We start from the raw sequence: 144,179 nt of genomic DNA, 5'->3' as shown, positions 1-144,179 counted from the left end.
TGCTCTTCAAAGCCAAGCAGACTTCTTTGAATACCGCATCTCTCTCATATCGTACACCCTGCACAGCCAGAACCGATTGGAATGTTTCCACTAAAACAACACCTAGGGGTGCTGTGCCAGCCTTAATGGTGGGGAGGTGGGGGGAGAGCATGCAATAGACAGCACATGAAGAAGGTGGCATATTAAAAATAAATCTGCTTTTGTAAGACAAAACAAAACTCTTACGGGGGTGTAAGCAAAATGTGGACACACGCAAACACACACACAACAACAGGGCTCTCACCCACTGACTTATCTTGAAACCAAGACGACATTCCCAAGAAAATAAATGTTGAAAAGGCAGCCTCTTACTCTTTATAACATTAAGGGAAGAAGTCCCTCCAAGAAACGAACACTTGGTCATGTAGAGCAGTTCACATTGTTGCCCATCCTGCACAGGAAGTAACTGCCTATAGCCCTCGAGAGGATGCCGATATATAAAGAGACCACAGCCTTGTCTTTCCTCTAAGTCCAGAGCTTACCGCTCCAGGGCACCTGTAGTTAAGGCAAGCCCCAAACACAGCAACCTGGATCGGAGGCCAAGTCCCTTAACTTTCCCTTGTGGGCGGCAGGGAGTTCACGCAGTCCCAGCGCACCCACATCTGTTCCTGCAGCCCACACCCATCTCTCCCTAAGGCTCCTCTGCACCTCTGCAAGGTGAACTGATGGTTAACAGTGACTTTAAAATAAGGTGTGAGTCTGTGTAGGAGTGAGAGTGTCTGTGAAATGGAGGAGGATTGTTATTATTATTATTCATCTTGTTCAGCTTCTTTCAGAGTTGTAAAACAAGCTGTCTCTCAAATAGGACGCATTGCTAACTCCGGCTCTTGTGTTACCACTATTCTCTTTCGTGACTGGAAACAGGTGTGCTGTAGCTTTCAAATTTACAGGGTGGGGAAAAAGCACTGTATGAAAAAACACTGAGATACAGAAACAAGCTGGCTGTTAATCGTAATCCCAATAGAGGTGGATGTTATCTGCTAACAGGCCGAATAATTGTGGTCTTAAAAATTGAACCTTGTTTACTGTTTTACTGCGTTTGTGCGGACCCCATAGATTTTTTTTTTTTGAGAGAGAGACATTTTTAATGCTGTTTATGTGAAATCATGGGGGTATGTGAAGTATAAAGTATAGCATTGATAGGAAACTTATCCTGGTACAATTATACACACAGTAACCAAAGGAGATAAATATATACACACATGCACACTTATATGGACACCCCTAACCAAGCAGGGGCGCTAAGCTACATTTGTCACCTTGCCTGTCATCCTGCATGCTGTGTCTCACTACAGATTGCCTTTGACAGCAGAGCCTGAAGCCCTTGCTGTGTGAGGGCAACCCCATCCTGCAGTGACAGAAAGAAAACAGGGTCACAGAAGACATGTCTAGCATAAACGCACTCACGCTTTTTACAAAGAATCCCTGGCCCAATGCAGAGCTGAGGAAGGGAAAGGGATTCTTTTGACCCACACTGCACATTTGATGGGATTCGTCTATAACACCACACAGCTTGTCATTAAAGCAGGAGATGTTCACAGGACCTACAGAAAGTGGTTTTCATGGCGAGTTCTTTATATGAAGCCAATTAGATAGATGGACTTCAGAGTGCCAAGCAATCACTGCTTCGGTTTCAGTCTTACCTGTTTGGTGATAGCTCTATCAGCACAGAGGCCAAATAGGTACCCTGCTGTTGTGTTCATGCAGAAGACAGCGTGGTCTTGTGCTGAGTGCACAGGTCAGAGAGATGAGAGATTGGGGGCTCCAGTCCCTGCTGAGCCACTTAAAAACAGTTTCCACCGCTGTTCCAAAGACTTCCTCCCTCTGCAAACAGGCTTGTTCAGGTCTCAGTGTTGAGAGGACAGTTTGAGTGAATGTGCAGGGCTCAAAACAGGAAGGGACCTCAAAGGGAAGCCTGTATTTTTTTTCATGGATTTCAAGATTTTTATGAAATGTCCCCATTGCCGTGTAAAATGTATAGTAAGCTACAGAAAATGATAAATGTTGAATGTGACAATGCAATATTTTTTTCTGCTCAAATGAATTTTATGTTTAATCATGAAATACTTGTTTTTAGACCGTGAAACGCCGTTAACCATAAAAAAATAGAGCCGTAGTCACAGGTGCTGAGGGTCTTAAACTCCTGACCCATCAGTGTCATGCACAATCTTTGTGTTTCTAATTAGTTACAGGTATGTTTCTTACTGCTGGTGGAAACAATTGCTGTTCATTATGGGCTCACCAGCACCACAGTCAACAGGAACGCATTGGAAGAGCATAAAAACAATGGGCAGTGAAAACACAGCTGTACTCTTTGCACCCAGCCTCAGAATGTCCCCACAGTTGGGTTTTGTCTTTGCACAGGGCACTAGTCTTCATCTGTGAACCAGCCAGACAACTTTGCAGCTTTTCCAAAGCCTGGTAAGAAAGAAGTCATTCAGACCTTATCCAAAACACACACACATACATGCATACTGTATTAATTCATAAGAAAAACTTGAAGTATGCTAAATAAATATGCAGCTCCAAAGATCATGAGAATCATTGTAAGGTTACACTAAAATAGTGTAACATTACCCTGAGCAGTACGACTGAGATATCTTTTAAGGTGTTTTTATTTTCCTTTTGATTCCAATGGGATTCTTACTCCAAAGGGAAGTTGTATCTGTATTTTCAGTTCGACTCTACTGTTGTAGAATCAGTGAGCTCCCTTTTAGGGGCACCTATTCTGTGCCAGCTCTGTGTTTTAAAAACTGAAATCAACTTATAAATCATGTGTAAAGGAAAGCTAAGGGGAAGATGCATGGCCATTTCCTCTGGGGGACGGCGCCGCAGTGTACAAAGGTACAATTGAAAGTGCAGCATTGAGAAGTAATTGTTTGACCCCCTTGGCTTTGGCCAGCTGAGTCTCAAACTCCTCTTTTTTTTATTTCTTCTCCTGCAGATGTTGGCTCGACTTTGCTGTTTGTCATTTCAGCACAAAGAGCGCTCTGTTAATCAGCGAACGTTCGCAGCGGTCTGGCACTGGCTTGGACACAGGCCAGCTTAATCCTTCCCAGACAGGGGGTTGAGGTGGGCGCTGCACTGAAGTGTGCAGGCACTGGGAGCTGCTGGTACAAGCTAGAGCTGCTGCACTCGGAAACAGCCTGGAAATATAAGGAGATAACACAAGAAGCATCAAAATAGTAGTCGTCTTCTCTTAGCCCCCTTGCTTAATTTTTGCTCTCTTATTTGCTTAAACCCTTCATGTGGCTGTCTGCATCATACTGGAGGCTTGCTGGTCCAGGGGTTAAAGAAAGGGGCTTGTTACCAGGAGGTTCCCAGCTCAGCCACTGACACACTGTGTGTGACCCTGAGCAAGTCACTTAACCTCCTCGTGCTCCGTCCTTCGGATGAGACGTAAAACAAACAAGGTCCTGTTGGAAGTAACTGCAGCAGCACTTGCAATGCATAGTTCACCCCCTAGTCTCTGTAAGTCACTTTGGATAAAAGCATCTGCCAAATGGCAAATTCATTGTTATTATTAATAATAATCATCATCATCATCATCATCATCATCATCATCATCATCATCCATATCCTCACACCACCAGAGATGTAGTCCTAAATCTGAAGGTACTGGGACTCCACTAAAACAAGAATTATTATACCAATTCACATTTAATTTGTATACTGAGCATCGAGTAACACATATAAAAGGTCATTAATTTATCTAATTTCTACAAAGTGTCTTTCTCCGTCTTGTAAGAATGCTTTACGGTACAAACCCGGTATTCACAGCCATGATTAAAATAGTGCAAAAGTAATTTGAAAGAATGAGCCAATGAACCATTTAACCTCACCTGAGTTCCAAACTAAAAGAGAGGAATCAGCTTCTATTGCGTTCAATGGCCACCTACCACCAAAACAAGGAAAAACACACAAACAAATAAATGAATCTTGCGACTCAAACGAAACTGAATACCACCAGTGAGATTCTTAAAGGAAAAAAATCACATATAATTCAATCAAACTGATTTGTTTTTATTTTTTTTTTAATTCATAACAGGAGTTGTATTCTTTCTTTATTTTCTTATCTGATTTTTGCATTTTTTTGTTCAGAAAAACCTGCCAGATGACATACATTATATAATATGTTTAATAATAAGGATAAACCCTCAGGCATTAATTAGCTTTGGCTCTGGCAACATAACTTGTGAATCATTGGCTAAGCAAACTGTTATTTTAGTAGTTGCTATGGGTTGCAGCTGGTTTATATATACTTTTAAAAGTTTAAATTACCATGAGGTCTTTTTTTCTTCAGTGTTTCCTAAAGAAGACTGTTTTAGACATTTTCTCCATTATTTCAAGTCAATAAAAACTTTTTTTTTTTTTTTAAATTGTCTTATTAAATTATGTAGCATTTATGATTTTGTTAGTTCAGTGACTGACGTTCATAACTGTGTTTTAATTTAATATTTATATTTTGAAAAGCCACCTTCTTAAATCTGTATGCATGCATGTCTAGTAAGATTTTCGTCATTAGCGAAAAATGAAAAAGCCAAGATGAACTGTGCATTCAAATACGTGACCTCACGAACCGTCAGCCTTTTGAAAAATTTTAGAAAATGAAAGGAGTCATTCAACACTAAATCTAAGATCCACACTGTATAGGTTGTTTTTATTAATTTGATAGAAAAATAACCAGTGGAAACCTGAAGTAGGCTTAAGAAAATAGGCAGTTCTAAAGATCATGAGAAATAATATAGTGTTCCACTAAAAAGAAATATATAATATTAACCTAAATATTATGGCTGAAATCAGCTCTTCTTTATGGTGTTATTGTTTGCCTTCCATTCCAATGGGATTATTTCTTCAAAGAGAAGTCAAATGAGCACTTTGTGGATGGGAGTCAGTGCCCATATTCAACAGTAGCTCTGTTTTATACCCTGAATTCAAGTTCAGTCTGGAAACTCATGCAATAGATTATTTATTAAAGCTTAGAACAGGCAACACTGCTACATTATACATATTTTTACACTACATTCTTAGGCCTTTAGCCTCCCCTTTCGTGGTACCCCTGCCCGTACATTAGACTTTTTACCGCTGCACAACACACGAAAAACCCCCAAAACCCATCACTGAAATAAGACCCTCCAAATCTAGAACTGCCATTGTCACATGCCGCTTTGGAATTCCCATAATCAGTACAGTCCTTCTCTCATACTGATCTCCTCAGCCAATCAGATTTCAAGTACAGCGGTCATTGTCCCATTGGTGGACGAGAGGAGAGCTAGAATCTGTAAACCTCCAGTCACGGCAGCTTAGTTTAAAGCATCCTAATGTGATTTAAACATGTCTGTTCATACAGTACTGGCAATAATACCCTCTGAGGCAAGCCCTTCTGTGTCTGCCTGTATTACTGTTAGCCTTTGCTGGAGGTGGGACCTGATTGATCTTGCACTACCTTCAGTAAGGAGCGTCCTTGCAAGGCTGCTTGTGATAACAAGGCAGCTGTTCTGTAGCTTTTAGCACCATTAAATCCTATTATAATGATCCCCGTTTTAACACTGTAACTCAAATAATACTGACTCGCCTTGCAACAGAAGTGCTATATATAATAAGAGATTAGTAAAAAAAAAGAAAAAGGCCCCTTTCCCCCATTGCTCTGTTAAATTGAAAGTAACTGTCAGTGAAAAACAGCAGCTTGATATTACTGTTCTCCTTCTTTAGAGCTTTGTAGTCAGGTGGCATAGTTCAGAGGTCAGGCTATGTGTGCTGTGATAATGAGAAGGCAAGCACAATTGGAATGGCATTGTGGGAGAGATATAACGTTACCGTATTATAAAGAGGGAATGCGGTACCCAGTACAGTTCAGAAAGTGTTACAGTGTTATTACTGACAAGCTGAGTTAAAAAAAAAAAAACATTAAACATTCATCTGTCACGGCAGGCTGATGATAAAAACAAAACTGTTTTTAAATGCCAAATGCTGTCTTCTACTGAAGTTTCTATAGCAACCGACAAAATATCACTATGCAATTATTAATGAATAATAATAATAATAATAACAATAATAATAATACACATTTTCCATTTATGTGCCTTACACAGTGGAACAATTATCCCTGTAACAGTCTTATTAAAAAGTTAGAGCGACTATAAGATGTTTGCATTCCTATATTTGTGGGGACTTCTCATTGACTCTCACTATATTTTTATTTACTATTTCTAACTCCAGTCAGACAAAACTCCACACAGGGTGAAAGTCGACAACATACTAAATACTTTGGCACTTTTTTTTTTTTTTTTGAAGGCATACGATCTTTGCGGGGACATTCTCTCAAATTTTGTCCGCACACTGATAGTAATACCTGCCCACACACACACCATTTCTTAAATTAGTAAACTGTCGTTTAATTTTCACATATTCTTCAACACTGTTTTTAGGTGAGGGGCTGGCAGTGGTTCATTTTTGTAAGGCAGTACACTTACCCGCTTTGTGAGGCTCCTGCGAAGCTCAGTCTTTCACAAGAGAAAACAGCGTTCCCTAATGTGGCAGCACCTACCTCTACCTCATAGCAATTACTGGTTTTTAGCAGTGGTTTAATTGCAGGCAGGTCGTGCTCAATCTTGTCAAGGCAACGCAATGGTTTTCTGCTCATACCTCCAAGATTTCCGTTAGGCTTTCGGGCTTTAGGGAAATCTCAAACAAAACCAGCATTGTCCAGGTGCTCATGAGAAAAGCTTGAATCCTATGAAGTATGTTTTGTGTGTGTTTTTACTTATATCCCAACCAGATGAGCACGAGTGCAGACAGACAGGAAAGTAAAGCAGGCTAGTGAATTGAATCGGCTGACATTGTCCTTTTTAATTGAAGTTGGAACTGTACAGTTGAAGTTGGGAGCTACAAGTTTCTTGATTTTTAAAAATTCTTTCTACAGCATTAATACTGTCCTCTTTCGTACAACTGTGCACCACCTTGAACCAAACAACTGAGATGCCAATGAAAAATTGAAAATCTCTTAGGGGAAGGCAACTATATGAAGGTTAAATTAAAAACAGCAAATTACAACAATGCCTGTCTTATCAAACGATGCTTCGAGGAAGAAACTTTGCAGCTGTCAGTATAATACACTGAAACTATGTAAAAAAAAATATATAATAATAATTAAGAATGCTTACGAAAGTTACTGCAATCAATCAAAGTCTATGTCGTTTGTCAATATGTCAAAAACTAGGCAAGTGAATTAATCATTAGAACAATTCCAGGTGCTAATCGCCAGAAAATGTCTAATAGCAACGCCTTCTTTTAGCTTTAATCCAAAAAAGAATTGACTCAATAAAAATCACACTACGAATCAGCAACCCAAAGGCACAGTAACAGACCATGAGGTTACACAGTAATTGCAGTGTGATTACAAAAGACGTTAGCAGATGAAAATGTTCATGTTGATGTTAGACTATGCAACCATCTGTGTAATGACTCGAATATTACATGTAATTAGGAGGCTTATAAAGTATTACCAGGTTCAGCTTTAATAATTATAAATAAGTGTGTGTGAAGACACAGATGATGTCTTACATAGTTACACTTTAATCATGTTCACTTATTATAATGCTACCACCAAACTGGTTGGCAATAATAAGGTTCTGTTATTTAATCTGTGCATCTGTAATGAAGAATGCATGTGCAATAACGTAAACCCTCTAGAGTTTGAGCACATACGTCTAATCTGTGCAAACACCAGGTGGAGTTTCCAAAGTCTGCTGTAGCCAGAAACAGTTTGCAGGTTCGCCATGGAAACGGTAGATGTGCTAATATCAAAAACACGCAGAGCTGAATTATTAGGCTCTAACTTCATGCATGTGAGGTTTGGCTTGGACGGCACAGAGCATTCTTGAAGCTTCTCTATTAACACACACACACACACACACACACACACGCATTCTTGAGTAATACATTTCTCAGTTTCAGATGTTCTTTTTTGTTTGTTTCTGTGCACGAAATAGCTTTTTGTTTTGCTTCCAATTATTATTATGTTATTTTTTTTTGTTTGTTTATTTAAAAGTAAGGCTACATTAAAGTGAAATTCAATTTTTAGATCCCTGTACATCTAATTGACTTTGCTCAATAGCGCCTACATCTGGGAATTTGCAGTATGGCTACTGAATGCACCACGTGTATTTTCTATTGGCCCGTTGTTGATGGCTGAAGTGTTGTAATGTAATGCTGGCATCAGCACACAAGACAGCGGCGATGCTGGCTCCAGGGATCAACCAAAATCAACTCCCTAGCGCCTCAGCATGGCAACCGTCTGGAATGGGCTGAGTGAGACACCTTGCAGGGGTCGTCAGATGAGCACTCGCTACAAACTAGCCGAGTGTCCGAATGACATACTAGCCCTTCCCAACGATTCAAACCCACTCGGCATTCAGTTAGTGAAGCCTGTCAATGGACTCACTGACCCATCGCTTGCTTATTTAATCCTAAACACTTCTGACTGCCTCCTAACATGCACCCAACTAAAGAATGAGACACTGAACTCTTAAGTACTGCCCCTTTGAACTGTGAATGGCTTTGATTGATCTGGCCCCTCTTGAGAGATAAGTATACAAAACTGAAAGATCAATAAGGAAATCAATGGTCGTTAGTCTTTGCCCTGCACTCTGCAACTTATGCATTACTTTGTTTCAGCTCAGCTTACACTTTGTTAAAAGTTAGCGGTATATTTTCTCTGTGAAACAGAAGTATGTTCACTATGCTTCATATTTTAACCCCATATTTTATGAGGACCCAGATTGTGTTAATGTCATTTTTATTTAGGTAGTTACCGCACAGTATTTAGGTCCTGCTGACACTGACATTATAAAATGAATGTTAAAAGCAAAACATATCTATCAGTCACGGTTTATCACCCTTCCAACCACAAGCGCAGGTTCTTGTTCTCAAACAATGTCGGGCTGACCTGACCGAGATGAGTTCAGATGCAGGTGTTTGTTTGTTAAAGAGGGCAGCACAGCCGAGTGCTTTCACTTCTTCCTGGGTAAATGGTATACTTGTAGCCCCCCTCGGTTTAGAGAAGGCTTTCTTTTGTTTGTTGCCAAGTTTAGTTTTCCCCCCGAAAGAACGCTAAATAACACACCCTTTTAGAAATGTAGCGTGGTTTACCACAGTCAAAGCAATAGGCATGGCCAGGCATGGGCGTGTAAGGTAAATCACAAACAAGTAAAAAAAAAAATAACATGTTCAGTCAGGATAAGCCTGCAAAATTACAAAAACATGCTTTTGTTCTATTTTTTTCTGCACTAGATTACTTAATTACTTGAAGCCTTAACTGTGTGCAAAAGGGAAAGTTTTCTTACCCTTGTTCAAGGTGAAATGAGGTTTCTTTCAGACAAATATCTTCTCTATTTTATGCTCTATATATCTGCTCTATCTATGCTCTATCTTCTCTATTCTGTGATCTATATATCTTCTCTATTCTGTGATCTTCCTCAGCTGCCATACACTGAAACCAGGCCAGTTTCTCCCTCCAAACGAAAGAAAAAAAAAAAATTACATTTTACATGACGTAGCTGACATTTCTACAGTCATATTTAACATTCACACATGATTATGTGTTACATCAAGCAAAAAGTGCACTGATTAATCAGTTTCAGCTGAGCATGGATACTGGGCCTCATTCCAGAACCATCCCACAGCCAGGGCTGTCTCTAGCCTGGGTTAAGACTGAATTGGCCCAATTTTCAGGTGCAATTTTGATATCCGGGCCTGAACCATACCAATCCGTTTGTTAATTAATTACTTCTTAGACAACTCAGTCATCCATAATACTGTCCAACAAATGGAGGCAGTGCCCAGTGGAAAGGGGGTTGTCTGGAGCTCAGTTTTGGCTGTATCAGCTAGCAGTTTGGTGGATGGAAGCCAGGAGATGACAGCATGGCCTGGCCACTTTATTAGAAACTGTTTAGCAATGCATTTCTATATCATACAAAAAGGCCTATGGCATATACTTGGGTACACACTGTTCTGCAGCTACTCCTTGGGTTTTATGTATAAACCCTTGTCTCTGAGTATAACGGCCCTCACAACTGATGACTGAAAATGCAAGGCTTGGGGGCTTAGTTGTGACTGTAACCTTGATCATATTAAAGCCCTTTAATTGGATTTTGAATGGAGTTTTTGCTTTCACTATTATTTGCACTATTATACGGCAGACACTGTTTCATGTGAAGAAGCTGGCAGTAAATGCTTCTGCTTCAGTAGTGTAATGGCTGCATGAGCTGTCGGTTCCTTTCAAAGAAGACAGAGTTGCTTGCAGCATAAAGTAAAGTAAACTGAAGTTCCCTGCCTAATGTCTGTCTGTGACCTTCAAACTGGAATGCAGCTCAAGGTGTGTGATAAACCTCTGTCCCAGAAAGGCAAATTGATTGCATTAGAAGACGCTGCCATTCCTGGTATAATTTTTTATTTTTTTAAAGCTGGGAGAGGAATTCTGAACTTGATCCAATAACATTACAATACAGTACGCACATAAATCTCCCTTGCAGTGAAATTATTCCTGCCTGTTCCAGCACAGACCATTGTTTTATATACACCTCCCTCTGCAGCTGTTAAACCAACAGCAGCTTGCTTTAACCCATTCACTGCTTAAACTGGGCTGCACAATCAGAGGAACCACACACCCTTGCTACTTTGTTGTTGTTGGTTTTTTTAAAATAGATATAATTGCAGAGATTCATGCCTTGTGGTGAATCATCTTTGCACACCAGCGCTGGGAAGCTTCCCAGTTACTTTATAGCAATTTGATCTGGAATCCATGTACCATTCGTAACACCATCATAAAGACAGCACAGCACTGCATAACCACTGAAGTGCATAATCCTTCACAATTGGTAGCCATCGTCGCTTTTACTCTTCTTCTTGAGATCTCTTAAGTAATATACTTCTCCGCAGACTTGTAGTAACAAATGTTATGACTGACAACATTGCATGAATATTTGTGTTATGTGAGTCTTCAATGTGATTATGAAGGATCATGCTGTAATAACGAGTTATGGATGCTCGTGTCCAAATCAAATAAAGTTTTTTTTATTGAGTTTTTTTCTGTACGTGAAAACGCACTATTTCCCCCATGCTGGAGTAATCATATTTGTCTAAAGCAATGAAGTTTACTTTTGCCATGAGGTGTTGGTCTCCTAAACAGATGAATGTAGCTCATAAAAAGCATGCTCTCCTCTGTCATTCTGTAGAAGCCACTAAAACATTTCCACATTCACATGCAACACTTTGTTTATTCTGAGCGACAGCTTTCTGGGAGGTTTGGGTCCTCTACAGATATGATGTAAACTGCTTCAAATTGACTAAATTGGAGGCTCCTCATCTGTTGCTGTCTGGAGAAAGAAAGAAAAAAACAGCTCTTCATGTTTCAGAGACTTAACATGCCTAGCGTTCAGCCCACAGCGTGCCTATGGCACATTAAACATTCCATTAAAATGAATGTTTATACCTCATCCACCACTGTGAGAATCAATACAACACAAGGTAAAGGCTTCGAGGGCTTGGCATGAGTAGCTTTGCAGACAGGTAGAGCATAAATCTGCTTTCCAGCCAAATACAAATTGCACATAATTATCATCCACCCTGTTACTTTAAAGGAGAAGGCGCAGCAGCTCCCCAGCTCCTGTTTCTAGTTGTGTTTTTTGGAAAGCCTTCCCCTGTCATTATTGTTAAATGATCATTTACAGAAAAGTCTTGCTGGAGGATGGAGGGCACACCCAAAGCAATGTGGAAACCTTTTTCCGACCGCCGTAAAAATAAATAAAATTAAACTTAATGAGAGTTGGGAGCATCTCCGAACCTAACAGCCAATTCTTATTTTATTTTGTTCATTAGTGCACACTTGTTTTCTCTCCCATTGTACCCAAACTCTTTCTCTGTCTAGTTTTGCCAGCCCACTAAATGCATGCGCGCGCACACACACACACACAGACACACACACAGTTTGTTTTTTTGTGCAAAAGAAAAATACTGCCGCCCACACACACATCTTTCCTTTTATATATATATATTTCTGATTCGGTTTATGCTTACATGTTAAATGATTAATCTGATACATATTTATATTGGTTCTTTTTGTGACTCCAGCATAGATCACAATGCCCAGATGTATATCTCTGCATTTCAAAAACAGTGCATTAAAGTCTCCATGCTTCCTTATACCTTTCATGCTTCAACACTTTTTCTAAATGTATACTTTCCAAATTGATTTCCAGCAACTCACTATTCCATTGTTGAAACATCACCTTGTAACAAAATCTGTGCGTTATTTATATTTATTTATATAAGTCTTTGTGCATTTTTCTATCAAGGAAGCAAGACAAGCCCCTCACTCCTACATATACAGTAAAGCATCCCCATAGCGTATATACCTGATTTGCGGGCCTATACATGAACTGCATTGTACGCCCACACAAACGGCTGTATAGCCAGTGCTGCTTTCACAGTCGAGGTGTATTTCCGCTACAGTTTATTAATGCAATTGGGAACTTCTTGGAAAGGCCTTGCTCCGAACATATCAATTTGAGAAGCAGCGCAGATCCGCTGTATGTCATAAACTGACCTTGGCTTGCTTGCTTGTGCTGGAAGACACAGAGACCCCAAACTTTCAAGTGTGATAAGCAGAGAAGTGACAGACCCACTGGCCTGCGTTACTTTTGGTCTGACTCTAATTGTAAAGTCCTGCCAAGTAAATCCCAAATTCAGTTAAATGTGTCATTTTCCTCGCTGAAGTTTTGGAATATTATTCTTAGCCAACATGAGCCTGGATTCTCAAAGCTTTTTACTCCAAATTGTCAATAGCAATTTATTTCTCTTTTTAAGAAATCACACCCAATAAAGTTACCAAACCAGAAATAAACAACCCAGACATTTAATTCAGGGTATTATTTCTTATTGATTTAGATCTAGAAAATTAAAAAAAAAAAGATATGATGTTTAAAAGGAGGTGTAACTGCAGTTTACAAAAATGTTTACAAGCGAGCGCCTTAACCACAATGCAAAAGAGCCAGGCTTGTCTGTATTCGTGGTTTTAGAGCTTTTAGCCTCATCTCACCTACAGGACAGGATCCTTAAAGGCAGTGTATCACACAACACTGCCCATTACATATGCAAATATAGCCCATGGTGTTTTGTCATTATTGTTTCACAGAAACAAAATAATACTTTTTTTCCAACCAAAACATTATCAACAGTGTTTGCTTTAAATAGTATAGAACTTAACGCTACAAATTTCCCCTGAAAACTTCCAATGACCTTTTTATAGATAATTTTGGTAAAAGTCAGTAGCCAATCTAGTAAAATATAAAAAAAATAAACTTGTCTCATAAAAGATCATTGTAATTACCAGCTGTCTTATCCTTGAGGAATTTGATTGCAAACTAGGTCCACGGTACACTTTGAGATGTTTTTGATGTGCAATATCCCGTTCTGTTTCAAACATGCTTCAGTGCATTGCGTGTTGCAGTTTAAAAGTTCAACGCACTTAAGTAACAAGTCACAATCTGCAGGTTCTGTAATCTTCAGTGTTATGAGCAGAAGAGAATTACTCGGAATAGTACAGTAATTTGCTGCTGAAATGAAGACAATTAAGTTATCTTTAAGGACCAACCAGCCCACACAATGACCTCTGATAAACAGAACACGTGCTTGCAGCACAGACAATATAACACTTCATATAGCATAATAGATTACTTGGAGATTATAAGATGGTACAAGATGAAGGGTCTCTTTCTTGTTTATTAACCAAAGCTGTGTGTGTGTATATATATATATATATATATATATATATATATATATATATATATATATATATATATATATATATATATATTCCAAGTGTCCACCAGGTGGCGTAGGTGTATATACAAATGCTTATTGCTGGGTGTAAACATGAATGGAGGTGGCTCAAGTGGTTAGAATGTTTTAAAATCTTCAGAGACACAGGAAAAAGGAGATGGTACTTGTCATGATCTGTATTAGCAATGAACTGTCAAGATATTACAAACCACCCCCTTATCAAACTGAATATCTCAAGGAGCAGCCCATCCCGGAACATCATGTACAGTAGCATCTTCATAGAGTCATCCTGTGTGAATAATGTTTTAATGACTCAAACCACCTTTTACACTGCAGGCATCAATGATATCCATCAGATGTTCTCCTTGTTATACTTTATATTATGATCACTGACTAGGAGCTCCAGATGCGATTCCCTGCTGAACGTAGCAAGTGCAAACTTACGCTGAGCGTCAGCCCAGCTGTTTGTCACACACTTGCTGCTAATTTACCAATTTGAGCTTTCCAGAAGGTAGAAACACTGTGTTTGTTTGTTTGTTTTCACAGTTCCAAACATGCCAACAGGATAGTGGAAGTCCCTTTTAAAGATTTTGTTTTAAAAAGCACCTTGCAACAAACCAAATTTTACATTTAGCAAGACCGTTGCACATTTTAACCCCTGATGAGAAAGCGACTTCATTTTGGAGCTCTGGTTTAAGTTACCTGAGCTTTGTATCGAGATAAACCATTGTAAGGAAGGGAGGTGCACGACAGGTAAGATTATTAGTCAGCTAAATTTCAAATTTCAAATGCATTTATTTAACCAGGCTAGAACCCTTGATGTATACATCTAATGTTAGGACCATGTGAAAAGATCCACGCCTTAATGAGCAGCCTCTTGCAATGTTGGCAGATTATTTGACATGAAGAGTTTGACAGAGTTATATTCAAAGGGCACTAATTATAGCCTCAAGGAAAAAGGGCTGCTTTGTGCCAAACTCCCAGCATTGGCTTAAGCCCAGCCCTGGGGGGGGGGGAGGGTCCAGAGTTTCCTGCCTGGAAGGTTAGGCTTCTTCACCACCCCCTCCTCCTGGCTCGCTCTCAGCATCGCATTGCTCACATCTGGATCTGACAATCAACATAGAAGGGAAGGGGAGGGGGGCTGATGGAAGAACACAAAAAGGTCACCAGTGCTGTGAAGCCCTTCCAGGCTGCTGACACCACCCCCCACCCCGCCACCCCTATCGACGCTCCAAGGACCGCAATGGAATCTTGAGTCAAGACAGGCGCATGTCTGGTTTATCCGTTAGGTTCAGGGGATCTGACATGTGTGCCAGTTCAAGGTTTCAGTTGCGCAGATGTTCGTGACGGGATAGCAGAGGGCGCCGGCACTCAAGGTCATTCAGATTCAATTGGATGGGAAGCGTCTCCTCCTTTTGACATCTCTGACCTACTATTGATTTCCTGGGGTAAAATCAGTGAAGAGGTAAGCCTGTTGTGACAGATACTCCAAATGTGTCTCTGAGCCTTCTGGGCAAACAGTTTTATACAGTATGTGTCACAACAATATACTCTGAAGGTACAGCATGTTTCCAGCAGCCACGCCCCTAAAAAGAAATCAACTAGATCAATTTACAGCTTTATTATATGTACCTTAAGAAATAATACAGTGTTCTATAGTAGTTGCCAAAACACTACAATTTAGTATTCCACATTGTAAGCTATAATTGCAGTTACCCCTGTACATAACTGTATAAACAGTGTATTGTGTACTGTAAGCATAACTGTTGTACATCTGTATAGTTTAAAGTTCTGTACAGTAACTACGTTACACTGTTCATATAATATACTGAAAAAATATGCGGTTTACATCTGTGCAACATGTATGAACACACAATTAAAACCTTAGGACTGTCTGTAGTTGCAGTATCACACACACACGCACGCACACACAGTCTAAGTTTAGGTCTTTCAGTTTTCCACATTCAGATTCTCAGGGCCATGTAAACACACAGCCTTGGTGATGCACAGTGAGTTGGACGCTCTCCTTGTGAAGCAGTAGCTTGTCACTGGGCAGAGGAGATATACAAGCTGAACTTCTTCCCGTGTGAACCGTCAGTCCGAGCTCCAATGAATTTGAACCCAGAGGGCTGGTGCTTTGAGACAGTATGCTAATCCACTACACAGCCCAGTCCGTCCGTCCCCCCCCCACCCCCCCACCCCCGTAATTGCTTTTTTTTCTTTTTTTTCATTCTCACACTGTGAGAAGTTTGACAATGTACATAAACGAAATTCCAGAATAACAGCGGGATATGGAAAAAACACATGTGGAAGCTGTTTATGGGCTCTCGCGAGGGGGTGAGGCTCTGCAGTATTTATGGCTTTTCTACAGAACAGGAGAGGCTTATTATGAATGTGCAATGGACAGGTAGCTGTATTTTGTCCCAGCGCAGGCGGAGACGATGCTGTACAAAAGCCAGCTTGATCCGCTCCTTGTATTGGGTTGCATGTGAATTAAGGCTCACTTGATCTTTCGCTCTGCTCGGTTTCCGCTGAGCAAAGACGCCGCTTAATGAAGCTGACCCCGGCTGGCATTAAATTCACTGGCGTCGACCCCAGCGCTTTTTTTTTTGACAGGGTTACCTGTAGAGCAGAAGAGAGGCACAGTCGAACAGACAGGGAAATGCATTAGGAACCCATTTCAGCTTTATTCTGCTTCCTCTCCACTGTGCAGAACAGATGATTCAAATCAGTCACCCTAATCCCCCTTCAGTATTACAACAAAACCACGTCCCTCCAGAACATTCCCTTTACATCATGAGGTCAAGGAACCATGCCCGTATATACCCTATTGTAAAGTAGAGAAAGGAATGCAAAAACCTAAACATTAGGCTTTTCACAAATTAATGAGCTCCTCTCTGCAAATTCAAAAAACTCAATTCAAGAAGATTACAATCCAAGTCAACGACAGGCCATTTTGAAAAGAGATATCACTCAATAGAAGAACTTTTTTAGTCGAAGATAAAAAGTATGCATGTATTTCTGTTTGCTTTAGTGCATTTAGTTTATGTTTACAGCATGTTACCCTAATACTATTTTGATCAAATAAATCCTAAAACTATACTGGCCAGGTGCACTCTATTAAGTTTGTTAATGGTAACAATAGTTATTGCAGTTAAAGCATTCTCAGAATGTGTTGTTGCTGCTACTAACTTTCATGCACCTATTAAATAGCTTTATAGCACAGTCTTAAAATGTTACCATTAAATCTAAACCAGCTTTTTTATCAGCACCAGCAGACCTGTTTGCTGGTATTTTAGTAAGTAAGGTTTGTATACCTCTCTAGAAATGACCAGTGGGGGGGGGAGGGGGGGGGGGGGATGAGATCCAGATGTTCTGTAGCAATCAAATGGCAGTGAATATAGATTTTAAAATGTGATTGTTAACATATGGAAATGTATATGTAACAGTAACCCCCACTCGGACCACTTACATGACATCAACACATTTTTCAAACAGACCCCGTAGGCCACGTTTCTATTACAATACCTGTCATAATAAAGCATTAACAGCTCTCAAATCAGGCCCAGATATCTGGCGATGTGGTAACAATCACGTTTCCCTTCTTGGCATTCCATGCATACTTTAGAAGATGTTTTGAAAGGGGGGTATCTAGTAACTGCCGCAAGGATGGCTGAAGATTAAGTTTCAGTTGTTATAATAACTGACTCGAGATCGCTAAAGCCCCCCCATCCATCCATCCATCCATATCTAAAACTGACTGCAAAGAAGAAGAGAAATGTATCTACAACCGCTCTGCAACGTGAGCAAGTTACTTTCAATTTTTTTGATACAGTTGCCAGCCATACCCATATGTAACACAGACTAGATCGACCAACTGCTGATCAAGTTTGAAGACATGCTGGGTGCCAGTGTTACATATCTCTATGGCTTGCAACAAGGACAGAGCAGCAGGTCACAGAACCATAACACAGACTACAGATTTAAATCTGAGTTCAGTAATTGCAATTAGAAACACTAGGAATGCTAAAAGGGAATGGGGTTGAAAGCAGTGTGGAGTAGTGGTTAGGGCTCTGGACTCTTGACCAGAGGGTCGTGGGTTCAATCCCTGGTTGGGGACACTGCTGCTGTACCCTTGAGCAAGGTACTTTACCTAGATTGCTCCAGTAAAAACCCAACTGTATAAATGGGTAATTGTATGTAAAAATAATGTGATATCTGTATAATGTGAAATAATGTATAATGTGATATCTTGTAACAATTGTAAGTCGCCCTGGATAAGGGCGTCTGCTAAGAAATAAATAATAATAATAATAAAAACGGGATTTGAAACTCCAGTACTTACTCGTTGCACAGAGTGTTGTGTTATATGCCTTAATAGGTAGCGTTTTGAGGGAGATACAATTGATACATGATACACAACTAAGATTCAATTACAGAGACAGAAAGCTCTAGAAAATGAAAAGAAGGAATTATCTTATTTCAGAAACACAAAAGTCCTGCAGAATTGCACAAAAGACGGACATTGCAATTAAATAAACATGAAATAAGCACTGGTTATTTTACATGCACTTAACTGACATACAGCACCATCATTAACTATAGTATATTATACTTTAGTGCAGCAACATACTGTACGTAATTCAAATAGAGTGCTAGCCATGTATATACATATCATTTTATTGTATTAAAAATAGTGAATACCATTTAACTGCACAACTAGTGCCTCTTACTATAATTGTTTTATTGTCTTTTAAAAAGTGATTGCTTTATTTCAGCTGTAATGATAAAGACTGGGCACAACCTGGGCATAGTAATAGATAGATCCGTTTATCCCAAGTTCATACACTGGACACCTTACCCGCTTGGTTCACTGCAGCCCCAACCTGTTGTCTGAACAGTTTAAAATGGATGCTTCAGAGTGTAATAAGGGAATTAATTCCAGGTCCTAGCCAAGCAGTAAATTCAACGGGGGGTACTTTCTGTAAGCTTGCTGAATTCGGTACAGGACGATGCCTGCCAAAAATATGGTTCGAATCTAGAATCTGTTAATATGGGATATAATATTTTGTTGTTTTGCGAAATCAACGTTTTATTCATAAACCCAATGGGTTTACAAAACCAGGCAAGCACCTAAGCCAAACCTCAGCAGCCATTCTCTTTTACAGCTTATTGTGTAATGTTTGTAAATGGAAAGAAACACACACACACACACATGCAAAGAATACAAGAAGCAGAATTTAAAAATAACTAAAATGCAGTACTCTGTTTTTCAAATAGAACTCAAGCAAAAAGTTTGAAATCCATTTTCTTGCATGTGGAAAATCAATAATAAAATAACACCAAAAAGTATGTGGCCGTCATACAAACACAAAACTAAAATGGCACATATGTGGTTGTGTACTGTACTTCCAATGTAATTACTGTGTAACCACATGTGCAACTACAGTGTAACTGCAGTGTAATTACAGACCATGTAACACAGAATCCACACTAAAGGGCTGGTGGAATAGATGCAATAGTTTTAGCCTCAACAAAGTTTAAACACAATACATAATATTTATTTTCTGTAACGGTCAAATTATTAGATTTTCTGAGAAAACTGTGCATGCCTTCTGCTATGCAATTGAATGTTTTTTTTTTGTTCTGAAGGCATTATTCACCAGGCAGAAATTGAAAACATATTGATAGAATTCCTACCGCGTGAGCCAGCACTGTTCAAAACAGAATCCCTCCCACTCTCACCTTTCCTCATCTGGAACCTGTTAAAATTCCCAACTTCCTACAGGGAAGAAGGCATATAAAAACCAGCATACCTATTAAACATGTATAAAAGATGAAGTTTCCTGTTTCTGGGTCCCTGCTCTCTTCCCCTCTACCCAGAGTTATTTATTAATGACCTGTTTTTTGTAGGATAAAAAAAAGAACAAATAATAATACCTGACCAACGACGTATGGTTTGCGAAGAGAGTTAAAACTTCCGCTACCTCAAAAGCACTACATACTTTCTTAAAACGCCATAAATGACACCCTTTCTTACCTTCAGTTAGATCAATGTGAATTAGAACTGCTTAATTTTCAGCTACAGCGTGTAGTTTTATTACTGTGGTGAGCTAGGGATCAAATTATGGATCAATACGACTTCAAACAGTAAGGTCAAGCAAGTCCCTACCCTCAGGTTGTGTATGTGCCTCTGTATCATATGTTGGATGCATGCATGAATGTACATGTGCTCATATCTAGATTTTGGCATGGTATTTGCATGAACAGGGGGCCAACGTCCCTGCAGAGTTAACACTAGTGCCAGTCACACACAACGGGGGAGCAATGGATAACCATCTGTCTATGTCGACTACCTACGCACTGGGAAATTGCCGTAGAAGCTTTTAAGAGCTTGATATTGCTGAAAGAATGTTCTTGCATTCTGTGCCTCGTCCTAATGAATCCATAGATCCGAAAGGATGATTGTGGAATAAATCCAGGGGATCGGGAATGGGATGACTATTTTTGAAATTGATTGTATTTTTTTTTCTCCTTGAAATGAGATATCCGTTGTTTTCAACACCATTGATTTTCACTCCCAGTCGCTCGTAAGTCTCAACCATGTTCTGTTCAAATAAGCACTGTCTTCTTTAATGAGGGCAAACCAAACCGTATTAATGACAGTATGGCAATAATGGATCAGGAGGTTGCATGCATTTCATTTATTTTCCCCACCCTTCATTTTCGTACAGCATTCGTAGTGATTGAAGGTTCTGAGATATCAGATATATGAAATAAAGTCAGCCAGTTGGGTCCAGCAAATGAAAATGGCATCTAGCAAAGCAACAAAAAAAAAGAAAGTGTTCGCTTAACAGTGACTGGAGTAAAACAATATATTCATTTATTCTGCGCAGTAGAGTTAGTGAAAATCACACATTCTGCTCTTCGTGCGGCTGACAAATCTGCTGATCACTAACTTCTACAAAAGTAAGAACATCCCATTATTTTTACTATAATTATTTTTTTTCATGATGGTCAGGTGGTGTTTAATTGGGGGGGGTGGGGGGTAAGTCTATCACTTATATGACAATGAGTGTTTGGGTGTATGTGAGTTTCCCAATCAGACCTTTGTTTTGAGACAAGAGAGACAAACACCTCTTACATAGAGTTCTTTGATATCTGCACTAGTTCATTACAAACAATAACACATGCTGCTGAAGGCAATGTATTGATGTCATATTCCTAGAAGCTGCCTAGGGCTGGTCAGACAGACCTTGCCTTTCAAAATAGGTGGCGCCACTAACAACTTCTCCAAAACCATGCAAAACAATGATACATTATTCAACGGGTTTGGCATTCGGAGGAATCTACATATCATGCTACTTTTGTAATGAACAAAAAATCGAATCTGTAAGAAACGGTATACTCATAATGTCACACATCTTTGCGACTTCATAAAGGATGAGCCCCCCCAATATAGCCACTATACAGATAATATTCTTAGCAAGTATCTTGTGAATCCTGATTAACTTTAGTAAAAGGAGACTGGAATTGTATTGGGGAGAAAGTGGAATGCTGGAGATGCTGACAACCCACAGAACATAACACATGGTCCCCATTGCGGAGCTCAAACCCCTGACCCTGGAATTAATTCAGTTCCAATGATCAGCAGCTGTGGAAGCTGGCAGCGTTCGGGCCCGTTGTTGATCTTGTGCTTCTCATTGTTTCTCAAAGCCTCCCCGTGCACAGCCTCCAGTCTCAAGAGTATCCACGCAGCCAGGAGGCTAACACTACTGTACAAATGAAGGTCTCGGGCTCTGCCTGGAAACACAGCTCCAGAATCAAGCTCTCCGAATGATCCATATCCTAACAACCTCCCCTGCACAGAGCTCTTCAATCCAAGGAGTCTCAAAATACACTTGCAGGAAAGCGAGCTGATAGAATGCATATTCTCTGCCACCTCAATGACTGTGTTAAAAAGATCAAATGAATTATATGAAAAACACAGAGGGATAAATGGCAAACTGCAGTGGTTGCACAGTGTGGCACCAAACAATAGCTGGGATTTTTTTTTAAATAATTTTATTTGTAATTGTCTGTATCCTTGTCTGTACAGTAAGTGCTCTTTCAACCACGCAATCTGATATCCTCAGAGATTTCTTTTAAGAGCCGTAAAAGCAAGTCACACACTGTAGTAACAAAGTTGTGCAAATGCTTTTGCAAAACAAGGTTTGATCTTTTTTTGCAGGGAAACATTTGATGAAATTTACTATGGGGTTTTTGAACCCCACACTAACAGTATGTTTAGGCATGGATCCTTAAATTAAAGCCAGACCCTAGATGCTATTATCAGTGGTATTTTCAGACACACAGTAAATTGGATCCAAAGACATTATTAGGTGCGTAGAGCAAAAGGAATGATTGTTCACTCATTGTTGCACATTTATCTTTTGCTCTCATTCACTCCTTCTACCCCCACCAATACCCCACCCCAGGGCTCAAACGGGAAGCTCATAGTAAATACAAATGTGCATTAACTGAACATGGTGTAAATTATACAAATATGAAATGTTCTGTCCTATATTAAGCTATACCACGCAAAGTAATTTTTTCTTCCATTACCGGTACGCAAAGGGGTTAATCCCATCAGTGGAGTATTCCCAACAGGAAGGTTTTGCTGCGGCTCCTCTCCAAACAGATGTTCGATTGTTTCAAGGCTGCGGTTAAATTGTTGGATGGCGTTCCAGCACTCAGGGGAGGGGGTGGGATTAAAAACTCCCAAGTCCGCAGCTGCAGCACGAGAAAGAAGAAGAAGAAAAAAAGAAAAAAAAAACTGTGTTTTTTTTTTTTTTTTGTAACAAAAAAGGCGTGTTCCAAAAAAAAAAAAATGTCCAGAGGGGGAACGAGGAGGACAGGAAAATTCATCCCGTTTCTGCATAAATAGCTCTTTGAAGTCGTACAAAAAAAAAAATTAAGCTGTGCATATGAAAGGAGCTTTCTGTCAGACTTCTTTGGGGGTTTAAGTTAAAATATGCTCACCTCTTGAGGCAAAGCTAAACAGCAGGACTTTACCTTTTTTTTTTTTTTTTTGCACATTTTTTTAATCCTTTCCTCTTCTTTTATTAACCTTTAGTATAATATAATGTACATTCACCCTACAGTGATAGCAGTGTGCGGTATATGTAATTGATAAAAGAACGTAATCTAAGCAAACATTAGAAATTAAATTAATCACATTCCGTCCAGATCTCATCACATGAACAGTAAATAAAGCCCAGAGCAGTTAGTTAGTTATTTGCCCTTAAAACAGATGCAAGCAACATTTTTACAGAACTACAACCAAGTAATCAAGGACAACACAGTACATAACCAGAAAATAACTGCTGATTGATTTAAGCTAGTGACTGATATGGGGAAGGCAACGGCTGCAGAGGAAAAGGGGAGAATCAATATTCAGTAATAGTGCAAACACTGACAGTGAATGCTGGTAGCAGCGACCACAACGGTTTGCAGAGGCATATCAAGAAAACAAGCCCAGAATAAGTACCCATAGATCAAGGATCTGCTGGTTGCAAGCATACAATCCCTTTCTTTATTTCTAGAAAGTACAGTGTATCTCTAAGATCTGCTTACTTGAGATGCCACCCCTCTCTGTCTGCAAAACTGGGATTGCGGCATAGCCTCTATTCCAGGTGGTTTGTAACACCTGGGCCCGTATGTGGAGCTTTCCCGGGAGGCTCCACAGAGGCCCTGGCTGTTTCACATCCAGGCGGATTAGAGAGAACAGGTCTTCTTCATAGCTCAGGGTGAGCAGCACTGCAGGTTTTAGAAGGCCAGAGACTAGGGGGTAGAGTGAGGTCTGGAGGGGCTAGAGATTGAGAGATTTCCCAGTACCCCGTCATAATGTTGTTTATTGTGGTCTATTGAGAATCCACAAGAATCCATCCATTTTTGTGCAGATCCTCTGCAGCTGTCATCTTCCACTATCACTCAGCAGTGGCCTCTGGCCTGGAAAACAATCAGCCATTGACTTCTAAGTGGTAAGAGTAAGCAGCTTCAAATATTTTTTTAAATGTACTTCACTTGTGATGTTTGCAATCATTCTAAGTGGTTTGGGTTATGTTTCTTCCAGTCATCCAGTCATTTTCCTCAAAATCTGCCTTTACCGGACTTCCTGCTTATCAGGGATTGAACAGCCCTCCTCGTTTCAGTAAAATCATGTGACACCGTGCTCTCTCAACTCCACCCTCCAATTCCAATTCTATCTGTATAAAAGTAGGTGGGGCTGTCACTGTCGAAAGGCCACATGTGATTTGAATGGAATGATCAAAGCTGTTAAGTCCTGGCACTTAGTATTCTCCAGGCAAGCTGAAAGGATGCTCAAAGCCAGGTATAGGCGGATTTAGAGAAATAGTCTAATAACTCCATTTTGGGACATCAGAATAGTTAAGCACCCACTATGATGCTACTTCAAAATTCAGACACATCTTTGCTTCTCCCCAAATCAGAGTATGACAACTAACTAACAGCTAAGCGTTGTTGGGCTTTACTACCGGAAAGTAGATAACATGTCACTGCATGTGGGTCAGCTCACTTAACTCGTTTGGCTCTACAGGTCACTCAAATCAATTTTAATACCACGGCAGGTCTCTCTTTCCCATTTCCTTAGCCACTGTATGAGCAGCACATAAAACACAACTGAGCATTTCTCCGAGAACAAGCTCCTAGTTAGATGGTCCATAAAAATTAAAGACAGCCACAGAGGAATGCCAATAGAGCAAGACTGCTTGGGGGGGAAACGCTTTCCATAGCTGCATTGAGATACGATGATATGCAGCCTCTTCAGTTGGCTCATTGCTTATGCAGACTCTTCTCAGCTTACTAAGTAGGAGGTTTATTATTTAAAGAATGAATAGCTTCTTGAAAATCTATAGGCCAAGCAGCATGTATGATCCCACCAGTCTTATTGATTTCATAGGTAGACTCTAAACCTTAGAGGTTTTCTGTGCTCAGAGATTGGAATCAGATTATTTTTAAATTAATTAATTCATTATTAAGATAAGATATTCATTCAAAATCCCCAATAAAATCCCTGGAGTGCAGCTCAGTCCCAGCTACCAATCCATTGCTCTGCAAACAGCTTAAACACACTATAGGGTCTGTTGAGAGTCTACAGTAATTGTGTGGACTGTTTTTTTAATTCTCTTGAACGTCTCCCCATGTATAGTTGTTGCTTCTTGTTGATGATGAAAGAAAGAAAGAAAGAAAGAAAGAAAGAAAGAAAGAAAGAAAGAAAGAAAGAAAGAAAAGAATTGTCCTGAAAGCTGCTGTGATTTCCCTCAGGGCATGGATTTTCTCTTCTCTCTGGTTATGAAGTGGCCTTCCCGTTGCTCTGAATGTGAACAGCACAGACACCAAAGCCACTTCAGCGTGGGGATTAGCTTCATTCAGCTACACAATGCAAACATCACACCTGGGCCTGTTGAGTAAACAGCTCAGTATTGTCCTGCTTTTCAAATAAAAGGGCTGGACTTTTTGTTTTTCTTTTGTGAGCATCTGACTGTATTTATTTGCCTAATCCAGATAGGACAGCCATTTTGAGGAAAGTACATGTGCTGACATAATAATAGATTATCTCTGATTTATATTCTTTTTGTTCCACTACAGCTTATTCTCCACCCCTTATCCCCCAAACATGTCTACGATGTTGCCTGTCCAGAACCAAGGAACAGAAATATCATCAATCTGCCAGTTCTCCACAACTTCAAGAGTTTCAATCAGAATTCTAAATTAGAGCTTCTTTGATCTGCAAATTCTCTGGCATCAAGTTTTGTGCAAATAAAAAAAGGCACTGGTTATGCGTTAGTTGCACTGGATTTAGATTGTGCATTATCTGTAGCTGATGGTGGTGGCACACTGAAGGAATTGAAAACATGATGAGTTAAAAAATATATCATGCAATGCAAAAGCATTGTGGTATAGCTGTAAAGCAATAAAGTCTTCCAACTCTTACAACCATAGTTGCGTGGGGGGATTAAAACTGTTAAAACATCTCCAGCAATGATCTTAATTCTAAACCTGTACTGTAGAACAACCCATAAGCCCCTCTGCTTTCCAGTACCCTTCGTATCTTTTGCAAGCTGTATTTCAGTCCACTGCGAAGCTAGCCAAGCAAACTGCCTTGCACAAAAAAGTGTGCTTCAGAAAAAAAAAAAACCCAAGCCAAACATCGAGCAAGCTGAAACAATACAAGGAATCTAGATAATTAACCACACAGGCCTGATTCAACCTCAGGGCCGACCGCTTCCTAGACCCAGAGGCCTGGGTTCAGCCCACAGCCTGATTGAGTGGGCTGAAAGGCCTCCTTTTTCCCAAATAGCTCAAAGTTTTTAATGTGGATAATCGCTGTGTTTATCAGCCAGTGCAGGAGATACTGTGCTGCTTGGAATGAGTAAGCGTTTGGTGTTGGTCTAGCGGGTATCCTATGAGCTGTGCTAGCGCACGCACGAATCATCTATTATATTGTACCAGATCTGCATCATCGTGTAGTCATTTAACACCTGCAGTTTCATAGTCCCATCACTCCACTCCACTGTCTGCCTCCTCATCTGTTCCAAGGAGTTACTACAGACACCTCTGTCCTCATAGACTGAAATCATACAAACTGCAGGGGAAAAGGATGGGAGCAAGCAAGCTGCAAGCAATGTGCTAAGGGTGTATTCACATTACTAGGAACCCTTCCTAATAAAGCATCCACACCTAAAATTCAAGAGGCCCCTTTAAATAATCTGAAGAAAATATCACCTTGTGAACGCAGTGGTTTGTAGAGATTGTGGTCTTGATGCAAGCAGAAAGAAAGAAAATACGGAGTCCATTTTCTCTGCTTAGCAACCAACTCACTGCGTGACCCTGACTACCACACAGAAGGCCAATTTAAACGTTTGTTTTTTTCAGCTTTTTTTTTTTCTTTCCCAATCACTTCCACACGCAATCATACACCAGTAAAAAAAAAAAAAAAAAAAGTTTTGAATCGTGGCCAACAGGTGATGCCAGTATTTAAACAGGTGCTACTTAAGCCTTTGTGCTGTCTGGCTGCCCACAGCGATTATTTCTGAATCACCGTCTGCATCTCACACATCCTGGATGTGTCTTTTAAGTAAGACAATGGAAACTGCCATTTAATAAACTGTCTGCAGCATATTGCTCAGGACTGAGTCACCCAATGAAAGACACATTAATACAGTACATAAACTACATGTGCAGAAACCACAAATCACAGTACCAGAAAACTAGCCCAGCTAGTGCAGTGAAAAGGGCTTTGCACGCATAGGACACTGATTGCCTTAACTTCTGGGGCCTGGTCAGAGGAAGGCAACAGAGCAGTATTTATTGAAACCATTGGTACGAATACTTGACCTATACTTTTTTAAAACCAGGAACAACATGTTTCTGAAAGGCTAGGAGTTATAATATATTGAAAGAAGTGCCTCAAATATTGCTCACGAGTAAATTCAGTTTTATGCCACTTGAGTCGCCCTGATATACTGTAAGTATTTTTGCACTGATGGGTTTGACTGAGTGCTGCTTTTCACAGTCTGGGTGCATGTGTTGCTTAGAACATCAAAGGAACAGCAGAACAATCTGCTTAAAATGTGGCTCTCTTCTGTTCAAAAGCTTTTGCTTGGATTCCTTTTACAGTATAAAGGCCACTGTGTTTGCAGAAATTGCACATTCAAAATACACCTGCTTCGAGCTACAGTGGTACAATGCATTTAAAAGGTCTAAAGGTGCAATGTAATTGGAAATGTTAATGCATTCCATTTCCACAATTCTACAACCCACAAAGCCTGTCATACTCCATAAACTGTCATTAAATTGTGAGTGCTCTATTTTGTCCGTGAAGGAAAAAAAACTGAAATATAATCAGACTTTATAATCATTAATTTAAGTATAGTGCTGGGGGAATAGTAATGTATATTAACACTGGAGTATGATGTAATACTGAATAGTAAAATAAATCACCACCGGTAACACGGTTTCAGAGATCTGTTTATTCAAATGATCAATTGTGATCAGCAATCTGTGTTTTATTGTTTGGACAGCTCGCACCGGTAAGGAATGGAAATTCCCACAAGTTTAGTGGATACAGGAATTTACTTGCTAGCCTTTTTAAATAAAAAAAGAATCAGAAATGAAACTGCGAGACTTGATCTGTTAGGTACAGTACGTGGGTGGGTGGGTGGGGGTGTGCTCAATCATCAACCGGACCCAGGGGTTAATATATTCTCTGAAGAACCTTGGAAGTTGTATTCCAGCATCTCCAAGCTGCTTTAGCGTTGCTATAGAAACTCTTGTTTGTGGTTGAGGGGGAAGGGTTCAGCTTTCAAAAAAAAAAAAAACTAGTTCAGCCGTCTATACCTTGAAAGGAGACTTTATAATTATTATTTATTTTATTTATTTTACACTGATGCCAGAATAGGTTAGGGAAGTCATACCAGAGCAGAATGTTTCTGGGCTGAATTGAGGCTCTTCAACCTGTTTAAACCAGAATGACATTTTAAATCCAAACATTTTTTAGCACACTAAGCAAGCTCTATAACTGCACAGGCCTGTATTACGGTTCACTTGCAAGCCGAAACAAAAATAGATAGGCGGACTTGGAGAACAGTAACACGGGCCCACGGAGTTTAATCATTTGGGAATCCAATGCGAAAACACATTCACATTATTTGGTGTTTGAACTTCAACTGACACAAATTATGTGTGCCAGAAGCTTACTGGTCCTTGCTGTTTTATACACAGTGGCTATTCCTTTTAGAACATCCCTTGGCAGCTGTACATGTTGTATGTAGCTGTGACAGGCGGCTGAGAGGTGACGTCCCCAGACCAGGAAGTTGACAGTACTGCGGATTGATGTGCTGTTGCGTGTATTTATTCAATACAAAAATAAACAAACAGGATATACCAAAACACTGCTCACAGAGCAAAATAGAAGTATATCCAAAACAAATTACGATCACAAAACAAAATACCTCCACCCAAAACAAGTACCATGCTGGTCCTTCCATCATGCGTAGAAATTGTTATTTTCTCCTTCACTCTCTCACACATCTTCTCTCTATACACCCACCCCCACCAGCAAACGCTGCCAAATTTTATACACGTGGCCATCTCCAGATTACCAATAAATGAATCAATCTGGAGATGCCACATTATGCACGAGAGTTTTAGATCTGCGTGGTCGACAGCCAATCTGTTCATTCATTCGCTGCCGACCCCGCATTCTCACGAGGTGTCTGGCAGAGACGAGCCGTTAACATCACCCCTGCCAGACCGCATTTAACTAAAACAATAATACCACCGTTCTGAAATAATAAACACCAAACAATACATTGAAATCATACAAAGCATTTCTTTTTAAATATATATTTCTCAGCAGGCTTTGCCCTGTCCCATTGATTACACGCAGGGCTCTTCTGCACTGCCACAGTAGCACACACTCACTGGGCAAAATGTCTAATCTCTGACGTTTATGTTTTACAAAACGTTTCAGCGGCTGTCTGTGAACGAAAACAATCTGCCTGTGTTCGGTTAGGTTTTTGCCCAAACATGATTTACTTTTGCACGTCAATACAAAAAGAAAATGCCTATAGGAAACTGTTAAAGTCACCAGCTAACAGCCTTGGTGTATGTGTGGAACCTTAACCGTTTCTATGCTCTGTATTGTCATTAGGATTGAATTATTTACACTGTGGAACTGGGTTATTACCAAGGTCTCATCTTCAGTGAAGTCAGGCAGGCAGCAAACAACTCAAACACAATAAATACATCAATTCTATTTTACTTTTTTTTTCCTTAATACAAAAGACTAGCACTGCTGCATGAGTCAAACATGATGAGGAGATTACAAAGCAATACAGCCAGGCTGCATCATTGCTATAAAATAAATAACCATGCTTTTAGTAATGCAACCATACTTCCTGGCCAAGGCACTTGATGTCAAAGTGCAGAATTACTCCAAATTGATTTTTGTTTAAATCTCTTTGAAAGCCTAACTAATTGAATAAAGCACACGCTAAACTGGAGATCTGCTAGAGCAATTCGATTGCAGAAACACATTTTGCACTTGTGAGGATCATATCCATGAAGAATCAGCACACAGGTGAATTCATAATAATAAGCGTATCATTGCACCACTGCAGTATTTAATGGACTAATTAATATCCCGTTTAGCATAATACTTAATGTGTAAATATTTTTGCACGACATATGTAAGTACATAATTGTATCAGAAAAGGGTTACAGGTTAGGTTTATACATGTACTTAATTACACACTAAGTACATTGTAACTATGCATAATAACATTGTAATTATGTGTAAGTACACATGTATTCACTAAGTAACTACTATGTAAATACACAGTAAAGAGAGACACTTCATTTAAAGTGTTACTGGAAATTCTCAGAAATTGAATGTTCATTATCAAATCAAGGAGCACGTTTTTTTTTCTAGTTCTTTAACACAAACCGTCCAGCAAACTCAAGTCTCCTTCTCATACTGAAAAAAAGGACACTTGAAAGGGCTTGCAAGTGAATGAATTCCTGAGTGTTCAACATGGTATCAGACTGATTGCTTCAGGCTTAATCTGATAAACTCCATGCCAGATTGGTGGGAGTAGTATCATGTTGTAAAGTCCTGCGGTTCATTTATTGTGAGATTCCTCTGCAAGAACCTGCTGCTGCTGACTGGCTCAAAGAACCCCAAACAAGTGAGGGTTTAAGATGCCAATCATCAACTCAATCAGATCTGAGATGAAAAGATTCACATACTGATTTCTTTTGTCGCTGTGTGAATCCTGTTCTAAATTAAACAGGACCTTTTTTTTATTATTTTTCCAGATTCATGGAATGTTATAAATATTCAGTGGGCACTGTAGTTCAAACCATTTTGAAATAAAGACATCCCCTCATTGGGAATGTGTTATGCAAGTGAGCAGATCCGAGTGTTGCGTAACATGATCACCTGTGCTGTGTAAAGCACACACCTAGAACTGGAAGCGGTTGATTGGTTGTAAAACGGGTGGAAGCCACTCACCTTTAAGCAATGGCAAGCATCCCAGAAGACAACTACTTACTAATCTTCATGCAGGCGTTTTGTGACTGGTAGGATAAGCAGCTGCAGGGGACGGCGTCATGTCAAAGGACTCAGTTTTATGTGCAAAAACCCAAACTCTAAATACAGAAAGTGAGAAAGATCTGAAAAAAATCAGTAACAAATTTTTTTTAAAAAAAGTAAAGAAGAGAGGACGTCTGGGATTGTGTGATCTGGAATGTCCTGAATGTCCTGGGGGGGTCTTTTTTAACTGTTGATCAGCTGAAGCAGGAACTGTATGAGGGTCTATGGCTTGATTAATAAATGACCACTACAGCAATAAAGGCAAACGAGCCACGTCTTGGTATACAGGAGAGACAGGGCCTTCACCACTGAAAGGGTTAGGAGGTAGGGCCGTGTTTCCAAGAGCAATTCTGTCACTTTGGCAATAGTTTTGTTTATGAAATCAGACTATGCTGCGTAGCCATAATATAGACATTGCAAAGTGCTGTGTTTACGTTCCTCTGGTGCAGGATGCATGTACAGTATGTGTCTGAAACCTTATATCTCCACCATCTATTCTGGGGAACAGCCACAACCATGTTAAACTAACTTTGATGGCTGTGCACAATTGTACAGCATGCAGCACCTTTGACCTGCTTCAATACATAGGACAGGTCCTACTACAGTATCTAGAGCTGTGGCAAACTTATATGGGTAAACTCCTTGGGTGTCAAACTCAATGTTACCAAGGGCCATGCTGTTCCCCTGCTGTATGTTATACAGTATTTAGTAAGGGTCTGGTTACTGTAAATAGAGGGAAAGAGGCTGAGATACAAAAAAGGGCTGAAGTGTAGAAATGTCAAGGTCATATTAAGAAACTCTTATCCTGCACAATCAATCAAATTTTGCACCCCCGCTTATAAAAAAAAAAAATCTACATCCAGGCGATGCCAGTGGACCATAGAAAACTTGAATGAGAAGCATTTCCAGACATGTTGAGAAATACAACTGAAACTGAAATTTGAATCCATTACACCGCTCCCTTCACGACTCGCCATATATCATTTCCAAACCGGGATTTCTTGCTGTAAAAATTAAACATGTTGACAGTATGTTGGAAACCAACCAAATAAAGCCTGAGGACTTGTAAGAGCTAATATATGAGAATGAGAAGAGAGAAATTAAATACATAATATAACAAATTTCCATTTTAAATGAGTCCTAATTATCTCAATCCATCTGCAAAAACATTTCACGCCTTACACCGTGGTGACACGAGCATTCTGTATAGCAACTGCATGCAAGCTTCAGCGAAGATCATTGCATTCTAACACTCTCCATTCCGAAGAACACAAAAAAAGTGCATATCTTGGGTTATGTATCATAGTTTATGCAAACACATTTGGGTGTCTTAAGGAACTGGAATCTTTCAGTGAAAACCCTTCCAATAACATAAAACAGTCATGCAGCACACTTTCAACTTGCCCTGGTAGTGGATTATGTTGATACATCATGACATCCCCAATCAGCAGGGCCCCAGATGCCTTCAAAGAACTGAATCCGATTCAGCCCTAGTCCCTACTGATCCTCCCACACAAATTGTTTCCCTGTGTGCGCATGTATCCGGCCACAGGACACAAATAACCAGATACAGCTCTGGAGCTCACTGTAATGACATACAGTGGACACCAAGCTAGAATTAGAGGAAGAAAAAAAAGAGTCACTGCTTTCATCATCCCTGCTGCTGCTGCTGCTTTTTGTACAGCCTTAGTGCAGAGCAGCCAGCATTACAGTATGGAAGTTGCAACACAAAATACCCACAAGCAATGTTTGCAGGACTGCAGGGGTCTTCACCACCTGCCCCTTATCAAAATAATATTTCTTTAAGAAAAAAATATATATATAATTTCAGATTTTTTCCACCTTTGATGACTAGTCCCAGAAGAAGCAGTCAATCTGTATTGGATAACACTTCACATTAAGTGTCTCTAATTACTGTGTATTGACATAGTAGTTACTAAGTGTACTTACACAGAATTTCAATGATGCATAGTTACAATGTACTTAATGGGTAAATCTTTTTGCATGCTATCTGTAAGTACACAGTTGTATCAGAAAAGGGTTAGGGTTCTAGTGGGTTATCAAAGATTTCTTTATTCTAAATATGCCATTGCAGTGGAACATCTTTTTTCCAGCATATTCATTTTATTATAAGAAGTATCAAATCTATACAATATAAGTATAATACTGTGTGTGCATATCTCACGCAATTCCTATGCATTACCAATAAAGTGAAGATCAGTAGATAAAAGAAGAATGGGAATCTTCTGTTCTTATCGGAATAATCCAAAAAAATATCTAGTAGCAAATTAGCTTGATGAGTAAGATTCCCATGCATCATTTAAATCGGTAGTAATTAAGTCAAATGAAAATCAAAGCACTTTAAAAAGGTTTTGAAATTGATTTTAAATGTGCCTATTGTAATCCCATATACCTGTATATACAAGTATATAGAGAGAGTACTGAATGATCAGTCGTGGTACACAGTTTTTATTCTCTGCAGGAGGACGTCCCAGTAAATCCCGAGCCCCGATCGGGCGAGTGGTTTATGTAAGGACATCCTGCCTTTTTGTCTCAAATAATACAAAATAATACAAATGATCATGTGTGCATGTTAAAACAGGCACTAGCGAAAGTTGATCAGTGGTTAAAGAAAAGGGCTTGTTACCAGGAGGTTCCCGGTTCAATCCCAGCCACTGACTCACTGTGTGTGACCCTGAGCAAGTCACTTAACCTCCTTGTGCTCCGTCCTTCGGATGAGATGTAAAACTGAGGTCCTATTGTAAGTGACTCTGCAGCAGCAGTTGTTGATGCATTGTTCACCCCCTAGTCTCTGTAAATCACTTTGGATTAAAGCATCTTCTAAATGACCAATCAATAATAATAATAATAATAATAATAATAATAATAATAATAATAATAATAATAATAATAATAATAACCACTGCCTGTCTCTCATCTTCCGTCCTTGCCTGGCAGCGAGCCTGCTTAGGGTAAAGTGCTTGATTCAGATGTGTGGTTTGTTCAGTTTCAGATGTAAGAAGAAAACAGAGAACTCCAGATTTCAACAGGTGGCTGAAAGCTGGTGCTGTGCTGCACAGCTCTGGATAAAATCAAATCAAGCAAAACCTGATTGGGGAATGTTTCAAGCGGTGTGATCAGCAGTTTTGCGTTTCGCGACTGTAGGTAAAGCAAAGTTCAACTGAAAAAATTCTGGCTGCACCATACTGTGTCTGACAAAATGATTATACAGAGCAACAGGGACTGCCTTAGCGATTTCAAGTGCTGGAAAGAAAAAAAGAAGCTACATAACCCTGCAAAGTTAAAACTTGTGGATATTTTAACTTGGCTGGACGCATAATGGCCCCCAGATCGTTAGAAGTGAAAGGCACTGGATTTGCAACAGGTCTAAATCTTATGAAGCGTCAGGCAGTACAGACAGCCACACACACACACACACACACACGTACCCACACGCGAACATGTGCTTCCAGGCTGTCCTTTTAAGGACTCTGTGCCTCTGTATTGTGAGTAAATAAACAGCGGAGCCTTGGGGATACATTAGGAGAACAGCTAACTCTGCACAGAAGAGTGTTCTCCAGGGCTTGTCTGGTTGCCATGATGAACTCAGCCCATAATAATCTCTTGTTCCTGACAGTAAGGTTCCCTGGAGCTCTTGAAACACCTCACTCTTGCACCTGGCTGCCTAGAGAGTCACTTGCATGCTCCCCACTGCAGATGCACAGCACCTGTGGTGGCCTAATACACATGCCACTGCTTGGAGCCAAATGGGGAAAATCACACACACACACACACACACACACACACACACACACACACACAATAGTATACTGTGTTCCTGCCCAAATCCTACAGAGGGAAAGTGTTATGGTCGTAATGTATTTTTTTTTTTTTTTATTTAACTCTCTCTACAATGTTACTGTTATTAGGAATTTAAATACATTGGTGTTACCCGGTAGAAATTGAAGCAGGACTTTTAGCAGACCACTTTAGCAGTCACCAAAGGATTTTGAATAAATATGGTATAGTGGTCCTAATACAGTAGCACACCAGTATACATAGGCTACTGCAATGTGGTACCAGTGTGTATTGGTTTATTCCATTCTCATATGTTTTTAAAAGCAGAAACAAAACCATAACAATGTTATGGACAAACCCACTGTCTTCACTCGAAGAAATGTTAAACTAGGAAAAACCATGTGGGACACAACATGATGTTGTCCAGTGTCAGCTTAATACAATAAAAAAAAGTGCAGGCTCTGTTTAACCCATTAAGTACCAAATTAAAATGTATTTGAAAAAAATCAGAACACAAGCTGTAATTATGTAATTTGATACATTATAAATCAATATTTCTTCACAGTTCATTTTAATTAAATACTAGGTTTGGGCTGTAAACTGCCACATCCTGTTTTGAGGACAGTCAAATCAAGTCAAGTGTGCCTGTAATCATAAATTTCATGCCGATTTCATGAAGCTCAACACATGAAAATGGAGCTTTATCATGAGGGTAGGAAAACACCAAGAAGTGTATCATTTTTAAGCTTCAGTTTCTTACTCTAAAGGGTTAGATTTAGACTTACCTTTTACCATAACATTATAGTTAAAGAGATATTTTAAATTATGCTGTTTAAAAATGCTCCGAAAATTACAAAGTAGCTTGTCTCAAATATGAACAATGACACTTAATGGGTTACTCACTTTCCAAGATTCTGCAAAACAGGATCAATTCTTCTCCAAGTTGAAACAAAAGAGAGAGAGAGAGAGAGAGAGAGAGAGAGAGAGAGAGAGAGAGAGAGAGAGAGAGAGAGAGAGAGAAGGATTTAATTTAACACGTAAAACCGCAACATCGCAAGTGCTTCGTTAGGGACCTGGGGCTAAAAAGTGTCGCCTATTTTTGAAATCGGTTTTTGGCACTCGTACACAGCGAGCGTGTGGAAAACATTTGGAACGTGGACACGCACACGGCTGCCACGCTGGCATCATACCAGTTTGAGCCACGAGCATGCAACCGGCACATGCAGAGCTACAGTGAACAGACAGCCTCTTGATTAAAATGTGGGATCCAGCAAAATCAAGACATCTGGCTGAATGAACCGTGCAAATGGAAGCCTCCTCCTAATTTGAAGCACTTGACAACCGAGCCATTACAGATTAGGATGTGGCTGCATTGTTGTTCCAATCTGGCCCTGTATTTGCAGTTTCAATCTGCTGTGCATGCCAGCGCAGATACCACAGTCCTTAAGGACACCTAAGTCATGTTATACTGTACGCTACAAACCGACTGGTTCATCTGTGAGAGACGCTTCTTGTTCTGCATACAGTAGTATTACGTTTGTCCTATTTCACAAGCGATTCGGGAATCACTCAGCAAAGGCTTCTATTACTTCCCTTTCATTTGTGTCTCAGCTTTTTTTTATCAGTTCCCCAGGTGCTTTCTTTTTAATTCAGTCAACCTACAAAAGTCTAGGTTATACAGTCATGCAGGACCGGGCACCATGGGAGTTGTAGTCCTCTTTCCCCTTGACGCTCAATTCAAAACTACAAGGCCAGAGACTGCTCACTTGAGCCTTAACTTTTGGAGAGCAGAACTCCCTTACCCCGCCACCCCTTACCAATTAAAACAAACTGTGTCTGCTCCCCAAACAGTTGTCTACAGCACAGTGGTTGGCTGGCTGGCAGTTTGGAATAATTCAATCCTATTTTTAATCAGCATTATGTATTCCATGTTGGTTTTGAGGAACTATGAGGAATTGCAAATCAGCGCACAGGCAAATAGATTTGTCATTCAGAAATGAGGGCTGCTGCTGTGTGGACAGTCTGACTGGGAGTTAAAAGGAAAGCAGGGTCCCCCTGGGGCTTATTATCCGAGTCCCGATTCGGGGGGACAGGGGAAGGGAGGGGGGGGGGGGAGAGAAGGGAACAGCAGGCTAATTAATTACACATTGGCTACTGGGAATTTTCTATCTAAATGCCATTCAGGTCCCCATGAGGCGACACACTTAACAGCTTGCGTGCAATGCACACAACAACAGGGTGGGGGTGGGGGGGGGAGTGTTAATAGGAAGGAGTTTTCAATGGCAATGTGCTTGTGAGTTTGTGTCACCCCAACTCCTAATGCCCTGGTTTCTTTTGCATGAAGTTCTGTTATGCATCAATCAAAGTGCATGTTTAGTAGAATTTGGGATGGGCAGAAATGTATACCTGTGTACTTACACATAATTATTATTCATAGTTACAAAGTACTAAATATGTCAATCTTTTCCCACGCTATAACCCTAACCATGTTCTAATAGAATTGTGTACTTGTTTATATCATGCAAAAAAGATTTACACATTAAGTACCTTGTGACTATACATAATAACATTGTAATTATGTGTAAGTACACATGTATTTACTAAGTAATTACTATGTTAGTACACAGTAATTAGGGACACAATGGAAAGTGTTACCTACAGCAGCATGCATAGCTTCTGCAGCTCCTTGTAAAAGAAAGTGAGTGTGTGTGTTTTTTCTCTGTCTATTTTTTGTCCTATAGTAATGGCACAATTTCCTGTTTGGAAACTGGCAGGTCATTTTTTGAAGCCAGCCACATGTTGAACTGACTTTAAGTAAAACACTGTCTTGGTTCTTTCCAATACATGTAGTTTGTACTATCTTCCTGACATTTAGTATACATATATAAAAAATGTTTTTTTTATTTATTTTTTATTTGTAAAGTCAATGACGGCCTTTGATATACACAAAATAATATATCATGTGTTAAAAGACAAATATTATTATTTAAGTTTGAAACTTACCAGTTCCCAGATGCTGCTTAATATGTATTGACGTTGTTTTTCCCATCAGAGTGGCCAACTGGAATATTTCCCTGAGTTTTGGCCTTCCCTTTTTCAACTTCGCATGGAGAACAATGGAAACGTTTACGCCTGCTTTAACTTTAAAAAGGAAACTGAAATATAAAACAATACTTTTGTTTTGGAAAAGTAATTTGCAATGTTTTAGATAAAAGAGACATTTTATGTCGATGGCTGATGTGTTCTGTTACTTCAGCCTTAGTGCTCACCTTTGAAAGAATTTGTATCTTATCTGGTATGCAAAGTTTTTATATTTTTACAGCGTTAGCCTTTTTCCACTGCCTGATGCTAAAGCCTTCAGCTACCAATGGCTACCCACCGAATCAAGTATGAGATACAAAGCCTGACGAGATAGCCGCACTCAGACAGACAATGGAAATGGGTATGCTGAGGAAGGCTGCCTGGCTGTCTATTATTATTCTCTGTTCTCTATTCTCTCTAGTATTCCACTAGTTTGTTATATAACTTATAACTAGCATCCATAAATGTTGATAGGATATCAATTGAAACAAGCTGCTGTGGCTGGCATTAATTGCATCTGACCAATAGCATTTTTCATTATTTATTTTTTTTAAATCATGTTGCTGCTAGTATTTCCTGTATTCTTAACCTAACACGGCTGCTGTTTTTATGAACTGAGCATTGGAAAATGAGATTGTGAATCACACCGAACCCCCAAGGCCCTCTTAAAAACAAGATGTTACATCTCAAAGATTCATAAATAAAATGAACCAAAGTTTAGTTTTTTTTATTATCATTGGATCCCAAACCCGAGCGTTGTCTTGGAAACTTGCTTCCTATTACCAACCAAGTAACATTTTCCATTGCATCTTTTCTAAAAAAAAAAAAAAAGTAGTTTTTGATTGTAATATTAAGAAAAACGACTTGTATCTGATATTGTTTCATCTGTGGTTTTTTCCAGTCCAACCCTTCAATTCTCCTCCTGTATCCATGAAGAAAACACAAACCTGTCCGGACAGCGAGTCGCTAACGCGTTCAGTGATTTTATTTATTGGGGCTGCGAGGGTTGTTGCCCAGTCCCTTCTGTTTGATGCTCGTTGTGTTGTTATCCTGATTTAGAGTAGTTTAATGTGAGCCAGTCAGAGCTGCTGCTACCAAATTACTGCAGTTTTGGGGGTTTATTTGGAAATGTGTTAAAGGAACCTTTGACAAGTGTGAGATCAGAAAGATTTGCAGTCACTTTGATCTGAGGTGGGTTCAAACACAGTTCCCATATGTGAGAAGACAGTGTGGTGAAGCAACGAATTAATGCACAGCTTCAACCCGCCCCCCCAGACTAACTAATCCGTTTTAAGATGCTGGTCGATCCCCCTCCCCTCTTATTAATAGACAAGGCTATGAACTTATACCTGATGAGCACATACAATTGGGCCCTGTTACTTTATCAGTTATAGATTTTTTTGGTATTTATTTATTCTGTTGGTAAGAAGCATGGAATAGAATCATGGCATTTTTTTGCAGCAGCAGCATTAAAAGAAAGCAATATTCTCTTTGAAGAACAGGGGCTCGCTCTCTCTTCTTTCGCTCTCACTGCTGCGGGGGGGTGGGGTTGTTCGCTCCGTTAGACAGCTTGTAAATATTTTACTAATGAGCAGATCTTCCCCCCTGAAGCTACCTAATGTCCAGCTTGTTTAAAACAGGGTACTGGAGTACAGTAGCTTTGATTTTATTTGAGGAGGAACATTGTGAGAAAGGAGCTGGGTTTGCATGAAAGGGTGCTGTATGATTATGTTTTCATGCTGCTTTTTCCTCCCCTGTATTTGTCGTGACACTAAACCCAGCGAAAACACCATGAAAATGATTCTAGCCTGGAGGCAAATGGACTGCAAGTCTGATACAGGCAGCATATCCCAAGGACATGGACTTGACTGAAGTTGCACCACCATATGCTGAGTTGATAAACACAAATGCCATTATCCAGTCTATGAAACACAAACATAAAGCTAAACATTTCTGTATGTAAAATTCAAACTGTCTTGCCTGTATGCGGTATCTGTAATCACTGAGCCTCTAGAAATGTAGCTATCTGAACTATAGCTACTGCACATTTAAAGTCTGGAGAAGTCCAGTTTGAAGTTTTTAAATACCAAAGAAGCCACTTCAACATCACTGACTGAGATACAGTGTAAATAAAAGTGTATCTTTTTTGCACGCTTTAACCCTAACCCTAACCCTTTTCTGATACAATTGTGTACTCACATATATCGTGCAAAAAAGATGTACACATTGAGTACATTGTAACTATGCATAATAGCACTGGAATTATGTGTAAGCACATCTGTATTTACTAAGTAACTACTATGTAAATGCACAGTAATTAGAGACACTTAATATAAAGCGTCTCTAATTGACTAGAGAGGTCAAACAGCAACTGGGAGATTACACAAAAATGGAAATACATGAAAACTGCTTAAAATTGAGGACGCATGCACAGGCCACCTGTTTAATTTATTTGAACAAAACTGCTAGTCTTAATTCCTGGCGCCAGAGATGTTACAGTATGGTTTGCTGTTCACTGCGGCTTCATCACAAACCCATCGAAAAGAGATGGCAATCACAATGGGGTTTACCTGTATAAACACCTTACAGTTATTTGTAGATCCCTGATCCCTTATGCATGTGGTTGATAATGCTTTTCAAATGTACGGCACAGGCAGTAGCAGCAGCAGCTCTGGAAATGGCTTGAAGGAGAGCCATCGACATCGCCACCAGTGCAGCCTCTCCTCTGGAGGAGTGCCTAGGGGGAGGGGCTTTGCTGTTCTGTTAGAGGGAGAATGAACTTCTCTCCCTGGGGCCTCGGAGCCCTGTGAAGTTCCTCTCATTAGAGACAGGCACAGATGCTCGGCAGTTTAAAGAGAGTCAAGCACCAGGATGCAGGCCCCTGGCGAATCCAAATGCCACAGGAGGGACCCAGGCCTCCCAGGGCCCTCCATATGGCTTTGGGATGTGAATTCTCTTTGCTGTAGACTGAGAAGGTGGTTATTTTGTGTGACTATGCTGTAACTGCAGTGTGTTTTTTCAGATTTTAGCTGTCTCTGGATGAGAATCATTCTTTTAAAAAAATAACACAGATAAAAATCACCCAAGTAAGTCTACAAAAAAGAGGGTTGTGTGCATGTTTACAGAAGAAAATACACTTAAAGAGACTTGCATGCATCTCTAGAGATGTTATCACAGCCACGGTACACAGAGGGCCCCTATTATAATGATGTACAATAAACAGACCATTTATCTGTCTTTTAACCTACTTTTCTATCAGCTTTTCAATATAGCCACTTTCACTCCCTGTAGCAATTAGGAAAGCCATTTCTCTTTCCAGAATGAAAAAAAAAATTACTTAAAACCTTTCTATTTAATGTAACTCGTAACCTTTTGTGGTGTTCCATTTCAGTATTACTGGTATAGTGCTTCAAGACGTTGCATGAAAGGCCCTTTTTAAATGATAATATGTTGTAGTTGTTGTTTCTGCTGTAGATAATTGTAGAAGTTGGCTCTATTCAATTGATCTAGACACAGATCTAAACACCACCGTTCTAAATACCGCCACTGTTTTGGAATATTTAAATATTTTTTTGTGTACCAAGGTTATAAAAACACAAACACTGAGTATTTAGGTCTCTTCAGTGTATTCCTGTTTGTTAACGACCCAAGGGAAGGTCTTATTTGAATGATTTGAAAAGGAAACAGGTATCTGGAAGCACCACAGTTTTCAACCAATTGAATCTAGCAGGTAACGCCTGCTGCAAGAAATGATTCTCAGCGTGACATTGTTTGCGCTAGATGATCACTCCAGGGTTGTGCTCATGCCCCTATGCTTAGCAGGGGATAAATGATGCAGAACTCCAAATATTTTTTTCTTCAAGGAAAAGAATACCTGACATTTGGTTCCAAGTATGATTCAGAGCAATATGGGTGTTGGTTCCAAATCGTTTTTTCATGCATTCCTATCCGTGTGGGTAAAGGAGTGATCTCAAAATAAATATCATCACTGATGTCAGGATGACTTGTAAGTGATTGTGGTGCTCTGTGTGTGATGCTATAGGGCTAACCAATTAAGATACAAGATCCAACAGAAAGCAGGATAATGATGAGGTCACTATAGTCTATCACACCTCGGGATCCTGAATGGGATGCTTCACTATTTAGTCATCTCCGAGAGCATGAAGGCAGGTGTAAGAAAGCATTTCGGATGAATCCACAGTGTTACAGAATGTCTCTCTGTTCATTCCACAACTTGCAATTCCACCCTGAACTTTCCATCAGTTTGATGTAAATTTACATGTTTAAGTAAATTCTTTCTTAAAAAAAAAAAAAAAAGATTCAAGATAATGTGAATAAAATTAAACTTATTCGTTGGTTTGGTTTCCGACAAATTCACACAGAGAGGGTTCTCTTCAAAGCTGGTTGGCGTTTGTCCATTTTTGAGTACAAGTAAAAATGAAATTGAAATCTCAATGATTTTCTGTGCAAATCTGTGTAGCTTTAGACGTTACTGAAACAGACTTAGGTAACACTTTACATGAAGTGTCTCTAATTACTGTGTATTTACATAGTAGTTACTTAGTAAATACACGTGTACTTACACATAAATACACTGTTATTGTATACAGTTACAATGTACTTAATTTGTATATATTTTTTGCATGATATAACCCTAATCATAAATGTATCCCTAACCCTAACTGTAAACCTAACTCTAAACCTAACCCTTTTCTGATGCAATTGTGTACTTACATAATATCATGCAATATATGACCAATCCCTGTATCCATGAAAATAGATGTTGGAATTGTCATTCTTAAATTTCATCCAGTAGTTTTTTTGGTGTGGCAGCATACATTCTACAGGTCTATAGGCCCCAACACCCCAACATCCATTTAAAATAATGGGGATGAGATGCTAACAAAGAGAGGTGCCATACCATAGAGGTGAAATTAGGAAGAATGTTCAGTCTTTAGTTTTGATTATCCTTTTCCTTTACAGTAATCACTCTGTGCAATGTTAATTACTCTCTAGATAAAATGTCAAGCTGATTATAACATTCTGCCAGCAGCAGGTACAATGTTTTTTTCTTTTAGGCCCTCCGAGTATGCTGTTCAGTGTCTACCACAGTCCATGGATGTGGAGGAAGGTAACAAGACAGCACATTGGCAGCACAAATAACGTTATTGACATATTGTTGCCTGGGGGCAATGCATCCTTCAAAGAGGTTATTTTTCAGAGGAGACATCTAAATTCACAGCAGCCCAAAGATTCAGGTGAGCAGTTGGGCTGTTAATAAGGATGTGTCCTTTAAAAAAAAACGACATTTCTTTAATCATATGTAAAAAAAAAAAAAAAAAAAACTGTTGTTATTGAAATGCCCCTTGAATACTAAATAAAAAATGAGTAATTTATGTGTGTAGGACCGTACCCTACATGCACGCTGTAGACATATCAATTTAAATCACTGCAGACTAAACCCCAAATCATTAGCTGTGTTGATTGTTTGGTAACTAGAAGACTAGCTGTGTTGATTGTTTGCACTAGAAGACTAGCTCTACCTCCGCTACGCTCCCCTGCCTCCAGAGCCCGCTCCTTCTCCACCCTTGCTCCGCAGTGGTGGAATGACCTTTCTACAGATGTCAGGACTGCCCAGTCCCTGACCACATTCCGGCGCCTCCTTAAGACTCACCTCTTCAAAGAGCACCTGTAGAACTCCTCTGTTTGTATCCTGGGACACTATCACCCTTCATGTAAATGTGCTTTATTTTGCTCTTATCTGCCCCTATTTTACTGCATTTAATCCTGTACTTCAGAATACTGTAATCTGCCAAGTTTTTAACCTGTAGTACTTTGTATTTAATCACATCCTGATGTAACTATCACTATTTAATCATATCCTGATGTAACTATCACTATTACCTGCTGTATTATTGAATTGTGGTTTGTCAAACTTGTACTTTGCTTGAACAAAAGTTATTGTATTTCTTGCTCTTATTGTATTACTTGTATTGTAACGCTTGAAATGTTTTTGCTTACGATTGTAAGTCGCCCTGGATAAGGGCGTCTGCTAAGAAATAAATAATAATAATAATAATAATAATAATAATAATAACACTTTTTAAAGTATAAACTAACACAGCCATATGAACTAACACAACAGTATAATCTAACACAACAGTATGAACTAACACAACAGTATAATCTAACGCACAGCGTTTCCTCCATCCGTTGATTAACTATTGTTTTCATAGTAAAAGGAGAAAAACTTTTTTTTTTTTTTCTTTATAAATTTAGTCATTGCCAATTATTTTTTATTATTTTCTCCCCAATTTGAAATGCCCAATTATTTTTAGGCTCAGCTCACCGCTACCACCCCTGCGCTGACTCGGGAGGGGCGAAGATGAACACACGCTGTCCTCTGAAGCGTGTGCCGTCAGCCGCCCGCTTCTTTACACTCTGCAGACTCATCGTGCAGCCGCCTCAGAGCTACAGTGTCGGAGGACAATGCAGCTCTGGGCAGCTTACAGGCAAGCCCGCAGGCGCCCGGCCAGACTACAGGGGTCGCTGGTGCACGGTGAGCCGAGGACACCCTGGCCAACCTAACCCTCCCTCCCCCCAGGCGATGCTCGGCCAATTGAGTGCCGCCCCCTGGGAGCTGAAAAACATTAATTTATATGAATTTAACAACCAATCTTTAATGCCTTCCATAGTTATTTATATTAAATGACATTCAACAGTAGAACTGAGTTCAGCTAAAACCAGTTTGAAATAGAGCAGGCGCAAGATAATTTGGACAATGATTAATCTGACCTGAATTTTTAAAATTACATTTTGAATCAACAAAAGAAAAAAGAAAACAATAACATTGGTTCATTTAAAATGACATAATTCTCAACTTCAGAATTAAGAACCTATCAATGGATGGCGTGTACATAAAATCATATGTTGATAATGACAGGCTTTTACATCACCCAAACAGCGATGTTACATATATGTTTTATTTTGCAGGGTTGTAAAACGGTCACGGCTCACTTGGGTGGTCTGTGACCAAACATATATTTAAGAATTTTAGAACAAACATTATATAATAGCTTTTATCAAAAGAACACCTCCCTGGTTTCCAAAAGCTAAGAAAAAAAAAAGCTGCCATTTTGGAAAGGCAGCGTTTTAATGGGTCTGCTCCTGGCTGGCAAGTTGGCAGGGCGTGAACTCAGGAGGAACCCCTCAGCTGTCGTCTCAGTCTCCTTCATTTCACCGGGAATCAGAGAGATGGATCATGCCATCACTGCAGACGCCAGTCAGGCCTCCAGGACCGCATCAGTGAGAGCGAGGTGACAAAACTCACAGCCCTGGACTCAAATCCACTTTATGCATGACTTTTTTTTCACCCCTCGTTAATGTGCAAGGAATATAAGTTGGGCCTTGAGTGTAACAAACACTGAATAAAATTAATCGAATTGATTGAAAGGGTTGGAGTCACTTGCTTGAAGAGTGATGATGCCGGAGTTGCCAGTTTCTCTAGACGAGACAGAATAAACCGTCTAGGTTTTTTGTTCCATTTGTTTTATTTCCTGTACCTTTTTTACAATTCAGTTCTATGGCTCCAATATTGAGGTGTCATTTGTTTCTGACCATCTTTTACATACTTCCAGTGCTGAGGAATCCTAACACTACAAATCGACCTTTCTCATTCCAAAAAGGTCATGTGAGGCTGTAGCCTTTCACCTGTGTTGGCTCCACCTTCTTCATAGAGTAGAGCAGGTGCTGCCAACAGAGTTGAATTTTTTGGAATGAGGGGATTAGCAGGTTAGCTTTGATTAGCTGTCACAGAGGTGGCCAATCCTAGTCCTGGAGATCCACAATCCTGCAGGATTTCTGGGTATTTTTAAAACATCCATGGTTGTGAGCGTCGACCAGTTAAGAAAATAATTGGTTCAATTAAGTAATTGAGAACTCAGGTTGAAATGAAAACCAGATGACCCTGTAGGCTCTAAAGGACCAAGGTTGGCCACCCCCTGAGTTACTGGAGCAGTCTGATTGGCTGCGAGGGATTGGTAATGGAAACTTTTGACAGTCTATAAATCAGCCTACAAGCATAGTTTATAATGACTCTGCACAGCCACCCCACAGCTACTCAAGGGGATTTCCATGAAAGATGTCCACAGCAGGCAAGATGCTGCAATACTTGCAAATGGAGCTGAAAACCTGCAGGACAGCTAAGTCAGTTCTTGGAAAGCTTAGCTCAAGGGGGGTTATGTTCCTTGAGCAGTTATTATTGGTATTTTAACTGATACAATCTCTGAAGGTCATTTAGCTGTGTAGCTCTAGAATCAGCATTTTAAGTGTCATTTCATCTGTTTTTATTTGTTTTGTGGTGAGAAAGGGGAAACAAAATAGAAACCAGAAACGTATTAGAAGTCTTGGTTATCAATTCCTTAAGGGCTTTTAAACTATAAGTTGTTGACTTTCTTACTCATTTGGTCAAAGTAAAGGGAGGTTCTCTCCTTGCCGAAAACAAATGACACTATAGAGCGAATAGGGTTGGAAACAGACCCCTAAAACAACAACTACTTTGTATCCAGGGCAAGGCTGCCAAAGGCTACTAATCCACTCTTGGGCATTGTATTAAAACTACCATGCTGCCCAGCATATGTTCAAGCCAATAGATGTTTAAAGTGAGTTATTGGACCCAGCCGCCCAGGATTGAAAGCCAGTGTAGCAACCACAGAAAACATAAACAGAGATATAGATCAGCTCCACATGTTATATCAGACAGGAAAAGAAAATCTGGTAGTAGGAACTGAAGGGGGAACGTTCCAACTCTGCACCCCAGATGTGGGAACTTCACAAATCTATCAAGTCATCAGCACTGAAATTGGGATTTAAAAAATGGTAATGATGCCCATTGGTATTCCTATGATATTCTGAAACATTGTCAAATCCATAGCGTTTCCCGGCAGGAAATGCAGGCAAATCAGACATATTTCTGATAAGGGTATACTGCATGTTTGAACAGAGGTGGTTTTCGTAAGTACCAAGGGAGAGAGGTTAAAGAAACGTCTTTTATCAGTTGGGTTGCACAGGAACAGAGACTGGGGGAAAGGAGAAATATGCGTATCATGAGACTGAAGGGAAACAACGACTGTAGCAGTGGAAGAAGGTTTAATCTGAGATTTGAATTGAATTCTACCACATACTCTATTGATCTGAATTCCTGATTTGAATGTTTTTGGCTGTTTCATGGAAAGTCACTGAACGATGTTTTCCATCAACATTTAAACTAGTCCTTGCCATTACAGTACCTGCTATTATTTTTTTTAAAGTTCTACTTCTGAATTCAAGATCATGTATATCACTTTTGTCTCTTAAGGTCTTAAGGGGGGTGTTATTTTTGTAGCAACCTATAGTGCTTTTATAAGCCACAGTTTGATTCTTTTTTAAGAGGCTGTGATAGCACTTTCGAATCACCCTGGATTGCATCAACCACCAAAGCTTGTTTAACCCTGGGATTACCCCTAAGTAAACCAAGTGGATTCCCTGATACTGAAAATACCAGATGGGGTATAGTTTGGTCAAATCAACCCCTTTTGTTTAAAATTGGGAGAAGGGGAAAAAAATAAAACGCTGTCAAGTTCAGACTCCTTTTCTGTTTGAACAAGCTAAGCTCATAAGTGCCCTGGGCAGGTCTGCATATCGAAACCAGGCAGTTCTCCTCTCCTCACTAATTCACGCCTCGAGGGTGACACATATCCACAGGAATGATGCCGTCAGGCAGGGGTTCACCTGACTCACTTCCCAGGTAAATTGTCTTTAGCGTGTCTGTACAGCGAGTGAGCCACTGCTGCACGATCTCTATTGTTATCTAAATTGCTCATGGCAGAGATGAATGACAGCAAAGGGGAACAGTACCCTGTTTCACTTTTTTCAAATGCTTCAGCTCCCATTAAATGAATGGTCAGGACAGAGAGGATATGAGGCTCACTATGACACTTGTATGGAATTGTTTTGTCAAAGCGTCACTATGCAGAACGCACTTTAGACCCACGACCTGGGGCAGAAGTTGTGTGAACTGTGACCTATCTTTCAAGTTAAATCCTGACTGCCTGGGTCCCAGTGGAGTCCAGCAAAGCTACTTCAATTGAGCTCTTCCTCTTAATTTGCTAGTTAATCCAAAGCTAGTGGAGTTGGGTTTCAAGCCATGCCTGAACACCTTCTATAGAATGAAAGGTATTTAAATGATCTGAAAACAGCTGTCTTCTTCCACACCTGTAGTTTAATAACAACCTCTCTTGGGCATTTATTAACTCATATGATTATCCGGTTATGTAACATGCAGTAGTTATAGAATATGTTTTAAACTGTAGTTACAAATACCTTTTTTCAAAGGGTAATATTTTGGGGTTGAGATTCATCTCAACCCCAAAATCTGGCCTTCAAAATGATCTTCGGATTCATTCATAAAAGACCAGAAAAGGTTAAATCGTATTAAATATAATAACAAGAATCCTTTTCTTTTGTACTCCTCGATTGGAATCTTGCAGAAATACCACACAAACAGGGCTCCAGGTTTTATGGTGTTAAAAAAAAGTAAAACCTATCACTCTTGTTCTGTAACAACCTGTGTTTAGAAAAACATATATAATAAATCAATATGTCAAGCACAAACCTGGATCAGTGAAACCTAAACAAACCTACAGGGGTGGGAACGAAATCATTTCCTTCCCTGCTGTTGCTTAGCCATGCCATACTGTATATTGTTTTATTTTATCATGTAGAATCTGGTAAGGTGCCTAAGGATTCAATCTAAAAATACAGCACTGCACTATTCTCCACTTTTCCCCTGTTCTTTAGCACGATGCAGTCTCCTGGAATAGGAGTTTAATAATAATGCCAGCTATGTATATTTTATGCGTGTGGCACTAATGGCAGAACCTTCTTTTCACATTCTCTAAGAGCCACTTATATCCGTGTCGGTCATACATTTGTTTATTTAATTTGTGGACATTTTTAAACAGTTTGTGTGAACTCTATAGAGTTCAAGAAGTCGCCCTGCCATAACCTTAAAAAAAATAGACACATAGATAGGAAACTTAACATGGTACAATGTTAAGTCTGTACTAAATCTTTTTTAGGTTTGCAAAATAACGCATAATGCTGGCTCAATTACTAGCTAAACCACTGCATAGTTTTCACTTTATGCGTACATAAACTCCCAATTTTCAGAACATTATGTAAGCTACTTAAAGAGTAAGTAGCGGGGTTACACTACTATGTAGTGTTATATGTCCACACATGGTTAGCATCCTGACAACTTTTTACACTTACAACTTTAAAGTCTGCTTCAAGCTGTTTATTAAAATGGCCGCTCTAGTGCACCGAGGGTTGAGATCTGTCCTCTAAATCACTGCAGGAAGAGAAATTTAAAAACAAAAACATAACAACAGGTGCTCTGGCTTTTCTGTTCCGTACCACATCATGGATCGTTACTGCTGTGTTACCTGTTTGACAATGTGGGCAATAATCCTGACACTATCAGTGCACTAGAGCGGCCATTTTGAAAAGAGCTTTGAAACAGATTTTAAAGTTATGTGTAAAAAGTTGTCAGGATGTTAACAATGAAAAGAAAAATGACAGGTTTAAACTTTAAGAACACTTTGAACCCCTATATGATCTCTCCACAATAGCGCCTGACAGTTTTGCTTGGTCGTTTCAAGACATAAATGAGGTACGATGCATCTGTCACGAGCTGAGATAACACAACAGAACCGACATTAACCATAAATGGAATGACTGAAGGTTTTACAACGCACTGGGAAAGGTAGGTTAAAGGTATGTGGTTCAATGCAAACACACCTAAAGCACATGTGCGAGCAGAAAAGGCATTTCTGTGCATTTACAGACTTTTTGTTTTTTACACGCTAAAAAATTGCATTAATGTACCAATTCATTCGGAAACTTTGAACAAAATTTCTGAACAATTTCAGACACACCAGACTGTATAATGTTCTGTATTTGTAAGTAGGCGAACGTCTAGTTTCACTTACCCTGATTCACATGAAGGCAAGGTTATGTAAGGTTTGTGAAACCATGCAGAAAGGTTCTTATAATCTGTGTTGTCACAAGGATTATAATGCTATTGTTCTGTAATGAGGGACCATGATAACAGTGTCATCACAGCAGGAAACATTCTCATGTTAAAATACCAAAGGCTTCACAATGTACACTTGTAATCCATTGCCATGGAGCCATATCAATACCAAACTCAGTTTTTGGCCATTGCTTTAATGCATGATCAGTCAGGAATCTCATGCGATAGATTATTTATTAAAGTTTAGACCAGACAACACAACTACATTATACATATTTTACGCTACATTCTGCTTTTCTAGGTACCCCTCCTCATAAATTAGCTCGCAGATAAGTGGACAGGCTGACCATAGGGAAGCCACGGGCAGGGGTGTAGGATAGCTGCCCACCCCCGTTAGACGAAACCAAAAAGCAGGTGGAGGCTGGGGAGAAGGAGACGGACTCTGGCGCACAGCGGGGACAAAATGGATTGAGGTACGATATAAATCCCTTCCATGCCGATCATTGGACGTATTGTTTATCGAAGGACAAATAAGATACTAGCTATTCGATTGACGATTGGATCTGATATTGAAAGTGCCAAAAATATGCTTGATGTTTCTGTGATTTGATCCAAGGTTAAAGGTCCCTGTGAGAACCACCGCTTTGCTTAATTTCTGCTAACGGTTTTAGCTAAGGTTTCTGTGGGTTAACACGGTGGTAATACACTGGCATCCCAATGGAGTTTTTGCAAGAGGAGTAATTTTTTTTTTTTAACAAGCCATCAGATATCCTGTTCGAGAACTGTAGTATGTTAAATACAATATTATTCCAGTAACCAGAAAAGAAAAACAAAAGTTATATTGTGCATACATAAGAAAGTGATTTGTGACCCGCAGTCTCTCTGCAATGAAAAAGACAATCTGATGTATTTTTAAGAGAAGCGTGTTTCTTTTCTTTTTCTTTGTTTTTCGGAAATGTAGAATTCAACCTAATTGAAACCATCGTAGGCGCCAATCTGGGGATAGTTTTCTTAAAAGGGTTTTTACTGGCACTGCAACTGCTGTGGGGTTTTTTTTTCCAGTCTTTAAAAAAAAAAAACATTTTTGGGACATTTAATAAAGTGAAAATAATTGTGCACTTAAGACCAGGAACTGCAGTACATTCAGCAAGCACTGTGTCTTTTGTAACCACCATTTAAGCAGCATGGCACAGAATTCCTTTTATGTGATAGTGAGTGAGTGCAATTTGCAAACGAAGAGATCATTCCCTATTGGAATCAGATGGAGTTCAGATTATGACAAAAACTATTCTATTGGTGAACAGGACTGGATAAGAATACTTGGGGTTTAAATCCATACTGGCTGGGCTTTGATTAGAATTGTGAGGGTAAGCCAATGGCGTGCAAACTGCAGCAGCTACACATCCTGCAAAAAAAACCCAGTTATTATTATTTATTTTTTTAAATTACAATAATAATAAATCAGTCTCAGCATTGTCATTTCTCATTGGAGGGAGTGGTCCGCATTTAACATGATTTATGCTGTTCTTTCTTTAGGACATACTCATTTTCAATATATATGCATAAGCACCTGGAAATGCTGTTGTCAAAAAAATTATGTGAGTAGACTTATGGCCTGACTTATGGCCTGAACTTGACTGCTCGTCACCAGGTCATTCAGAGTGTGTAAGCAAGTGCCTCCAGGCTACCGCCCTTTTCAATGGATAAATAGGTAGACAGCAACAGCTGACCTTAAAGTCTGACCAACAGTCGACCAAATTGTTTACAGTGCCAAACCAGGGGTAAATTTGTGCCGGATCGCACCGGATCACGGATGTCTGGCAAGCGAGAATTATACAGTTTGTAAATGACAAACCCTATGAAAAACAAAACAAAAAACAACAACAAAAAAAATGCTGTTCCTGAAAAGAACATAACATGTACAACCAAAAAATAAAACGCTTTCCTGTTTCATGAATTGAATGACAAACGTTTTCTGTAACGATATATTCTAGGATGTAAGAAAATTACTTTTTTTTTTTACACATATACGGGAGCTATTGCAAATCAAGGTCAGTATATTAGGTCTATAAACAAAAATGCCATCCCTCTTCCTTCATTATGAGATCCGGTACCTTGCGGTTCACAAATGAACCCCTGGAGCCAGCTCCATTAGAGGATTATAACAGTGATCTTTGCAGCTTTGTTCCAACTTTTTTGGTTACTTTTCTTGACTGGGGAGTTTTTACTTGTGGGACTGTGGGTTCAATGCCCCACTATAGAAGTTTGAACAGTAAATGTTGTGAAATTTAGTGACCCCCCTTCCCCCTGCATGGGCGACACTTTATATAACATGATTAACAAAGACTAATAAATACATTTTTCATGCATCAGTTTCTCTAAAGCTGTAACTGCCTGTAATTTTCACCATGGGTACTGTAGATATTTACTGAAGAACCACATTATATATGAAGGGTTCATGCTTCTTCCTAATCAGACCATGTGACTAACAACAAAGATGCCAGTAAGCAGCAGTTTATCTATTGCGTTGTATTATATTTGCTTATCCTAAAAAGAAAAACAAGCAAGGAAGGAAAAGATTCACAAGGAGGACTCCAAAGCACACACACATATTCATGCTTAGACACACACATATATGCACGTAGGCTCATGGTAACTCATCAATCCTTTTGTACGCTAGCCCCCATACCTTACATCTGAGTCAGCCATGTCTCCATAAATCAGCATAGCTGAAATATTTGAGGTCAGCTCTGAGATTTATGCAGGGGGGAAGATTGTGGGCAGTCTATCATTTTCCAGGGGGTTGGAGTTGGGGTGGGGGTGGTGGGGGAGGAGGGGATGGATTTCAGGAAGGAAGGGTTTATATTAGAAGAGTCAGCAGCAGAGGGTGTAGCAGCGATCATGTAGGTACGTGGATTTTAAAAGACACTGTCCTTTTTATTCTGCGGTTTGCTCAGCCCATAAGTCAGTACTGTCATTTCCTTAGCCCGGGATATGTCAGGCCTGATTGGCAGCTCAATTCCCTGCATTCAGAGCTTCTCTGTAAGCACCATATGGATGGTGGTGATCCAGGGGTTATCTCCGCAAGTCATTGTTCATTCATTTTGTGAGAGTATGTTTGTAGCAGTGAAGGGCAGCAGGGAAAGTAAATTACCATTTTATGTAACAACAAAAAAACTTGGCTGTTGCTAATTACATTGCGGTACAAGAAAAAAAAAAATCATATTTTTCATTAGCAGTTTTTATTTATCAGCTTGGTTCCCAACCATAGCTTGCATTGACATCCTGGAATAATTTAAAACGTGTAACAGACTGATTCACATTTTTATTTTTTTTTATTTTTATTCCAGGGTGTTACTTGAACAGCTCAGATATTACATTTCCAAACCGCTTTATTTAATAAAACACAGATCCATGAATCCTTCTCTGAACACATCAGAACGCAAGCTGCATTTAAGTAATTCGATACATGACATTTAGACGTAACTTTTGGGCTAAACACAATTAGAGTAAGTTATCATAACAATATAGTTAAAGAGAACATTTAAATAAGCGGTAGATGCCAGCTAAAAATGCTCCACAAAATGACAAAATAGCCTGTCCTTAAATGAGGACAATGGCACTTACTGGGTTAAGACATTTCATTACTCGTCATACACAGTCACTTGAACAATACTTAAAGAAATGTTAATGTCTCATCAAAGTGCGTTTTCAGTGTCTTTAGACTATCTTTGACGTTTTTCAAATGCCAGTATTAATCTTTGTGCACATGTTTTACCTACAGTAGATACTACAATGCATATCAATCAGTCTTATGTTTTTAATAACAGGCCTTGTGTTTTTTTTTTTAAATCCCAGCTTTTGCTGCTACCCTTAAGTACAATGAACAATGGAAGTGATGAAACTAATGGACAGCATGGTTTAACGTAATTATGGCCCCACCTTAATATCCATTTTATTTTTAGAATTGTTCTTCAAAGTGGAGGATAAGCAGGTTCAGAGTAATTATGTACCATATATTAAATGTAATTTTATACCGCGCTCCTATGCTGCTCCATATGTTTCTGCAGTGAGTAAATTGAGCAAAATGGCAATTACTCTCATAGTCACATGACACACTATGAGAAAGCCACTTCACCACTGCCTCCATACACTTATTTTTAATTGGACTTCTTGTCAACATGTTTTTCTAGTATACCTTCACTCTCTTGATAATTAAGAGCTAGTATTGTAAATGTGGGTTTCCCTCTGCCCCCTTTTAAGAAAAAAAGAAACATCTAAATCAATTTAACGTCTATGAGAAGAAACAAACACGTTTCCAATACGCGTGAATAAAATTGATATTAGCGGAATTAAACTTGATTTCAATTTACTGTCCATTGGACAGACAATTCGATCATATGTGCGTTAAAAAAAAAAACAGTATCAAGAACATAAAGCATATAATGCCTTTTAGATTTAAATAAATAGTTCAAATAAAGGCCATCTCCAACGCTGTATTACAAAAGAAACAAACAGCTAAGAAAGAGTCCAGTGAAAATCAATGATAATGAAGTGAACTGAATCAATGAACCCTCCCGTCCTCTCTCAAATGCTTCATTGACACCTGGGCTTGCCTCCTGTCTATACTCTTGAAGACCCAATCAATTCGTCCAGGCAGCTAGTCTTAATGCCTGGGTAAAGGGGATGGCTTTTCAGTTGCTTTAAATACTGCTTCTATTGCTGCAGCCTGCCCTGCAACAAGCCAATACCACCTCCGGCATCTCCCCTTGTTTCTGTGTGACAGTGAGGCACACAGGAAATGTGCAATTAAGTTTAAAAGTTGAGACCATTGTCTTCCCCCTCTTTTTAGGGTGGAGCTTATTGAAAGCATATCCAAGGCATCATAAATGTACATCACTCTTGAAGACAGTTCTCTACACACCGCCAACTTGGCCTTTTGCCACTTAAAATGTTTAAATAGTTACACATTTTAAGGCCAAGGCGCTAAAAAGAAATAATATCTGCAATCCTGGTACCAGGCTTCCTGAAGATCAGTACTATGCTTGTTGTCAGAGATACATCATAGTACAGTGATGTTTTATCTAGCTTAGGTTTTGAAAAGCATTGAGCTGAGCCTGAACCTGAATGAATGTTTGGCTTTGTCAAAAGGATTTTCATCCCTCCCCCCCCCTAATTATCAAGGAGCACCTGGATTTTCGCCTTCAAACCCAAATAAATAGGGTGTTGCGGCAGGCAGCGTAAACTCGCATTCGGAGCCCTCTCCGTGGTTCACAGCTTTGCCCAAGCCAAGCTCACTGTCTATTTTCTCTTCCTGGATTCCCAAAGGGCTTCTGTGCCTGCCGCAGATGTTTCTCATTGGATTCCTGATGGCTCTGGTGATGGACTAAATTGAAATTACTTAATAACCCGAAGTGCATCCTTCAGCCAGCCCCAGTAATGCATGTTAACCTGCGACCTGGCGACAGGCGCTTATCCTTTGGAGCATCAGGGAGGTTGTCACAGATCACTGGGAAGGATGACAGCTAGCCTTTGATAAGTTGCCCGCGTGCAGATTCTGATAGCTGTGCAATTAATCCAAAACAACAGGGGCCGAGTATGGAAGGTATGCAAAAATGGAGCAAGAAAAATAAAATGCAATATTTCACATTTGCAGGGTGGTTTTATTAGCAGGCTGAGGAAACTGTTGTGACTCCTGTGAGGTTTGTACAGATATTAAGAAAGAGTTCAGCCAGGGGGGTTAGGTCTAAATCCTTATAGAAATGGATATTCATTTTGAGTCTGCCTGTTATCAACTTTACACTCAGGATAATTTAGCAGGAATGAGCATGATTTAGCTGTCCAGGTTTTGCTTCTCAGGTAAATTGCACGACTGTAGTCTGCACATACCACCCATGTGTAAACTACAGCAGAACTCCCCAAAATGCTATAATTCAACATAGTTAAAAATGATGAGCTCAGAATGATTATTGCCTATTTAGTCTACAGTACCTTTTCCATGGGAATTACATACCGAGCCAGTGCAATTAGTCTTTCAAATAAAAACCCACCGCGAAGAAAAAATTGATATTGAATAATAATATGAGATACGTTTATTTTTTTTATTATTACTTCTTTAGGTAGTAGAAACCAAGCCAAATTAGTTCATTCTAAACTTTTGGCCATAGCTGTTCATGAAAGAGAGAGAAAAGACCCTTGAGTTTTTTTTTCTTCCTATAATTTGTAGCTAGTGCATTTTATAAGCTTGTTTTATCTCAGCTAAACTGTTTTAAAATATTGCTTTTGACTGCCAATAGAATCCAGAAAGTTGTTAACGTTCCTGCATGATAAAGATTGCAAAGCTTCCTCTGCCATACCTGTCTGTTCAGACAGTTTGTCTATTTGCACACAAAAAAAAACAACGGAATACAAAACCTGAAGTCAATGCCATTGCAATTTATCTGTAAATCACTTGTAAAACAGAAACAAATGGAACTCATTTGATGAACACTACAGTTACTTTTTACCTTCGTTTACAAGCCTAGTTATTAATAGGCCTTGTAAAAGAGAATAAAAAGGACAGTTCTATCTGTGCTCCGCTTAAGGCAAGGCTTGGAGGTTCATCTTAATGAAGTGCATAATCTAATTCCTATCACTGGTGCAATCACCGTAATGAGAGCCAGACAGATGTAGACAACTGGTTTCTATGGTTTCTATGGCTGCATTGTATGAAGAGCAGCCCCCTCTGACACTTAGATGAGTCCGTGAAAGAAATCCCTCTCCTGGTTTGCAGAAGGCTTAAGAATCGTTGCTTGAGTCACAAATCGTTTTCTGGGATGTTGTTGCGAGGTGCCGTGAGGTGTCAGAGGTCGCAGGTGATACGGGACCTAGGGAGTACTGTTCTTGGTTTGTGAGCCTTCATGAGGTGAACTGGAGAGAACGTCATCTTTTTCAAGCAGCCAGTGTCTTGAAAGACATTTAGTAAAGTTTCTGGTAAATGATGTTGTTGGTTATCCTTCTTGAGATTTAGCCCTGGCTTATCTAGGAATTGCCCTATATATCATCACCTCTTACAAACATCCTAAAAAAACTCTGGCTATATAAAAAGTATGGCTGGCTATGACCTCATACAGTCGTACAGTCAGGGGTCAGGTCTTGTGGGATTCAAGCAACAGGAAATGTCTCTCCCCTTGGTCTCCAGCAGGCTGCTGCTGTAGGCCAAAATAAACCCCCCGAAGACAACTTGTCACAAATCACTGGGAATGATTTTGTTTTATGTGTGTTAATATCTGTTTAAGGTGAGCTGAGCTCCTGTTCTGTGTAGGTGTACACACAATACATGATGGTTATGAGGTCTGATGTTCAATGTTTTTCTTGATTTCCTGTCAGTTTTTCTGTCGCCTTGCCAGATTGCAGAAGCCAAGCGGGTTGAAAGGAGACCACCGATGAGAAAAAGGAGCTGCTGGTGCTGGAGCTGTCGGCTCTGTGCCAGAACTGGCTGTTTTGGTTGAGATAAGGCTACTAAGTCAACATTAAAGATCCTGAACCCCCAAAAAAAAGATCTTCAATGGCAATGCAGTGGCATGCAATGGCGCCCATAAGGAACGACACAAAAGGTCTAGCCATTTCCAATTAAAACCGTTTAGACATTGTGCAGGGAATGCTAGACAAAGAGACACATAATAAAAACCATAGCTAGCGCTGGTATAAGGGTTTTGTACTTGCACAACTTTACATTACGTTCATTCCACGAACATTTTAATTTTTAAATGTCTTCATTGGTAGCATTTACATGTTTTGACACACCACTGGTATCACAAAACTATGAACTAATGCACCCTGACTATCTGTCAGTGCCACTGTGCAGTATGTGCTCCTTCTTCTTCACTGCCAGATGTCTTTAGGGGTAAAAGTTTGCTATGTTTTACTGTGTGGTTGCCCAACCCATACTTATCACTCATGAGTGGTATGAAAAGCTGGGCTGTGGCTTTCATACATCCCCCCCCCCCCCCCCCCTTGTAAGCATTTGAGCTCCAGATTTAAAGAAGAATTTTCCCTTTGTCAGATTTTTCTTCAGCCCTGGCTTATTGTGTCATGCATCTTCAATGAAAGATCACACAATTTACAAGAGCTCTTTGTTGGTTTGGGTTTTTTTTTTTTTAAATCACAGTTCCTCTGACAAGTCTGTGAAACGTGCCCAACCTACTGGTGGGAAAGCAATGAGGAATGAAAAGAAGACATCCAAAATAGATATTATACAATGTATATATGTGACAGATGCTGGGGTGCTTGGAACCTGTACAAACGTACAGCTGAGGACACTTAAGCCTGGGATTAGAAGAAATGAAACAACTTGGCCCCGAGACAACAAGGTAGACAATATAATGATCCATTAAGATGCATTCCCAGGTAACTGCTGACTGATGCTTTTGCAGCTAAAGAGGTTTGGCATAAATGGAATGCAACAGCGCTGTGCTAACTGTGAGAAACTCTACGTGGTATCGGTGCTCCATTCCATTGCGATGCCAGCGGCGATTCAGCAACGAACAAAAAACAGCAAAAAAAGGGTCTCTAATTACTGTGTATTTATATAGTAGTTACTTAGTAAATACACGTGCACTTACACATAATTTCATAGTTACAATGTACTTAAAGTTTAAATCTTTTTGCACGATATAACCTTAACTCTAACCCTAACAGTATATCTAAACCTGACGCTAACCGTTTCCTGATAAAATTGTGTACTTAAATAGATTGTGCAAAAAGATTTACACATTAAGTACATTGTAACTATGCATGATAACATTGTGATTGTGTAAGTACACATGTATTTACTATGTAAGTACTATGTAAATACACAGTGATTAGAGAAGTTTCATGTAAAGTGTTATCCAAAAAACATCTATTTAAGTTAACTCTCCTCCATATTGGATTTTTGTTATCACCAGACTGTAGAAACCCATAATGGATACTTATGGAGACTGTGGGTAGCCTCTTTTGCTGACATGTAACGAAGTCACCTTTAGATTAAATTGATAGTGAATTTAAAGCATCACAGAACTGTTTGGTTGAAAGCACTCGACTATCAAACACCACTAAATAATACAATCGTTTGACTTACTGATGACTTCATCATTTGTGTTTGAGTTATCCAATAGAAATCTAGGTTGAGAGTTCACCTTAACAGGGATTGGCTACTGAAGCTGATATAAATAAAGGTACCTGCCTGTTAAGGTCATATTGGTTCAGCTTATGTTCAGGTTATGACCATTCTCTCTAGAAAATAATGAAAAGGAACGTTGGCAATATAAAAAGGGACTCCTGTTCTGACCCATTACTGTATCTATCTTACAATACAACATCAAGGCAATTGTATATTACTGTATGAGCTATTACTTACATCACACACACTGACTCAGAAACCAACTCCCCCTGTTTCTGGAACCACAGCATCTCACAGACAATGGAAGACTATAACCAGCCCTTGTCCTGTGGTCTGTTATCCGTGCGACAGAGTTGTACAGCGGATGACTAAAATGTGCAAAGATACAGGTGTAACAGAGTGGAATTTGTCCAGCTTTCTATGTGAAACAAATTGCTTAATAAACCAACAGCAGATAAGTGCTAATAAGTCTTACTTACTCACCAGGTTGCATAGTTTGAGCAGACCAATTCAGTTTAGTCATTTTACCAGCAGTAATTAGGTCTGTTACACTAGATGACAAATCACAGACAACCCTTCCCGTTCAACACTAAATTAAAGTACATAAGACACCCCTGTATTGCAGTCTCTAAAAGGACTGAGCTTGATCTAACAGAAGGATGTCTTCAGAATCGTCTCCAAATTGAAAAGGATTGACACAAAGTGGCTCTAATAGGGAGCTGTATATAGAGCTGGAATATAGTCGCTGTATTGGGTAGTCTAGCTGAACTATGTCAAAAAAGCTGTTTTAAAAATGGAAAGATGTGAATGCTGGTGCAGTTTTACTGATGAAAGTTATACAAGCTTTATCAGATTCTCCTATTAATGCATTTTTGATTTATCAGATTCTTTTCATCTATGCTATATATATATATATATATATATATATATATACTGTATATACGCAAAGACACACATACATATATAATATAGAATTTATATTTTACACTGCCTTGGTAAGCCTGCATAGAAAATCACATAAATGGAAAACCACAAAATCTTCAGTGCATATGCCATCAATATTTTGGTACAAATCTTGAATACAGAATGCTTTAAATTCAATACAGCAAATCCTTAAAAAAATCCAAGCGATGGAGGAAAACACATGATCATGTAAGGCAGCAAGATACGTCGCGCATCACGGCTGATGGCTCGGTTATGACTGTATTACTAAACCATCTCTCCGCCTCCCGTTGTCTCCCGGCTTGCTAAGGATGTGAACCAGGGAGCTTGTGATAGCCAGAAGGTAAGGGAGGCTGTGCGGCCTGAATCCTGAGGCCCTGGTTGCTGTGCCCCTGCTCCAAGGTGTGATAGGAAGCGGGTGAGGCAGCTAGACAGCCAGCCAGATTCAGGGCAGAATTTAATTTGTGAGACGAGCACCCTGGAGAGCAGAATATTTAATATTGCGTCACGCTAAGCGAGCTTGGCTTGGAGGAAGCAGCTTGCAAAGTTAGCAATTCACAGTCTGATTTGTGCCTGTCAAACAGTATTTTTTGTTTTTTACTTTTAATCATGTAAAATTGGCTGAATTTCAGATTTTACTGTATTAGTGGGAGACTTTTTGTTTAAGCTGCTGTGTGTGCTTGGGTGTTACAAGCTGTATTGGGTGTAATACAAAACCATGGCAGTTATTGGTACACCCAGCAAAATAAAAATGATCATATGAAACAATTTCAAAATTTGATTTTCATTCCTAGCCCATTCACCGTGGAGATAAAGTTATCTTTTTTTTTTTTTTTTTTTTTTGCTGTGTGTTTTGAATCTGACACATTTTTTCCTGTCTGGCACCAGGAGATATTCTGTGTTTGCAAGCTGTAATTATTAGAGATTACCAGGCTTTTAAATGAACAGTCTGCTACCACTGAAGCTTCTTGGGTGTGGTCTGATTCTGAGACTTTGACAAGCTTACAGTGCACATTAAAATGATTAACTTGAATGAAAATTGGGGAATTTTCAAATCTCAGCTCGCAGATATGCATTTAATCCCATAGAAGCAATTGTAAGGCCATGTCATTTAACCAATGCTACCAACGAGTAGTGCATTTCATTAGACATCATTTCACAAACACTGTTGGATTTAAGTCTGCTGCAGTGCTCAGGTAAGTGTACCAGCATTGATGAGGCTTGTGAGCAGAAGCACCAGCTTGCATATAGACAAAAATGTGCTCCCTTAAAACCATATTCAATTCTTAACTCAGTCTCTGCTAAAGTCACACATGTATGTTTTTAAGTCTCAACGAATCATTTTAAAGGGGATGTTTTTGTGATTTTGTGTTTATAGGGTATAAAACATTATAATTAAAAGATTAACAGTCATCAAAAATATTTTCTGAGTAAGATTTTTAGAGCATTGGTTTAAAAGAAGCATTAGCTATTTTATTTAGGTTTGCATGCATCATAAATACCATTCGATATGGGTCTGTATATACCACTCTGGTTTTGTCCATTGTAACTCTCCAGAAGGGTTTGTGAATTGTATTGTTTCAGATTATGCTCTTCAAGTAAATTGTTTAGGGGCCCTAGGCACAGGCATTTTGCCAAGTAGCAATGGATACAAATATTCAAACTTAATGCAAACCATGAGCCAAATATGTCCTCACTGACACCCATAATTTTCTGCTCAATTTGTATTTGAATGCCTGTGAGGAAGATTTTTGATATGCACTTTCACAGACAGTGTGCCTCACTAGCATCATTACAGCGTTTAGAATGGGCAAGCTCAAGCAGCTTCTTAGAACCTGACAGTATAGAAGGCTGTTGCAGTTTGCTGAAGTGCCTCTTTAGAGGGCCATCTTCCTGCACTTACTCCTCTGCAGGCCTGGGTGGCTGTGGAGAAAGGCGGGGATTAATCGTTGTTATGGTGGCCCACAGCTTGCTAGGCATTCTTTGGCCAACTTCCAGCCCACTAAATGCTGGCCTGCCGACTGTTAGGAATTCATCTCTACAAAATGGGCACCCCGGGGTTGTAAAGCAGCTTTTGAATTAGCATTGTAGTATACAGGATAGATGCTTCGAGTCTGAAGCTCACACAAGTCCTGTGTCCAGTCCTGGGTTTCAGCACTCCCTTTCACTTAGGTATGTCATTGAAATGACCAGGTGCTGGTAAGTCTGCCTTGAACTGATCACACGTATCAAATCAGGTATAAGTGTCACCTTAGTTCAGTCAGGAAGATTATTTATTAAAGCGTAGACTAGACAACACTACTGCATTTTACATATTTATACACTGCATTCTTTGGCCTCTCCTTTCGAGGTAACCCTGCCCATAAATGAGCTTATAAATAAGTGGAGAGGCTGACCGTAGGGAAGCCATTGGCAGAGGGGCAGGATAGCTGCCGTCCCCCCATTAGATCAAGTCAAAAAGAAGGTGGAGGCAGGGGAGGAGGTGAACTCTGCCGTGCAACGGGGACATAATGGATTGAGGTAAGATAGAATTCCCTTCACAGTCGATCATTAGAAATATTGTTTATCGAAAGACAAATAAGATACTATTCGGCTGACGATTTGTTATTGGAGCGCCTAAAATATGCTTGATGTTGATTGGATCTAAGGTTAACGTAAGTTCCCTGTCTGAACCACTGCTTTGCTTAATTCTGTAGGTGTAAATCTGCTAACAAACTCTACGGCATTCTTTGTCGTTCCAAATATTGGTGTTCTGAGAGTTTGATGGTAAACGAGTAAATAAATGAATAAGTGAAATAAAGCCATACAGTCGATACAAAACTTAAATCACTGTCACAGACTTCAGCTTTGATTTGCCTGAGATATCTTATTTATTTCACCTGTGGAAAAACATATAAAATAATACAATAAAAAAAAAAAAAAACGAGTGGGCGGCAGATTTTGTGCAAATTAGATATGACTCACACCTTGTTTTCCTGAATCTCATCACAAAAAATTATTTTTTTGTTCTTCAAAAAAATATTAAAAAGTATGTTTTTCTCACCTTCCGAAATGCAAAAACATTATTGTAACAAAGCTCTAATTCCCTCTCTCTAAATAATAATAAAAAAAAATCTATCTGTTCCCTGCAAAGCAGAAAAAGGTGTCATTAGCTGACCTGTGAAATCCACTCAGAGATATGCGAAAAATCAAGACGTCAGTCATTCAGGTTAATTATACAGAAACTAGCACCTGCGTGAGCGACTGCAGGAACGTTGTGACTGACATCCTTTTAAATAATCTGTAACAGGCTTTTTAACTACGAATTCCACCTAGTTAAGTAAGTTAGGAGCATATTTCTATAATGCAGTCACAAAATCCATAGCCTTTGATTGTAATAGCCCCACCACAGAGCTCAAACATGTTATCTTTTATTTGTTTTTATTGAACGACATCAGCTTCTCACCACCGCAGGCTTAGGTGTAACTAATTCAACTAAGTGGATTAAACTGGAATGTAATGAGGGTCTTAACTGTCAGACTGATCCTAATGTGGATCATGGTAGCACCTTTCCATTCCATACTTCCCAAAGGGAATCTGGTTTGGAGCGGGATAACACATTACAATCAAACAAAATATCATGCAAAACATCCAAGTAGAAAGAGACCCGTTTATTGCATATTTCAACAGTTACTACAGTGCACTATTACAATTATATCTGTACACTATTGCACAGAATCTAATTTACAGTACAGAATTAGTGTGACGTGCTTCACATACTATTTCTTTTGAGGACTGAATGCTTTTGCATTAGAAAATGTCATTCTTAACCACTTATTTTCAGAGACTCAATGAATTATCGGTCTCTAATTATATGAATGGAATCTAGATCTAATGCTACAGGAGGCATGACATTTCCTATGTCTTCTCTCTTAGATCCCTCTGACCTTACTGTCAGGCCATGGTAAACCTGATGTTTTCCCCCAGCACAGTGTTAGGGTGTCTTAAACGAATTAGCCATTCCAGACACCTGGTTCTATTTATACTTCTGTGGTTGAGAGGGTTTGAAACACGCTCCCATGTAGCTGCCTCTAATGAAGACCCCCAGACCCTAATTTGTGGTTTCTTAAGCACTTAATATGGTCTCCGAACAGTGTTTTTTAATTGTAGTCCCATTGAGCCTAATTTCCAAGCTTGTCAGCTGTCTCAGTTCTTTGGGGATTTTGAATCCTTAAAGCACAAATGAGTGGAGTTGCCAGGGGTTGATGTGGAAACAAAGGCATTGGCATACAGCACTTATAGGTAGATGTTTTCGTTGTAGCAATGTGAGAAGTGTCTAGAATGAATGAAAGAAATCGTCTTGTGTGCAAGTTGCTGCCCAGTAATAATCCAATACCTCTGCCTCTGCCTCAGCACTATGTTTCTGCATTGATTATTTTTCTTTCTTGCTGTGGAACAATTAAAATATTTATACAGAACTATTTCCAGGTAACCACGTGACGTATTGGAGAAGCCAGAAAGCCATTACAAGAGTTGTCTCTTTTAATTACCGTTTGATTTATTAGTTTGGGCAGGTTAGTGATTATTCTGGGCAATGGCTGTGAAAAGTGAAAACAAAAAACAGAAACGCCTTTTGAATATTTTTTTTGTGCACAACATTTGCATTTACACAATTGAATACTAAAATCAAGTTATATTGATCATCTGAAAAATAATGCTGTATATAAGTGTGCTTTTAGTGAACACTTTACCAAGCACATACTAGGAATTCCACTGAGGCAATCAATTCATGCACAAAATACAGGGGAAGCCAGACAAATTATGCATGCAGCCGGAAGTAATGTATTCTAGAAACACACTAATACTATTATGAACCAGGACAGCGTAAAGAGGAGGAGCAATATAAAGATGTATTTTAAAAAGCCTTCTATGGATCTCTAGTGCAGTAACCTTTACAAAATGCATGCGTGTGTGCTTTCATATTGCATATAAAATCTCCCCAAGGAATACAATCTGATTTACTCAAGAGATGAAGCCAGCCAATGGGTACTTGGATTTTTTTTATATTATTATTATTATTATTATTATTATTATTATTATTATTATTATTCATTCCAATGTTTTCATGCCTCTCCGTACAATTCCACACCTTGTCTCAGCAATGCAAGTCTCTCCTGACCGCTAGGCGCCTCACGCCACCTCTGTATCATTGGTCTGACATGTGATGTGCCGGCCCAACTCCGGATCTATATCCCCAGGCCCCAGTCCACATCTTACTCTAGGTAGAGAAGACCAAAGCAGGCATTCGTGTGTAAAGAGGAAGCAGTGTGAAAATGACATTCGTCTGGTTTTAAAAAGGACATAGGGCTAGATTCCATTAGCGCAATTTTTTTTTCTGAAAGCATCAATTACACCAATAAGAAACAACGTAATACTTAATTAGAGCCCCTGAGTTAAAAGTCTTAGTTGTTTAATTCTGGTTTGGTAACCTTATCCAGGTGTGTTTCTCCTTTCTGATGCTAATGACAAAATTGATTAAATAGCTTTGAGAATGCAGCCCATACTGTATAGCTACAGTACAATTGCCATTTCAACGCTGTTGACTCTGCCTGCTCCATGGTAAAGTATCTAAACAGGTGGACCCACATGTTTATTCTCAAGGCCTGGAAGAGCAAAAAACTAAACCAGATGCTTGCAAGCAGGCCATTTCTGGAATATGATTTAGAAAATCACAATATTAGAGCAATAGAACTATTCCTAAGGATTGTAAAAATGAAAGGGAAGGGGAGGCTGAAAAAAAAATCAATTCTGGCCATATATCCTTTAACCAGTGCCCTTGATGAGGGCTTTTAAATGAAAGTCTTTGATTCTTCAGTTTGGCATGTTGCAGACCATAATTGTTTGGTAGATGCAGGAGGGCCTTCAGATACTTTCTCACCATGTCGGGCGCATGACTTGGATGGCTCTTCTTTTGCATAGCCCATGAAACCTACAGTAACCTACCACCATGGTTCAGGTATCATCAAACTGTACACAGCACTGCAGGTGAAATCCAGCAGCATCCAAAGCAACATAAGTTCCTTCCCTTATGGATGAGCGGTTGGAAATGTCCTCATTTTTCCCTGAAAGCGGGAACCTGCTGCTTTGCATGTGGGAGTGGGCAGGAGGGGGAAGCCTTTCAAACGCAAGCAAGGTTAAATCAAAAATGATTTAAGACAGGCGTGCCTGACCCAACGCACTGCATTTCTAAAATAAGACTCCAAATTCTATCTGAAAGGGCTCCTGCTTCCGCAGGCAGTCGCTCAGGTTGGGAGCAGATCACTTCTCATTGAGTCCTTGTGTGCTCCACAGGCAAATGACCTGCGGCTCTAAGATTACAATCCAGCCTTGAGGATAATCAGCACGGGGCTGGAAGAGGTGACACCCTTGAAAGGGACATGGAATTGAGCTTCTGTCTAGACCATCAAGTAGTCCTCTGGAAGGAGCAGCCAATGGATCTACACTATAGATTGTTGTGCAATGGCCCATGCTATGGTATTTCCCAGAAATACCTAGCAATTATCAGACAGTTACAGTAAACAGACTGCCACTCTGTTCTCTCCAGGTGCATATAGTACTGGTTCTCCTTGGTAATGACACTTCAAATGAATTCATGTTTTGGTTTCTGGCATGGCGCTTATATCAGGTTGTGTTGACTGCCCTCCCCTCTGTCCGAAAGCCGGTTTGTCTAGCTCTCTGTAACAAAAAATCTTTAAAGAATGATTCTCAGTGCAGGCTGAAGGAGCAGGCTCTGCAGTGTGCCCCTGCACTTGTATAAAGCTTCCTGCTATACTTTAGGGAAATGCAAATAAAGCATCATGGAGTATACAGGAAAGAATAACATATGTTGAAATATTTTGTTTTGTAATCATTAAATATTGAAGTGCCGGGGGAAAAATAAAGTGCATTGCTAAATAAAGTCTTTACTAGTTCCTGTGTTGTATTTTACTGTAACTTTGGCTAAGACAAAACTAAAACAGCAGTGGTTTGTGTTGTGAGCATCCGTTTTCATGCAGTTTCACCCGCTGAGATCCATCTTGAGCCGAGCTTTTATTATGTATGATTTCCAGTCACCCCAGTGTGGACCAGCCCGATCCCCTGACACCGGAGTTATTCCACAGCCTGCGAAGCTTTTCCAACCGGAACAACCCGGTTCCCTTGAAAAAGAAACCAGAGAAAGCATAAGACTATGAGCTGAAATCAGCTTTTGAGGAACAGACAGGGGCTAATAAAAAAAAAAAAACGCCATTAGGCTGTGGAACGCAGCTGCGATGCCTTTGTTGTTTGCTTTGCCGCTCCTGCCAAGACCGATTTTCTTCTGATGGCGTTACCCACTCGTCATCATCATTAACTCCGACCCTCCCGGAAATGTCACTCTTTCCACTCTTCCTGCGTTCTTCCTCTTTGTCTCTCCACACCAAGCAGATGTTTAAAGGAGCTGGCCAACTTCGCGGGGTGAGAGGCAGGCATTTTCCTGGCACAACCTTGGCACAATCTTTTTTTTTTTTTTCCTGCCGGATGAAGACGGAGGATTCGGTTTACCTCAGGGGGATGTGGGTGTGGTCTGAAAGATTGAAACCCATGGTGAAAAGCACAATTATTCAAACTGCTATGCTATGGTTATACAGGTATTCAGAAAAGGGGAAGTGCAAAGCCCACCATAGTTTTGGATAATGTTCTGTATTTATTTTAAATATTACATTTATTAAGTGTTTTTAACAATACACATGCAGTCCTTACTCTATCGATTCTTTTCCTGTTTTCTTTGTGGGTTTTTTTTTCCATACAATTTTTATGGTGTCTTGTTTCTTTGCACTCTCCTATATGTCTGTGACTGTTTAACAAAACAGGGTTTAAAAAGTACGCACTCTTAATGGAAAAAAACATGATTTTCCCAAACTACAGGGAATTGAAATGTCCCATAAATTAAAGAAATAAAAACAGTTTATTAATCTTTTAAAAGGAGATACACCTTGTCCCTAAGGCGGTCCATGTGGAGGAACCATAATTTGCACTTCAATGAAAATATAAAAGCTACATTTAGTCAAAAACAAGCTTGAGGCAGGTCAGATACAATCTTGCTTTGCAGGTTAAACCCCTTTAGATAATCCGAGAATGCAATAGGAGGCTGTTTTCTATCTCTTTATAGATCCAGTCTAGGATCATACTGTACATTCTCTGATTTACAAAGGGTTTACACAGCTTTCTTCAGTAGTCAGTATCTAACACAATTAATGACACAATGAGGGATCTTGAAGGAACTGTTATGTTGGAATGGCAATTGCACTGGACTAGAAGTGCTGTTAAACAATGATATGACAAAAGGCTTTTGGCAAAACAAACTAGGCATGCATTGTGTGTCAATTTGCAAGGTTTTTGTCTTGCGATTTGATCACGAGATACCTTCTAGACTGCAAACGTTCCGTCACAGAGAAAATTGAACAGTCCTGGCTGCCAGACGTGATGCCGCGGGACAGTTTCCAATTACACTACACCAATTTAAGGCCAAGTGCTAAGTTTCACAGTGGACTAGTTTGGTAGAAATGTTTTAAAAAGCAGTCCGTACCTGTAAATGTGGAATGGATCATATAGGCAGGGCTGTCCAATCACAGAGGGTCATTCCACTCCAGGTTAAACAGGTAAGATTAGATAATTAACTACTTCAGGGTCTGGATGGAGGTTTAATTGGTTCAGTTAAGCAATTTAGAACAGTATTGGAACAAAGACCAGGACTAGAAGGGCCAACTTTGGCCACCTCTGATATAAGGATAGTTAAATAACTTCAAAATCACCCTGCTGCACCTCCGTGATGAAGTCAGTTCGCTGTACTGAACTGTACTGCTCTGCTCACTAATGCATGTACAGTACCCCACTGAGCAAACCTACTGGAGGCATCACATGGTAATGATGGACAGGCTTCCATATTCTCCAGGCTCCCTGGAGCCCCTGCTGGCAGTCCTGAAGCAGATCAGCAGCAGAGTAGCCAGTCTGTATCAGCGTCCACCTCCAGCCATCACAGGTCAGTGCAGGGAAGTGAATGGCTATTGATCTGCACTTAATTTTCCCATTTCTGAGAACTCCAGCTCTACTGAGAGTCTGCATGCACTGGGGACTAGAGAAGGCAGAGGGGTTTGAATAGTAGTGGTGGTAGTGGTGGCAGCAAGAGATGGGCAGTTGATGGTGTTGCTAGTGGCATATATGCAATTGCTTCGAGTTCAGAGCATGCAATAATTCATAATGTGAATCTACTGTATCAGCTAAACCCCTTATGGTAGTGTGGTGCAGAAACTCAGAAACGCTGCAGGTTGATCTTCTCTCCTCTTCTCCTACAGTATCTTTGCTGGAGAACAATTCACTCTTACTGTCTCAAGTTTGGGGGTGGAGGGTGGGTGTATGGGGTGGGGAGGGGGAGGAAGATGGAAAGATCTTCCTCCCCTTCTTTTGGTTGAGTGTTTTATTTGAAAGATTTGCTTTGTTTAAAACAAAAGCCCTCTTGTGTAAGGACACACTAAATATTTTTTATTTTTTATTTCATTATAGATTTAAACATTACCTGGTACAGTAGAAGTCACAGTAAAAACATAATTTAGTTAACCTTATTCCACGTAACTCATCATACACACGTACCTAATTAAAAAAATAAGCCTTACTGGAACAACATGTGCAGTAGAGATTGATGCTGTTAAAGACCTGATGCAGGAAATGTGTGGTGGAGCCTCATCAACCTGAGCTAGAGGTGCAGACAGACAGGCTGCTTCTCTGTGGAGGGATCTGATTGGAGTGAGTGGGGGGGGGGGGCTCCGGACAAGATCCAAGCCCTGCAGACATTGGACCTTGCCCTCAGACCGCCCATTCGAACACACAACCGCAGGAGCAGTAATTTCGGGGAACCGTGGGCTATTACAAAGATGAATGGGCGGAAGCCAAGGTTAATGGACTGCTTCCATCAAGGAGAGTCCAGAGATGCATTGGTTTAGTGGGTCACAGCCTCTGAGGGGGGTGTTGCTAGAGGGAGCAGAAGCATGCTATAATTTGCATAATGAGACTATGCATTATCCCCTATGACACTGTGGTGGGAAAGCACAGAAACACTTTGCATGTAGATCTTTCAAATGCCTCTTCTCTTGCCCTGCATTATCTTTGTTAATGAGCATATGGAAAGAGAATACATTTTCATTGTAGCATTTACAATATATTCAAATTATATAACATATACTGTATGTTTATACAAGTCTGGAAGGCTTATTTCTTTAGATTTCTCAGTAAACCCCATTTGAGTTTGAAATGAAATGTTTGTGTAGGCTGGTTATACAGCAACACATTGGAAAGGGTCACTTTACTTAAACTAACCTACCTATCTTAACTCAAACCAGTTGTTTATTGAGTAGAGGTATATATTTGATCTGAGAAAGAAGGGGAAAAGTCGGATTCCCTTCCTTGTCAAAGAGCCCAAATCTCAACGGCTTTGCATTTTATTTCTTCTTAATTTCATCTAATAATGATCTCTTGCATCTGTTGCCCCTCCCTGGTACACATATAGTGAGCATCCAAGCAGACACACCAAACGTGCTTTTCATCTCCTTGAACTGCCTTCTTCTGAAACACACACTGTGCCACCCCCCCCTCACATACCTTCAGTTCCTCAATCAGGTCACTTTTAAAGGCAGCTGCTGCTGCAATTACCAATTCGACAATTATCTCAACTGTGAGACAACAGCTTCTACCGCATCCCACAACAAGCATAATAATTACCCAGCCAGTTACCATCATCAAGCAAACCACAAGCAGCTCCATCCAGCAGCACACACACTCACATGCACACACACACACACGCACGCACACACATGCACACACACACATGCATGCAAACATGCACGCACACACACACACACACACGCAAACATGCACACGCACACACATGCAAACATGCACGCACACACATGCACACACACACACACGCAAACATGCACACACACACATGCACACACACACACAGACACACACACACGTACACGCACACGCGCGCACACACATACACACATACACACAGACGCACAAAACTATGCAAAATATTTTGAAGCTGTCAGTAAAGTGGATTGGTTGTGGAATAGCAGGCTGCCAGAGATCATGATTACAGGTTATTTACTCAACAGTGTGTCCAGAAGCCTGTCTCCAGTAACTACAAGGCCGCATGCCTGGACAGAATTTGAATGTTTGTGGATAGCCCTCTGCATCCAAGCTGGTCTCTGACATCCCAACCTATCCGGTACAAGCAGGACTTGAGAATATAAATATTAATATATATATTAATGCTTGAGATCCCGTTGAGTTGCCGTTTGTGCCCAGTGAGATCTGTGATGAACTCATGGGCTATGTCTGGCGATGCAGGTGTGAAATCAAGCACACGTCCATGAGTGAATCATCAGCGCTACTGGCCGTGACCGATGATCTGCACTCTCAGTGACGGTGGCCATTCTCACCCCAAAGGCATGTTCTGCTGGTGCTCTCCGCACTGTTTGTGTTCACACTTTACATTAAGTGTCTCTAATTACTGGGTATTTACATAGTAGTTACTTAGTAAATACATGTGTATTACAATGTCATTATGCATAGCTACAATGTACTTAATGGGTAAATCTTTTTGCACGATATATGTAAGTACACAATTGTATCAGAACAGGGTTCAGGTTAGGGTTTGGAAGGCTAGGGTTAGGATTATGTTTAGAGTCATGGTTTTACACATGGTTGTAGTAACTATTTGGTCAGTACACAGTCATTAGAGACATGTAATGTAAAGAGGGACTCTGCTTTTACACTGGCAGTGGCTACTTCAAAACTATAACACTGTATGGGATTACGATATCTGGGATTACCTTGTGGTTCTGGTTTTAAAAAGCTAAACTTGGAACCCACTGATGGATTGTTTTGCGTTACTGGCTTATGTGTTATTTTTTTTTCTGTTCCTATCTGGACAAACTCTTATCTCTGCGCTACTTGCTTGCAGCACATCATTTGCAACAATTGGATAGTAAACAGAGGACCCCGTAGATTGTGTTGCCATCTGATTTAGAGTTGCTACAATTCTGTGGAATCTTTCCATTTCTACCCCTCTGTTTCCAATCGTTTGGTCATCTCATTTACTGATTTGTAGTGGGATTGGAACTATACTGGTAGCACCCATCTTCCCAGCGTTAAAGAAGTTTCAGCCACATACAGTACCTTTTCAGAATTTGAAATCTCTGGGCAAATGAAACAGTGGTTGAACCTGGACAGTCTCTCTGCAAACACCTGGTCACCTTATGGGAAAACATGACACATTACGACAGGGCATGTCAACAGTGCTGTAACCTGAAAGCTGATCCAGGAGATAATGAGGCAATTATGGGGGTTAGGTGTAGGGTATGTAAGGGCGTAATGCATTAAGAAGTGTAGGGCCAGGTCATGTGAAAATCTCCAGACACCATGACAACTGTTTCTAACCTGGTTACCTGTCTCAGAACACTCAATTACAGCTTGAATGCAGCCCTTTAGCATTTGACTTTACTCTTTAGATCAGTTTACTAGGCTTTTGAGTGAAGAGTTTGAACTCTTCCATGGGAAACAAACTACTAATGTTACACAGCGAAGGGGTATTCAGAATTGTTTAACAGTTTTGCAAACTGTTCACCCGAGCGAAGGCTTACTGCAGCTATCCATTAAAAAAAAAAAAAAGTTTATCAATGAAACAGGAGAAGCCAACTATCTGGACAAACAACTTTATTTCTGGTAATGCATCTATACACTGTACATTCAGTCACTGTGGTATATAAGCATAGCTATTTTCATACATAATCTCATAAAGTCCTTTATTTTACAATATAGTCTGTGTCGGGAGAGGGGAGAGGGGAGAGGGGAGAGGGAAGAGGGGAAAGAGTGGGAAAAAAGACGCAAAAAAAATACAAGGAATACAAAATAGATAAATAAGCCAAGCTTTTTTTTTGTTTGTTTTGTAAATGTGGCATTAATAAACGAGAAAGCATACATTTATCTCTTACATAAAAATAGTTCTAGAATTGTAAAGTTGATATACTGTTAGCAGCAGAGCAGGGCTAAGATACACGAGAATGAATGAGCTGCAATGCAAATGAGGTTGTTTTGTTTTCACTGTCCTTGACCAAATGTACTTAATTCGCTAATTTCATTTAACCTTATAAAATACGTGGACTGGTGATCAAAAGCAATGTTTCTTTTTATATAATAATAATAAAAAAAAGATTTTATAGTAAAAATAAGATGCAAAATAATGGGAAATGAAAAGGACATGTTTATGTAGGGAGATTCCTCTGACGCACTGCAGTAAAAACTTTTTTTTTTTCCTCTATTAAAACACAACTCATAAAGCATGACGGCTACTGCATAAGAATTGTTTTTGTTGAAAAACGTAAACACCATATACACTTATAATACAATAGTGTAAAATGAAAAAGTATTTACATGTGTAAATTTGTATTTTGTCATTGTTTAATTTTTACACTGGTTGGTTTTGTTTGTGACGAGAAGCAGTTTTAGCTCCTCTGGTAATATGAACAGTTATTGCTGTTTTATTTTCATCCGTTTAGAAAATAAAAACTTCTTGTTTTGTGTATATTAAATATAAACCGTTTAACTTAATATACAATGAAATATTCTAGAAAAGGGAGGTTCAAAAGCCTCAAACACCTCTTCTCCCTTAGTTAAAAAAAAAAAAACTTTCTTAAAGGAAACTAAATGTAACCTTTTTGTTTTAGTGTAAATTAACACTTGTAATTGTATACATATTTGCATTCTGCTCTGCCATGGCAGGAATTCAGCAAACTTGCACAACACACAGTTTCTAAGCATGAAAAAGTGCCAACTTTGGACTCCTTAATGATTATTCTATAGCTTTGGGGAATAAATACTATCTATAATTTCATTGAGGGTTATAATTCCAATGCATATCTAATATACATAAATGCATTGCAATATTTGACATGTACAGTGCACACATACACTTGCAAGTTTTTAAACTACAACTGTAAATGGCCCATTCTGCCACAACTCTGCTATACAGGTACACCCAAGACAATAGTCAACAAAAAATAAATAAAACACGTGGATTACTACGGGTGTCATTATATGACTGTATTATTATATATTTCCCTATTCATTATTAGGGGAAATGAATTAAAAAACAGTAGTTTTGTGGTGCTGGATTTAGTTCTGGTTTGTAACAGACAGCAAGCTGAAATCAGCGGCCGTTTAAGACGGAATTACCCTCTCTCACTTTTAAAAGAAGCCTGGTGATAAAAATAGGCATCTTCAACTTGCTAATCAAGTTACACCCTATGCTTGAAACAGGGTGTAGTGTCTGTGTTTGCTGAGATCAGACAGTCTGCACAGAGGAACACAGGAAATATTGAACTTTGAAAATCAGTCACTGCAGAGAAGGCATCCCATTTACTGTATAGGACAAGGTAGGTTTATTGTAATCACAAGTTTGAACCCGGTCAGTAAACCTTTATGCCTTGATTCAGGCACTTGAGGTTTTCCCAACAATGTATGTGAACTTTTATCAGTAGTAACAAATAGGTATAGAAATTATTTGTCTGAAAAGATAATGAGATTTAGTTTCCTTTAAAAAAAAAAAAAGGAGTATCACTTGAATACAAATTTTAAAAAATACAAGTTTGCTGTATATTGCATAACACGATTAAAAAAACCCTTTACATGTACATTATTAATGCCCATTAATAAACATACGAATGGCAGACTTTTCTTAAATCTCATGCATATGAAAAAAAAAAAGTTTATAACGGTTTGCTATTAAAAAATAAAAAAAACAAAACAAAAACAAAGATAAGCAAGAAAAATATCCCCAAGTAAAAATAATTGCATAAACACAACCGATATTCGGATTTTTGTACCCATTCTGTTTCAGGAGCATTTTGTTTTGAACGTAACCCAATCAGCAAGTGTCACTTCACCTTCAAGTTAATGCATCTATCCATTTTTAAACTAAAGGTCTTTTTAATGCTTCGTGTTCATGTGCAGCATCATATACTTTCACTGTATGAAACAAACTCATCACCTGTAAATACCTGGAACTACCACACTTTTAGGAGAATCAGCCGCTCCGTATTCCATATTTCAACCCCCTCCAAAGATGTCATGCTTTTTTTGTTTGTTTTTTTAAAAGAAATGAAACCAAATGAACCACCAGGATCATTTTGCAAAAGAAAAATCAAAATTTGCGATTTCTACTAAATTCAGAATGCAGCCCACATTTTTGTATGTCCTTTGGGATTAAGTGACAGACGTTTTAGATTGTTGTTGGTTGTTTGTTTGTTTTTTTTTGCTTTTTTTATTTACAATATTTGTACTTCAAGCATGTACTTTACATGGCATAAATGAAACACATGAATGGATGTAAAAAGAGTTGTTTTTTTGTTTAGTTTTTTTTAGAAAGTACATTTTCTTAAAATGAAAGGCATAAACAATAAGCGAGAATGCAATGCAGAATACAGTATTTTGACAAAGTGCGATTCATTATTTATAGTAAAAAAAAATATATATACTAATAAAATCAAAAACCAAAAAAAAACACTAAAGGTTCTCACTAAAGGTGTAAGCTTCCAATGATTGCATTAAAAGAAAAATGGCCTTGGTAATTTATAACAGCAGCAAGTTATTAATTTCTTTTAGTATTCAAAGGTAAAAATATTAAATGTAGTCATGCTCATAACAGCATTGATAAAGATAAGCTGACAAAAAAATCGCTCCTTGAACAAAATATTTTGGAACGAGTCCCAAATAGTTGTGTGTGTGTGTGTGTGTGTGTATATATATATATATATATATATATATATATATATATATATATATATATATATATATATATTGCATGTAATCTCTTGGACAATATCCCAGTTCTTGTATACCTACTGTATCAACTGAAGTGCTCTTCAAAGGGTGCCCTGAACACCTCAATTTAACATAAAAGTTTTCAAAATAGCGATACTGTGTCATGGTATTCTTGCAATTCCAATGGGAATAAGGCCAGTCAAATCAAAGGCCTTCTCCTCCCATACTCTGGGGTCTCCATCATTTCTTGCAAAAAAAAAAAAAAAAAAAAAAAGCAAACTTTTTTTACTTTAAATAAAAAAAATATCCATAAGTTTTCCTTTTCCTCCCCCGGGTGTTTAGGGTTTAATGACTGCATCAATCGGCAACACTGTCGGGAGTCCGTCATTCTTGTCACTTGTCGAGTCTCCTGTTTGTTTTTTGTTTTGTTTTAGGTTTCATTAACACAAAAACCTTATATATATAAACGCAAGTCTCTAATACAGTCTCTTAAATAGCTTATTACAAAAATCCTTGTAAATGTTTGAAAGAAAAGAGAAAATCGTACAAATACAAACCAAAAGAAAAAAAACAACAAACAAACAGAAACAGATCTGAGGGCACCTTGACATTTCTTTTGAGTTGTTTGTCTGCATTCCAATGATGCTGCTGCACCTGCAGATGTGCTCCGGGATGATTTATTTACTTCTTTTATTCGTAGAAAAGTCTGTATCCAAAATGTGGTTTTCAGTGGAAAATAGTTAGGCACAATAAACTACTTGTGCTATTTTAAATTCATCTCTTTATTTTATTAATTTTTGTTTTAATTAGAGGCGCTTTTCAGTGCTTATGTTAGTAAGTAACACATTTCCTCCAGGTAAATATACAAAGTCTCTATTATTATATATTTTTTGTGTGTTTTGTTTGCACCAATGTGTGCGCGCAGACACGCACGCGTCTGTCTATCTGTATACGCGTATAGATAATATAAATCTCTGTGTGTGTTTCTTTCTCGCTCTTAGTTTTCAGAGTCCTTCGCTGCCATGTTGGTGCTGCCTGACTTTGGCCACAGCTGCTCTTGCAGCTCCTTGACGACTTTTTCCAAGTGCTCCCGCGCCTCTCGCTCGAGCAGCAAGTCCGCTCGCAGCTGCTCCCGATCCGCCTCTGCGTGCTGCAACTTCACCTGCAGGTCTTCGATCTGAACAGAAATAAAAACAAAAAAAACACACCTTAACATCTTTGCACATTTTGGATTGTTTTTTTCAATTCACTGACGCCATAGCAACTCTTAAGCCATTAGAATAACAGTATATAACAACACAATTATAATTAAAAAATGTAAAAACATTGGGTGTATTTATTGCAGATAATAACTTGTTGTTTTATTTCTAACTAAAACATGGTTAATGTGAAAAAACACGAGGTCAGCTATTACCATTTAAACATGTGATGTGCACATAATCAAAAATTAGGGCAGCAGTGTGGAGTAGTGGTTAGGGCTCTGGACTCTTGACCAGAGGGTCGTGGGTTCAATCCCCAGTGGGGGACACTGCTGCTGTACCGTTGAGCAAGGTACTTTACCTAGATTGTGCCAGTAAAAACCCAACTGTATAAATGGGTAATTGTATGTAAAAATAACGTGTAAAAAATAATGTAATTTTATGTAAAAATAATGTGATATCTTGTGTATATACATTACATTATCCTTTCACCCACCAGACAGCCAGGCATTGCTTCAGCCAACACCAAAGTCCTCAAACAGTACAGTAGTAAGCCTCAGATCTATGCTGAGTCAGTCCCCCACTGGGGATTTGAAATGGCTTTCCATTTAAAGTGCTTCTCTGTTAAGGACTCTCTCTCTGTCTCTCCAACAGACAAGAGAGTGAAAAGGTGGGGACTGTGTGTGAGCGTGTGAGAACCTGTGGGCATCATGACAGTAAGTAGGCTGCACATTGAGGGTGTGTGTGTGAATGAGATGCCAGGCGACAAGGTTGACAATGAGCGGGTGGAACCATGTGCGTGGGGATACGGTGGGGGGGGTGACTAATTGACAGGCGCAGGGGTGGGCTGAGAGAAGAATGAGATAGCATGGACCAGTGAGATAAAACACCAAGAAATTCAGGGAAAGCAAATTTTTACCCCCTTTTTTTTATAATATTGTAATGTACTTTTTTGTGTGTGCGTGTGTTTTTTTTTTTTTATGTGTTCCTATTCAGACACGAATGCGGGACAGGCTTCAAAATAGAGCCCCAGGACTGTCACTCTGACTGAAAGGCCTTGTCCCGGCCTTGTGAGTGCCATTGGTTGGAACACAATGGAAGCTTTGCTGGGGATGACTATCAAGACTGCTTGACGTTAAATAGGTTTCATGAATTAACTTATACTGAAGTATCTTTTGTTAAGACAGGGAGTGTTGTTTTTTCACAATCAATGGCAATGGCCACAACACTTTCCAATACTTGTGGGAGAGTAGTGTGTTTTATACCGGGCACTTCTTCTTCAAACTCCTAATAGCTGTTAGTCTGTTTCCAAAATGTACTGACATATAAAACAGGAGAATTTCGAAAACAAGTCATTTGGGCGTTGTTTTTGAGGTTTTCTTCTATCGGAAGAAGGCGCCTAGTGAGTTAACTGAAGCAGCACTTGCTGTCTGTCGCCTGCGAGGGAGGTTGAGAAATGGCCACTCCCGGTATGCGGTTCCCACTCTGGGGTTTTTGTTTAGTCTGGATTCCTCTTATCGGTGAGACTTCCCATGATGCTCTAGGGGAAGTCAACCTCACTTCCTGTTTCCTCTCTGAGCCTGTGTTATCTCTCATCAGTACTTTCAGGGCTACTCCCATTTCTTATAAAACTCAGACCGAGAAAAAATAATATAATCGCCCACCCCCTTTTTAGTTGTGTTTGAATTTGAATTGTTTTTTTTTCCAGTCTGTATATTCTGTTTATCAAATACAATGCAAAGAAATGTGTATCTATTTTTTTTGTTGTGTTCCTTGAAAGCAGGAGTATATCCTTAATAATATAGACATAATTATGCATCTGCTGATAACACCAGAAGATGCATCTCGCCCTGCATCTCATCAGTTTTGATGTTGCAAAGCTACAGATTCAGAAGCATACATATGATTTGTGTTGCTAAACCAGTTGCTGTGGACTCTGCTCGCTAAGCTTAAAAACACAACAACATACTGACAATGGTAGAACATCACACTTTTGTTTGTTTTTATCTTAAAGAGCCTTTTACTTAATCCTGTTGGTGATTTCTCTCCTTGTTAAAACTAAATTAAACTACTGTGGATCCATGTTGTAGTAAATAATCTGTTTTAGAAGATTAACACACAGCCCGTGGAGCAGCTGTCTTGCGGTGTGTAAGGTGTTAGCCCCCATACCTGTGCGGAGTATTTGACCCTCAGCCTCCCTGCTTCGCAGCCCTTGTCGCACACCCGCAGCTGCCTGGCCTGCTCCAGCTCCCTCTTCAGTCGTATCCGTGACTCGTTCGCCTCCTTGATCTTCTTCTCGTTCTCCGCGCGCAGACGCTCAATCTCTTTCCTCAGGTTGCGCTTGGCCTCTGTCGCTTCTCTCAGCTTCTCCTTCTTCGCCACCCTCAAAAACTCCAGCTCCTGTCGGTGGGGGAGAAACAGTGTGAACACTTAATAACAAGCCCCTCAAATGCAATTACATGCACCGTTATTTCTTGAATGGATCCTGATACTCCCCCTGCCCCCCCACACCGTTCATATTAAAGCCTAACCTCAATTCATTATGAGCAAGCACTTGTTTTTGAAAGCGTCTTCACAAATGTTAATTGAAAAAAAAAAAAAGGTTCTTGTTTCATCAATAGGACCCTGCTGCTTCAGGGCACCTGTCTCCTCACACCTTTAATTGGTGTAAAACTTTGTTCTCGATAGCTATTCTTGTACCAAGTTACATTTACCATCTCTCTGGACACCAAAGACATACGGCACCATGGTAATCAATTTAACCTAGAGCCAGAACTTAACATGCAGTCATTAAGGAGTGTGCCCTAACTTGTTCAGTGAGTTTTTTTCTTAGAAGCACAGCAACACTAACAATGGCTGTAGTGGTGCGCTCAGGATCCGGACTCAAAGGGGTTAAGATACTTTCCGAAAGTTGAGATTGAGACCAGAAGCTGGGCTTCCTTCCCTCCTGAAACCTACCGACTAACAGTTTTTTTCTCTGTGGTAACACCCTTGGCCTGCTCATGGGAAATCCTTTCACAGCACAAATGTTTCTGTCAGCTTACCGGGGTTACGCTCCTGTCAATGTTGAGCTTAACAATAACGCATTCTGCTGCTTTACTGGCACACGGCTTGTAAGATGAGCAATTTGAAGTGAGCTGCTCACTCCTGCTGTGTCTTTATAATAAGGCTTCTAAAACTGCAGGAGATAGCTCATTTTAAGCTTACTGTAGACCAGTCTTTCTGGTTTGCAACTGTCCCTGTTTAGTCTAGTGATTACAGCCATGGGCATTCTCAGCCGCTGAGTGATTCACTGACTGTGTGCCCCTGGGGGCGAGTCACTTGACCTCGCTGTGCTGCAGCCTCAGAATGTTTTAACACTAAGCAGAGGCAGGACTATTTATCTTTGCAAATACAGTGTGGCCTCACCTGCTGAAGGCTGCGTTTGGCCTGCAGGGCTGATCCCAGCTTCTCCTCCTGCTTCACCCTCATCTTGACGATCTCGTGCAGAAACTTCTCCTTGGCCTCTTTGGAGTCGAGCCCGCTGTCCAGGGCCTGCCTCAGGGCCTCCAGCTCCGTCTCCAGCCCTGCGCAGGGCACCTCGCCGAGGACGGTGGGGCCCTCAAAGATACCCCCCGCCAACAGCGGAGCCTGGGTCCCTGGCGAGCTCAGGTCCTTGGCTGATGAACTCGAGGAGGTGAAGGAAGGGGAGGAGAGGGAGGACAGGGATGATGCGACTGGAAAGAGGAACAAACAGCATGTGTCACTGCATGGCAACCAGACAGCAAGCCCCAGCTGTTAATTATGCATTATTTGCAGCTTAATTAGTTTCATTGCTCATAAACTAGGCTTTTCAAGACTAGGCTTTTTAAACTTTCTTGCAGTTAGTTAGTGAGTAGATAACCGTTTCCGTCCCCTAAGTGACCACACAGACTCGAGCTCCACTTACACTCTTCACGGCTCTCCACCTCGATCTCGCCCTCTGAGTCTTTGTCCTCCTGGGGGGCAGTGCTGGCGGAGACGGCTGTGCTGGGCGGCTCCGGGGCGGGCTGGGGCTCGCCGGTGAGCCGACGTTTGCGTGGCCTGCTGCAGCTGCCGTTGCTTGGGGCCTCGCTGCTGTTGCCCTGGGAGGCGCTCGGCGTGGACGGGGAATGCTGTTCCACCTTCTGATGGGGCAAGGGCGTCAGGGCCACATTGGGGGCCACAGCGTTTTCTAAACTTTTGTAGTTGTACAAGCTGTAGCAAAAACAGAGGAAGATATATATGAAACTGGATGCTAAAAACTAAATAAAACCTAGCTACCATTGTGAAAGCCAGGGGGTGTCTAATCACGGTCCTGGAGGGCCATTTCTCTCCAGATTTAACAAGTATATATTTAATTCTTTCAGGGTCTGAGTGGAGGTTTACTCGGTTCAATTCAGACCAGGATTGGAGTGGAAGGGCCAGCTATGGCCACCTTTGGAATAACCCTTTTTTGATTTCTCTGTGCAGGGCACATTCTGCAGCATTTGTAAGTTTCATTTAATAAGGTAAACAACCACAATGCATAACTATAACTACAGTTCACTCACTTTGCAGCACTGGCTGGCACATTATGGCTTATAGAAAAGGTGTGCACTACTAACAGCCTTCGCTTATTATTCAACTTATTATCAGTAAATCAGCATATAAAAAACAGTGTTTCTATTTGCTGGCTGCCTAGGGGAGAATAAAAAAGCCTCTTGATGTATCTTTCTACTTAATGAATCCCTTGCCATTTAACCTATCCATACCCTTCCTTGACAGCGCACTGACATGTGGGTGGTGAAGGTTATGAGCAGTGCCACAAGCATGCAATGTGTGGATGTCTGGACCCTGCAGACTCAGACACGTACAGCATGTGGGGATGTTTATTTTATGCAAACTAATGTCTGAAGTGTAAAAGTGAGGCTGACAGAGTGCACATCACTCCCTATGCAGGCTGACTCTACAGACATGAGTACCATCAACACTGCATGGTCTGAAAGCCAGCACAGCCTACATTACACTTAGTCAAAACACTTGAATGAAAATGCGAGGTCATGTACTGCAGCAGTTTCTGGTCCCTTTTACTTTACAAATACATGTGGTGTATTGACTAAGCTTTAACAAATATTTCAAAAGCAGAAATGAAACCCAGAATGTTAAAAAAAAAACATTGACTAGCATTATTTGCAACAGTGAAAAGCTTAGCAAATCAGAACCACCCTTCTATAAGTTTAAAACAGTAAATGATTTTTGCAGATTGCCGTGCTTATGCATTTTGCCACAGATTTTACCATTATACTTATCTGGGCCTTATGAAGTTTTACTACACCATGGTGTGCCGCAGTGAACCTTTAAAAGGACAGTGTTTTGCTAATGAAGCTTTACTTGTCCCACATACCTGTCTCGAACTGTAGCGGGTAGGTGTGTAGCGGTCTCTTTCTCGCTGGCTGAAACTGCAGGAGACCAGGGTCGGAACGCTGAGGGCCGCTGTCGAGGATGGATACAGCCGATGCCCTGCTAAGACAACCAGAGAAGGAAACGATTAGCTGAAATTCCTTATTGAAATGCCAGTTTGTTCATGATTAACCCTTTAAGGTACATATGTGTCCCACAAATAACTTTCTTATTTTTGCAATGAGGGTCACAGAAACATGGTTTAAAATGGCAGGTTGGATCTGGTCATCCAAATTGTCAGTTTCCTCCTCATGGTACTTGAGTCGCTCTCAAATTTAAGAAGAAACTGTTTGAACGAGAAGCGCTCACTTCCTTGTGTACCTTAAGGGGTTAAACGACTCATAAAGACAGCAATGTATTCTGCGTGTATTCAATTAAAATCAAAAAAGTCTAAATGGAAATATTTCAATGAAACAGGCTTATTGTTTCATCCAAGAAGTTATTTTCCTAAGTTATTTCGAGCTTCTGCAGAACGGTACGTTCAGAAACCTGTGTGTCACAACATTTGGAGGATACATACTGTTCTTGCACAAGCTTGTTCCTAAAACAGGCTCCTTTCCCACAAGTACTGCATCTGTTATCAGTCTCCAGACAGATAAGGTAATGGGTTTACAACTCATCTAAAGAACGCAGCCACTAACTGCAATACACAGAGGCTACTACACTCTTGGGAGTCAGCAGAATGTGTCAACACCTTGCCAAGGTTGATATACAGCCACTGACACCAACTGAATCCTTTGAAAACACTCCCTGTGAAGAACAGCAGAAAACACAGTTCTAGTCTGCATCTTTCTGCCTGAAGACCAGAGCACATGTGCCAAGATATGATGGCCCAGTTAATCCACAGTAACAGAACTAAAGAGAAAAATGTTCCACTCCATCACTGCACCTTATTTGCTGAGGAGGCGAGAGACCGTAGCCAATCGGGTTGCTTCTCCTTGTCTGTTGTTGGCGACTGGGAGAAAGGATCTTCATGTTTAGACTTCTTTGCTGGGATCGGATCTGAGGTCTGAGGAACAACAACAAAATATATTTTCTTGTTACTAAAACTACCCCAAAATTCTCCCTGAATTGTATATCTGCTTTCAAAGACAATCCATTGCTAACAACACAAAACCCTTTATTTCGCAGCTTTCTATGCCGCAAAGTTGCCATCCTGGTAATGCCACTTAAATATGAACCCATAGCAGTCTTTGCATTATCATAAGCTGTATAAATATGAAGCACATTAAAATGCTGAGACAGGTATTTAAATAGCATCTAATTCCTGATTTTCTCCTCCATAACATCCAATTTAGGGGCATTAAACCTTACATTTCCCTGTTCCCAGCTCCATATGGCTCCAGAATTACAGCCATTGCCCCGATTTACAGTCCTGACACGGAGACAGGAGCTGGAGCCGGAGCCATTACCACACAGTCTCCAGGACTGACAGATCCAGTTAACAGGTCAGACCCTGACAGAAACCATTCATTTCGCTGACAAATTTAAGCACGGCCTTTCAAAAAGACAGACAAGCAAGTTTTTCCTCTACCAGGATTTCAAAGTCGTTTCAGGCCAAGCGTAAGTGTCTGAGTGATGTAAGCACCTGGGTTTGTGACTGGCTAAGCCACACCGATTTTTGCACATTGAGACTTGGGAGAAGGCCCAATTTGCCACCTTTCCACTTTGTTTAAACTGGATGAAAGCAGGATAGCCCGCTAGAACCAAGACTGTTCAGCTCAGGACAGGCTTTCAAATACCAGCAATAGAAAGAAATAAAAGCTCTAAATGATGACAATAAAAGTCAAGGCCTTGCAGCCACGCTTTTAACAAGGTTTTATGTAATTTGATTTTAACATAGCAGCCAGCTTTAATAGCTACAACTGCATTTGTCCTTGCAGCTAGCATCAGTGTAGACATGTTGTATAAAGCACTGTGCATTACCTTTCAACAGCTTCTGAGACGAGAGGGAGGAAGGAACAAACAAGGGATGACTGACCGCACTGCCTTCCCTGTTTTTTTGGTTTAGTGGTGCAAAGACATTTTATGAAAACAGAGGGGATTCTGTTGCATGCTGTGTATTGTAGTTGCTGCGTGGATGACTTCAGTACCCACAGCTGCACTGGATAACGGATACAGCGACAGAATGCAGCTTTGTTTTTTCTGTACTTGAAAAAGCTGAAACTCCAATGCAATGCACGCTGGGAACAATTTGAGAGAAGTGTACAGCTTGGATGTGTGCTATCATGCTTAGAAAGATAGCAGTGTAAAAAAGTCTATCTATTTATATAAAATAGCGGGTTCTAAATATACCTCAAACAAAAAACAAAACAAAAACAAAGATGCAATGGCTTACTGGTGTCAATATCCATGCAAAACTTTCTTTACTTGCAACCTTTTTTTCATATCGCTTAAAATAGAGACACTGCAAATTGTGATAATCCCAGCTCAAATTAAAGTTCAAAATGAAAGCAGACTGGAGGGTCTATGGGTCTAACAGTTGCGTCCTCTTATTTTTAAACTGGTATAAACTACGAATGGTAACTCGTGTTTGCACGCCATAACACATTCACACACAACCCTTCCATGCTATTTTAGTCAGGGGCTCCCTTCTGAATTCCAGTAGCTACAGGAGAAATTCCACAGCTACTGTACTAGTCGAGCAAGATGCCAGTACAAACTGTGCAACAACTGTTGACGTGTTTAATACACAGATTAAGGAAACCACTGTTTCCAGTAAATCTCCAGTTAAAAGTACTGGTTAAAAATAAAGTGCGCAGACAGATTTCATTAGACCAAACCTGCTTTTATACAGTTAACAAACCCCCTCCGCACCCCTTCCCTCCCCTCTCTCTCTCTGGCACAGTGGTGGTGACCGCAGCGGGAAGGTATTTGACAAACCCCTGCTGACATCCCCAGTCTGTCCGCTCTGGGGCTAGGGGGAGATCAAGCAGAAGAAGCCAAACAGGTGGTGACGGGCTGGTGCAAAGCCAGTTTTCTCTCAACCACCACCTCCTCCTGTCTGCTAGCTCTGCATTTTGTTCAGGCTGTGAGCGGGGACGACCATTTTGGGACCTAAATCACATGCTGCTATAATAGGACTCGGGGGTCAAGTGTAAAAACAAACAGCAGGGGGTCTGTGGAGTGAATTGTAGACATTAGCATATTTAAAGGGATATGGTTTCACGATGGTCACTGTCTTGTACTTTAGCTTGTATACATTAGCTTGTTTCTGTAAGTGGGCTCAGGATTTGCTCGTTGTGATTTTACTGCAGAAAATAGATGGGTTCTGCTATCTTAACTCGAACTGAGAAATCGCGATACATGTTACCCAGCCGACAGAAGGGCCACAGCTCATTGGCTGAGGTAGTACTGCATGCCTGCGTCAAGTTGTAACATATGCAGGCTGGCAATGTGGAAATGAGACTAAACTCTGGACAAGAGCCAGGGAGACTCCATGGGGCCAACAAGCCCAGCGAAAAAGCAAGAAGCATCATTTTCTAGTCGGTGTAATGGCAGGTCTAAATATCTGGAGGGCAATTAACGGTCATCCGTCATCATAATAGCATTATGAGACTATCATAATAAAACAGTCTTAGGATAAGAAATGTTTTGCTATAGTAGTAAACACAAATACACTTTGATTTTAATGAACTTACTCCACATTCCATCTTTATCAGCACATCGGGATTCGTTGTTTTATATTGCATGGACGGAGCACCTGCAGATAAGGCTTTCTTTGGTTTAGGTGTGCAGAAAGGCATGCCTCAACTTGTTGAACGCAGCTCTTTTCCTAAAAATTATTAGCATGAAAGTATATGTAGGGAACAGAGCCCCCTAACCTCACCCCACTCACCTAATCAAACCAAAACGTGCATATAAAACAATGCAAATCACCACCAAAATATCCATGTTGACCATTTGAATTCCAAATTAGCACTGATTGCATAATTTGATTGTCATGCAAATAGAGGCGGGGGGCTAGGCAGAGTGTCACTTCACGTTAAGCAGTGAAGTTACTGAACCCCCTTGCAGAGTCCCCTCATTGTTCTTCAGTTTAAGGACTTGTGTGTCGTGTGCCCGTGTCTGGTAATGAAAGCCAGTGCTGCAGCAGAGCCCTGAGCAGAGAGTCCTCACAGCCAGGTTATTATTGTAGCTCTGAGGAGAACTGACAGCTGCAGAGCAGGTGCACTGACCCAAAGAGAAACACTTGCTGCCTTTTTTTTATGGCACTTGGCACAGAATCAATGTTTAAAGGACCTGCATGTTCTGCACCCCTCTCTCTCTCTCACTCTCTCAGAATCTCCTTCCTTTCTCTCACCCTCCCTCAAGCGCCTCTCTGAGGTCTATCACGAAGGTCTTTTACCACAAAAAGCTCCCACTTAGAAGGTTTAGTGGCAGCTTCCTTCAACCCAGATTATAAGATTTCCCGTCCAAACAACAAAAAAAAGAGATAGAGAAAATATCAAATGGTCTAAAAGGTTGAGACCATACATCTTTCCAAAGTGCAAATAATATTCTTTAGTAAACTAAACACTCCAGTCCCTGCTCATTAACACACCAGCCTTCCTGTATTGTATTTCAGCAGAAACAGGCACTGATTAAAAGCAAGGCAGGCTGAAAATGTAAGAAACGTTTTAGATTTCAATTCACACAGTCTCGAGCGGCTCAGCTCCCTCCACCCCTCCCATGACTTGCACTTGGCCTCTTCCGAGCTCTGCGGCTGGGGCATTTAAGCGGAAGGGTGGGCCTTCCTGTAACACAGCACGGTGCAGCTCTTGGGTGGAAATTATGGCAACAGGGTTTCTCACTGAGCGCTAACCGCAGAAACCCAGAGCCCCCTGTCTGCTGTCTCTTCAGCAAACCTCAAAGACTGACTGCCCCGGATGTGCAGGTGTCAGACACGACTTCAAAAAAAAAAGTATAAAGAAGCTTTGCTTTTTCTTTAGAAAAATACTTAAATAGCAGTCTTCTTTAAAACTAACCAATGCACTTGTCTTTCTCCTTTCATTGCGTTCGGGTTCTGCAAAATGATGGGCTCAATGTAGGCTGGATGTATAGGGTGGCAGCTAATTGCAATTAGTTGTTGTTGTTTTTGAAACTGAAATTATGATAACGAAGTCTTAACTATCTTTAACTCACTTCCGAAATCTGTGAGATTACCTTCCAAGAAAGGCACGCTGCAGAGTGGTTAAAATGTGTAGGAGATCAGTGGCCATAAACGTTGCAGAGCCTCAACTTTGGGTGAATTGGGAACTTAGGGAACCAGGGTCAGGGTGTTACGACATCCAATTTGAGTACAAGAGTAAAGGGCGCAGATAAAAAAAAAATACTGGAACATTCTGTCGGTATGGCAACCAAGATTACTAATACATTTGGGGGAGGTTTGTTTCTAATGAAAGTAGTACGACTGTGGGAGTACTGTGCTAATGGATTGGAGACTGCACTGCAGTCAGATCCCGACGCTAATAAAGGTGACTTTTAGACCAATTATTTTGGAGGGCAGAACAGAGAATAACAGCTTGTACTCCTAGAAGATTAATTATCTGCATCACAACTCCAGGTCGAGTACATCCTAAAACACACAGACAAGCTTACATACCTGCGTGCCTTTTCTTGCTAACCAGTCTTCATTGCAGTTAAAATCTTCAAACAAACACTGGGGGGTTTCTTTTTATATACATTTTAAGATCACAAGGCCCAGTGAAAATAAAAGAGAATTAATACTCTACCACTGCGTCTATTTTAATCACCCCTGCTGTTGCTGCGTAAGCTCTTTTTAATTTGCATCGTTCCAAATCCCTAACCTCGATGACTAGCCTGCAGATGACAGAAAACTATGCACCAGACAAGACGACAACAGCGTGCATTAGTACACTGTGTCTGAATCCGATTCTGCTAGACAAAACAGGCATTTCAAACTGTCTGAGGCAGCCAGCATGAGAGCAGAGGCACACATAGCTCTGGAAACAAGCATCAGTTTTGCAGGTACAGTGCTAGCTAATGGGGAGCTCATTAAGATAGCTCGCATTAAATACATCTAAGCAACAACACTGAGTAAATTCCTGTTACCATGAGGGTCTTGATTCTTAATGTGTCTACTTAATGAATCACCTGGCCCACAAGCAAATTAACACAATCCTTAATTTAGATCCTTTTTTTTTCCTTCGCATCCTTGGTCTACAAAGCATCTACAGTACGTGGATAAGCTATGCATTTTTGCATATTATCTGCATGCTGCAAGGACGTGATGCATGCAAACTACCCAGAACTGAGCCAGGAATGTCTTCTATCATTATTCTGTATACTAGAGTAGTCCTAATATGTTTTAAATTCTTCAAAAACCTATTATTATTATTATTATTTTCTTTTAAACAATATATAAAACTATTCTTATGTTTTAATGGTTGTCTTGTTTTTATTACTGGAAATTATTTAAAACGTTGCCACATTAAAGTTGCCTTAGTGTTGACTTTTTTTCGAATCTTGCTCACTTCATTAAGTTTCTTTCAGTGTCTTTTTTTAGGACTGTGAATACTGATTAGTGAATTAAGTAAATTACGTTTAGTAAAACAGGATCTACAGTTTGAATTTGTTGTTAAAAGCAGGCTTGATCTTCTCAGTAACCCTTAACCTGGTTTACCTGCCCACCCCTAAACCGACTCACCTTCCAGGAACAAGGATTCTAGGAATCAATATGCAAGATGAGTCTCTTATTACTGACACCACATTTGGTTTCCCAAAATGGTCTGTCTAGCGCTGTTCCTAGCCTGAGGTTTTCAGTTCCAGGAAGAGTCCGAGTACCAGACATAACAGCCTCCAACTGGAGCCACTCCCAGACACCACAACAAGGGCCCAGCCAGCTAAATCAGACTATGATCTCAGCTGAGAGGAACACTGACGTGGTCCTTGCTCAGAGCCACATCAAAGGGAGGCTGAGCTCTACAGCTGGGCTCGGGACTTCTAGAAACCCGAAAACAAGAAGCGCTAGAGACAAGCTCCACCAGACTGCGGAGCACAGGTGTGCGACCCCCCCCCCCCCCCCCCCCAACATCTGACCATATCCAAGCTGTCAGTACATTTGAAACCCTGTTTCGTGCACCTCATTGCAAAAACAAGAAGGCTAGCACCTTGTTTTATTTGTAGGACACCTATATCTCTTGTACCGGACAGGGTTAAATGATTTTCATGTTTATTGTCAATGTATTTAAATAAACATAGAACGTTGTTTTCATTTTTACCATTCCTGGCAAAATATTATACATATAAAAATGAATATATATATATATATAAAACATGGGTGTACATTACATACCATGCCCTTTTTAAAATCAATATTTGTGGCACCACCACCATTAAAATGGTACATCATGATAACAAGATATGTAGACTGAACCGTCAGTTCTTCATAATTAAAGACAGAATAACGCTTTACCAGTCCCTGCTAAAACTGCAATCCCAGCATTGTCCGGCTTCAATTCTGTACTGTATACAGCACACAGGACGAACACAGTGCTGACAATCTTCCACAATCACTCGCATTGGAAAGCCGGCTAAGACAGTGAGGCCTTTACATGGCACTGGGATGGGGATGGGATATAAATAAAGAAGGAGCAGTTCCAGTAGCCTAATTACCACAACCCCCCCCCTCCACCCCCCCCCCCCCCCTCGCGGTACTGGAAAGGAGCCAGCGGCTGAGACCGGTCTAAACCAGGTCTGAGGGATGGAGCTGAAAGAAAAGGCCTCATTTCCTCTCTGGGAGTTTGCTTTGGCAAGTGCCTGTGTGGGAACCCTGCAAATCCGTTGCTGATACAAGGTGGTGATGGGGGGGGGGCTGTCAGATAGCAGAGAGAGAGAGAGAGAGAGAGAGAGAGAGAGAGAGAGAGAGAGAGAGAGAGAGAGAGAGAGAGAGAGAGAGAGAGAGAGAGAGAGAGAGAGAGAGAGCTGCCTTGCAGCCACAGCTGTACTTTCCATGCTCCTTCGAAACAACAAAACCAAACAACGCACTTTCAACTCTTTACTGAGCCGAACTGTACCTCCAAACACTGCATGTCCTGAAAACCTCGCCAGCTTTGTAAAACCATACAGCACTGACAGACAAACCTAGTAAAACACTAACGATTCACTAGTTTATTTCTAGTTTTTGGCTGAAGCAAAATGGCATGTGCTAAACGAATTGTCGTGCTTTTCCCCATTAACCTAACAGCGCCGAATTCTCTTAGAAATGTTGTGACTCTTAATGTAACATAGAATTTGTGTTAGAGGCAGATTAAATATGACATCTGTATAAGGCGGTGTTGTTGCATCCTGTGATGAGAGAATGCCTTGAGGGTCATCTAATCCTGGCCGTGACATTAGGCTTTGACTGTAAGCAAGGAAGTGCTATCCATCATTACCTGAACCGCTGTAACTCTGTGTGCTCCCAGGACAAAAACCCTGTTTAAAGGTTGGTTTATCCCCCTGTTTTAACGGATATCTAAAAGCAGTAGAATTTCATTTCAAATGTTTTGAAAGCAGCTCTAATGCCTGTTCTCTCACTAATGGACAGCATATTGATCAGAAAGCATCTACAAAGCTGAGGGTCAATTTTACTAGTTGGCTCAAGGAGACAGTGTAGTTGCAGTGTCTCCCTTTTTATTTCTCTGTATTTTGTAAATCAGCGAGAATTTCACACTTCGCACTTAAACTCAATAGGCTTGGTATCAGAATCTGGTTCAAAGCAGAAACATTATGAAACATTTTTCCTGTACTTCACCTACGCAATCCCAATGAAATGTCGTTTTGCTTTTTTGTTTTAAACTGGAAAGCCCAGGAAGCTTCATCATTTTGTTACAGCCAAAATTGTTTTCTCTGGGCGTCAAAGAGGCCCCCTATTTTGAAAACCTCTTCTTAAAAATATTTAAAGAGGCAACAGCAAAAATACCTTAGTTTACAGCTCCGTAAAACTTGGGAAGAAAGGAGGCTCGGAATGTTTCCACTATTTACCACTTTTTGGTAGAATGTCTTCTTTTAAGTGCATATTTCTACAATAAACTGCAGGATATGCACACTTGGGACACAGTGCATCTTAAATTATTTATCCCCACTGTTTATAAAAGTCAAGCCTAATACAATCTCGTAATAGTACATCTATTTCCTGTACGGCCCTTTAAGGTACAAGGGACATATGTGTCCCACAAATAAAAATGATGCTAACTTTCTTCTTTTTGCAATGAGGTGCACGAAACAGGGTTTAAAATTCCCTGACAGGTTGTATCTGGATCATCTGAATTTCCTCGTAATACCTGAGTCTCTCTGAAATGTTAAATAAGGGCCTGGTATCTTTCGGAAGCATGTACTGCAATTCAATGAAGCATGACTTCAGAGGCTGATTTCCCATTGCAATATGAATATACTACATTGCACAGCAGTTTTAAAAAAAAAACTGATTGAAAAAAAATCAATATACATACCCAGAAGGGTAGCGTCTCGCCAGCTGAGATCACAAATAAGTGGTAGACACAGCCACGCAATGCCCTATTTTTTTTTTACTCGCTAGTGGACCACCAGCAGGCAGCCCAGACAGCCTTATCAGGCCACGAAGCACATGTGCGGACATGTGACAGTAATACAGGCACGGCAACAAAATGAAAAAAACTAAACCATCAAGCTAAGTTGAGGAGACGAGCCTTATCCCATCATAACAAATCACATCAAAGCTCTAAAAGCAAGCCTCCAATGGCTACTCGCTTGGCCTTGAAAGACGCAGCGGCTGTGTTGTTCGCACGGCAGGGCTCAGCGATACAGGCAGCCAGCTACCAGATGGACCAGACATCACTTCGCCCCCGGATTACGTTGCCGTCTTATTTATTTTAAATAACCAACACGTGTGTTGACAGTATGAACGTTCTGCATTAAAAAAAATGCAATGTGAATTCATATGCATGGCCCACTCCTTTACCAAATATCTAGAACATAGTTGTTTTTTTTTAAAACTCATTTAGGCAAGGATGTCTACAGAATACACCTGTTTTGAAATGATACCCTTTATACACAGCACATGCATATTAATAAATACGCACATGAATACTGCAATGCATACGAGCTATTGATTGTTGAAGCAGAAGACTCTGTTACTGGCCAGACTTGAGTTCCGTCAAGTAACAGCTTCCCCACTTAAGGATTAGCCTTGGCTAAGGAAACCCACGCGTTATTACTTCTAAAGCCACCACTCCCCGAGCCACGGATCACTGCATAAAGACAGACAACCAATTAAGAGTCTTAGCATTTCAAAAGCCTCTTCCTCTATCTTCCCAATGAACCTCACTTGCCTTATGCAGCAGACACAGGGAGAGAGATAGAGAGCGGGGGGGGGGGGGGGACAGACCCACAATCACGCAAACCTCCTGAAAAGCAACCAGCCTCTTTCCTCACGTGCAGTGTGTTTTACCCGAACGTTATCCAATATAATGGTCAGCTAATTAAACCCCAGAAATCCCTTTGAAGGGCTGTATACTAACCTCAATGGCCCCACCATAGCCCTAGTGACAATGTCAAATTCCTGTGAGCATTAATTGCTCTAAAAGAAGCCCTAAGCATTGCCATTCAGTTCTTTAAGTGGCCTTAAGGACCAATTACCTTAATACATATTCACACCGTAAGTTAAAAGGATAAACACCACTTGACCTAGAAAAGGAAGCAAAATGCAAATTCTGTAAGCATGTAATGCATGCATTGTGCATGAAAACATAAAGGCGGTAAACTCACCTACAGCCAACATCCAGCAAACAGAGGCAGCGCATGCAAAGAGAAAGAAGAAGACTAATTAGCATTTTGAGTAATTATTATCGTCTGCGGTGCAGACACTGGAATCCTGTCTCCTTGCCAGATATCCATTTTAGAAGTTGTTATTAGCTATCTGTGTGTGGTTTGGGGATGCGTGTGCCTGTGTCTGCGTAAGAGTGAGAGCTGGATGTGTGTTTATTACTGCATCTTCTGCAGTAGCTCAACTGTCTTCCTCCCACAATTAAAAAGAGACTTCATCAGGCAGATTGATCTTTTCGGTTTGCTGAGACAGCGTTAACATTGGAGACAAGATCGCCTTTCTCCCCACCAGCATCATTCACACACACACAGAGAATGGTTTAGTTAAAACAACACACTGTTGGTTCTGATTCTCGGTAAGACTTCAAATCATTTTTTGATACGAAAGAAATAAAGAAATTAAAGCTTTACCAGGTGATTTTATAGCTACTTCTAGTTTATGTACAAAAATTGCCCCAGTAAAGCAGCGTAAGGTCCCGCTGGTTTAACAAGCACTCTGCAAGAACAACCATGACAACAGCGACTGATACAGTCAAGAATTTCAAGTGACAGCTCTGCTGCTGGAGGGCAGTGTGCTGGCGAGTGAGCAGCGAGACCCGTTCCCTGAAGTTCAAACCTGTACAGTAAGTTTCTGCTACTTCTTCACACACTGCAGTGTCTACTGTCAGTGGGAAATCAAGCTGAAATGCAGGTCTGGCAAGAATGGGGATAACCCTGCTTTGTCTTGTGGGACGGGCTTTTCTTAAAAGATACTGTTTCGGGTTTCTTCTTGCGACAGGTACATGTATTCAGCTGGGTATTTTTTTTTTCTTTTTTTATCTTCCTTTTTTAGACGCTGGAAGGATTTTTTTTGCTCATGCAATGAAAAATGACATGCATTGTATATAAAAGCTCAAACAAAAACTGCATAGCAGCACTGGCCTCTTGAGCCCCTCTTTGGTCTCTTAAAACCTTTCATTTAAATCAGACTTTGGCTTGGTAAGAAAATGAGTTCCGACACCTTGGTGCAGACCAGCTGTCAGCGTTTGACCTAGCAAGAGTCTGACTTGAAAACGCCTGAGGTGGGCACTGCCAATTCAAGCAGGTAAAGGTGCCAATGACCACAGCTAGGTCACATTTAGAAAAAGCCTGGCACAGTGTTTCTGCCACGCTGGGAGTCGTGAAAATGACCTAGGGTTTTATAATTAGCTCAATAGCCATCAGAGTTGAATTTCTCAGGCTCTTGAGAGCCGACTGAAATAGAGGTCTATAAACAGCCTGACAAAAAATAGAACTCCCAAGCACTGTCTGCCTCTCTTTGAAACTGGCAAAAAAAAAAATACAGATTAACAGCTCCGAGCGAAACCCCTCTTGATTTGATTTTTCCAGTATGTGATGCAATCTCCAAATGTATAGTTAGTCCTCCTATCTTGAAATCTACCTACAGGTTTTTGCTTGAGAGGTGTCAAGTGAAACCTATAGTTAAAAAGACTGTAAGACCTTCTGTACTACAGATTCCGAGTAACGTACCGGTTTGACAATAATGAGAAAAAAAAAAAAAAAGTCGCTTGTAGATACTGCGTCATTTTATTTCCAAGTTCACTGTACAAACATCAGTATATCATCAGAAAGGCCAAGTGGTTAGCCTAAGCGAGATGAAGGGTCTGATCTACAGCTGGGACTTCCAGACGTAACTGGCAGCCTTTCCTGGGGGGAGAGGAATATCTGAGTTGATTAAAAAAAAGAGCCGGTTATGAGAGTTTGCTGCTTCTCTCCCGTTGCAGGATAAGACAGGTGTCGACAGACGACTAAGCCATTTGGTATCCCCGCGTATCCCCGATTTACCGCTGAGACCCTGCACGGCCAGACGCTATGGAAATAGACTGATTAAAAATGATACACGATTAAATGTGACGCACATCAGAGGTCAGCTATATTGTACAAATATTAAGGCACATTAAGGCTAATTATTACTGAGCAACAATATACTGTAGTTAGTGCCTGGCTGCATTGTGTATTGCATTTAGACAGAACCCTTTCGTATCATAGGCACAAGATTGCAGCTAAACCCTATCTATAGTTAACCTTTCCCACACAGCATCTTTCCGCCTGTCTTAGCATTTAGCACACAGCCCGTTGATAACACTGTATTGCTATCCAAACACAGCTAAAGATGTCATGCATAGAGGGAAGAGACACAAAATTCAATTGGAGTTAAAATTATTTTTAAACTGTCGATATCCAGCCTTTTTTTTTTATCCCTTCAGACAGTCAAATGGTATGGAAAAGAGGCAGAATTAGGGTCGGAGGTTCATGTGCTGCTTTGCATGTTTGTGCATGGATACAAGGGCAGCTTTACAAAGGGAAACTTTTTGTTTTTAAAGGGATGGAAACACCAGGGCTCATTTGCAAACCACTTGGAAAGCGAAAACGACAAGCCTCACCCAAACAAAGGAAATTTAATGCAAAACCATTGGACTTTTATTAGCTGGAAGATAGGTGACAGTCCGCAACACTGGAAATGGTTACCAGGTTACTGGATAACATAGCCTACACGCTTTTATATTAACCTCAAAACAAATGGAGATCAACTGCAGTAAAAGCAGATTACGAACTAAGCAGTGTACTGTCTCACGTTTAACTGCAATATGCCTAAGCGAACAAAATGCAGTCGTGGATTTAAACAGCAAACGTACCCCACTGAAATTGCAGTCCACACTACTGAATCTACTGCATTTGAACCTGTTTTCAAAATAGCTATACAGACAAAAGAACAAATATATATAACTCACTACTGCATTATTTAAATACAGGTAGGGGGTGTTGAATGGATTCAGAGATGTATTCCCCATCGCTCTGTTCCTTGCTGGACTAGGAAGGTGCTTCTCTTTGCATGCTGAGTTTGTACGTACGAGTTGCTGCTGTCTGCATTAGTCTCCTGTACAGCAGGAGCTCTGGGACTAAGCAGCTGTGTCTGGTTCCCATGGCAATTGTCTGTGCTATACATTTTACCCACTGGACAAGAAAGGAGTCAGCACCAGAGCACCCTCTTCAGACTAATCAGCGTTACCATGACGAGCTGGTACCTGGGGATTCCAGATCTATCCAAAGGCATCTTCCGCACTACTAACTGTACGCTGAGTGTGTGTCTACTGTACGTGGCCCACATGATATGACCCCAGTACCACAAGACAAATGCCTAGTCTGGATAAATGCAGCGAACTGCTTCTCAACTCGGGCGGAATTGTTCACCAATTTGAAGTGATTAGTCCATTCGTTTCCCATGCTATGATTAGCTTATTGTCATCGTGTACTGTACTAATGCAATAATGAAGTAGGTCTGAAGGGAAAAGGGTCATTCGCGCTTCTGTGACAGACATTCCAGTTCGTCAGTTTCAAGTTCCCTGAGGGAGGTATTGGACCGAAGAGAGAGTGAAGTGCTGAAGAAATGGCAATGCTTTCTGAAAGAAGTGAGAAATGTTGATGTTCTGGACAAATGTCTTTAAATCCAAGGTTCATAATCCTAGTAATACTGGGGAAAAAAGTTGTATCATTGATTTGTAATTACTACACAGCGTGAGCCAGCCTCCCTGGAATGCCAAATTGCAATAGAGCAGACCTCCACTATTACTCCCACACAGTCTATAGACACATAATGCACAGCAAACTGGTTCTGCTTTGAATGCATGCATGCAAGACTAAGTCAAACAAAAAGCCTATTTAGCTATTGGAAATTCACGTGCTAGATAGTGCGGGATGGTAATCCGGGAGATTGCAGTGCAATGAGAATACAGATGGGACACAAAGACGATTCAAATATCATTGGATAACATCCCGCCACACCCAAACAGTAGCAATCTGAAATAAGGAGAGTTAAGGCAATTATATCACATGTTACCATGCTGGTTTGAGAGGTTAATTGTTTTTAACCAGCATTGTTTTTTTTTCCCTAGATCCACCCGATTTTGGAAACAAGAATGCAAATTATAGAGTGGGGTTCATTTTAAAAATGAACAAGCTGGGTACAAGTAATAGCTACGGTTGAGCGCATTTCAGAGAGACAAGGAAAGCTGCAGATATGAAAAGAGGAAGAAAAACCGGGAGCACTGAGCCGACGATAAACGCTAATGATAAAGACAGCAACTGGAGGTGCGAATAAGCAAATGAGAAATTGCCATTTGATTAAAATACGCGCAACTTCAATAGAAAGCTGTTCTAGTTACATTTCCTGCCATGGTGACGGTATGGAACAGCATGAAACAGCTTACAGATATTACAAAAAAAAAAAGAATTAAAAACACATTAAAAACGACATGAACGCATGTCCTTTGCATGACAGCTGTTCTAGACAGCCAGGCTTGTACCTAACTTATATGCAGCTTCAAACAGCAGCTGGTGCCATCATGTTTCCAGCAGTCCATCTCATTAGACTCTCTATCCCACCCACTTCCTTAACAGTGTCTAGTAGATACAGTGCTTAGTGTGGTCTGAATCCCTTCTAGCATTACCAAAGCCGCAGATGCTGCTGGTATCTGTCAGGCTGCACATGCCTCACATGAGTATTTAACCAGCCTTCCCTCGGAAAAGAGGATTTGGGAGGGGCTAACTCTCTTTAAAGGGCAATGCAAACATGATCCGCGTGCTTCAACTAATAGGGAATGACCCACCGACTCACTAAGCTAATGAGCCCTGTAGCTTAACTACACTACCATTGATCAACCCGACACACCCTCCTAGTTTACCTATTTAACCAATGCAAATCCAATTTGGCTCAGGCATCAAATCGAATAAGGAAAGCCCAGTGACAAATGCAGCACCACCACCAAAAAGTAAACAAATCCCCTAGCAACAGCAGGTCCAATTAGCTTCCCTAAAAGAATGCAGCACAAGCACACTGCAGATAGTTTCATGTACTCAATAAATGTGCTAATTAACGGCGTAATGGGTTATAGCTTTTTTTTTTTTTTTCAGTGGGGAAAAGAAGATCAGAATCATCGATGACAGGTTGACTATTGATTTATTACAGCCACAGTGGGAAGTGACACCTATTTGTTTAAGGAGCAGTCTTGAGAGCTAAACAATGCACAATCAGATTAATTAAAAACGAGATTTTACAGATGTAGGAAATCTGCTCTGAAAATAGGCACACCTCTTTAAATTACACACACGCCCCCACACTCGTACCAGATACAGAGACGCACAGTACATATCTACAGTGACAACAAGGACAGGACCCTTTCATTGTTCTCATTGCATCAGAGGTGTCCCCAATTCAGAGCTGTAAGGTTGTTTTATTTAACTTACACGACAGTCCAGCGCTCAGAACTCGGGGGCTGCTAATGGTTGACCAGGCCACCGCTGAAAGCCCCTCTGTTAGTTTGTTCTGTGGGATAATAATAACTGCAACTTGGGAGGTTATTTCTCAGAAATTGCGCAAATGATCTTTTTTTTTCTGGCTGATGGCTGTTTGTTTGTTTTTCTCGTCTTCTCCTTATAATAATGATTAACAGGCCCTATAGAAGATTTCTTGCTCCTGTGTATCAACAGGAAGCCTAACAGCCCGGCATTTATGACTCTTTCGCAAGAATGTCCCTGGTTCCAGGGACATATCATGATTTTATGATTCATACAACCTTTCAAGGAATACATTCTTGAAGATCTGATCAATTTTCTTGGAAAGGCAGGATTTTTTTTTTTTAACAGCAGACAGCAATAAAAAAAATGGTCTTTAACCTCAAATGCACAAGGCTGCTACATATGAGACAATTTTAATGAGTCCCAGACACTCTGCGGCAAAAACTTGAGCAGTTGCCTCTCTAGCCACTGCTCTGAAGTATTTCTGCATTTTCAATATCCCTGCCACCAGTCGGAACAGCGACATTGAACATCCCCTTCCCCAGACTGGAGTTTTCAATCCTGATGCTTGCCGGTGTTGCTGACTCTGTACCTTCTCCGTTTCCCTCACTTTAATTTTTTTCCTCCTGTGCTGACTCCCTTTTCAAACTAGAAATCAATTATCTGTCTAGCCTGCGATGTGGCAGCGAGCGTGCGTGGGGGTTTACAGAGGAAGGGAGGGAGGGGGGTCTGCCCAGGCGCCAGCGTCTTGTCAATACACGGACTTGGCCTCGGATGGGCGGGCCCGAGCTGTTCTGCTTGTGCTCGGGTTCCTTGTTCCCTGCTTCTGAGCTCAGGACCAGCACCTGCTCTGTGTGGCAGCCCGTGGAACAGATACTAATATTTGCATAGGTGTAAATTTAAAATAGCACACGACTGTGAGAAAGAATACTTGTCAGTCTAAACCCCTTCTGAAACTGGCTTCAGAGAAAGGAGGGCACCTTTTAAAGTCTGGTGCTTATATTAACATTCACAGTCGGACACCTCACTGATCTTTCTCTATAACAGCACCACATGGCTCAATTACCACTTTTTTTTATTATTAATAAGCATCTGGGAAAATACATGCTTTATGCTGTAGTATATTAGCTCTAATTCATACAGCCATTTTCATAATCATGTGTTAGAATTGAAATGTATTATTTAATATTTGTTTCAATACCTTTTTACGGTATAAATCAACTCAACGACAGGTCCCCTGTGCTATTGTGCACACGTAAGGGGGTCAAGCTTTTTATATACAGTACCACACTGGATTTAATAAAGAAATACTGCTTGATCAGCCTTTTCATATTGGGTCTTTTACAGTAGAATCTGCATTTACATAATATATGTTCTACATGGCATAGCAATATCTCTTTATTTTCAATTCTTAAGTCCAGACAGAGAAGAGACCCTATTAGCTGTATAAGGCATTACTGGCTATGGGGAGGGCAGGTGGTAGACCAATTTGTGAAGATGAAAAGAAGTGGTATGATGAATGGATGGGGGGTTAGGGGGGGGGGGGTGTTTATAAGTGCTATAAAAGACCTGTGAAGGGACGGGGTGAAGTTGGGGTCACTTCTTTTTTTTTTTTTCCTGCAAATGCAGTTTCACTTGGAGAGTGATTTTGTGTCTGTCTTGGGAGTTCAGTTGGAGGTGAATGACCAGACCAAGGCAGTAAAAAGTCTGAAGTTTATAGCCACAATTCTGTCTGTTGTTCCCTGGCATCTCTCTCTCTCTCTCTCTCTCTCTCTCTCTCTGGATAAGAAAAGCATGGGAGATATAAAACCAAGTGGAAAAAGGCCAAGAGCACACCAGATTCAGAGACGTACGGGGGAGTGACAACAGCTTAGTTGCTGCTACAATACTGGCCTGATTGTTTCGAACATTTTTTGTGGCGTGTGAGATTTGATTTTGTTTATATTGAAAGTGCAGGGGATGGATTTTCCATAAAACTGCAAGTCCTATGAAATTAACTTTTCCAAAGCACTGCTGATTCCTCATGTGTTCTGATGGTGGTGGGGAGGGAGGGAGGGAGGGAGGGAGGGAGTGGGAGAGGGAGAGGGAGGAAGGGGGTGTGTGGACTGCTGGCCCCCCGTCCCTCTGCCATTCATCAAAACGGATCACTGAGACTCGCAAACATTTCCATGCCGAGTGACAGGAAATGTCAGAGAAATAAAAAGAACTTGCAGCAAAACACAGGATGTTGTGGTTTGAAGACATTTAAAAAAAAAAACGTTGGGAGCTTTATGCACTGGAATTTGTCTTAATTAAAAAGGAATGGCTTTTTGTTCCAGCCGGAGAGGAGTAAACTTGTTCAGTGAAATTTTTTCTTTTTTTAAATCCCTATTTTCTCCTTTTACCAAACAAAAAATAAAATAATGGTCCACTTTGACGTGAAACCTACTAGGGTCCTGGGTGAACCACCATAGTGAATATTTCTTCCCTGCTTTTCTGTTTCCTAGGAGGGCACAAAAGACATGCACACTGACGGTGTCTGGTTTTGTAAGTTTGACCCCACTTCCCTCTCGTTCTGTTCCTACTACTTCTAGTCACATGATCCTCAAAGGTCAGCCACAGGGGTCGGAAAGTTTATCTGGATGGAGCTCTTCTGTCATCGTCTGATCCCAACAAACTCCTCCTCCCTGCCTCACAGGGCTCCCAACTCTCCCCCTACCTTGGTCAATACCCTGCACAGTGCAATGGTTATACTTTTCTTTCAGAGGCACATTCTGTAGAAAATGCTCTCTGTACAAAAGGATCTCTGCTGACTCCCCCCCAATCGACCCTGCTGCGGATCAGTTTTATATTTATATGGGCAGCAGTGTGGAGTAGTGGTTAGGGCTCTGGACTCTTGACCGGAGGGTCGTGGGTTCAATCCCAGGTGGGGGACACTGCTGTTGTACCCTTGAGCAAGGTACTTTACCTAGTTTGCTCCAGTAAAAAAAAAAAACTGTATAAATGAGTAATTGTATGTAAAAAATAATGTGATATCTTGTAACAATTGTAAGTCGCCCTGGATAAGGGCATCTGCTAAGAAATAAATAATAATACTACCTGCCAGGAGTCTGAATCATAGCATAATTTCATTCAAATTAAATTAAAGTCACTGTGAGTGTTTTTGTTATACTGAAAGGGCAGCCATTAAGGCAGGAGGTCTCTTCAAGTCATGACACAAGCCATAAACAGGCAGGTCTTGTGAATATAAGTCACTGTTCTGAGGAAGCATTCCTCGATGCAAACAAGGAAATAGTAAGCAGACAAAAATGCTGAGGATTCATAAATTCTTACACTCCCAGATTCAGAGCCTCCTTTAGCCAGATTAGAAGGTTGAAACAAAAAAAGTCCGGTCTTTTGCAGGATGTTGTGTAATTGTCTGTAATGATGCTGCCTTGCATGTGGAATGTTATTAGGATGCGTCTGGTTTGCTTATCTGAAACTAGTTTATGAATGTGGATGTCTCTGGCAATGGTCTACATTACTCTCCAAACCCCACCCTGGTAATCAAGATGATTCATTGCAAGGGTATTATAGAAATGATAACATTGCAGCTCTGCTCATTACAAGAAGATGTTTTCACCAGAAATATCAAAATGACAAACCTTTTGGCAACACAGGATGCTACAAGCTCAGACGACTTCCAGCCAGAACGACTAAAACAATATCTAAAAATACATAAATAATTTGAAGTGTTACCGCTATGTAAAGTAGATGGGAAATTGGTATTCATTGGTATTGTTATTCAGCTTTTGCCTCACAATGTAATGTTTCTAAGAAACGTTGTGTAACTGAATGCACGACTAGCCAAATTAAACTGAATTCGACTGAATTCTCATCCCTGTCTAAAAAGCACAGGTCTGGAGCCAATGGATTTCATTATTAATTGATTGGTCTAGGTAGCTTTAAGAAGGGGATGGCAGAGCAGTAAAAGTGTTGTGTTTCCTTAATCATGCCGTCCATTTCTAAAAGCTTTGTTGTGTCTGGGAAGCCAGCAAGGTAAGGTCTGCCAAGTTTCCATACAGAGCCAAACATTTTATTACTCGTACCAGTGGCTTCCTCTTGTTTCTATAGAAGCCCTGCACAGCTCGCTGCAGTCTGATGAATTAAACATTGCAACTCAATGATGAAAAAGTTTAGTGTTGAGGGGGGGGGGGGGGGGGGGGGGTAGAAACTGCAAAGTGCAAGTGTTTTCTAAAACTAAAAGGAAATTGTGAGAAGTAACAAGGGAGGGAATATTATGTAAACCCACCCCCCCCCCCCCAAGAATAGAGGAAGTCAAGCAAAAATAAATTACTCTGTGGAATGTATCATTGTGCTACGACTGTTTATTAAAAACAGCAATATCACAGAGAAAGCTAAAATGCAGAGAATGCACAGGGGCCCTTATCTGAAGACCAAGAGGGTGAAGTGTACACCTGTAGTGCTGACTGGCTCTGGAGCTATGATTGAGCAGTTTGACATCACAGGTTCCCTACTATAAACAAGACCTCTGGCCTGCACTACTGTCTTCCTTGACAAACTACCCAGTATTGATACCTGAAAGCACCTTCCTTCCTTTTGTCAACACCAATTCGGAAGTGTCTCATGTTAATGAGTTTTATCGACTGTAACTAAACCCTCAGGCAGTTTTTTTTTTTTTTTTTTAAATTCTTTTAATGACAACACAGTTCGTTTTTAATATCTACTGGTTACCAGGAAAACAAAAAAAGGTTTTTGAACTTGTTTCAGAATTTGTTATCACACGTTGCATTGTTAAAACTTGATAAATAATGAATAAAGAATGCTACTATGATGAACTTAATAAACTTTATTGATATTATTATTGATAAAAGATGATGTAGAAAGTAGGTTTTATTTGACGAAATGATCAATATTACAGACATAAGATTTCCAGTTCTCGGTACAAAGTTCACTCAGGCTCTCTGTGATGCCAATTTGATCTAAATATTATTATTATTATTTGTTTATTTAGCAGACGCCTTTATCCAAGGCAACTTACAGAGACTAGGGTGTGTGAACTATGCATCAGCTGCAGAGTCACTTACAATTACGTCTCACCTGAAAGACGGAGCACAAGGAGGTTAAGTGACTTGCTCAGGGTCACACAACGAGTCAGTGGCTGAGGTGGGATTTGAACCGGGGACCTCCTGGCTACAAGCCCTTTTCTTTAACCACTGGACCACACAGTCTCCACACAAGACCCTCTTTCCATAAAAGACCAAACCTAGACTAAAAAAATCCTAATCCAGCTGATCCATCAACTAGACGGTATGAATGCAAAGCTTCAGCCCGATCTGCAAGCAACTCCCCTGCCCTTTGTCTCCCATTCCTGTGATTTTAGACATAGCAGCACAACAAACAACAAACAAGCTGAACGCATTACGTAACAGCAAAACAACGTAACAAAAAAAAGGAGCTGTTCGTTTGAAGGACAAAGAAAAGGAGGTTGGCTGGGTGAACCTGGTTTTAGCCAAGAAAGCATCAAGAAATGATCTCTTCCTCTCTCCCAATTTAAAAGTTAATCTAGTTTGCTATTGCAGCAAGAGTCTCAAGACTACATGCACACTCAGTTCCAATGCCCAGACAAAGAAGTATGACAGCATGGTACAGAACAGGTCACAGCTTGCTGGGTTCCAATGCTCTCCCTCCGTTTGGCTCTCCGCAGCTCACACCGGGCTCATAATGACCAACAACCTACATTAGTTAAGGATTGGCACGCTCAACACAGCTCTGCGCGGTTCTGTAAGCAGCACATACCAAATGAGGAGGTCATGGGTTCAAACCGTGCAGTTAAAGGGAAAGATTAAGTGATACTGACTCCTCGAACAGTAAGAGAACTTTAACTAAGAGCCGTCACAATGACGACCCCCCCCCCCCCCCTCCCCGTTTGCATTCTTGTACCCCTCGAACGGGAGTTCATAGCGAATATTTTTGCAGGTCACTACTTTTGTTTTGTGCTGACTGCCGCTTACAAGTGCTGATAAAGAGCCAGGCCAAATGTTAACATTTAACAGGATTATCATCCAGCGGATTCCAGGAAACAAAAAAACAAATGCGCGGCCCCATCCAACCTCATTTTAACAACAGAATTAAAAGAAAAAGAAAAAATAAAACCACACAAAATCAGGCCCTCGCGCTAAGCCAATGGAAGCGCTGTGTAAAAGCAGAGGTCATGCCAAGGAACAATATATAAAAAAGCCATCATGGAAAGGTCAGGGGGAGAAAAAGAATACCCACCATGCAGTGCTGCATCAAATCCAGAGCTTTCCACTGCCATACATCCATGGACGCAAGCATACGACTCAGGCATCAACATTATACACCAGTGATTGTCAGGAAAAAAATATCATTAAAATTGCCAATTGTTGGAAGTATTTACTGCCCACCTACGTCCCTGATCCATCCGTACAGCCTCTAAAGCCAACTGTCTGTCTGTCTGTCTGTCTGTCTGTCTGTCTGTGTCTGTCTGTCTGTCTGCCTGCCTTCCTGTCTGCCTGTCTGTCTGCCTGTCTGGTTGCCCTTTCAGTGTCTTCAATATGTTAAAATATATGCACACCATCCATCATGCATTTAACACTCTAACATATCTAATCTTCCATTCATGAGTCGTTATTCATCCTATAAAATGTGCGATCAGGTTTCTGCACACTGCATTAACAAGAGCTCTTCTCACATGTCTGAGTGCTGCTTTAGGGTAGCAATTTCCCTTAGAGCACAAAACGAGACCTCTCTTACCATAGCCGCCATAGAGCAGACAACAAGGTGCTGTTTGATGTTTTCTCTTACTTACAGTACAGTAGGTTGATATTAGCAGGTTAGTGTCTGGCTCCTAATTATATCTGACCTGGTGATCTCTATGACTTGGTTTACCTATACCCCACTTTCTTTAAGAGCTGTAATATGATTCTCCCACTACACCAGGAGCGTTTCGGCCTGTGCATTTAATTCAGATTACACATTGTAAATGATCTAATGGAAACTTTAACCCTTTCTTCTTGCTGCCAGTTTTGCTCGCTAGTAATCTGACTAATTCAGAGCACAAACAAAAAGCCCTGTGTCTTTAAGAACCAGCTGTATTTCCAAGGAACGGCAAGGGGAGGGTGATATACCTCCCTCAGTCCAATGAGAGGCACTGTCTTCTTTCACGCCCTGTAAATTCTTGGATCAAATTTCTCTTTTTTCATGTTTTTTTTTTTTTTAATCTGGCGCGGGTAGTGTTTTTCACCATAGGAACCGACATAACACAACTACAGAGCCAATTTCCAACCCCACTAACAGAGCAAGCAACAAAAAAATATATATATCATCCAACAAATTTATGGAAAGGATTTTTTTTCTTCCTTTTTTGCATCCATGCAAGGGGCTTGGTTCAGATGGGCAAGCTTTTAAACAGACGTCATTGACATCTTTTCACTTTTTTGCACATATACATTGCCGTACTAAAAAACATAGAGTCTGCATTTTTAAAATAAGCGTCATGAAATATGCCCTGGGGGGGTATTTAGTCCTATTAAAGAATATCAGCCATTAAAAAGGGAAAGTGTACATTTCTTCCTTTCACTTCTTAATGAAACTAGAACTAACTGTCAATGAGAAGGGATGATCAGTTCTGAGATTTAGGACAAACCATTTGAATACAAAAATGACACGTTACATAAATGTCTGAGCTGGCTGTCCTGTTGAGCACAGGTCACCCAGCAAGCATTATAATCGGTACAGATTGACCCAGTGACGGATTATAGTTGCCTGATAGAAAAACACTGTATAACAGTGTAATCCGTTAACAGTTAAACCTTCGCTCATATATCTCCCACCCACTGCAAGCAGCTATTATACCTGACAAGTGCATGTTTTGTGTTCATTTAACATCCTGTAATTTTATGGCATTTGAAAGTGAAGCCCACAGGATTCATTATGAGATAAGTACTTTTTTAAGTAATTATTTCATTTTACCTGTTAAACCTGGAGTGGAATGCCCCTCCAGGACCGTGATTAGACACCCTTGGTCTAAAAACTGACAAGAAGAAATTCATTGTAGGCACTCACTGTAGCAGCCTTTCTAAAAGGGTATTTTCTTGTATGAATATGACAAACTCTGCATACAAAGCAGGGGTTAAAAATCAAAACCCACTAGGGGCACATGTCGTTCTGCCACACTCCGCTAACCTTTAAGACTGGATTAGGCTTTAGGCTTCACTGACTAGACTGATGTACTGCACTGTGGATGTTGCTGCTTCATGTTCTTCTAACTGGGGCACCAACTCAGCACTGCAGAGCAGCAGAGGAACCAGAGCTGCAGAGGGGAAGCATGCCAGAAACATCACCGACTGTAACTGCACGCTGAGACCTGTGGATCTGTAAGGATATACTTCAGCTTTTGTTAAAAAAAGATAAAGATAAAAAGACAGACAGCCTTATGGCATCCAACGGTAATCCTGCTAGAGTCTAACCAGCCGAATGACGTAGCGGATTTAGGAGTCACGCGTTCGGTGTTGTCTGTCTGGAAGATTGGAACAATCCTACTTGTGGGAAACTGGTCAAGGGGACTGCTGAGTGCTCTTCTGTACACAGATGGAGTGCAAGCACACTGCTTCCTCTCCCCTGGGCCCCTGTAGCGTGTGATTCTATAGACACAATCCTGCTGTGAGAACACAGTGTGCTTGTTAGTTTACAACCGGCCTCTCTGTGAAAAAGGGGATGCCGCACCTGTGAGCCAATCCCCCCCTCTCCTACCCCCACTCTCTGACACCTCGGCATTCTTGGTCCAAGTCCACAGCACAATTGCGTAACATGGGTGAATAAACAACTCGCATGCTTTTTATTTTAAACTTTGTCTGAGTGTTTTGTCTGGGGCAGCGGCAGTGAATTCCAGACAGACTTATCACAGTCTGTTTTTATAACATACTGTACAGACAGCCTCCTCCGTCACTCGAAAAGAGAGCCGATTGCACACCGGGGATCCTTTTTTTTTTTCTCAACTGCCTCTTAAATTGAAATTACAACAAATCATCATGCATGACGTCAATAACCACAGCAGAAATACAGCGTCAACTGATTTATGTGAAACAGAGCCCTGCCAGCATTTCCAATAGTCACAACACTGACGTCGAAAAGTCTCGCCGTTTTTATGCTCGCTTTTAGTGTTCGCTCAGTGCATAGTCTCATGACTGCAAAACAGGATGGAAGGTCAACTGGAAAGAAGACTTAAAGCTATCGATATAAATGGGCTATGTAAAGCCCTTTGTCTGCATGTTGTGACACAGCTCAGAAGTACTGCAACCACCTATCATTTCGAAGTCGCAGACAAGGGCAAGCTATGAATCTCTAAGCATGCACTCTAGTAGTATGCAATGCCAAACCTTTCACCCTTCTGCAAAATACTTTTTTGTCTATATTCATCGGGCGTCATTAATTTTAACTGCGCTAAGGAAAGGGGGGTGGGAGAAAGCTGCAGTTTTCCTTCAGACAGACTGAGAACGAAGGAAAAAGATCCTGTCTCCATAGCTAGGATGTACCAGTTTTAGTTGGCAGGCAGAAACATTTTCCACTGACATACTTCCCCACGGTATTTCTCTGTCTTTCTCTAACCTCCCCCCCCCCTCGCATGTCCCAGCCTTAATACAGCTGGAGAAACCGTTGGAGAGAAAGGGGAGGTATTTCCTACATTTTCCATTTTCTGAACATTCTTGGCACGCAGAAGGGGGAATGAGACCAAGAGAAAGAGTTTTTCTTTTTTTTAAAGTGCTTCAGCGCTGGGACAGGAAAAAGGCCTGTGGGCTCAAATGTAAGGGAAATTAACATCAAACCATTCTGCTGTAATAATTCATCTGAAACGTTTAGTTTTATCCTTTCGCAGCGCATCATGATGATTTGAAAGAAAAATACCATAACATAAAGAAATACTCCCCCATATAGCCTTGGAGGGCAAGGCAGGGCAAGCACAGTTATCCCACTCTAGCTCTCCATAAGGTCCTTATCAATCCTGATCTGTGAACTAGACACAGTGGTAGTGCACCAGCTGGCAGTGAACTTAGCAGTCTTAGGAAGGTTTTAATGGGTCATATTGTCCCCATTAGCTGTCTGTGTTTGTCTTTTCCGTTTTAGTATCTGTGACCTGCTCTGGAGGCAGCTCCTCACAGCACCTCAAGCTCCAGAATCCTATGTATTATTTTACCCAAGCTTGTCACCACACCGTTTAGGCGTCCGTTGTTCCATTAGCCCGGCTTCACCACAGGTGGAAATGTGGGAAGATTAAAAACCACAATTGTATGTTGGAGACTTCCACAAATAAAAATGAAGCCATTTTTGCTAACAAGCACTGGCTCAGTCATTTACATCACCTGGGAACCAAGGACGGACGTCTCGCTCAAAGGGAATGGCGCATGACGGAAAATAAACATTTTAACTAGGCAGGGGGGAGAAAATGTGTACAGCTTAAAATTACAAAACAAGGACAGTGTGGAGTGAGTTTATAGCAGGGGGTTCTACCCCACAGAATTCACCTGGGTTCATTCATTACGTCATAAATAATGTCACTGTACTTTGATCCAGTCTGAAACATTATGTACCAGTATGCTGGTGAGTTAGTGGTATCTGCCTACTTTGTAAATCCCTGTGATCTTTGTTTACCTGACATGACCTGGCAAATTGTAATAAAAGGATCTCAAGGGTATTGAACCATACAGGACAAGCAAGATGCGTCCTACACACTGATACTTTTTCCCCCTCTACACAGATATAATCTAGTTATTTTGAATGAGGTACATGCACCTGACCCGGCTCCTAGACTAGGCCAGCTTACTGACTGTCTTGTTTGATTGTCAGTCTTTCTGAAATCCATCTTCTAAGCCTCCAAACTGAAATTTATTACAAAATATGCGTCTCTGTGTGGCTGCCACTGTAGGGTACGGTGCTGGGATTTCCAGTCTCATAAACCATACAGAGAAACAGGCAGAGAAAGGGAGTTTATGGGTTTGCAAGCACAGTGATTAACTTCCTTCATGGAAACTGCATTATCAACAGACAGGACGAGATCAGTCAAAAGCATGTTTACTTTATTACAAAACCCTTACAGTATAAGTTTAGATGGCACCCCGTGCCAAAACAGATGCAATACATAGCTCTGTTTAATCCATTAAATAACAAATACATTTTTCTTTGAAAAAAATCAGAACACAAGCTGTAGTCATGTAATTTGATACATTCTAAATCAATATTTCTTCATAGAAAAAAATAAATAAAATCCTCTGTTTTGGCTACAAACTGCTGCATCCTATTCCGAGGACAGTCAAGTCAGATATTCCTCGTAATCAGATCAGTGACATTTCAAACCGGCTATGAAGCTCAACACATAGAAAATGGAGCCAGTTATAAAAATGCTCCAAAAAATGACAAAGTGGCCTGTCCTCAAATGAGGACAACGGCGCTTAATGGGTTCATAGATGACTGTGTTTTTTTGTAGGTCAGTGCAGGATGGCAACGTGACTGCACTGCCCTTGTCCTGTACCTGTTGGTGCGAGGGGGTGGGAGAGCAGATGACAGGAGCAGGTGGCTGCCAGGTGGGGGTTTGCCGAGGAGTTTGGTAGGAAGCGAGAGCGCCTGCCCTTTGATATCACAGCCATCTGCTTCACCGCAGCGCACCTTACAGGAGACTGCTATAGCTGGCTATCTTATAAACTCATTTACGCCACCTTCGTCATCTACAATATACACAGCACCATAAACCCTGGCACCAGACTGCTGCTCCACAGACAATGACACGCATCTGACTCTGGCATGCATATTCATTTATATAGGAATTATTGAAAAATAACATGTTTACTGCACTGTTTACTTTTCTTACTGCACAGCAGAAAAGGGGTTTTGTCCAAAATGTCCTGAAATATATATATTTTCTAATCATTTAAACCTAATACATACACCTTAGCGTGCAGAATAATTCAGTCAGTGCTAGAAAACAAGCTATCCCTTTGCAGTCAAACAGATTTTGCTAAAAGGCAAAGTTGCTTTGATATTGGCTCCAAACAAGCAGTGGCCAACCCACAGCGCAAGCCACGCTTATAAAACAGTAGCTTGACCCGTGGAAACAAAATTTGACTGCAGTAGGTTGATGGTACTGCAGCACTGGAGAGGTAAAAACTCAGAACGCGCCCACTTCATCACTGCCCTCCCCAGCTGCCCTCTAGCTAACATGCCTGCTTCCTATTCTGCTGGTTCAGAGATAAGCATCTCATGCAAACAGAATGACTCCTAACTGCAGCAAGGGCTTCCGAGTTACCCCAAGCTGGGAGTATCCTACCGACACAGACACAAACAAACGAAACTTTTTTTTTTTTTTTTAAGCCTGATATCTTCGTGGCTTGCAACTTGGCATTTTCAAGTCAAAAAACAAACACACGTGCAAACGGTCACTTATATGTTTAAAAAATAAAATAAAGCTACCAGAGTGATCTCCATTGTTTGGACTGTATTTGTTTTTTTCTTCCACCTGCGTACGTCAGTGTGACATCTGGTATCATTTGGGAGTTTTACTAGGTACAAGCCGATGTGTGTGAGTGTGTGTGTTGCCTAAAGAACTGTGGCTCAATTTATAACTATTGAACTGATTCACATGTTAGTAAGGGGTGAAGCTTAAGAGGTTAGCGTACGACTCCTCTTTAATTCATCGGCGGCTTTTAAAAAAAAAAAAAGGAAAAAAAAAGAAAATTCCTCTGCGCTATTTGCATGCAAGGTCGCTGTGAAAGGGCATGGCAGGGAGCCAGCGTGTTTTTTTTTTTTCTTTTCATTCCCTTCTCTCTCACTCACAGCAGAGCAGAGCAGCAGTCAGGCAGGCAGGGGGAGGGAGGGAGGGAGGCTCAGCTCAGGAACTCAATAATAAGTTTCAGCAGTCTAGCCAGGAGGCTGGAGGCCCAGACAGGGCTGTTCCATCATCTCGCGCTCCCTCCCCCCTCCGCTGCCGTCTCCTCCTCCTCCTCCTCCCTCCCCCTTAGCTCAGACTGCATCCGTTCCACAGAGCTGATGCATTCTGTAGGCAGGCAGGCAGAGAGCCTACTTAAAGAGACAGCAGCAGCTTTTTTGTAAGCTGACTCAGTCCCAGTTATAGCAGCGGCTGAATCGAAACAGAGCCGGCCTTTCTTTCATTTTTTCTTTCAAACTGAAGAGACCACTAGAGCAGTCCGTAAAGTGGAAGTTGTGTAAAGCTTTTGACAATGCGTTCTCGTGCTTTCTTCTCGATGGCAACGCTACCTTATTAAAATGCCCTTTGATGTCGATGAAAAAAAAAAGGTTTCCTTGATAATTATAATTTTGGAGCAGATCAAACGCTGGTGTCTGAGCCAAGACGGTTTTAAAAGAAAATAAATAAATAAAAATAACGTGAGAAAGGTTAAGAAAAATGTCTCTTTGTTTAAAAAAAAAGGCTGATATTTCTTTGGCAGTGATACTTGATATTTCTTTGGCTGTTACCTTTAGTGGAAGAAGCAACTAGAGTTTGTAGCCAGATTCCTGCTGTGTGCTTGAACCACAATACATTAGGAAGAATAATATGACGCTTAATGAAAATAAAGCAATGTCCCTGTTCCAGACACCAGGGAGAGCACATTCTCTGGGTCCTGGAAAACCACTCTCTGAACACATATGGATGCACTAATGTAATTCTCATTAGCTGCTAGTCAAACCAGGTGAACTATCTCTCTCTCTCTCTCTCTCTCTCTCTCTCTCTCTCTCTCTCTCTCTCTGTCTCTCTCTCTCTCTCTCTCTTTCTCTTGTTCTTCGCTTTCTCCTCAGCAAGTAACAAAGTCAGGCTATGTGCTTGCGAGAGGAAGCAATTAAAAATGAATATGGGCTGAGTGATATAGAAACCTGCAAGGGTGTGCCCGCCTAACACGCTTTCACACTGTCTTGTCAGCGTTTTTTTTTTTTTTTTTTTTTTATTCCTTCCGAACAATACCAGTGGTGTGGGAAGCTGAGAGGGCATGAACTCGTAAAAGCTTGGAGCGAGAGAAAGAGTGACTTCCCTACAGGAAATGCCTTTTCTTGACAGAGCAAGACGAACCATTTCTCACTCCCCCCGTACAGCGTTTTTCTTTTTTTTTTTTTTGTAGCAGCTTAAACTTTTCAACATCAGCGCTGGCTTTTTAATTTACATCATGTATCCCTCAAAACGAACAGCGTAACTCCACGAAGCATTTACACCCATCTCATCACACAGCCCAAACCCAGGGCCAAAGAGTGCAGGACTGAAAATCTAGCTGTCAAATAATCAAGCTGGCTTAACCACATCCAACTCTATGGAAAATCTATGTGGTTTGTACACACATCTCTTAAACATCTACTTTGTTAATAAATAAATGATAATGCCCAAAAAACTGTCTTTGTAGGTGGCCTTGTATTGCCGCTGTGCTGCTAAAAGAGGATTTCAATGGGCACCAGTTGAACTTACTGTAGAATGGGATGAAATGAAGGGGAGTTTATTTTTCCCACTTTGATTCCTCAAAGCCAAACCCACACACAACTCCAGGTGGAAATTCCAGGCACCTGGTCTCTCCCGAGCAGACCAATGGAGGCTGAGTTCACATATGATTTTCTCCTGGCCTTGTCAACACTCCACCAAGCGTCAGCCCCAGACATCTCTTTAACAAGTCCTGGCTTCTGTTTGCCCTTTGTGAAGGTCATGGCCTTTGACCCTCCCCCCATTGGATCCCACTGAATATCCCAGGAACCTTTCTCTGCCTTGCAGAGTGCTCATTTACATTCACTGTTTTGACGTCTAAGAGATTGTGCATAAATGGAGGGGTGGGAGCCCTAAAAATAAACCTGACAGTCACTGACTGAATCAGTCCAGACAATTAAAAATGGAGGATTCAAGGATTCCAGTGGCCTATCCCGGTGCAATATTTAGGAATACTGAGTGTAAAAAACAATACGAATAATTGGTCAACTGGTCCTCTGTCTGAACAAGGTAAATGATCATTATTTTATTTCCCATGGGTTAGTCTTCATAAGAGTGCTTCAGATAGATCAAAGGCTTATTTTCTAAGTGGCTATCTGACAGTGCAGTTTACCACGCTCATTTTTCATCCACTGATTGCCGGATTTTTTGTCAGTTTTTTCCACAGCATTGTATCCGTGGCCTACTTTTCTCTCTGTAGTTTAGTTACCTCACTTAAACGCTGCCAAAACAACTCCTTTAAAAATAATAATTCCAGTCAAATAAAATAAATACATTTGGCAGGCATCTTTTTTTTTTTATTCCAGAATAACCTGAACCATCTACTTGTGTTATTTTCCTTTAAGCAGCTCATTAAAAATAGAGCACAGTGTCTTCAAAGACCCCGCCTTCCCATGATGCACTGCCTTCCTGACCGAACTCAATTATCTGAAGATATTAACAGGGGTCTGGTTTGTAGTCACTGCGCTTTTTCCACGATTACTATTGTCTGTCGCTCTTTTATTTAGTTTTAACTATGGCCCAGATATTTACCAGTAGAAGATAACACTCACAGCCAGAACTTTAAACCCTTAACAAGCTTTTTCGAGAGCTATCACACAGGCAAAGAACAGACAAACACTGATAAGAGATAGGCTTCCTAGCACAGCGGTGTTTACAGGAGATGGAAGAGCAGCATCCCCCTTTATGATGGGTTTCGTGAGTAACACTACAAACACAACTAACACGAGGGATCGCTTTAGAAAGCCAACAAGATAGCAGTCAGGCAGAGGAACGTTCTAATCTGAATTTTAAAACTGCTCAACGTATCTGCGCAAAGAGCGAGGGGACGAGTGGTAAACCCAGGAGGTTTATCTCACAACTACTGCGGTGCTGAAGTCAACCAGTTTAAAAACCAACTTTTGCAAAACAACCCGAACACACATGCGTGGGGGGGAACTGGCCACACTGCTTCCACTTCCTCCTTTGGTTGTAGTAAATCAACCTTTTTTTTTTAAATACTCTGATTCAACATGTAATATATGCCTGACAGTTTGAATAAAGCAGTTATAGTGCACTCATATGCCTTCCTTTTACATATTTCCATAGTTAATAACCGTGGGCAGTTATGGGCCCAGTAAAAGGGGTGTTTAGTTCAACTGACTCCGACTTCTTTCATGTTTCACCTGTAACGTTTATCACGTAAACCTTTAAAAAGAAACTTGACATTGTCTTACTCTTTCACTGGATCATCGTTCAATCGATTAATAGACACAGTACATAGTATGTACTATATATAAACCTATAGGCATTTCTAAATGGTTTCCTATGTGGGTGCATTTTGTGTAATTTTGTAATTTGCTGTATGTATCAATTGGCTTACTACCAGGGATTCGTCATTTAACTGAAGTTTTACAAACTTACCTATTGTTGCAAGCATCCATGGCGCAGGGACGTCAAGGAAACATGCAAAAAAGAGAGAGCAAGAGAAAGAATTTAGTTTGATAAACAAGAAAACAGTCAAATCACTTTAATTGACTGCTGCTAAGGGTGGCTAGGAAACTTACAGCATTTACTTATTTAATTATTTTTATTTATTTTTCAGAACAATAAAACATCAAGCTGTCCACGGGAATGCCACAAGAAACTAATCCATAGCAGCTTTCTCAAAACACTTCTATACAAAAAAAGGCCCTGCTGCTAGCCTTTCTCACACCAACACACACACACACACACACACACACACACAAACAGCAACAACAAAAGCTGTTAGGTTCTGTCTTATTCAGCTTTGGGTTGTAAAAACTAAAGGCCATGACCTCCTGAACCCAGCCATTTCTTTTTCATTTTAATCCCCGTCATGGCCAGAGGGACAGCGTGACATTGCAGACTTGCTATGTGGGCAATATTCAAAGTGCAAAATATACATACATTGTATTTAATATAATCCAAGTATGGACCTGATTTCTTTCCCTCAATACATTTTGGACAAATTCTGGCTGATAAATAACTTGGCATTTCAAGGTGGATCACTGCCTTCTAAGGCCTGACTTTCTCATGCAGATTAATCACTTAAGGAGATTGACTATTTCTTGAAAGTTATGCAGCTAACAGGATTGCCCTGGCTAACGTTCCCTGCTTAACATATTTCATTCCAGCTGCAAAGTGGCACGTTTTCATTTGAAAAGAGGCACAGATTAGAAAGACAAAGAGATCCTCTACCTTTTTTTTTTCTCTCTCTCTAATTCAAAGATCTCAACCACCCCACCCCTCTTTACCAGGAGGGGTAGAAACTTTCTTTTTTGGTAAAAGGGATAATCTACAGTAATGACAAAAGGCCAGCCCCCTGACTTTTTAAACCTCCCTAGACATTAGCCCTGCTAATCAAATAGCAAATGTAATGGCCTGTCTAATGAATACAGCCTGTGGCACCATGGGATATATTTAGGTAGCCCTACTGCCTTCTGTTTCTTCCCTACAGACCTTAAGGAAAGGATCACTTTTCATTTTGTCATGCTTATTTAAATATATATATTCAAAGAACGTTCTCACACTTTTCTTTCACACTTTCTTATCAGCCAGTCTACATGGTCTAGTCTGGTTAACATTGAAGTGTTAAAATAATATGGCTTCACTTGTGATGCAGGAAGGAACTTTTTTTTTTCTTTCTTACTGATATTTGAGTGCATCGCTTTAGAAGTTTATAGTATCTGAAATTCAAAACAGAGATTGAAAGTGAGTGAAAGGTAGAATACGAGGCACTGAATGCTTTTTTCTCTGCTAAGACAGACCCTTGAATATGAGCAATTCTTAGAAATAAAGAAAGGGATGATTTAGCTCTATTTTGCAAACCCTGTTCATTCTGGGTGCATTCCCTGTAATACAGCCCATAATCTGCACTCTGGGAAGTAGCTTGCTGTAGTAACCTTGCATTCCTTGTTCTCGTAATCTGTCTCTGTTTTTGTTTAGGTCTGGGATCCTAGCCTGGTAAAGTAGATAGGGGGGGTGGAGCAAGAAAAGCATTTTACAGCTTTTGCATTCCAGCCCCCCTCCTTAGAAAAAAAAAAAAACTGGACAGCATGAACTTTTGACCCACTACACAGACGCCCTCGTTTCGGAGAAGCAGTTTGCTCTGGGGCACAGCTGAATATCAACAGCTTACAGCTTCTCTCTCTCTCTCTCTCCCTGTCCCTCTGCCCCATTAGGAGACACAACAAAATGAGACTTACTACCCGTTTTATGATTGCCAGATGGGAAGAGAAGCCAAGCTGGCTGTGGACTTACTGCTACACCCTTTAAAAAAAGTGACCAGATGACCCCACCACATAAAACTGGCATCTAAGACAACAACCGTGCACTTCTGAACTGGGGCACGTGACACACTGTGCCAGTTACCTTAATTGGCACCGTCTCTGGTATCAAAATGAACTCAGTGTGCTGTCCTCAATATAACTCTGGAAAACTCCAGCGTTGCACTATAGTAGATTCTCTGTCTCTCTTATTATTAAATGCCTGGCACTGAGCGAACCACCTAAAGTCTGTCTGTAACTCATGTTCAAAAGCTTCGAATCTGCTCCGGATGCCAGACTCTAAACTGTAGCTCCACTTCATTTGAGCAACCTACCACTTTTAAACAGGCTGCTAAAAGGAAGTTTTATATAGGTCACAGAGGGTAGTCCTTCAGAACCGCTGGGACACACTCGCCTGCGGTTTCAAAGTCCGCAGTACAAACCATGACGGGAGATCTGCTAGTTCTTTTTTTTATGCCTGCTAGTGTGCAATGCACCAGTCTGCACAGCAGGGGATGGTTACTGTGTTTCTCTTACAGGGAATATTATAACCCAACAATCGCAGCAAATACTACGTGCGGCTCAGCGTTTTTTAAGATCATTTCTTTCCTTTTTCTAAACTGCTCTTTTCCTTTTAGTTGTCATTTTACATACTACACAGCTGGCTGGGGTTTCAACGCTGCACTGAAGCGCATTGAACAGGATGAATTTCCCTGGTATGAAAATAAATGAGGCAAATACACATGCAGCTCAAACGTGGCTTGAGATAAACAACCCGGGATTTCGTTGATCTCAGCCTTTAATCAGTTACCCTACTTTGTGTACAATAGGGTTTCGAAAGAACCCAATTCGGCATGTTTTCATATTTTAAGCTTGTGAATTCCTGCAAGACTCAAGTTATGCTGTTTCCTACCCGGCTATATGCTTTCAATTAACAGCAGTTACTGCTATCAGGCTTGTTTAGTCGCCCATGAATGGTGGCACTTCAGTAAGCCAGTCACCCATCACCCTTGTGGGGCTAAGTCTGACCACTGTAAAACTCTGCAAGAGTTCATAACCTCCTCTGACATTCCCCCAACACCTTCCCTGGCTGTGACACGTTATTTACAGCCTGTCCCTCAGCTGTAAAAAGAAATAAAATACAAAAAAAAAACCCTGTCTGGAGTTCTTTAGAATGTGGAGTTTTAACGGCCATCTTGAAAAGTGATCAAGGGAGATAGTTAACCTTAATTACACCAAATGCCACTTAATGACTCAAGTCACAGCCTCCTTAATGGCCAGAGAAATCAGAGAGGAGGGGTTGTGCGGGGGTCAGGTTTGAATTGCAGGGCATAAACTTTGTGGAATAACAAATCAAGAAGCCCAGGAGAGGAATGGGAGGTGGGGATTAAAGGAGGAGCAGATGACCTTGTTCATTGATCACAGCTGATTATCAGGTCCTATTTATCAAGGAACTGGAGAGCAAAAGACCTGAATTTTTTTATGTCTGCCCTTTTAGCCTCTGGATCAGCTGAGGAGAGGCTGAGGGGTCTGGCAAAGTTTAAAGAAATTAAACCAGCTTTACCACCCCATATTAAACTAAATAAAACCGACATCTGCAATTCAGCCTCGGTTACTGGTCTGGTCATCAGTTCTGAAATGATCCACTCATACATCTGTCTAGCCTTTATGGAAACAGGCCATTAATGATTAGAACCTCCACCTCACACACAAACACAAACCTGGAGTTTCTGTAATACATACACCCCAGGGGGGTTGGCAGTAAATTCTTTGCACAAATATTGTTTTTTGCAGTTTTCTTTTTTCTTCATATTTTCTCTTTCTGTCTTGCTAACTTCTGGTAAAGGGAACAGCCTACCCTATCCGGAGCCTACGCACTGACTGTAATTTATATCCTAGCACTAAATATGAGAAGCACTGCTGGTGGCTGGCCTTCAGGGGATTGAAATGAACAGGAAACCAGTAAAAGGGAACCCATTACCTCTTCTGGGGTCCAGTGGAGCCACACAAATTCCCCTGTGGGTTATAAGCTAATTTGTGTATAAAACGAGAGCTGGCATCAGACCAGGGCATCTCTTTGTATTCTTAAGGGTTCCTGGGCATAACCTGGAGGAAACCTGGCTACCTGCAAGGTGCGGGGGAACTCTTTTGATCTTACATACAGTAGATCAAGCCACCAGAATAGTACAGGACGATTTAAACTTTTTTTTTAAAAAAAATTCATCGTGCAAAAATTGACTTCTAATTGCTACAGGAAAAAAAATTTAAAAAGCGATCCTGTGAAGTTCGAAGCAATCGGTTTTTCATTAACAACCAAACTATTCTGGTTAAAATCTAAACGCATAAAAGGCCAATGTCTGAACGCCAATATGAGCCAACATTCTTTCGCACTTGGATACAAAAGCAGATCAGCAAGCAAATGACTGTAGCCGACTACCTCACCCCCCACAAAGCCCAGGACAGTGACGGCCTTTGCAAAAGGTACAAACGCTGCTTTCACTTGACAGCAGATGCTACAGAGTTGTCTCCTAGTGAACTACGTCTATATCTAATTAAGCACCTCTTCTTTTACAACAAAAAGCACCGCCAAAGGGACACAGAGATGATGCCATCCAGGTTGTGATTTCATCAAAATGAGAGCAGAACACGTCACATGTTTCTCAGCTTCTTTCTATAGTCAGAACCCCACCACCACCACCACCCCCCTGCCCACACTCCACTGGCTTCCAACACCAAGAACGGGAACCAAAAAACAAATATGGTTTAGATAAAAAAGAGGATGTAGGTTAGGTGTTAAGAAGTTCATTTAGACACATCAACAGGCATGGATTTTAAAGGCTTAGTTAAAATAAAGATAGTGTTTGTAGTGTTCGATCTCCAGGTTAACATGGGTAATTAAGGCAAGCTCTCTGCCTAGGCTTTGGGCTGGGATTAGCCGCTAGGTCCTCCAGTTTTTCATACAGCATTTTCAGTTATTGGTTTGAGAAAGAAAAGCCAAAAACAAGCTAAAATATAATTTCCAGTAATATAATTTACTGGTGCAAACCCTGGAGAGGAATGAAGTCTAGTTTCTGATGTCATCAAAAAAACAACACATAAAGGAAGACATTACGCACTACATAGAAATAACATTACAAATGTCTTTTTAGGTGACTCTGCTGTGGTTAAGCCTGTACGTGTCCCTCTATGATTAGTAATACTTGCCATGAAAGCTGCTATTTGAAAGCTGTCTCCCTCTCTCAATTGTGTGTGTTTTTTTCCCAGAATACGATTAGGTCTCAAACAGTAATAGACAGCTTTAGAGGCTGCATTTGAGATATTGCTAACTCTGTAGCTTGCATGAGGTGACTGGAAGGGGGAGTGAAAGTACACAAAAGTACACAAAAGAAGAACAACATTGTCATTTCAAAAGTGTCTGGGCGCCACCAGTCTGCCGCTACGGATTACAAATAACATAGAAGCCTATAGTTCCATTATATTATACCTGCTCCCAAAAATGAATTTGTTTTGGGGTTCCCCGTTTTTGTTCATTTTTATTAAACAGCTACACACAAGCCCAGCCTCTGCAGTGCCTTTGCATCATATTTGCATTGCGTTCAAAGCCACAGTAGAATGTACTCGTTATGAAAAAAAAAGAACAACAATCTGGCCCTGAAGTTATGCCCTTTTACTTTTTTTTCTAAAACCATTTGCTGTCCCAAGAACGCCCCCATGAAAACGCCGACTATAGTATCCTTTGACGAGAGCAATTATTATTTGTAAAGTGGTTGAGCTGTTTGTGTCAAGGGGAGTGACAATTACCTAGTTTGCAATGGTAAATCCCAAAAGCGGCTTTGAGCTTTTTAAGATACAGTATGATATAACTCTTAGCTGACAATGCAATCTCTGTCACCAGACACGATAAGGATGAGGATGTCAGTGCGGGATAAGCCGCAGTGTCATGGTGGGGCTCGTTTAGGAAAATGCTGCCAACCCTTTTGTCTGCCTCATTACCTGTGCAATCCCTGACACTTCGGTTATTATAAATATAACCAGACATATTTTATAGATAGTGAACTGCCTTGGTGTGGGTAGTCAAAGGAGCTACTGGCAGGGTAAAGCAAGATAAGCAAAATATGTATTTGAATGCCTCTCAGAAATCAAAGGCAAATGTATCTGACTCTAATCCATGGAATCGCATTAATGCGCTGTTGTCTAAAAAGCTCTGCATTGCAAATCCATCTAGACAGGCCGCGGCAGTGGCCCCCTCCCGCCCCAACTAAACCCCCCTGCTGGAAACGTGACATGGCGAGATTAAAAAATAAACTGACATCCTCGTGCAACCGTCTTTTTCTCTGCTGAGACGGTTACATAAAGCAGTGGCCCGGGTCCCTTGCTCAGAAAGAGAAAGGGAGAGGGAGAGAGAGAGAGAGAGAGGGAGAGGATTAGAGGAATGGAAGTTGAGTTAATTTGAAATGACAGCTCTGCGGAGCCACGCTCGATTTTAAAACAGCGGGCGCTTCTGTTACAGCAGGCCCCCCAACTTTGTGGTACAGAGAAGAAGATAAAATGTAAAACAATGACCTGTTAGGCTTCAGGCTAGCGTGAACATTTAAGATTGTTAATATCTTAGGACAGCTGGAAATCACAACGTCTGCACTTACTGAACAATGGAGGAAAGCCTATTTTTCGGTTTTTGTTTGTTTTTGGTTAAAAAAAAAATCTGGTGGATGTAGCCATTCCTTAATATGCAGCTGCAAAAAAAAATACATGCATGCAAAGTAATTGCTGTGCATATGCTTTTACAGAGTCTGGTTGTCCACTAATGCTTTTCTTGCAAGGAAATGAAATGTGGCTGGCTTTACAGTAAAGGATAACGGAAAGGTTGCATTAAACTGAATCAACAAATCGAGATTTGCACTCTAATTAAGCATAATTTGACATGCTCAAAACAGATATGTAGAGAGGGTTGCAGTACGTTCCTCCTGATATCAGCTGAAACATTTTTTCATCCTTTATTTATAAGCTTTTTTTTTTAAACTCATTAAACCCTGCATGTGTCAGGCTTTCAAACACAAAATTACAAACGAAACGCAGCGGGCAAACAGCTAATGAGCAAATACGGTCATATTTAATATAATTATTAAATCGCTTGGAGGTTGTTATTTAACAGTAAAGGGGTCAGAAAAATTCAAATTCCCAATGAATACTCACACACCAAAGAACATGTGGGCCGACAACACAGATAGAGTTTTGCTAAAGGTTATGCTGTATTTTGGGGGCACCTGCAGAGGCATGAGTGACCTTCCTCAAACAGTCTGTTTATAAATAGATAATCACTGTTTAGCCAACTCATCAAGGTTGTTTGGAGGGGGTAAATTGCTAAGCTTTAGCCTACTGTAACTAAGAACTAAGATAGGACAGTACAGTATCACTGCTGATACTTAAATACTGGCCCAGGGCATTGTCTGGCAATCAAATTAACGGTTCTGTGAACCTTTCATGGCAAACGATCTCTGATTTTTGATCCCAACATCCTGTGTCTAGAATTGACCTCTCTGTCTTTTTGCACAGAAGGGAAGTGAGTGGTTTACCGTCGGCCTCTGTGTGTAGTACATACTGGCAGCAAGTGTTTGGGTTTTTTTTGTGTGTGTGTGTTTCCGAAGAAAGTGGCAAAGAAAGGAACTAAGGGCTAAAAACGACATACTGGTATATCTATCTGGACTGAGATAAAGATTGTCCTACAGCCTCACAGAAAAGCACAACTTGTCTTTAAACTGTGAGAAACACGGCTGGCTCAAAGCAGGGAGTATTTGCTGCAGTGTTCTGTATCCTATCAGACCTGGCATGTCTGAAAAGGCAGCAGTCTTATTAAGCCCAGGAAGACAGGCTTCGCTTAGCAACCGCATTAGCTCCAATCTCGTAAGAATTCAGTATAATGCAAGTTAGATATGCAGGCAGCACAGTGTGTGCTTTATTTAAAACTGCACTGGCTGCACACTTCACAATACTTCATCACCTTGATGGCACTGTGTATTATTGTTTGCAGCATTTTACGGGGTACTTCTTTGGAGATAGTCTTCCAGCCTTCACTTATACAAACACACAGCTCTCTAAAATATTTATATGGCAAACAATAGGAAAAGGTTGTAAACTGCATTCAGATATGGTACTGCATGCTGCAATCCAGTACCTCAATGCGTTTATATCCAATGAGATTTTTTGTTTTGGTGGCCAATTAACAAAGCCTATCCTTGGCACTTAAGTGGACTGATATCAGCGAAGTTTGTGGTACCGCTCATTAAAGGGTTAATTTAGCTCTAATGAGCTGTAGCAAAAAACAGCAGTCGCATTTACTGGAAAGAAATAAAGAAAGAAATTGGCAGGTTGGTTATCAGTAACTAAATAAACATTTTCTTTGCGTACTTGTTCTGTTTACTACAGAAGCTTCTGAACTGAGAGAGAGACAGAGAGAGCGCTGGCTCGTGTTACAAAGTCCAGCCGTGCTAACAAGATACCAAGAAAAAATACACAGTTTTAAGGAGGCCGTCAACTTCAGAGGAGATCAATATCTGACAGCAGGGGTGAATTTAAATATACAGCTCTGGTCAAACTTTTGGCATCGCCCGACAGAATGAACTCATTTTGCTTCATGGATGGAACCTGCCGAATAAAGTTACGTTAACATATTGAAGTTTTCCATATATCGAAAATCGAAAAATGTGTATTATAGCTTTTGCGATATCATTTTGTAGTTTCTCTGATTGCATGATGTTAAATGAAATACCTAAATTATGTTCAGATAGTTAGAGGATGCGAAACTTTTGGCCATCGCTGTATATGTGGCACTGCCGATGAAAGGTGATCTGTTCTGTACAGGGGAATACACACCCATGGAATGCTCTCCACTAAGTCTACCCACTAAGTGTACTCTTAAAGGAAATTAGGCACACAGGCAACCAGCCACTCTGTGCTGAGCTCCAATTCTTAATGAGTACTTCCTCTGTTCACTCTCAATGTTTCAAAGCCACTGAACATAGTAAAAATGCTGCTTTGAAGTCCCCTGTTACTGTTTGTTGATGAATGCTGTCCTAGCCAAGTTAAGGCAGAAGATTGATACACCCAGTATTACTGTCCAGATATTCTCTACTTCAAGTTACCAGCTAGAAAATACCTGCTCTGTTAGTTAGCACTGCGGCATTTTAATTAAAAAATTCTTACACTGTCGTGCTTTGTCATTGCCACTGGCAATCAAGCATAAAAATCAATTACAATAGCTTTTTTTTTTTTTTTTAATAGAAAGGTTCATCAAAATGTTAGGTATCCGGGTATCCAACGAATTTAGGACAAAGGCAAACTGTTTTTTTTTTTTTCATCAACTGAACTGCCATAATGGGTCGTTTGCCGATCAGTCTTTAATCAAACCCCCAGTGGTTTTGCTCGAGGCACATTCTGTAAACATGTGTGCAGAAGCTAATCTTCCGTTGTCTGAGTGCCCACACAAAGGGTCTTTGGTTCTAATAGCGCTGGACGCCCTTAAGAGCGCTGGGGTGGCCCGCACATGCTGGTGCTTTCGGTCAGTGCCTCGAACATTTTGTTCTGTATGAGTTGAACTCAGGGAAAGACTTGGCTCGGAGGCAAAATCACAAGGCTTAGCGTTTGAGGCTGTGGAAAGGGAGGGGGAGGGGGGCAGTGAGCATGCCTCGGGGTAGCATGAGAGGCAGTGATAAAATGTGCTCCCTGTACTAATGCCAGTCGGTTGGAGAACAGCCAGATGTGCTGTCTCAACAGTTTTGCATCTGAACTAGGGTAGACTTGGACACAGAAGAGTCTCCTCTAGGCAGAATATACTGATACATTCTGTTTAGCAAGTGCAGACGAACTTAACCCTGTGTGTGCCAGGCTACTGCCTGCACTTGAAAAAAAAAACTGAACTGAGCTGGGCTTTCGTTTTAGGACACGATATTTGTATTTTTTTTAAATATTCACTCAGCCTTTAATTATCAAGCCCCTGCTTACACACGCTCACCCCGTGCCCTGCCCAATTAAACAAGATCGAAATGTAACAACCACTATTTATAGACAGGCTGGCTCGTCCAGCAGCTAAGGTTCTGCTAGGGTAGAAGGGATCACATATCAGCAACGCCACAATCCAAGACACAGGGCTTACTCTAGAGACGGTTCAACCTGAATACTGGAGATGAATCAGATCTCCAGAGATAAGCGGTAGTGAAGGACAGTGCAGACTCTGTAGCCAGGTGCACAGCACAATGGTGGGCTCTTTATATGAGGTCCTTCTTCACCTGCCTAGAATGGACCACCCGGTACAGGGTTTAGGAGGCTATCTCTTTCTCCTCGGTCATTCCTCCTTAAATATACCCCCCACCCTGTTCGACTATGCATTTACTTGCCCCAACTAAACAGAGACGCCAGTATTGAGAACTCGTGGATCGTTGAAAGAATCCGGCAACACCTGATCTTTAATTGATTTTAAAGATAACTCCTTTAATGAAATGTATATATATATATATATATATATGAACACGATTATTAACAAGCGCTACCCCTTTAAGGCTTCCTGCAGCTGTGACTCTGCTGTTCATCCAGCTCTGATCACCCCACTGAGGTCACGTGGGCAGCACACAAGCAGAGCAGTGTTGGGGTGGACGGGGGACCGCCTGGAACACTTGCCTGGGATAAACTCTCTAATCAGCAGGCTGGCTCTGTGACCCTTGAACTAGGCTGGGTTTGGAGGGAGGAGGCAGCGACCATATAAAAGTGCTCTCTCATCCTGTTACCCGCCCCCAATCAGTCCAATCAAGAGTTCTTCAGCAAAGCAAACATCATCCAACACAACATGCATGCTATACCTTTATTTATTTATTTATATTTTTAATTGCCGAGCCTAAAGAAACATTGGCTTAATATGACCAATCAAGAGATGTGTGTTTTGCAGCTTTATGCAAAAATGAAGCACTGAAATAAAACATGATATCAATCGAGTTGTAAAAGAAAAGCACAGGATGTCTGACTGCAAAAGTTTACAAAATCCAAACTAATCTAAAATCTAGAATCTTAACAGGCTCCCAAAAGGGATAAGTGGGGCAGGAGTTGGTGTGGGGTGGAGGGGGTGGGTGTGGGGGTGGAGGGGGGGGGGGGGTAGGAGTCGATTGGGCCGATTTAAACAGAGTAATGAAACAGTCAGGAAATGGAAGCCACGTTTTTGTTCTTAGCACCCTGCCACGGCTAAGAACACCAAGGTAACCAGAAAAAAAAAAAAAAACACCTCAATCCCTCAAGCAACAGGCGGAGGGAGAGGTTAGAAAGGGTCAGGTAAACAGGCCAGCTCCGTGTAAAAATGAACACTGTTTGTAAACAAGCCATCTCATCACTCTATTTCAGCCCTGTTAACCGGGGGCGGCACTAATGGACACATTAGTCTCTGCGTTAGCTCAGCCAGGCCTATTAGTGCCTATTGCAAATGATAAATTAACTACCCCCTGCCCGATAAAATCAGCTTTTTAACACTCCATTATTTTCCACAAATATGCCTACTGAAAAAAACAAACAGATCTGTTTTTATTCTTATTCTTAACCAAGTCCTGTGTCTAGAACGTACAAGATAAATTGGTCATATATATATTTTTTTTTAAATGGTGTTTCCTGATGGGCATTGCAAGCCAAATCTAAGATTATCAGCGCTTGCTAGTTTTCTAACCTTTGCACGCACTTTTTTGGAAGAAGGCGAGCGAACGTTATCGATTGCAGAAGGAAGCATTGTCTGATGTTACAAATCTGATGTCATCCGCAATGGCTGTGCAAAGACATCCAGGCGATCCTTCCCTGATCTCTAGAAAGAGCGGAAAAGACAAAACACGACTCCCTCTGCCCTTCAACTCAAGACAAAACAACTATCACATAACACTGAGTAATGTCTATTTCTTTGTTTAAAACAACTAAGATAAGAGAACGCCGGGAAAATAAAATCCTCCTGCAGTTATATTTAAATACAGCGTGAAACCACGTCTGGAGAGGACACAGCTTTGGTGTGCAGTTCAATACAGTGGCATCTTTATTCTTGCAGTGCATCCTTCTCTAAATAATCTGCTTGGGCAGCCAGGGAAGGGAATAACACCACATACTGTATTCAGTTACTGTCTATTTAGAATTGCTCTTGGATTCGCATCTGAAAGTAAATGGCAAGGGGGTTCAGTTTTAAACGTGACCCAAGCAGAGTTCTGTCAATAGCCAATGCATTGCGTTGTCCTCAGATAATTAAGCAAAGTAGACAGATGGGTCAAAACAAATAGGTAGTGTGGATAGATGTGACGTGCAGACAAACAGGCAGATGTCCATAAACTGACTGGAATATATAGAGAGGTAGGCACTGTATAAATGGCCAGTTACTTATGGTCTCCCTGACAACAGGGGGAGGTGGGAGGTGAGGGGAAGAGCATTACCATTTCTTATTAACCCGTTGCACCCCAGTGCGCTGTTTTAATCAGCATTTAGCACTTTCACTCTGAACTTCTCTAATTGGATTATTAACAAGCGGGGGGTCTTGGCAAGAAAAATAAATCAATGAGATGACACACGGCTAATAAGGGAAAGATGTATTTCAGAAGAAGAAGGGGAAAAAAGAAGTCATGTTGCAGTAGTAAAATCCAGTTTCGAGACATTGTTTTATGTATTTTCTGTGCTGCTGCTTCATTGATAAAAGAGGGACGGGAATGGGATTAACTGTATACATATCAGTGATTTAGGGGAAAGGTTTGAGGGATCACTAAATGCTATTGTTTCCAACACTTAAGAATAATGATCTCAATAGCCCCCCCTCCCTGAATGGACTGCTTAAATCCCATCACTGATCTCCACCCCTGGCTTCCTCACGAAATCCTTTAAGGTGTGACGGACCACAAAAACCATCTCCTGCTGGGCGAAGAGAGAGTTTGCTGCCCCAGTCCCTGTAACCGGGACACACAATGCCCCCCAACCCATTCTCCCCTCTCGCTCTTAGTTCCTTTAACTGCTTGGCAGCCAATATGTTCTTCTGCACTGCTGCCTTTGCTAACTTTCTGTAGGTTTTAGCATTTCCATTGGGAAGATACTTTGATCCAGTCTTAAAACCAAAGCCTGCACCCTCTGAAGTCAACATGCTGGATTCTCTTCTGCACTCTTCTGCAAAATCTCTGTCATAGAAGGTCGGAAGGGTGGCGATTTCCTTCCTTGTGCAAATCTGGGCAGTCAACCTGCATGACGTACCTCTCAGCTATGAAAATTACTAACCATCACCACTACCCAACTACTATAACAGATTTTTCGTCTTGTTTTAATTTGCCCACCTTTTAGGAACTGCTGCTGCAATTAACAAGGATAGTTGTCACAGCAGTCTATTTACAGATGCATGCTTGCCATTCTAGAACGGATGCCTGAATCACATTCATTAGCCTAATGGCACACTTATTACTACATTCCAGCCTCGTTACAAAACCTAGCGCCTTTGGAAGGCAAGCATTCGGACCATATTCAAAGGGGAACGTCCAACACTAAGAGAGATGACTGCAGTGCAAAACGCAGGGGTGGGAGATGGTTGGTGTGCAGTGGTGTAAAATATAGCGCATCAACCACATTTTGCAAATGATCAGTTTTTTGGTTTGTTTTTGCAAAGCGTTTGGCATGCAAACCAACCTTTCTGTCTTGCTGCTGTCCTTAAACAAACAAGTTAATTAAAGTCTCCTAATCAGCTCCAAAGAAGCATCATTACTATCCTGGTATCCGTGGCTAACAGTTTCTAATTTGGCCTGTCTAAATAACATGCATGTCCCATTAGATTTAATGGTAACACACACACACCTATTCTTTTAAAAATGACACGGGATGGGGGTTGGGGTTGGGGTTGCCATTCCTTTGTAACCTACTCCCCAAACAGGATGCCCCCAAGGCTGGGAACGAAGCAGTGGCTGAGGGAGGAACCCTGAAAAGGGAGAACATTTTAATCTCTTTGTAAAAAATATAGGTTTGGTTTCAGCCTTACCCCCAGGCTTGCAAAAAATATCAAAGCCATTAAAAACTCATAAACGACTGATACAGTACATGATCTCTGTCGTCACACAGGAACTGTTTTTTTTTTTTTTGCGTGTGGGCGTGTGTGTTTCAGTGGCTTGAATTTTCCTAGTTCAATCCAAACTTCTCATGCATTCACTACAAACCAAAAAGTAAATGCAGAAACGCATGGAATGAAACCTACTAAATAAATAAATAAATAAATAAGGACGTCACAATGCAATGAGTTTGAAGGTGAAGTCGAACAGCAGACGCATTTTATTTTTACACACTGAGTCCAGATTACTATTAAGGCCATAAAATATACCATAAAGTCTCAGACGAACAAATTCCACAGTGACTCTGACATCAGCTTAATGTTTCACAATAATCACACGTTTGTAGCGTGTCTCAGATCAGATGTAAAACCTGAGCCTTCAATCGCTCGTATACATCCCGGATTTTCACCAATCGGACAGATGGGAAGGCAGCATTAGTCATGAGCTTGGGATAATACCGCACTTTTGATTAAGGTAACGTTTTAGAAAGCAACCCCACCATTTTCTCTATCCCTAAACACTAGAGTCAGTTCAAACAGAAAACATTTATTTGAGTCATATAAATAAGGTGACTTTTCTGTAACAACAGTTGACGGTTAGGATGACTTCCTGCATAAATCGCGCAATGTGTATAACAGTAGCCCAATAAGAAAAGAGAACAACATTTTGTTTTATTAAACAATAACACTAGCCCACGTATCAGCGGTCTTGGTCTTTGTGGTTGAAAGCTGATAAAAAGAGCAAACATCAAGTGCACAACAATGACCGATTTGCTGAATCTGAAGTATAATTGGCTGAATCTGATGCTGGGAAACCGACGTCCCGGGACAATACAAATGGCGGGGGGCTTTGTCTCCTTGAATCTGTCCCCCGACACACTGTCCCAGCTGATGTCATTTAAACAAAGAATGACAAAGGGGCCTGACCAAACCCTAACAAGATGGCAGGACCCCTCCGTGCCCCAACCCCCCAACCCGCCCAGCAAAACAATACCCCAAAAGACAAGAGAGCACCCCCCCCCCCAGCATCGAGACTGGAGACCCTTGGAGACCCCCGTCTTTAATACCCAACAGCTCACATAAAAGCCCAGACAATGGGAACCCAAGCCTCTCCTGACAGCAGAATGCATCCAATCCTTTTAATATTTTAATTTCTGCACCACACTGGCCCTGGCGAGCTTAGAGTCAGGAAGAAGTCACCGGCACCCATTTAAAAGCAGGGGGCGCAAGCTATTTCAGCATGCTACCTCCCTTTATCAGCTTGCAGAGAATTCCTCAATTCATTCATTTATTCAGAAGGCTGGCTGCTGCACTCCCTCACGTATTGTAGACACCAAGCTAACCCCCCCCGACCCAACAAGCCCAGTACAATACTATATCTGTTTGCATGACGTATAAGCTTCAGAAAGGCGAGCTTAGTGGTTATTTCAGTTGCGCTCTACAGTACATTTGAATCAGGGTCCCACAGCTCAGTACTACAGCTTAGGGTTAAGATAAGATACACGATTAACTGAGTTTTTGCTGTGGTGCTCCGGACACTGCATTATTTTTTTCAATGCCTTTGTTATATTTTTGAGTCAGTTCTGTATCTGTTTAGCCATTGTTAGAGTGAGCTACACGGTGCACCCTGCAATTGTGTGCCGACAGTAGGGCTGTGGGTGTGCTTTGCCCACGTCACTGTGGGAAGCAGACAGATGGATATGTAAATGGTTAGGCAGCAAGCTCTTAACTGAGCTTGTTAATCATCTCTCACATTTCTCTCTCATTTGATTTTTGCACGTCTGGCAGTCCGTAATGCACCAGCAGTGTCACCTCAAGGTTTCTGGGGCATTTGTAGATGTCTGAATTGCCTTGAAGATAAACAGTGAGCTATGGCAGTGGCTAAATAAGAGGACACATTTATGTGCAGCATTCATCTAATGAGAAAAAAAGGCATGTGTCCGCAGAGCTGAAACCAGGAATTGTACTTTTTGTTGAATATGAAACTTCAATGCTGCTTATAATGAATGTTAGTGCTTTATTTAATATATGTATGAAACACAAGATGCATTAAATAAAGAACCAGGAAGGAAATGAGAGATGCACACTGATTTGTGTTGTTTATTTCCTGTTTTCACTAATGTGTGAAATGAACATCAAATTAAATGCCTAAAAAAAAACCAAAACAGAAATTCAGAAATTTTTCAAAAATGAGTAGCCAGCTCCCCGCCATGAGTACCATTTAAAGAATATCAATTCCAAAATTCTGCACAGAAATGGCTGGTTCAGATTCGTAACATTTTACTATCATCCCCTGTCCCCCTGCCCCCCCGTCCCCCCATCCTATTTATCAACAAGCCATCTGTCCTTTGGGAGCTCTTTTATTTTGCAGGGGGGGGCGGTGGTCCTAGAAGAGGTCATGTGTCAGAACCCCTTTGACAACACATGGGATTCTAGAGCCTGACATCATCGCACAAAGAACAGCGTCGGCTGACAAGGCACAAATTCTCTGAATGAGTGTCTACAGCACCGTGGCAGCAGTGGCAGCCATCTCTTGAAAAAAAAAAATAAAAATAAAGAAGAGCATTTTTAACACACTGTCTTAGGGGTTGTCTAAAAACTCCTAGCCCCGCTCCCACAGCGGTCAGATTCTCCTTGTGGTTGTTCTTTTTCAAAGTTAGGTTAAGGTACCACCAGCCCTGGTTTCAATACCACAAACTGAACAAATCTATTTTAAAATTAGAACTAGCTGATCTGTCTCCCTTTCCCATGTTCTGTGAAGAGAGAGAGAAACATTTAAACATATAAAGATGCTTTTACGCAAGTCCTAGTTGGCAACAAAACAAAGAAAGAACCAAAAATAAATAAATAAATAAACAATGCACATCTGCCATCGAATAATGTGCTTTGATAATGTTTAGGGAAAATACCACAGACTAAATCAATGCAAACCGGCTCTTTGAACTTAGTGCACATTTCACTTTCAGATCTTTTTTAAGAGGGTGGCATGACATACAGCAGTTTGTTCTGCGATAAGAACCCTTGCTTTTCAATAGAAAATGTCCTGCAGGAGGAATCTCTAGACGCTATTTCTGTTATACAGTCATTATTCAAAGATAAAGGAATTTGGATAGGATTAGCCCAGTTCCTGATACACAAACCTGTCACGATAATTTGCTGTATTAGGCGTCTTGGTTGATTTGTACCTAAACCACATATCTGTCTATTGATATATTGACCTGCTGCAGAGTTCTCCCAAAGCCTGGCTGTCTGCTAACTGAGCCATTTCTAACAATGACCCTGCTGAACAGACACGATTGCAAACACAATTTCAAATACTTTCTATCTATAGCTCACGAGACGCACAGACGTGAGAAAGGTCGCCCCATCTATTCAGGCAATTCTTTTTTTGTTTTTGTTTTTACTTGTCAATAAATTCTATAAGGGGTTAAGTCTCGCCTTCTGTTAGCTGGAACCAGAGGACTACAATAAAACTGGTTTGTGGTTTAATCTCATCATCCAGCAATGTCTCCTGTCTATGCACTAAAAACTGCAACCCTGTGTATTCAAGACATGCAGGACACACTCTGCACTGTTAAGACGTTTTTTTTTTTTTTTATCATGAGGAGGTATTTGTGTAAATGAATATTAAGCAATCCTCACGGGCAGTCAGTCTATTAAAAAAAAAGATTTCAACTAGCCAGTCTATCCTTCAGCCTTAGGCACACAGTGCTGTATAATTAACTTCTTGCTTAAAATTCTACCGTTTTAAAACTTCCAATGGATTCTTGATTGGATTTTTAGATGAGAAGCTTGAAATCTTTAATTGATTCTGTCGCTTTTTCTTTATTTTAAGTACAAACGGTCCTCTCAAGTCATTGATTTCCTTTTAGCAGATTTTCTAAATATCTGACGGTTGTTAGTTTTCTTTTTTCCGTGTGTACGTTATTACCTGTCACTTGTGTAAAGGCTTCCTTCCCCACCCGAACCTCACCTTAATATGTAAACACAAGTTCAAGCCCACATTCACACAAAGCCTCTAAACCCACACTGGGCTTTTATTGGTATGTCTTTAACCCTCCAATAGCGCTCACGCACACACACATACACACACGCACACACACAGACGTGTACGCACCCTGACATACAAACACACAGACGCACATGTGAGTGGACCTATAAGAAAGATAATTCCTGAAACTGCTCCAAAGAATTACTTAGCCCTCATCTACCCGACTAATAAAAAAAACTCTTCCCCTTGGCAGCCTTTTTCATACATTCAATGTGTTTCCAGGATGTCTCTATGAGCAGTGAACTAGTCCACATTAACAGAGACATAAAGACATAGGAGGCTGTGTGGTCCAGTGGTTAAAGAAACAGGCTTGTAAGCAGGAGGTCCCCGGTTCAAATCCTACCACAGCCACTGACTCATTGTGTGACCCTGAGCAAGTCACTTAACCTCCTTGTGCTCCGTCTTTCGGGTGAGGCGTAATTGTAAGTGACTTTGCAGCTGATGCATAGTTCACACACCCTAGTCTCTGTAAGTCGCCTTGGATAAAGGCGTCTGCTAAATAAACAAATAATAATAAAGACGTACACACGCACACAAGCATCAAGACCCACACATCTGAAAACACACGCACAGACAGCCACACAACCACACAGAGGCGCATACAAAAGAGACTCGCAGCCGTGCAGGAAAAGTCTCTTTTTTTAACCCCTGAGACCACTGGTGGTTCCTGAACCAGCGAAGAACAAATCCAATTCAGGTCAACGCCAGCCTTCAAGCCAGGGCTAGTAAACTAACAGTGAGCATGTTTGGTGATGGAGGTCAAAACATGCAGTGTGCAGTCATGCAAGGGTAATATACATATCTGGGTTGTGTTGGCTCAGGTAAAATGAAAACAACCCTTTGGGTTTCAAGGGCTCGGAATATAGACATACATTATGCACTATTATATATTATTGTATACACAGCTATTTATTATTTAGAAGTAGCCCAGTGTGTTACACTATAAAACAAGAAAAAAGGTTTGGGGAAAACGCTGCATTCGCATACCGTATGGTGGCATTCTCTAGCTCAGCATCACTCAATGTGTAGTTAATGTTACATCTTCAATTGCACGGGCAGTTGTGTGATTAATATTTTAAGCTCTGTGGCACTATCTCTCTCATTAAATAAACACACTGGCCTGTGCTGCACACCGTAATCCATCATCAATAATAAATAAAAGCTGAATAAAAAATAAAAAAAAACCACGACAACAAATTGAGATTTAGTAATACTTAATAATGAAGAGTTCGTTACAGAGCCACATTGATGTATTCATCAAAAAAGATTCAATTAGAAAGGTGTGATTGCAAAAAATGTGCATTAACCCATTAAGAGGCGTTTTCAATCAGATTCTACCATGTATTCCCTGTCTGCAAAGTTCAGTCAATATTCATTTTCCTCTTTTGTCTTAATCAGGAAATGGACCTTCAAATTGAAACCAACAGAGGTGGCCGTAAGCACAGCTGCGATTCACTAGCATAGAGGTTAATCTTGGGAACCTTAGAAATAGAGAAAGAAGTATGGGGAACCGCTACATTTAAACCCCCCCCCCACCTCAATCATACACACGTACGCTTACAGATATACAACCAACCACCTCCTGATAAATGAATTGATCCTCCATGTCTCATTGACCTAATTTCCCATAAACCACATCCTTGGGCTTCCATTGGTCTTCCCTAGATACCCTTGAAAGATCCACGATACCCAGTCGTCTGCTGAGCAACTGGGGAGCACAAGAAGGGGGGGGGGGGGGGGTCAGGATAATGGACTTCTGTAAGAGAGGCTGAGAGCCCTGGGATGAGATGGGATTGTGTGTGTGTATGTGTGTGTGTGAGGGAGGGGGTCAGGGGGAGGGGGGTGGAAAGGAGTGTAGGATTGGAGAAGCTCTCAGGCTATTCTCCTGGGTGAAAAAAAAGGACTTGACAGGCTGATGCACAAAGGCCTGTGCCGTTAATTCACCTGAAAGCTATCTAATTGTATTAAATCAAATCAAATTGAAATGGGATACCCTGGCGAGGACTCACGAGGGTTCATCGTTAAGGTGGACCGAACGCGCTACAGGTTTCGTTTGATATATCTAACCTCTTTTGTTTCAGCCTTTCTAGAACTACAAATACAATTTCCTTGTAAGTATTACACAATGGAAATATTCATTGATTGCCGGTAATTCCCACAGACGTCTGCCTCAATTATCATAAAGCAGGCAGGCACCAATAAACCATTTGTCAGCCTGCAACAGAGTCGGCAGGACAGGTGGAGGTTGCAAAGTTTAACATGCACATTTTTTTGTTTATCAACTAAATCAGTACCATTTGAGTTGAATATAAGAGCAGTGTTTTAACTATTTTTTTGCAAAAAAGTGGGGAGGGTTCTGGGGGTTATATATATATATATATATATATATGCCCCCATCAAATTCGGTTGTGAAGCAATTTGCCAGCAAAAAAACTTTCTTAAGTGATTTAGAGAAAGGTGCCGTAAAGCAGATTTTAATAGCTGGCCAATTCCCCTGCTGCTTTAACCACCTCAGGAAGAAAGAAAATTAAAAAAAAAAAAATCACAGTTTTGATGGGTCTGCAGAAAAAGCCCAGCAAATTAGCAGCGTGTGTGGCAGATAATTAGTGTGAGACGCTTTGCACATGAACCTAACTGCTAATTAAAAACCCCCTTCTTAATTGACTTGCATTTGCATACCATTAAAGCTACAGAGCAATTCAAACTAAAATTCTGGGGAGACCTCATCTCAGTAACGAAGTCCAGGACTGGGAGGGGTAGTCAATGGACACATTTATTACCATCTATATGCATATATACAAGGACGGTGCGGCTTGCATGCCATTGACTAAGTACTGTGTTTAACAGAGAATATGCTGGAGGACGGCACATGATTCTTATTTTACAGGTCGCATTGCCAGTTCTGTGTCTTTGAACCCTGCCACACTTCACAAAGCAAACAGAACCAAGCAGGTTTTAATGTGGTCATAGACAGTTGTAAATAAGCATCGGTTGGGAACACTGAATTCCCTGGTGGTCATTTTAATTGATTCCTCTGTCTTTGTATAGTGTGTGTGTCTTGAAAGACAATCTGAAGTGGAAAGTGGCCAACGCTAGAGGCCAATAAATAGTGGATTACCAATTTCAATGTTCTCATCCCATAGTGAGCTCTCTCGGCACAAGGGGCATTGTAATACAGGATGAAGTCTATGGGTATCACAATAATACTTCAGACTTAACTGTACAACCAGATGGGGTAAGGATTACATTTTACACGGCCGAGCGAATTCTGAAGGACCAGCGCATCAGAATAGTTAATAGCAGCTGTATTTAAAAAAAAAAAAAAAAAAAAAATTAAATTGAGGTTAGCGCATTTTCAAAAAAGAAAAAAAATGAAATAAAAAAAAGGATTTCTTTTGGACCATTCATATGCAAGCCCAGCAGCTGTTGTGCCCTGCTCCGAATGGATGTGGCTTATTGTCCGAGGGTTTTAGCTCGATGTGCCTTGCATACGAAACAGGACAAGCCCTCTAATCCTTTGGGGAGCACGCTTCCTTTCCCCTCAAACAACCAGCCCATTCAACTGTGGACGGGAAATCCCACAATGCACCGGGGCCGCGCGAGCAGCGAAAAGAGAAAGTTTCAACTCTCTGGAATATTTAAAGGCTACAAAACTTTACAAGAAGAGCACATCTGTGTTTGTTTAAGACATACATTGTTTAAGAGAATGTATAATGAAATACTTACAATTATATTATGACAGTGGGGGAAATAGCTGGAACAAAAATTATTATGAGGTGAGAGAAGATTGTGATTATTATTATTTTTTTTTTAACCAAATCCATTAATGAATACAATTTCATGAAATGTGGTGAAGCAAGAACAATCTATTAAATGACTCCTAAATGTGTTACTAAAATCAGTAATAACAGAGTTTAAAACGCACTCATAAATGGTCACTATAAATGGTATTTAGTGGCACAGGTATTTTTTTATGTGTTATTTTGAGAAGGGGGTATTCCTCAAAGCATAATGAACCTTGACAAAAACCTATCGCTTTTTTAAATGTTTTATCCTAGCCGTAGGAGTCAGCCACTCCCTCCCCCCAGCAAAAGGTAGAAGCAAGTAATTGAGCTTGAACTACAAACTGCAACCGTGGAGAGGTAAATGATTGATTCTGAGTATCGAACAGGTCTGCAGACTCATTCATGTCTACCCATGCTTTCATCAGAGGTCTTGCCTCATCCAGTTTAACCTGGGGGGAAATGGACTATAGGAATTTCACAATGTAAGTCACTCAATAGCTAGACAATACACACTCGTCTATATATAGATAGATAGATAGATAGATAGATAGATAGATAGATAGATAGATAGATAGAAATGCCAATAGTCCAAATATATGTGTGTGTGTAGAAAATAATTCAGGTATTCTTCCAATAAAACAACACACAAGGCTTCAGCATTAATTTCCAAAACCCTTTGCAAACCCAATTTGGGTTATAACCAAAATATTAAAAAAAAAAACTTCAACCTCAGAGTTATTCCATCCAGCACATTCATATTCATCATTATGGGATTAAAGGCTTGGGCACACTTAACCACTGCACCACAGCAAAAATAGTTCTGTCTACACGGTGGTGTCAAGGTCTAGCACTGTATGTACAGTATGACTATGATATATTTGTACAGTCATACTGTACATATAAATAACTCAGTGTCAGAGCATGGAATATTCCAGTATCTAAGGTTAACTGCATTGCTTCGGAGCACAAAACTGATAAAAATGAGTCACCCACACAAGTTTGCTGAAGCCAGTCCCCACTATATAAATCTACCATTCCCATCTGGAGCGTAAAGAAGTTACACACCCTGCTCGTAAAGGGTACTTAGCTGCCAAAACCTAGACACAAATAACACAAAACATGGACATTGTTCAGCTTATGCATTGAAAGTCACCCCAACAAAAATTCTCGAATCTGTCTGGGTTTGGATTTTGACTTGGATTCAAAAGACAGTAAACAAATACAGATGAACTGTATCTGAGCTTCCAGTTTGCACGCACGTTACAATCTTTTGGAAGGTGGCTCGGAGGCATCTTGGCAGGATATGGCCCTGTACAGGCTGAAGGTATTAGGTTGCTGTTGTGCCTTGTTGTACTGCTTTGATTCTAAGTTAAAAGGTACATAAAAAAAACATGGGAATTCACCTAAAACAACTCCAAGGCATTCTTTCTTTGCTATGGACTGAAACGTACCAAGACCCCTTCCAATCCCAGTGCCCAAATCGGATGAATTACTTCCCAGCCCCATAGATCTGTACAGTAGGGTGAACATATGGGTTAAAAATAGCAGATCACGTTCCTTTATTGGCATTTTCAGAGAAACAGGAAGTCGCAGGTTTTTTTTTGTTTTTTTTTCAGAGATTGCTCAATTCAGCTCTACACAGGAGTAACTGTCTTGACTTTCACAATGACATCCAGATAGACACATTGCAGCTATGGGACATCCTGTCTGCTGCTTCCGTGCCTTTACTCAACATTGCAGACAGCGAGGCAAGAAAAGCCGCCCGGCTGAAAGAAATTGAGAAACTCGCTTCAAATCAGGGAGTAAGTTCATGACCTTGCCCTGCAACTGAACACAGTTTCAGAAATACACTAGCCTGTAAATCTGTAATTGTTATTCACATATGCATATGCAGCATCGATCTGCACTGATAAAAAAAAAACAAAAAAACTGACAACTTACAGGAAATAGAAGATAACTTGGCTGCGCTTTATCAGACATGCACGGTGGACTGGATCCAAGGAGCCGCCCACAGTAATAGAAATGGACTGTTACCAGAAACCAAAGAGCAAGCCCATTACCTCACGAGATTTGATTTGGTTGGAAATGTAGGTACACCACACACCCTGGTTGACCAATCAGGTTTTTTTTTTTTTTTTTTTTTTTTTTTGTAGTTTCAGTTCTGCATACAAGGTTTCATTTCACCAGAGCAGCCACTCCACATCCAATGACATTACCTTCAAGCTGAGCTATATTTCAGAGCTCGCGTTTAGGTATTGCATTATATAGGATAGTTCAAATTGATGCATTAATGACCCATTTTACTTTCCAAGTGTGCTTGTTGACTCTACCGCTATTATGGGGATTTATGTTTGTAAACATTCAGTTTTTTTGTTTGTAAAACAGACCACTGAATACCCTGCCACAACCCCACCCCCTACACAGAGAAGAGGGGTGTGGGGGCAGGGGGTGAATGAAATCCATTGTTGAAGCATATTATGTTTCCACCACAATGCACCATCAGCTCCATTCAAGCTGAAACAGTTCATGCAAATGGACGTGATGGCCTTTCATTAAAGGGTTTCTTTTTTTGTTTTTATTTTGGAGAGGGTGAGGGGGACATTTTGCGCTGACCGACCCCCCGTCATACACAGACTCAGCCCTCCCTCGCCCGACGAGCACAATCCGCCTCTGTCTGCAATCTGTTAACGGAGATCTCAATGTAAAAGTCAGGGTTAGGCGGGCAACAAAGCACTACTACGCAGCTAAGCAGATGCAAGGCAAGGTTGTTTTTTGTTTGTTTATTATGGTGGGGGACGACGGGAAGGGGTCTGTATTACTTATTAGCATTGCACCCAATACATTTTTTTTTTCTTGATCTGTTCTCGCCAATATTAATTTTAAAAGGTGGCTTTGACTCAGTGGGGGAGTTATGTGAAATACGCATACAATCTTCACACAACCGTGTGTTGATCACATTTTTCTCTGCAACGGCTCCAAAAAAAAAGATTTGAACAACTTTTTTTTTTTTTTTTCTTGTCAAATTATAAACCATTTCATTTTTGGTTATTAAGAAGACCTAATCACATATTTTAAGAGCCGTTTTCTTTTTTTTGGGGGGCGGGGGGGAGGGGGGGGGGGTATTGTGTATCCAGTGTTTGGCTGTCAAAATAGAAAAACAATAACTTGATCCTTAAAAGATGCGTCTCTTTCAGGAAAAGCAACAGAGCTGATTCCTGGAACAGAGCACTGCCCCACTGTAACCTCTGTTCTCTTTATAAGCAAAAGTTAACACCAGGGTACTTCAAATCCAACTTTACAGTGTTCTACTGTCAAAGTTAAAAAGGAAGCATTCTGCTATAAACAGCCCTAGTATAACGATCCTTATGTCGCATACGGGGTCACAAGAAAAATCTAACGCGTTTCCCAGGTAACAAACTAGAACGGTTTTACCAGTTTTATTTATGTTTTAGTAAGGGGTTAGTGTTTCACAACACCCTCTATAAGTTTATACACTCTATTTTTTAAGCAGTCTTTAAGTAGCTTATTTCATGAATCGGGCTCTGTGGTAAAACACCAATTTAAGCAAAAAAAAAACTAGGCTAGTCTATTTCTAATGACGTCTGCATAGCCAGACACAACATTCGCGATCATTGCCCCTTCCAAAAAGTCTTACCTATCAACCTCTGTGTGCTCAGACTTGCTAAGTAGCACATCATTAAGCAAGGATGTGCCTGTCATTGAAAACCCATCCACCTCCAACCACCTGTGATAATAGACTCATATATCAAACATTTCCACAATATGCTGTAAAACAATGATGAGAGATCGTGCGGATTTATTGTCGGCGATTGCGATTAAAAGGTGTGATCATTGGCATTCACAAAACCAAACACAATATAATAATAATAATTAAAAAAAGGTATTTTCGTTATGTTTCTTATTTGTTTTCTTTTTTTTTTTTAAAGCGTGTACGTGAAAACAAGATGCAAATAACCAAGAAGAGAACAGAAATCGTTCAAATCGGATTTTTCAAAGCTGGGCTTTTAAATAGTTTGGCAGTCTCCCTTTAACTTAAATGCTTATCTACACTTTAAACAAAGGGAATGCTTCACACCTTCAAGGAACCAAATGATGAGTTTATAACCCTACTTAAAAACGTTATTCTTCTCAGCCAATTAATAGGCATGTGTGAAATGTAAATCTAATAAAGGCTAAAATGCTCTATAAGTCAAAATGTCAAATGTCCTTTGAAAAAAAAAAATACGGCTTTTCAGTTAAGTAGGTCGGTCTTTTCAAGCAAAAACAACAACCACAAAACCCAACTCACAGACCAAAACTCTTTCATATTAACCTTTTACCCAGTACCGTAGTGTAATATGCTGGTAAACATATTTATCCACCCTGAAAAACTTTTAACCCGACACAAATTTCACCTTACGCGTTCGCAACCTGCGCTCCCATCACCGTAACCGACGCGTGCAACGCTTTAGAGCAGAAATCATTCGTTCTCATTCGAGTTACAATTATAATTATTTATAAATCAAAAGTAAAATAAACAAATAACACAGTGTGACTGTTAGCGGCAATATATTTAACTACATCCCATTGGGAAAATAATCAATTAACATTTTAATCGTAACATTTCAATATGCTAAACTTCTCCTTTTAGAATAGGCTATATATATATATATATATATATATATATATATATATATATATATATATATATATATATATATATATATATTCTTTTTTCTAAAAGGAGAAGTTTAGCAGATTGAAAAAAACACTTTTCAATGTATTTTTGCACTACAACGTCTTTTTTTTTTTTTTTTTTTTTTTAAGATAAGCCACTACCACACTTGTGGGAACCAACCTATGTGGGAGGGTGTGTTATAAAAATCGCATTGCATCTATAAGACGTTAACGGGAAAGGCTTAGAATGAATAAGAAATCGACAGTATTCAAATCTCTTATTGTTTTGAAGTTCAGTTAGCTTGACTGAAACCCCCACTCATTAACGATGCTGAGGATCATTTACTTAGCTATTGTATCTCATCTTTGTTCCAGCAATATTGTTTTTAAAGAATCTCAAAAACTTTAAAACAAGTTTAGTTTTTAAAAAAAGCAGCGCTGTTCAAGCGCTTATAATAATAATAATAATAATAATAATAATAATAATAATAATAATAATATCAAAATTGCTCCCAGGAATTGACATGGCAAAAAAAAATAATAAATGTTTCCATACCCTTGCTGCTTTCCTCTTGTACTTGTTCGCGAAGTCAAACTTCTCTTTCACTTCATCCAAAAGTTGCACCAGGCGCCCCTTCTCCTCTTTCCCCGTGTAATCCTGGCTGAGTAGGATGTAAGCCCTCCAGTTGGCAGAGTCAAAACCCCAGTGGCAAGTCCTGTTTTCCAAGGCTTTGTGACTGTGGACCACGAACTTGTGAGCCGGGTACATGAGCCTGCAGTCCATGCACTGAATGCAGGCTGCGTTGGGACTCGTGTACAGCTCCGGAACGAAGAGCCCCTTGCATTTGCCGAAGCACTCGTGGTATACCTTGAAGCTCTTCTCCGTGAGTTCCAACTCCAAAGTGCCCGAGAACTCCTTTTTGCAGTGGGGCGGGTAGGTGCCCCCGTAGATCAGGGCATTGCACAGCCGCTCTGCGTCCGTTTTGGTGATGAGGCCGCAAGAAGGTGCAGAGAAGGGCAAAATCCCCATAACTTTAAGGATCTCCAGCTGGTCCGCCGTGCACCTGGAGCAATAGATGTGTAGGTCGTCGCAGACGGAGTTGATTTGCTGCAGGGAGAAATCTCGCAAAACAGTGTTGAGGATCTGGGGCAAACACAACCGCTTCTCCCCGCCGACTACAAAACACGAGATGGTCTCGCTTTCCAGGACAGTCTCGCACCTTTCAGTGGACCGGTCTGACGGGATAAAGAGGGGGCCCGGCATCACAGGAGGAGGCTGGATGGGTATGTGAAGGACCGGTTCTGGATCTTTGCCATCTTTTTTATACAGCATCTCCTGCGCCCATCTAGCCGAGAACGCAGCCGGGCCGCCGAGGGAGCTCATGGAACTCAGATGAAACTGGCTGAGAGTCTTTTGAAGTCCTGGGTGAGGTTGAAAGCTTGGTCGAGTTACAGTCTCCATGATGTTGCACTATCTTGGTTTTTAAAAAGCGTTAACTTCCCTTGGGTGGAAAAGGATTTGGTGGGAAATAAAGACGCCCAAACAACCCCAGTAGCTCCTTGTAAATCCAAGGTTTCCAGAGTTAGAAACGAAGAACAGAAGTGCTTCATCAAACATCCACAGACAAGAAATCGAGCGCCGTGCCTTTCCAATCCCAAAGACTATGCGTACAGTAGAAGCAGCGCGTCTTCCGCTGCAGTCCCTTTACAGTCCATATCCAGCAGCGACCCTTTCCAAATACAGTAGATGGAACAAAATTAGCACTTCGCTTACACAAAGGTATACAGCGAATGAACCCAGCTGAGTACAGCTTGTATACTTTTTTGTTTCTTTTTGGCTTTACTAACGCACTGACAGAACGCACATCCACGCAGTCTGCCCTTGCAGTAAGTTATGCTTGTATAGCGAGAGCCAGCCAGCTAGCTAGCTCGCTCACTTAGTCTCTCTCTCTCTCTCTCTCCCTCCCCTCACAGCCCCCCCCCCCCCCTTCTCAGTGTTTGTGTGTGTCTGGCTCAGTCATTGAATCCCAGCCAACTATGTGACTGACTCCCCAGGCTGGCTCTTCCTAGTACATGCCGTCACACCCTCCGCTCTCTAAAGCCTTCTGCTGATGCAAAGGCAAGCGAGAGAAAAAAAACAGCTTAGAGCACAGTGAATCACTTGGTTCACAGTCCATTCTACATGTAACTAAACAGCGGGGGAGGGTGGAATTTGGAATAGTTAAACTAACAGGCTATGATTAGAGGACGACCAAGGGGTGCAAAAATAAATAAATAAATAAATAAATAAAATAAAGCAATTGTGCAAAGCAGGAGGTTCAAAATGCCCCCACAATGTTTCGTTATTTATTTCTACTCTGTGGGCCAGTGTAATATTCTGTTTATACAATAGGATATATAAAACACACATATTTACACATATGTGTCCATTACCCTTAAACACATATATGTCCAAGAAAAACCATTTATTCTGATCTTCAGTTACATACATTAATGGTAAACATGCGCGTCTCTGGCTTTTGATCTAAAGAAGTAGAGCAATAGTGTATTTAAAAAAAAATGAGGAGGGAGTGTGACAGCAACCTTAAAAACTTTTTTTTTTTTTTGTTCCTTGTAGCTTCAAGGCCAGTTCTGAAACACAA

At 40.6% G+C, this 144,179-nt stretch overlaps 1 protein-coding gene across 2 annotated transcripts; it reads right to left on the bottom strand.

Moving 5' to 3' along the window:
- Positions 1–72,829: 72,829 nt before the first annotated feature.
- On the bottom strand, positions 72,830–143,443 carry LOC117425070 (ski oncogene). 2 transcript variants are annotated; one of them, XM_059002496.1, is made up of 7 exons: positions 142,094–143,443; positions 83,479–83,598; positions 82,534–82,652; positions 81,079–81,365; positions 80,559–80,866; positions 79,320–79,550; positions 72,830–77,128 (listed from the first exon to the last, which is right to left on the bottom strand). In XM_059002496.1, the coding sequence occupies exons 1-7, from the start codon at positions 142,997–142,999 to the stop codon at positions 76,949–76,951; spliced, it is 2,151 nt and encodes a 716-aa protein (XP_058858479.1). In that variant the 5' UTR covers positions 143,000–143,443; the 3' UTR covers positions 72,830–76,948. The 2 variants fall into 2 exon arrangements, with proteins under 2 accessions (XP_058858479.1, XP_033897624.3); XM_034041733.3 differs by having other exon boundaries at positions 82,534–82,649.
- Between the last annotated feature and the right edge of the window lie 736 nt (positions 143,444–144,179).

The sequence above is a fragment of the Acipenser ruthenus genome, chromosome 27 (assembly GCF_902713425.1).
Source record: "Acipenser ruthenus chromosome 27, fAciRut3.2 maternal haplotype, whole genome shotgun sequence".
Taxonomy (NCBI): domain Eukaryota; kingdom Metazoa; phylum Chordata; class Actinopteri; order Acipenseriformes; family Acipenseridae; genus Acipenser; species Acipenser ruthenus.
Note: the sequence above shows the minus strand (reverse complement) of the source record. Positions and strands in the feature narration are given on the sequence as shown.

Excerpts from the sequence above, each read along its gene's own strand:
- LOC117425070 (XM_059002496.1), bottom strand. The coding sequence starts at position 142,999 with ATGGAGACTGTAACTCGACCAAGCTTTCAACCTCACCCAGGACTTCAA. Across the intron at positions 81,366-82,533 it reads CCCGCTACAGTTCGAGACAG|CTTGTACAACTACAAAAGTT; the intron begins GTATGTGGGACA and ends TTTTTGCTACAG. Across the intron at positions 79,551-80,558 it reads CCAAACGCAGCCTTCAGCAG|GAGCTGGAGTTTTTGAGGGT; the intron begins GTGAGGCCACAC and ends CCCCACCGACAG.